A 144,179-nucleotide genomic window follows, 5' to 3' on the forward strand; every position below is an offset into this window, starting at 1 on the left:
ATCTTTGGCCAAGCCCTCCTGTTACTGCTCTCTGCCCTCCGCCGACACCGTTTAAGTTGGTAGAAGATTAGGAAACCCACCACTTCTCTGGTCCGTCTGCTACTTCATTTAATTCATTCACACTTGACCACACACTTCCAGGAAGGGTGATAAATGGAAATCAGGACACAGGACGTGCTCATAAGACTGAAAAGAAATGTGTCGACCCATATTATTTTTACAGGCATGCAGTTGTCGGAGCAGAGATTAATTAGTTGAATAAAGATTGATTTATATATGTCAGGTAGTATGGAGATTTGTTTTTGCACTCATTTTTTGCCATGTAACGACCCTTATTGTGGTGTTGCAAAGTCTCAAAACTCAACACCTTGCTTATCACAATCGTGAAGGGCATTCAGCATTTTAACCCTGTGTGGTTTTCCGGCCGCTGTGGCCGAGTGGATGTGTGTGATGTCCTTAGGTTAGTTAGGGTTAAGTAGTTCTAAGCCTAGGGGACTGATGACCTCAGATGTTAAGTCCCATAGTGCTTAGAGCCATTTGAACCCTGTGTGGTTTGAGATAGAAACGGCGTTGCAAAACAAGGCAGACAGACACACGAGGTTCAGCTGTCTCTCTTCTACCACGACGAGTTTATTTCTGTGGACTACTCACCAAACCATGTTGAATGCTCTCCTACGTATTGAAAGAGCACATGACACAGACAACCAGTGCCTTGAACCGCCGTTGCCATCGTCGAATGCTTTGAACTGTGGCAGGCGCAGGGCCATATTCCAGCCGAAAATCACCGAGTACAGTTCTAAAAGAACTGGGTTTGTTGAAAGGGAGATTGAAAAACATCTTACATTGGTGAGTTATCGCCATCTGAATTCGCGTACTTCGGGTAATGAACGAGTGAGCGCTTTATGTGCATCAGGTAGACCCCTGTCGGCAACAAGAACTTACAACTGGTGCTAATCTAAGCTTGAACTTTCGACAAGTAATTTAAAATTCACCCCAAGTTTCTATCTTCGTTCATGTAGAACATATAGTTTCATGAAACTGTATGGATCTTTTTGAAGCACACTGTTTTGCAGGAAGTTCCGTATTATACTGACATTGTAGCACTCTAACCGTAAAACTTTTCTGTAATTTACTGCCTATCTGCACCTTGGTTGTATGAAGCGGTAATACGCACTCACCCAGCAGCGATAATGGGATTACTGTAACGCGCACGTGTGTGTGTGTGTGTGTGTCAATGTAGGTCCCTTCACTTGAACATTTCCTGCAACAATCTCTTTAAAATAAAAATAATAAAACTGTCAATTATTTTGCACACTAAGCATTTTACATATAGAAAGTGGACTATTTGAAATTATGAAATTATTTTTGCGAAAATGCATAGTAGCGAAACGTTATCAATAACTTTTATTGATATCTGACTTTAGGTACACATGCCTTGGACAAAAATATGGAAAAGCGGTGTTGCAAAGCTGTTGACATTCAGAAAAATTTCCAGTTGTCTCAGAATGGATCAATACAGATACGGTATGATTTTCCAGCGAATGTTATATGATTCTTCCTCAAAATACACTGGGCAACAAAAAAATAATTTTTTAATGTTTCGAGCACTTCATGAGGCAATTCCCACTAATTTTGGGTTTAGAAAAACAAATATGACAATGAAAAATTTTTATTAGCTCTAGTTTCTATGATATATACGAGATGGAAGTATTACATATTAACGGATTGAGAGAAAAGGATACATTTTAATTACATACATTTGAATTTTTATCTGGTAATTACATGCTAAGAGTTCTAAATTGTTGGAAAAATACTTCGCAGATGGTCGTGTCAGAAGAGAATCATGTGGTGGCCTACTGATTTCATCGTCTTTTAGCTTGCATTTTGTAATGGAGTTCCACAGAATCCCTACACAAAGAGCAACAGTAATCCGCAAGCATTATTTCATTCCAACGGCCCTGATATCTTTGTTCCATAATAGAAATGTCCTGATGGAATCTCTCACCATGTTCATCACTAACAGCACCACAACTCGGAGGGAAAAAGTCTAGGTGGGAGTGGAGAAAATGGATCGTAAGGGACATGTTGCATCCAAGGTTACAGTATTTTTGCAGGAGCACTCTCACCAAATGCTTGCAGTTTTCATCTCTTTTATTGCCTAAAAATCCATGAACAACACCCTCGAAGGCTTCACAAGCTTCCTTTCCTTTCCCCTCCAAAACTTGATCAAATGCAGGATCCTTTACAAGTTCACTTATTTGTGGTCCGACGAAAATGCCTTCCTTAACTTTTGCGTCACTTAATTTCGAAAATTTCTCTCTTATGTACTTAAAGGCCCGTCCTTCTCGGATCATAGCTTTGACAAAGTTTTTGATTAAACCGAGCTTGATATGCAGGGGTGGAAGAAGAACGTCTTTTGGGTCCACAAGAGGCTTGGCAACGACATTTTTCTCTCTAGGACGAAGATTTCTTGCAGGCCAGTCTTCTTTAATATAATGCAATTTCCTATCTCTACTGTCCCACATACATAAGAAGCAGCAATGCTTTGTGTAACCCAGTTGCATTCCTAAGAGCATGGCAATGACTTTTAGATAACCACAGATTTTCTACTTGTGTTCATGATATTTAATTGAGTCCAAGAGAGCTGCCATATTTGCATATGTGTTCTTCATGTGAACAGCATGACCAACGGGAAAAGATGAAAGAAGGTTCCCATTGTGAAGTAACACAACTTTCAAACTAAGCTTGGTTGAGTCTATGAATAGCCTCCATTCAGTTGGATCATGGTTCAAATTCATAGATTTCATCAAGCCATTAATGTCGTAGCAAACAAAAAGTTTATTTTTCTTCTCAAAAAAGGGAAGCAGTTCCATGTGACGTTTTCTGTACTGTGAGATTCTCACATCACTTTGGAGAAGATTCTATTGCAGTAGTCAAGACCGAAGAATTTCTGCATTCTCCTTTGACAGGCCAAGGTCTCTAATGAGATCACTTAATTCCGCTTGACTCAGTCTGTGCGGTTTTTCACCTTTCCCTCAAAATCAGGGTCATGGGATGTGGAAGGCTTGTTTGGTTCTTCTTGTTCCACACTGTCTTCATTTTCTACTTCAAACACACAATTTTCAGGTGGAGTAGGAACTGGTAAACTATCTGAATGTGGAACGGGTCGAATAGCAGATGGAAGAATATTAAACCATAATATTTTCGAACGATCTTCACTAGGAATTCGTTGTAAATGATTTTTACAATAATATTTAGAAACATTTTTTGCACCTACACAGGAAATTCGTTTTTTATATGTCCCATTCACATTACATTCATTTACACATTGCCTACACATTATTCTATAACCATCTATTGTGTATATAAAATTCCATTCGCAAATAATAATTGAACAAATTTATTAATTTAGCACAATGCTTCAACTGATTCATTTTATTTACCAGTGGTACAACTGTTATATATTTTGATATAGTGTGCTTGTGTTGTTAAAATACAAACTTTGAATATCAACGATGTCATCTTGAAATAATTTTAAATGTGAACCATTACAGTACGGATACATGATTGATTCACAAATATCTGAATTATCTAAATGTAAAGAGTGACAATTTTCTTTAACTAAAATTTCAAATAGATTTCTCTGATCTTGTGGTCTATTTTTATCAATCTCTAAGCACCACAACTCTTCATCATCCACATGTATTTCTACTGGACCGTTATTCATACTTGCAAATAAATGGATGTCCTAACATATTTCGTTTTCCATTTGTATTCCTTGTATAATGGTGACATTTAATTCAATTTTAAGTAATCGTATTTTATTTGAAGTTAAAATGTAAGGGTTACTCCTATTAAGATAAAATCTAATAACAGTATATTTTTGACATTAATGAAATTCTTTTTCTGTTATTTCGAATACTTTTTAGTTGCTGCTTTAGAGAATCATTTTATATTCTTTTATTCCATTTAATCATACTAATTGTGTAACTAGAAAATGAATCTTTTTCACCAAATCCAGGCTTAGTCAAAATTTTTTTAGCTTCTATACATAACTGACCAGTTGTTTCAAGGCATACTGAAATAACATTAAATCTTCTGTGAATACATTGTCACTCAGTTAAGAATGTTATGTATCATCATGAATTTTTAAGTAACCAATATCATACAAACTTTTAGAGATTTATTTTTTTAGTTGATACAGGTATTACAAACAATAATAGTTGATATATCCTCATTTATACACACTTAAAATATGAGATTAATCCAAACCCAAGCCTAAATGATATTTATTACTGAACTTGCATCTACATCTGGTCCATATATAATTTTCATTAATAAAAATAAAAATTTAGTAAAAAACTTATTTATTAACTGGCCTCAGTCATTGACCTCATCAATAACAAGCTCACATGTAATAATAAACTAGTGTTATTGATTATTGATAAAAATAATCGTTGGTTTTATTAAATCAAGTTGCTAATATTTTAGGATATGAATGTCCTCAAGATGCCATAAGACTTCATGTCAAAGAAAATTATTGTGTAATAATATGAAAATTTCAGTAGGAGGAAAACTATACTACCTAAGTATGTACAAAAATCAACAACAGTTATTAATGTAGCTATTTTATTTTATTTAATTACGAAATCCAAAATGTCTTTTGTGGAAAATTTCCAAGATGGGGTTTATGAAGAGATTTTACATGCAATTTGTAAACATGGAAAATATAAAATTCAAGACATGTGACAAGATCGTATCACTTATTTGGAAAATTTAATTAAAATTATTCACTATGTCATTAAAATTAGGGATGACCATATAGAACATTTAATCGAATCAGCTGATAAAATCTTAGGTATAATGCAAGAAAGAAACAGAAAAATATTGCATTATTACCTCATGTTGTTCCTCGAATATTCGACATGAATTTAAGACCAACTTTTGTTCCTTTAAAATTTTTTATGATGATTGTGGATATAGTCATTATGTCATTAGAGCACAAAGAAAAAAATTACAAAACAGTTATACAGACTGAAGACAGAGATCCAATTTGTGAAGAGGTGTTAAAACTTAATTACAATCCTAAAACAGTAAATTCATACAGAATAATGTAGGAAACTTCAAGAATTATTTGTTGGCATGATTATGTAAATATTTTAAATCACTGTGTGCAAGAACAACTGATGACTGTTATAATAACTCCACCAAAATTGAGTTTATATTTCATTTATTTCCTCTAAAGATTCATCAACACACTCTTTATGAATAATGTGATTACATTTTATTTTTTTAAATTGATGATTTTCACTGTTTAAGCACGTAGAACAACATTCAATACATTTGGGGAATTTCATCTTGTATGAAATATTCTGATAAACTTTGACAACTTAAAATACGTTCCCAATGAACTTTATTTTTAAATTCTCCAATAAAATCTTCAGATAACTTTTGATTTTTTGATGTTCCATCCCAACTTATTGTATCTTGAAATTCTCTTATAATTCTCTCAGATAAACTTGGACAGATTGAAATAATATCACAATCTAAATATTCAGACAATTCTTGACCACTTAATATTCTATCCCAACCTACTTTATCTCGAAATTCTCGTATAAAATTTCAGTCAATACTTGTCAACCTGATATTTCTTTCAAATCTAATTAGTCATAAAATTTTCAGACAATTTTTGACTATGTGCCATTCCATACCATATTGCTTTATCATTACATTCTCTTATAAAATCTTCAGATAATTTTTGGAACACAAATATATAATACCAGTTTACATTATACTTGAAATCTCTCATAACATCTTGAGATAAGTTTTTGATATCTTGATGTGTTATTCCAATCTAATGGATGTTGGAATTCTCCTGTAAAATTTTCAGATATTTCACGACTTCTTAGTATATATTGCAAATTAATTTGTCATGAAATTCCTTCACAAATTTTTCAGGTATATTATAGTATCTTGAAATTTAATGTTTATTCATATTCACCAAGTAGATTTTCCTTTATTATTTACTCAAGACAATCCCACTCTATCTTTCATTAAATACAAATGATATAATTGATAAAAACTTAACTTTTTATACATAAGATGAATCATTTGAATAAGTGTCGTTGTTTAGTTTTTAATTCACTAAAGTTCAATGTAATATTATTGTTTACTTTTTTGTTTATATCATTGATCACTTCTTTGTTAATATTATGTTTATTAAGAAGATCAATAAGTTGTTATTTTCTTAGTTTCAAATAACCTTTAAACCCTAATCATTTTGCTCCAGTTTTTAATTTGTTTAATTTTAAACTATTTATTAGAAAAATATTTACTAGATTTGTATAAAATGAAAATTGAAAAACCTGCGTACACCCAGTTCGAAGCTGACTGTATGGCAAATAGTGAAAAAGACCATAAAAATATAGAGAGAAATATGTCTTGTTCGATCACTGTCACCTTGTAATAGGCAACCAGATGAAGTGTTTTATCGATGAGCTAAGTTTATAAAATTAAATAAAGTTAAAAATCTAATTAAAATCATTTTCCTTAAATGAAAGCTATTTTAAGTACATCTAATGCTGAATCCTCTATGATGAAGCGACTGCTTCAGCAGTCTTTTTAAATGAACACACCACTGTTTGACTTTATTGTTGTTTATTTAATTACATAAACTCAATGGCATAAAAGGCTCAAAGGTCGATCCTAATTAAATGAAGAACAATACAATCAAATGGTGGTGTGTTCATTCAACAATTATTATATGACTGTTACTCAGTAACATCAAAATTCACGTCAGCAGTCTTCAGACACCGTCAATATTTTCGAATTTAGGTACTTGGTTTAGAATGTGCGACTAATAAAAACTGCAGTTACATTTTGTTAGGAGTGATGGAACACACATTTGAATATCATATAAACACCAAAAGAATTATTTTATTCAGGGCCAATATGGATTGTGATTTGTAACCTACTGATTTTAAAATAGAGATAAAAAGATATAATGTTCATGAATTGGAAATTTTATATTCAAATCAATTGAGTAAGCCATTACTTGAATGGAAATAAAAGATAAAATATTTATAACTGTAAATCAATATGTTAAAACTGTCGCTGTTTCAAGTGAATTACTTATTCTTGGTACATTTATTATAGAATAAAATGATGATGAAAGAATGGAACGAAAATTTAAATCCTGTGAAATTTTTATCTATATTTATGGAAAATCATATCTACTGTTTGAAAGGTAAAAAGTTTCATAAACACATAATCCTCACAGAATAGAAACAAAAAATCGAAGTTTTTCATACTAATGTAAAACTAAAAAAGCAACTTCATTAAAATAAATTTAAAGGCAAAGACCATTGAGTAATAATTAATGAATTACATAAACTGATGAGAAAATTTTTTTAGTATAGATTCTAGTCTGTTTTGGTATATATTTTGGTATTGATCAATTAATTTCTGAAGTTTATTCAACTGACACATGGTGTTAAATCTCCCTTTGAAAGTAATATGAAAAAGCTTTCACTACCTCCTTTTTGTATAGTAATTAATCAGATGAGTTTTATTAAGTTGATTAATCTTTTCAAAAAATGTAATGTGCTGACATAGTTACTGAGCCATGTTAGAATACTTAGGTATTCAGGTTTTGTAAAAAGATTGGTTTCTGATTTCCTAACTATTGTTTGGTAGCTGCGCCATGACCACTTGTAGGATCTTATAAATCTAATAGTATTCTACCATTAAAATCAATACATTCCTTAGTTATTTTAAAAAAGTTGCATAATTCCTTATGGACCTGTTTATGCTGGGACCAATTTATTCTTCTGATTACTTTTTTATGTTTTCAAAGTTTATTTTTGTAATTTTGCTACCACATTTTCACTGATGTTGTTTATTTCCAAAAATCTCCAACTGTTAAACTTAAAATATCATTAAAGTTATATTTATCAGACAGCAGTTACAAAAGAAAGAAACATAAAGGATCACAAATAAATTTTTTGAAATTCTGTATTCTTTCATTGTTCTAATATGTCAATTTTCCCAAATAATTTACTATTATTTTCTTATATTAACACCAATGAATCAACAAGAAATTTCTTATTTTATGAAACATTTCTGTTATACTTTTTCACTTCTAATTGATCTCATTTTATTTGGATTTATATCAGAATGTATGCTCCTCATTGAACAAAATATCTGCTTACTTCCATAAATCAACACCATCAAATTTTCCATCCACATTGTCCATAGTAATATGTTTTTTAGTTACAAGATTCATTAATAAATCTGTAGCTTCACATTATTTATGGCCAATAGTTACTTTATCATAACTGAATTTAAGTAGTAAACTACTAACATATTTAAATTGACGAACAGGTCTTAATCCAAAACTTGTATCTTCAGAAATGTTGATATAGTGTAACAGTCTTTTGCTTGTATTTATTCTTTTAGAATAATCATTGTCCTTTAGTTTTCTAACATGACTCTCCTTTACTTTTTTAAGGGTTTCCTGAGTTTGGGCTATCTTTTTTCTTTCTTCTTCATATTTATTCAATGCATCTTGTATTCCTGATTCAGTTAATCTATAGCCACACTTACCAATATCATCATCTGACCAATTGTGTAGTTGTGTGATAAACCTCCAAGATATTCTGTATAATGACAATAGGAAATCGCCTGTTTATGAGCTTCTCTATGTTCTTCAATAGTTTTCAGAATGTTATCTCCTAAACATTTGATTCCTTGTTCAATTGCAATGATAACATGTTGACCATCTTCTTCATATTTTCCCTTTTCTGTTCTTGGCTGTTTTTCCAATTTTTATATTCTTCTTTTAATTGTTCTTTTACTCTTCTGTTTCATCTAGCTTTTTCAAAAACCTCTGGGTCATAGCTTGTTAACATTAACTATCCATTAAGAAATTATTTTTAAACGATTGCCATTCTTGTTTAATGCTCATGTTACATTTTACCTTCTTGTTCAATGTTTATGAAATATCGTATTTTATTTCTAAAGTTGGCTTCATTTGGTTTCCTAGTCATATCAGTTGTAAAATATCCAAACTGATCATTCTCTAGCATTTACTACATATTTCTTTAAATTCATCAAACTTCTATAAAACTCCACCAACAATCTCACAATGAATATGATTGAAATTTGTGTCACCTTGTCCAAAAAAATTCAAAAAATTAAGATTTTCTCAAATTAATTAGTTTGGTATTTAGAAGTAAAAACAGTCTATTCCTTTATATCTACTTCTAGTAAAATATTCTTTGACTGCACCTTGGTTTTTCAAGAAGGAAGGTGTCAAAAACTACAACTCAATTATTTTGACAGTTATCAAACTGAATAATTTCTGATAAAAGTAGAAATTTTTTGTTATGTTTATCTTCAGTTTTTCAAACATTTTCATAAATTCCGAGAATTTTGGTTGATCCAAGCTTCTAGAATAAATGTAAAAATCATTAATTTTATTCCAGTTTCACCATCCTGGTGCTAGAATATAACTGTTAATAATTAATGTCGTTTTACCACAACCAGTTTGTCCTCTGACTGCACATCGAATCAAATTCGGTAACAGTTTACCACGCTTATATTTTGAATTGTTCTCAGGAATTCTTATTTATGCATGTAATCAGGTTTCATTTAATTAACAATATTTTATTAATATAAATGAGTCACCTATTTCAGTTGGGTGATAATTCATCTCTTCACAAAAAATTATAATAGAAATTTATAATTAAGTTGCACTTGTCGGTTTTTATTCAACTTTTTTAACTCGAAATATTACATAAAAATAGTAAATTTTATTGTGATGGAAAAACGATGGAAGTTGCTGTTGGTCAATATAGTTTAAAAGACTTAGAAAAATTTATTCATTCGAAAAATCTTATATAAAAGTTAAAGCAGATGAACTTTTCAACAGAGCAACTATTGAGCACAATGTAAAATTACCTATGGATATGAAGGATAGAATTGGACGTGAGCTTTGATTTAGTGGACAATCTGTTGAAGCCAATAAAAAGATTAATTAATATAAATTTTTTCTAGCTGATAGAATGGTTATAAAATCTACTGATCATTTTCATCGATTAATTTATATTATTTCTTCATTCAAGGCAAATGTTGAATTTGGTAATTCATTAACCAAATTTACCTGTAAGTACTCTAATTTTTTATCCTATTCAAGATTTAGAAATGACTATAATTGTTGAAAATAACAATTTGATTGACTTTAATAGTGCTTGATAACAGCTGTTTTAGGAATGCCTTAATACTTAATAAAAAAATCTCCTTAATGAATCATGAACAAAATTGAGAGTTATCAGTTTTACTCATTCCTTGTGAATGACAAAAGTAAATATAATTTGATTGTAATCAACAAGAATACAGAAATTAATGTAAATGTAGGTGATGGATGGCTACATCCTAACCATGCACAATTACACATGTGTTTTAGTATTACTTAAGTTAATAGTACAGATTATCCAGTATATGTTGAAACCTTCAATAAAAAAGAATCGATAATCATGTGCCAAAACTGATAGTATGACCATACAGAAAGGAAATTATATTTTATCTGGAAATGAACATAATTTTATTTCTTCATAATTCTATTGAATTTGACTTCATCTATTACTGATAAGTATTGAAAGTCATATTCTTAATAATGGAAAAATAAATAGTAAGGGAAATGAAATACTTTATCCATTTGAAATACTTGGTAGATTTTTTAAGGATTATAGCGAAATTATGTGGGAAGGTGAGTTGATTGTAATTTTTACTTGGAGGTCAAATACTAGAGATGCTATTTTATGATGGTATGATTTCAAACAATATAAACTGAAAAACGAGAAAATATATTGAAAAATCCGAAAATTCCAATATCTTGTTATGAACTTCAAACTGTAGAAGTTGCAGGATTAAGTGGTAAGAAGATTATTGAGATGATACAAATTTCTATAACTCTACAGAATTTAAATTTTCATATTAGTTAAGTTTCAGATAAATCGTAAGAATAATCAGTTACTTGACTTTTCATTATTGGATCATATTAAGTTACAGAATATATACCTGAAAAATGGAAGAAATGAAATTTTTCCGGAGGGAATGTGGAATATTAATCGTCCAAATAATTTTCTGAAAGCTTATGATGCATTTCTAGATTTTAAATGAGCTACATTGTTTAAAGCAGACATGGACATAATTCCACATAATTTCATAACGAACTATCCTATCTATCTCATTAGTATGACTTATATAAAAATGTTGTTACAACTAACAGGACAATTGTGAAAATTTGTACAACTTTTAATGAAAAAATTCCTAATGACACACTTGCATATATAGTAATGTATACACCTTTCAATGATAAAACTCCAAATGATCCACTTGGATATATAGTTATGTGAGGTGAAAAAGAATTTGATATATGATGTACTGTACAGAATTGTAGCTGGGAATTTTCAATAGATTACGATAGAATTTTGAATTTTTAAAATCAGTTAAATAGTTGTTACATGAATTAGCAGTTTCCTGAGCATGAGCAGTAAAGGAAGATAAAATCCATCTGTTGGCTTGAGGCCAAGGCTGAGTGAGAGAAGATAGTAGCTCTATTTCTACAAAGACTGACGACAGTCTTAGCACAGTATGAGTTCACTGAGCACAATGTGAGTTCTTTCTGCATCACTTTATCAAACCATAGTTTTCTGTTTACTTGATCTCTCTCATGCGAACACGAATGTACTTCTATCATGTGTCATTTCTTTACTAAATAACAGAAGGTTCTGATGTAAGTTTCATTGACTTTAATATTGGAATGTACTTCGTTTCAAACGTAAATTATTCTCTTTTAATAATAATTTATGTCTTATCATTGATATTTCTGTGTTGTTCATAACTCGTCTCTTCAAATAAATCTAATATTTCGAATAAAATAATTTATTTTATATGTGAAATAAACAGATGGATAAATTAGAATCGACTTTATTTCTCGAATATCAACCATATATACAAACTACTGACCGATGTGTTCTGTCAAACTCTGCAGGAGTACTTTGACTGAAGGGCTGTGATCATAGATCTGTTGAAGTCATAAGTGCTTCAAATGTGGGAAGAGGTAGCCATTTAACTAAGTGTTTTCTATCTGCATGTGTGTACTTGATAACTACCTACGAAATGAAGCAGTTCAGTTAATTCTGAACTTAGTCTTCATGACACATCGTGTATACTGGGTCAGAGGCCTGAAACTTGGAAATGACTGGAAGGTGTTCAACAGGAAGTATTTTTTTTATAATAAGTGAACATAATAAGAAAAATTATTCATTCCTCTTAATTTTGCATGTATTCTTCCCGAATTATTTCCAAATTGTTGGATTGCATGTAGAGGGTTTGTACCTTGACCAGCTCGTTCCCAGGATTAGACACCTGTGTACTTTCTCCAGTGAGGAAAGCTGAAAGACGCTGCCTACAATCACACACCAACTATATTCGATGACATGCAATGACGTGTTATTGCAGCATGCTCGGACATCTTTGCTGAAGTACTACCACGTATGCAGCAGTCGTTACATACCGGAATGGAAGCATGAACTGCCGCTATTGGTGGTTATTTTGAATACAAACTGTGATGGTCAGTTGTCTCAATACTAGTCAGAATCAACGTAACTAGTGTATGCACTTGTGTTGTTTTTACTGTGTGCTACCACAGATATTGTACAAGGATCGGTGCAGGAACTTTTCAAAATAGCACTTTCCCATTTCACAATATTCGCAGAGCAAGTTTTAGGTGATTCACTCTATATAGAGGGTCTATACAAGAGAGAGGAAGTTGAAGTCAACATTACAGAAATGCAAGAGGACTTAAATGAAGGTGAGATGGGAGATATGGTACTGCGAGAAGTATTTGACAGAGCACTGAAAGACCTAAGTCAAAACAAGACCACCGCCGTAGACAACACTCCGTCAGAGCTGCTGACGATCGTGGTAGAACCAGCCATGACAAAACTCTTTCATCTGGTGTGCAAGATGTATGAGGCAGGCGGAATACCCTCAGACTTCACGAAGAATCTAATTATTAAAAATCCAAAGAAAAAAGTTGCTGATGATGTGAGTACAACCGAACTAGCGGTTTAACAGGTCATGGATGAAAAACACTAACAGGAATTCTTTACAGAGGAATGGAAAAACCTGTAGAAGCTGACCTTGGCTCCGGAGGAATGCAGGGACATCCAAGGCAATACTATTCCTAATACTAACCTTAGAAGATAGGCTAAAGAAAAGCAAACCTATATTTATAGACTTGGTAGACTTAGAGAAAGCTTTTGTTAATGTTAAATGGAAGATTCTCCTTGGAATTCTGGAGGTACCTGGGGTAAAATACAGGACTCGAAAGGCTGTTTACAAGTTGTACAGTAACCAGGTGGCAATTGTAACAGTCGAGGGTCATGAAAGGGAAGCAGCAATTGAGAAGGGGATGAGACACCCTATCTCCAATGGTATTCAGTCTGTACAAGTTCAATAAGTCAGGGTGTGGAACGTCAGAAGTTTGAACGTTGTAGGGAAGCTAAAACATCTGGAAAGGGAAATGTTATGGCTCACGCTAGGTACAGTGGGCATCAGTGAAGTGAAAGAATTTCTGGTCAGATGAGTATGGGGTAATATCAGAAGCAGTAGCAAATGCTGTAAAGGGAATAGTATCTGTTGTAAATAGGGAGGTAGGACAGGGAGTGGGTGAGTTAATGTGAACAGTTCAGTGACAACCTTGTTTCCACCAGAATTGACAGCTAGACAGCACTGACAACAGTAGTTCAGGTATACATGCCGTCGTCTCAAGCAGAAGATGAAGAGACAGAGAATGTTGAAGGGGTATTTCAGTCACTAAAGGGAGATGGAAATTTAATAGTCATGGGGGACTGGAATGAGGTTGTAGATGAAAGAGTAGTAGAAATGGTACAAGAGAGTAAGGGCTCTGTAGTAGGAATGCGGAAGGAGAAAGACTGAGTTCTTCAATAAATTTCAGATGGTAATAGCAAATACTCTGTCGAAGAATCACAAGAGGAAGAGGTATACTTGGGAAAGGCAGGGAGAGACAGGACGATTTCCGTTAGATTACTACGTGGTCAGGCAGAGATTCCGAAATCAGATATTGAATTGTAAGGCGTACCCAGGTGCAGATATTGACTCAGATCACAATTTGGTAATGATGAAGGTTACGAGACTACTCATGGACAATCAGTGCAGAAATAAGTGGGAGATGGAAGTACCATGGAATGAAGTTATCTAAGGCTATATATATTGAGATGATAAGTAGCACAGTAGGCCCTTCACTTGAAGAGGCAGTGCAGTTGAAGAGGGAAGGATATCTCTAAAAATGACAGTCTCTGCAGTTGGAGAGAAAAACATAGGTACAAGGAAGGTAGTTGCGAGGAACCCATGGGTAACAGAACAAATACTTCAGCTGATCGACGAAAGAAGGAAGTACAAAAAAGTTCACGGAAATTTAGGAATACAGAAATACAAGTCACTTAGGAACGAAATAAATAAGAAGTGCAGGGAAGCTGAAGCGAAATGGCTACATGAGAAATGTGAGAATATCGAAAATGAAATGATTGTCGGAAGGACTGTCTCAGCATATAGACAAGTCAACACAGCCTTCGGTGAACTTAAGAGTAAGGACAGTAACATTAAGAGCGTTATTCGCATTCCACAATTAAATGCAGAGAAGAGAGCGGGTGGACAAAAAGATAACTTTGAGGGCCTGTATGAAGGAGATCACTTAGCTGATGAAGTGATAAAAGAAGAAACAAGAGTTGATAGGGAAGTTACAGGGAACTTAGTATTAAAATCAAAATTTAGAAGAGATTTGGAAGACTTAAGATCAAATAAAGCAATAGGGATAGATAACATTCCATCGGAATTTCTGATATCATCAGGGTAAGTGGTAAACGAACGATTATCCACGTTGGTGTGTAGAATAAATGAAGGCATGCGCGGAAAAACGAGCCGACCTTCAAATGTAAAAGCTTAGAGATAAGTGTTGCCATCTGTTAGTCGGTATGGTAACTATCGAAATTGATGTTGGTCTCACCCCAAAATATCATTTAGGGATGAGACCAACGTCAATTTTTATAGTTCCCATACCCAGAAACAGATGGCAGCACTTATCTCTAGGTTCTTATATTTCAGGTTTAGCCCGTTTTTTCGCGCATGTCTTCATATGACTCTGCTGATATACGAACAGATTTAAGAAAAAAAACAACCACGCAATTCCCAAGATAGCAAGAGCCGACAAGTGCAAGAATTATAGCACAATCATTTAACAGTTCAACCACCCAAGTTGCTGACAAGAGTAATACGCAAGGAGAATGGAAAAGGAGAGTGAGAATCTTAACATTGGAGATGACGAAGTAGATGAAGTTAAGGAATTTTATTATCTAGGCAACAAAATAAACCATGACGGATGGAGCAACGAGGATATAAATAGCAAACTAACACTGGGAGAAATCGCATTCCTGGCCAAGAGAAGTGTACTAGTGTCAAACGTAGGCCTTACTGTGAGGAAGAAATTTCTGATAATGTACGTATGGAGCACAGAATTGCATTGTAGGAAGACATGGACTTTGAAAAAACTGTAACAGAGGAGAATGGAAGAGTTTCAGATATAATGGTACAGAAAAATGTTGATAATTGTGTGGGCTAATAAGATAAGGAAGTTCACTGTAGAATCGGCGAGAAAAGGAATATACGGAAAACACTGACAATAAGAAGTAAGAGGAAGATCGGATTTCTGTTAAGATATCGGGAAATAACAGCCATTGAATCAGAGCGACCGATAGAGAGTACAAAAAGTAGAGGAAGACAGAGATTGGCATACATCCAGCAAACTACTGAGTACATAGTCGAATTAAATAAAGTGATAATGGGGGGATTACATTAGAAAACGACACATGTAAAGTAGTATATGGGTTTTGCTATTTGGGCAGCAAAATAACTGATGGCCAAAGTAGAGAAGATATAAAGTGTAAACTAGCAATGGCAAGAAAAGTGTTTCTGAAGACGAGAAATGTATTAAGATCGAATGTAGATGTAAGTATTAGGCAGTATTTGCATGGAGTGAGGCCAGGCATGGAAATGAAAATTGGACGATAAACGGTTTAGACACGAAGAGAGTAGAAACATTTGAAATATGGTGCTACAGAAGAATGCTGAAGATTAGATGGGTAGATCATGTAACTAACGAGGAGGTACTGAACAGAATGGCGAGAAAAGAAATTTATGGCAGAACCTGAGAAGAAGAAAGGGCCAGTTAATAGGACGCATTCCGAGACACTGAGGAATCACCAGTTTAGTACTGGAGGGAAGTGTGGAGGACAGACTGAAGATCACAATAACAGCAACACAATGTACGAAGAGCAAGAATGAACTTTTATTCTAACAAGTATATTAAATCAATGTGGAGTAAGACAATGGTGAAAAAAAAGAGATTAAATGTCGAACAGTCTTGTTTCTGAAATCTCAATTTTTTTACTGCGATGCTAGAAATTCCTGGCTCCAACATCGCTGCAAAGTTGACGTCATCGAAGAAATGATTGGAGTACTATCTCGAACACAGCAGTATCTTAACTGGACAAACCACTCTCCTGGACACATCCAAACACGTTCGCTGACGATACAAACTTCCACCCACTCGTCTCTGATTGGCCATCGTTTTACAGCTACAGCTCCACAATGATGCATTTCCGAACGTAGCCTAACTATATTACCAGTTTTTTTCTCCACGATGTATATTAGTGATAGGAAACCTTTCCTGAAATTAGCTTTGTGTAACGTAGTTTCATAAGGAAGTGAAATGTGAAAGATAGACAATACAGAGAAGGAGAGAAAAGATAGTTTCAGAGTTTGATAACTAGAGAACAGAGCTGAAGATTAGATGAGTAAAGTGAGTATTTAATGTGGATGCACCGAATCGCGTTGGGGAGATATGAGCATAATGGGGCAACGTGAATAAATGAAGGGATAGAGCGACAGCACACATCCCAATAGCCGGCCGAAGTGGCCATGCGGTTAAAGGCGCTGCAGTCTGGAACCGCAAGACCGCTACGGTCGCAGGTTCGAATCCTGCCTCGGGCATGGATGTTTGTGATGTCCTTAGGTTAGTTAGGTTTAACTAGTTCTAAGTTCTAGGGGACTAATGACCTCAGCAGTTGAGTCCCATAGTGCTCAGAGTCATTTGAACCATAGCCACATCCCAATACATAAAGAAGTAGAAGGAAGAAATCAAGGTATGGAAACAGTAAGTAGGTTCCAACGGTTGCAGGGTATTGTAGACATGGGAAGAGTTACATAGGATATACTTGCATGGCGAGCAACATCAATCTGACTTTCGGACTGATGACTATGGCAACAGGTTAATAAAAACTTACGAATTTTATTCAAAATTTTTATTTATGGAAATAAACTGTACAAATTAATTAAAGGCATATTTTCATTGTATCTTAAATAAATAAGGATCAGAAAAACGTCTCCAACCACCATTAACACCTGGTGTGTGGACCTTGTAACACATGGGGAGCTGGCTCGTTCTAGGCTGGGAACACAGTGTGTTAGCGAGCAGGAGTTCATCACAAGTGATCGTCAAAGGGAGAAGAGCAGTGCAGTGGCGGTGGCCAGCATGAGTGCGACCGCAGGGCCCAGTGCAGCGCCGCCACCGTCGCTGTCCTCTTCAACTTGGCAGCCGTTGGAGTCCTGAGGCGTGTCTGTGTACCGGCTGCGAGCGAGTCCCAGCTCCTCCAGCTTGGCATTCACTTGCTGCGTCAGCTCCTCAGACATGTCACTCGTCCGCGAGAGCACCCACGAGTTCTCTGAAAAAGCGAACGACGTGGCGTTACAACAATCACTTGAAAACTTTAACATATCGGATGTGTAATTACCAGTGGCAGAGCTGTGAAGTAAGCTGTGTAAGGGGCTGTGCAAGGGGGTGTGGGGTTCCCAGGCCTATAATGCTCAGAATGGTGTGTACTGTTTATAAAACTCAGTAAGTCACTACTGATAGAGAAAGAGGGGACCCCAATGAGTGGTCTGTAATGTCTAAAATGATCAGTAAAACACAGCATTCCAACTATGGTAAGTCCAATTTGTAAGTCCAGTCAGGCATATCAGAGGGAGTAATGGGAGACCTTCATACATACCTGTATTCAGAGCAGTACATGGAGGGAAAGGTCACTAAAAGACACTAGCTAACGAAATGGGGACTTCATTGACACTAGATAACGAAATGGAAACTCTATGTTGATGACATTGATATGTACAGTCTATAAACCTCAGTAAGGCACACAAGTTGGAACAATGGAGGAGCCTCATGCTGAGAGTAGTATCCACAATCCATAAATCTCAGTAACACATTTGAGATGGAGCAATGAGGAAACCCATAGTGACCATGGTATACACAGGGGCTGAGTAAGGCACACTCGATGGAGAAATAGGGGCCATCCATGCTGAGAGCAGGATGGATTGTCCGGAAAGGTCAGTAAATCGCGTTAAGCCAAAAGTGGAAAGCACAGTGCATAGTCTTAGTAAGGAGGCACGTTAGAGGGAGGCAGATTTCAGACTACCTAACAGATCAAAATAAAAATTTCTGTTCCGACACTGACAATGTTGAGCGTTTACGGAAAAAGTTCAAGGCAATCGTAAAATGCGTTTTAGACAGGCACGTGCCGAGTAAAACTGTGAGGGACGGGAAAAACCCACCGTGGTTCAACAACAAAGTTAGGAAACTACTGCGAAAGTAAAGAGAGCTTCACTGCAAATTTAAACGCAGCCAAAACCTCTCAGACAAACAGAAGCTAAACGATGTCAAAGTTAGCGTAAGGAGGGCTATGTGTGAAGCGTTCAGTGAATTCGAAAGTAAAATTATATGTACCGACTTGACAGAAAATCCTGGGAAGTTCTGGTATTACGTTAAATCAGTAAGTGGATCGAAACAGCATATCCAGACACACTGGGATGATAATGGAATGGAAACAGAGGATGACACGCGTAAAGCTGAAATACTAAACACCTTTTTCCAAAGCTATTTCACAGAGGAAGACCGCACTGCAGTTCCTTCTCTAAATCCTCGCACGAACGAAAAAATGGCTGACATCGAAATAAGTGTCCCAGGAATAGAAAAGTAACTCAAATCATTCAACAGAGGAAAGTCTGCTGGACCTGACGGGATACCAGTTCGATTCTACACAGAGTACGCGAAATAACTTGCCCCCCTTCTAAGAGCCGTGTACCGCATGTCTCTAGAGGAATGGAAGGTTCCAAATGATTGAAAAAGAGCACAGGCAGTTCCAGTTTTCAAGAAGGGTCGTCGAGCAGATGCGCAAAACTATAGGCCTATATCTCTGACATCGATCTGTTGTAGAGTTTTAGAACATGTTTTTCGCTCGCGTATCGTGTCATTTCTGGAAATCCAGAATCTACTCTGTAAGAATCAACATGGATTCCGGAAACAGCGATCGTGTGAGACCCAACTCGCTTTATTTGTTCATGAGACCCAGAAAATATTAGATACAGGCTCCCAGGTAGATACCAGACTTCCGGAAGGCGTTCGATACAGTTCCGCACTGTCGCCTGATAAAGTAAGAGCCTACAGAATATCAGACCAGCTGTGTATCTGGATTGAAGAGTTTTTAGCAAACAGAACACAGCATGTTGTTCTCAATGGAGAGACGTCTACAGACGTTAAAGTGACCTCTGGCGTGCCACAGGGGAGTGTTATGGGACCATTGCTTTTCACAATATATATATAAATGACCTAGTAGATAGTGTCGGAAGTTCAATGCGGCTTTTCGCGGAAGATGCTGTAGTATACAGAGAAGTTGCAGCATTAGAAAATTGCAGTGAAATGTAGGAAGATCTGCAGCGGATAGGCACTTGGTGCAGGGAGTGGCAACTGACCCTTAACATAGACAAATGCAATGTACTGCGAATACATAGAAAGAAGGGTCCTTTATTGTATGATTATATGATAGCAGAACAAACACTGGTAGCAGTTACTCCTGTAAAATATCTGGGAGTATTCGTACGGAACGATTTGAAGTGGAATGATCAAATAAAATTAATTGTTGGTGAGGCGGGTGCCAGGTTGAGATACATTGGGAGAGTCCTTAGAAAATGTAGTCCATCAACAAAGGAGGTGGCTTACAAAACACTCGTTCGACCTATACTTGAGTACTGTTCATCAGTGTGGGATCCGTACCAGGTCGGGTTGACAGAGGAGATAGAGAAGATCCAAAGAAGAGCGGCGCGTTTCGTCACAGGGTTATTTGGCAAGCGTGATAGCGTTACGGAGATGTTTAGCAAACTCAAGTGGCAGACTCTGCAAGAGAGGCGCTCTGCATCGCGGTGTAGCTTGCTGTCCAGGTTTCGAGAGGGTGCGTTTCTGGATGAGGTATCGAATGTATTGCTTCCCCCTACTTATACCTCCCGAGGAGATCAAGAATGTAAAATTAGAGAGATTAGAGCGCGCACGGAGGCTTTCCGGCAGTCGTTCTTCCCTCGAACCATACGCGACTGGAACAGGAAGGGAGGTAATGACAGTGGCACGTAAAGTGCCCTCCGCCATACACCGTTGGGTGGCTTGCAGAGTATAAATGTAGATGTAAATGTAGAATGGGGGATCCTCATACATATTGAGAGCGTTATGTAGAAGGCTAGCACATTAACATACACCAGATAAATCAATGGAGACCTACCATATCGAGAGTGGACTACGAACCTCAGTAAATCATGCCAGGTAATGAGTTTTGTAGGGACTCAAAAGCTCGACCTGTAAGATTTCAGAAATAACGCCCAGCCATAGAGAAATGATATCTGTTCACTGCTTTCAGGGAATTCCCTTCTCTCGCAACGGACATGTTGCACACAGGCTACTTTTAATGGATTGCCTATATCTTCACAGCATGAGAATCCGTCACATCATTCGTCTAGTCATACTGTCTACTCTGAATTCTTCTAAAGTGTGCAGAATGGTTTGTCTGTCAACAGACCCACATGGCTTCTTAAATCCCACAAAGGTGACAAACTTGTCGCACTTCTACATATCCATAACATTGTCTTCAGATACCAAATCTACTGAAATTTGCTCGGTATTCACCAATCAAATTATTTGCTTGCTGTTCAACTCTGTTACAGAGAGTTTTCGATAAAAGCCTTCATGTAAATGGTAGAGGAGATAGGCCTCATGTTGGGGTCTGCCGTATCACCTCTTTTATACAACGGATGTATAATAGCTTCCTTCCAGTCTTTTGATATCGTTTCAGTATTCCATATTTCTTTTAAGAGTGCATAAATTCTTCTTATAGGGTCACCTTCTCATACTTTTAACTTTTCTGAAGTTATGCCATCCTGTCCAGGAGAGTTGTTTCTCTGGCTTGTGATTAGACTATTACTGCAGAATACAAATTTACAATAAAAATAAACTACGTTCAAGGTCAAGAGGGAGGAGAGCAGATCGACAGAGGGGTGGGAGGAAATGGACAAAGAGAGCTAAAAGGAGGAGATGGACCTGAAGACCTTAAGAGATAGACAGAGAGAGGGGGGAGGGAGGGGTTTGGAGGAGATGGGCAGAGAGATGGGGAGGAGATGACGGAGAGAGAGGAAGAAGAAGGAGGAGACAGGCAACGAAAGAGGGAGGAGGAGACAGAGACAAGAGGGAGAAGGAGATCAGGATGTATATACAATTTCCAGATATTATTAGAAGCCTGTGCTTTCTCTTTTCTTTATTTTCCATTAAGCCAGATGCGCTAGCACTTTGTTCATTTGGCATCAATGCGCAACTGTATTAAAGTCTGGGAACACGATATCTTCCAGAGCATCGGTATATACAGTTTTCAGGAACATGAAGACAAACACAGCAATCTGATTTCACACTATCGCTGTTTTCAGAAAGCATGTTGATCCCCTCAGGGGAGACAGTCAGTCTTCAGAAACATCGTAAAACAACAGCATGAAACATCCGGAACTCTACGGCAGACCGACGTCAGAGCAGTAGGCGTGGAGTCAACCTTCATCCTTGAAAACGGGACTGATTTGTTTTTCCCATCACTGGGAATGCTTTGGGTCTCCAGTGATCTACTCGACACTGCTGCTAGAAGAGAAGCAACTTGTTTCATATGCAAACAGTACTGGATAGTAAAGAGTAAAAACTTACCTGTTATGTTGGAGGTTTCATTTGTAGGCTCCCTGCAGGCCCAGACAATTGAGTAGCTCTCGTAGTCAGTATCCAGAACCCAATAAGGACCCGTCACTGTTAAAACATAAAAAAGCAAACCTGTGTGAACACCGAAAAGTACATATCACACATTCAGTCAAAAAATACAATCCTTCACTGTACATTTAAAAGGGTTCCTAAAAACAATGAAGCTACTTCGTCGGTAGTAGCCACTGTCGTGTGCAAAAGTCGCCAAACTGACCTGGTACGCCTGGGAAGTGCACCGTGAATTTGGCCTCTCCAGATCCAGGGTCGTCCCACTCGGCCCAGCCGATGATGTCGTTGAAGGCTCCAGCAGCCGTGCTGAACAGTCTGTTGTGTACGGTCACGTTGTTGTCGCCAGCCACTGTGTACTCCGCCGTGATGCACTGGCCGCCCTCTTCGAAGGGAGCCTCTCCCAACCTGGCGATCTCGTACCACACACCCTGATACTGCACACAAATACAGGAGGCACAGTCGTCAGTAGTCAGAAGTTCACGGCTGCAACCGCCGTAACTACACTGGCTGTTACCTTAGAAGTGTCAAATTCTGTGACATCAGGCTTGTCGCATGTGCTGACTCTGACAGTGCACTGTTGTGGATCCTGTGGGGTGTCTGTGTAGCGGCTCCGAGGCAGACCCAGGGCCTCCAGCCTGTCATTCACTTGCTGCTCCAACTCAGCTGTCAGCTGGGCACTCCGTGACAGGATCCATGAGTTCTCTGCAAAACATACCGTATGGCCTGTTAGCATTTGCCAATTTTGCTACTTTCAAATTCAGATTCGCAGATTTCGACAGCCACTTTCGACTGTCTAATCTTTCTTGTCGAACGACGTATAGCTGACGAAATGATGAATACTGGGTGCTCTAGCATATTTGGTTCACTCATCTGGCCCTGAGAGAAATTTGATAAACATAGTTATAGCATTACGCCTGATTCACATGTGGAAGATGTACGATGATGGTTCGTTATGTGAAAATAAACTTCTTGAGCGGACATTTACCTACTAAGTTATTTACGTCCAGCCTCTGTAAGTAGGCTGTTTAGGTTTTTATGTTGGTAACGCCACGTAGCGCTCTGTATGAAAATCACTGACTGTGCTGTGTGCAGTCTGTGGCTGGTTGGCATTGTTGCAATATTCGCTATTGTAGTGTTGGGCAGTTGGACTTGAACAGCGCGTAGCGTTGCGCAGTTGGAGGTGAACCGCCAGCAGTGGTGGATGTGGGGTGAGAGATGGCAGAATTTTGAGAGCGGACGATCTGGATATGTGTCCATCAGAGAGAGTAAATTTGTAATACTGTATATCATGAACTAATATATATGATGACTTTTGAATATTATTAAGGTAAATACATTGTTTGTTCTCTATCAAGATCTTTCATTTGCTGATTATGCCTATCAGTAGTTAGTGCCTTCAGAAGTTAGAATCTTTTATTTAGCTGGCAGTAGAGGCGCTCGCTGTATTGCAGTAGTTCGAGTAACGAAGATTTTTGTGAGGTAAGTGATTTGTGAAAGGTATAGGTTATTGTTAGTCAGGGCCATTCTGTTGTAGGTATTACTGAAAGTCAGATTGCGTTGCGCTAAAAATATTGTCTGTCAGTTTAGTGTTGATCGGAATAAGTAAAGAGAGAAATGTCTGAAAACGTTCAGTTTTGCTCAGCTGTTTGAATATCAAATAACGTAATAGGTTTATCAGCACAGTAATTCATAAATTTTTCGAAGGGGATGTTTCACCTCCTTCAGTTGAAACATAGTGTAATACATTACAATGTGTGATGAATTACAGTCATGGTTTTCACATATAAATGTGGCTATAGTTTCGATAAAGACTCTCGCCGTTCCACACCGAGTAGTGTAGCAGTCTCGTGAGAGCTTTAGGAGGAACACCTTTGTACCGAATCCAGTGCAGAACTACGACGAGGCAGCATCAGTCTGTTGTTGTGACGGTCAGTCAGTATAGCAATATTTTATCAGTATGCAATGCAAGCCTGTTGACGATAACCATCGGTGCCGCCTTGTGATTCTGCTGCAGAAATTTTATCGTTCCAGCACTATTCTCGTAAATCAATAGAACTATTATCGAAGTAACTCCGAGTCACGCAGTTAACCACTTTTTTAATAAAATATACGAGTCAGAAACAATTTCATGCTTAAACAAGTTATCATTTTCCTTGTATTGCGGTAAAATTTCCCTGATAATAGCGCTTTTTCCCTGTGTTGATTGTTTAGCAGCTGAGTTATTTAATTTGTATAGAAGAATTCTATAGCTTATAGATGGTAATGGATTATACAGGTCGCATCTGAAATGGATTGCACATAATTTTTCTTTGCTAGGACAAGAACAAAGCACATATTCTAATACACTCCTGGAAATTGAAATAAGAACACCGTGAATTCATTGTCCCAGGAAGGGGAAACTTTATTGACACAGTCCTGGGGTCAGATACATCACATGATCACACTGACAGAACCACAGGCACATAGACACAGGCAACAGAGCATGCACAATGTCGGCACTAGTACAGTGTATATCCACCTTTCGCAGCAATGCAGGCTGCTATTCTCCCATGGAGACGATCGTAGAGATGCTGGATGTAGTCCTGTGGAACGGCTTGCCATGCCATTTCCACCTGGCGCCTCAGTTGGACCAGCGTTCGTGCTGGACGTGCAGGCCGCGTGAGACGACGCTTCATCCAGTCCCAAACATGCTCAATGGGGGACAGATCCGGAGATCTTGCTGGCGAGGGTAGTTGACTTACACCTTCTAGAGCACGTTGGGTGGCACGGGATACATGCGGACGTGCATTGTCCTGTTGGAACAGCAAGTTGCCTTGCCGGTCTAGGAATGGTAGAACGATGGGTTCGATGACGGTTTGGATGTACCGTGCACTATTCAGTGTCCCCTCGACGATCACCAGTGGTGTACGGCCAGTGTAGGAGATCGCTCCCCACACCATGATGCCGGGTGTTGGCCCTGTGTGCCTCGGTCGTATGCAGTCCTGATTGTGGCGCTCACCTGCACGGCGCCAAACACGCATACGACCATCATTGGCACCAAGGCAGAAGCGACTCTCATCGCTGAAGACGACACGTCTCCATTCGTCCCTCCATTCACGCCTGTCGCGACACCACTGGAGGCAGGCTGCACGATGTTGGGGCGTGAGCGGAAGACGAGACGGCCTAACGGTGTGCGGGACCGTAGCCCAGCTTCATGAAGACGGTTGCGAATGGTCCTCGCCGATACCCCAGGAGCAACAGTGTCCCTAATTTGCTGGGAAGTGGCGGTGCGGTCCCCTACGGCACTGCGTAGGATCCTACGGTCTTGGCGTGCATCCGTGCGTCGCTGCGGTCCGGTCCCAGGTCGACGGGCACGTGCACCTTCCGCCGACCACTAGCGACAACATCGATGTACTGTGGAGACCTCACGCCCCACGTGTTGAGCAATTCGGCGGTACGTCCACCCGGCCTCCCGCATGCCCACTATACGCCCTCGCTCAAAGTCCGTCAACTGCACATACGGTTCACGTCCACGCTGTCGCGGCATGCTACCAGTGTTAAAGACTGCGATGGAGCTCCGTATGCCACGGCAAACTGGCTGACAATGACGGCGGCGGTGCACAAATGCTGCGCAGCTAGCGCCATTCGACGACCAACACCGCGGTTCCTGGTGTGTCCGCTGTGCCGTGCGTGTGATCATTGCTTGTACAGCCCTCTCGCAGTGTCCGGAGCAAGTATGGTGGGTCTGACACACCGGTGTCAATGTGTTCTTTTTTCCATTTCCAGGTGTGTAGATTTATATCAGTTAGGCCTATTTATTTGTAGGGAGTCCTCGACATAAAGGCTGCAATATTTACGTTCCAACCTAGATCCTCAGACTCTATGCAAAGGGTGTAAGCGACTTAACAATAAATTGTACAACTTCAAAGTAAAATCCTGTGTTGTCGTTCTGTCAGGTTGGTGCGTAGGTTCGTAGCGTTTTTCCAAAAGTTCACAACAGATATAAATAATAGGTACTCTAGTCATTAATAATCAATCATCATTCACTGTTTATAACAATTTGCCAACGCTTCGAGTCCGCGACTGTTGAAATCACGTAGTTTTGAGACAAAGAACTCATAGAGTCATGTTTGGAGCATATTTTCATCTGCAATGGATGTTCCTTGAAGGTTGTTCGATAGAGAGCGGAAAAGGTGAAAATCTGATGGCCCAAGATCAGGTGAATAAGGTGGGTGCAGAACGACTTCCCAACCCAGTTCCAGTTTAGTGTCTTTCTTGACAGTCTAGCAGAATGCGAGTGGGCGTTCTACATCTACATCTACATATACATCCACACTCCGAAAGCCACCTGATGGTGTGTGGCGGAGGGTACTTTGAGTACCTCTATCGGTTCTCCCTTCTATTCCAGTCTCGTATTGTTCGTGGAAAGAAAGATTGTCGGTATACCTCTATGTGGGCTCTAACCTCTCTGATTTTATCCTCATTGTCTCTTCGCGAGATATACGTATGAGGGAGGAATATTCTGCTTGACTCCTCGGTCATGGTATGTTCTCGAAACTTCAACAAAATCCCGTACCGAGCTACTGAGCGTCTCTCCTGCGAAGTCTTCCACTGGAATTTATCTGTCATCTCCGTAACACTTTCGCGACTACTAAATGATACTGTAACGAAGCGCGCTGCTCTCCGTTGGATCTTCTCCGTCTCTTTTATCAACCCTATCTGGTACAGATCCCACACCGATGAGCAGTATGTAAGCAGTGGGCGAACAAGTGTACTGTAACCTACTTCCTTTGTTTTCGAATTGCATTTCCTTAGGATTCTTCCAATGAATCTGTCTGGCATCTGCTTTACCGGTGATTAATTTTATATCGTCATTCCATTTTAAATCACTCCTAATGCCTACTCCCAGATAATTTATGGAATTAACTGCTTCCTGTTGCTGACCTGCCATATTGCCATATTGTAGCTAAATGATAAAGGATCTTTCTTTCTATGTGTTCGCAGCACGTTACACTTGTCTACATTGAGATTCAATTGCCATTCCCTTCACCATGCGTCAATTCGTTGAAGATCCTCCTGCATTTCAGCACAATTTTCCATCGTGGAGTACCATGACTTTCCGCAGGCTTCCTGGTCATTGTTCTTTGAATGGTTCTGCAAGACGTCTTAATGGTTGACTATAAATGTCAGCAGCGATGGTTACATCTCGGGGAAGCAATTCGTAATACACCACACCGTCGCCGTTCCACGTTATCTTTCGTGGATGTGCGAAGGTGTTTGTAGGTGGAATTGCTTCTTTGCTTGGGCTCATCGATTCCTTTCTTTTCCTTCTGTTGGCGTAAAGACACCACGCGTCATCATCAGTAACGAAACAGGATAGGAATGGCTGATGACAGAAAGCAGAGATGGACACATAGCTGAGCCGTGACGATTTTTATCTTGGCGGCATGGCATTTCACTGGCGCCACCAACGACTTTGCTTGCCAATATCGATTTGATCGTGTGCCGCGAGCAAAGGTCTTTGGTCGAACTGTGTGTATGTTGTTGGTTTGGCGGGGCCTGGAGAGTGAGTTGGCTGGAGGGCACGTGGTTGGAAGCGGCGGATAGTTAAATCGGTCAGGGACAAGCCATGCCGGCCCACTTAAGGATTGGTAGCGGCGAGCTGCGGCAAGGCCTACGGATGTCGCATGCAAGCTGGTCGGCAAGTTCCAGGCCTACTCTGCAAGCTCAAATGTTACGGCACCTCGACGACCACCTGTACGGACTCTAGGCAATATCACCCTGGCTGGACGCCTGCCAAATCACGGCTCCTTCGAACCTGAGTGGAGTTAACTGTTGTTTTCTTATTTCTGAGTACTTGATGTTATAAGGCCACGTCTGTGTTATGTGGAACTGGATCTGTTATGTTAACACACCTATGAGTGATCGAGTGCATGATCATTGGTGAGTGTTACAGATCGCAATTTGTGTTCCGAGCCATATGCCGTGCAAGCGTATGAGTGTTACCTGTTATAAGTTCCACAGATGGAATTACATTGTAACATAATCTGTGTGGAAGGCAAAGCAATCTTTGTAGATGAGTATGCTTGAGTTACCGCATCAGTAGGCACTGATATTTTCACTTGGTGTGATATTTCCTGTTTCTTGGGAACTGTATACTTCTGGTATGAAGCCCTGCTCTTAATGGTATAAATTGTTAAAATTTATTTTTAATGAATTGAGTCTGTTCAAGTTTCTAAGATTGTGAGGATTTTGATTCTTTTAACAGGCTTTTTAAAATTGTGATGATAATATTGTTGTTAAGTAATAAAATGTATTCCATGAAACAGCAAATGACGAAAGATGTCGGACCACCTTCCAAGTGTTTTTCCTTAAAGCCATCTCAAGCGTAGTTGTGTGGTTTCATGGCAACCTGCTAATTTTTGAGGTTTCGGCTTAGAGCATGTGGTCCCCATTACTCCGATTTTTTAATCCATTGTATGAAAATGTCGCACAAATGTGATTATCACCATACACAGCGCAAGTATTTCTGGCTTCCTTCGCTGTTGTCATCTCTTTATTGAACTCAAAGAGAAGAATATGTCGGAAATGTTCTTTTCCTAGCGTCCACAGCTAAAACAGCAACAGTAAACTAAACAACAAATAAAAAATGATAATCGATAAATAAACCCATAGCTGTCTTATTACCAATATGCAAAATGAAAACGATACAACTTATGCACCAACGGCCGGAGTGGCCGTGCGGTTCTAGGCGCTACAGTCTGGAGCCGAGCGACCGCTACGGTTGCAGGTTCGAATCCTGCCTCGGGCATGGATGTGTGTGATGTCCTTAGGTTAGTTATTTTTAATTAGTTCTAAGTTCTAGGCGACTGATGACTTCAGAAGTTAAGTCGCATAGTGCTCAGAGCCATGCACCAAGCTAATTGTTCGAAGTCTTGTCGTCCCCTCCACCGCCTGCCCCTCCCCCCTTCCCCCCATCCACACTAAGAAACATGTAAATTTTTTGAGCAGTTGACGAGATCCTGCGTCTGTTTGGACCATTAATGAGTTGAATGGTATAAAATGTTTAATTCAGAGATTGTTATAAACTAATAAAGTGCATGAAAATTAATGGTGTCTCCATGAATGAATAAGGCACAGAGGGAAAGACTAAAAGAAGAAACCACTTTTAAATTCAGCATGCTGTGTTAGTTAAAAGTGTGATATAATTTTATAATCCACTATCCAAGCAGAGTCTTCCACGACGCCTAACACCAAACACTTTAGCCATAACGAAAATTCATATCAAGCGAGTCCATTTTTTCTTATACATAAGACACAATTACGACAATAACACAACATTGCTGATCGCTCACGGATTCCATTGATACCATCCAATTGTATTTTATGGCCCCTTAAAGAACCCATATTTTGTATTTTGAAATGACATTAATACGTTGTCCCACGTTTTGCTATCATGAAATAAGCAGTGATTATTACTATGGACTTAGTAGTACAACAGATTTCATGGGAGATCTACTCGGAGTAGGTTTAAAGTCCCATCAGAGGTCATCAGAGAAGAGGCCTGCTCATTTGGCTAATTCCAAAATGGTACTGCAACTGAACAAAAATAGGAGTTGCCTAATTTTCGTACTGAATTAGAAGACTGTTTTGCAAAGTGAAATTTACTCAGCAGATGCTGGAGGAGAAAACTTCATTTCTGGACAGGAGTGAAGACTTTTCTTTGTTCCAGACCCGCCAGCACAGCCTCAGATTCATTCAATTTGCTGTCAGATTGAGTGCCGGGGAACTTTTGTAGGGATAAAATGGGTCCAGATTACCAGACTCGCAACCCTACTCGTCCTAGTATCTGTAGCCCAGTCCCAAGATATGTAAACAGACAGAATATGGCGCTGCCGTGTGAAATCATATGGGACTTAACTGCTAAGGTCATCAGTCCCTAAGCTCATACAATACTTAATCTAAATTAACCTAAAGACAAACACACACACCCATGCTCGAGGGAGGACTCGAACCTCCGCCGTGACCAGCCGCACAGTCCATGACTGCAGCGCCTTAGACTGCTCGGCTAATCCCGTGCGGCGAACGTGATGTTATAGTCGGCGCACGAGCGATGGGGCACAGAATCTCCGAGGTAGCGATGGAGATTTTCCCTTTCTACCTTTTCACCAGTGTACCGTTAATATCAGGGATCCGGTAAAACATCAGATCTCCGACGTTGCTGCGGCCCAAAAAAGATGTTGCAAGATCTGGACCAGTGACGACAGAAGAGAATCATTCAACGTGAAAGAAGTGGAACCCTTCCGAAAATTGTTGCATGTTTTAATGCTGGGCCATCAACCAGTTTTAGCGTGCGAACCATTCGACGAAACATCATCGATATGGGCTTTCGGTCACCTGTGACTACGACATAACTATTGATGAATGGCAACATGTTGCCTGGTGGAACGAGTCTCGTTTCAAATTGTATCGAACGGATGGATGTGTACGGGAATGGAGACAACATCTTGAATCCATGGACCCTGCATTTCAGGAGGGGACTGTTCAAGCTGGTGGGGGGTCTGTTATGATGTGGTGTGCGTGCAGTTGGAATGATATGGGACACCTGATACGTCTAGATACGACTCTGAAATGTGACACGTACGTATGCATCCTATCTGATAATCTGCATCCATTCAACTCCATTGTGCATTCTGACGGGCTTGGTCAATTCCAGCAGAAAAATGCAACACCCTTCACGTCCAGAATTGCTACAGACTGGCTCCAGCAACATTCTTCTGAGTTTAAACATTTCCGATGATCACCAAATTCCCCAGACATGAACCTTATTGAGCATATATGAGAAGCCTTGCAACGTGCTATTCAGAAGAGATCTCCAACCTCTCGTCGCCTCCGGATTTATGGGCAGCCTTGCAGGATTCATGGTGTCAGTTCCCTCCAGCATTACTTCAGACATTATTCGAGTCCATGTCACGGCGTGTTGCGCCACTTCTGCGTGTTCGCTGGGGCCCCACAAGATATTAGGCAAGTGTACCAGTTTATTGGGCGCTTCAGTGTACATTCAAATAGTCGCAGCCCTTAGGCACCTTAATTGTATTAGTAAATGCATGTTTGTAATTTGTCTTCTGACATCAAATCTCTTAAACTAGTGGGGAGATGAATGTCTGTGAAAACATTATAGAGAGACACCAGGATTGACTTGAAAAATCATATGCGTTATTTTTTTACTCTTTTGGGTTATTGAAAATAAATATGCGTAAAAATAAAAGTCAAGTTAAGGAACATCAGTTTAACATTCTGAAACAAAGACGTAACTTTATTAGCTAAGACGACTCTCAAGAAATCTAGAAGGCAAAATAATTAATGATCAGCAGTGGGAATCTTGAGTGTATCACTGTTAAGTCATAAGTTAATATTAGTGCAGTAACGGTATTTTCCTATTAGATTACATTAGTCTATCGTACTAAGACCGCTGAGCTTAGGAAACGCGGCGTGTTAAGTGTCACTGCGCGAAAAAAGGCGGAACCTAACAGTCACTAGTGCTGCACTGTTTTTCACCACTATGAAACTGGACTTACACAAGTGAAGACATGTAACTCCTAAAGTGAAATAGTGGAATTATTTGAAAATAACATCAATTGTGCATACAACCCTTCCCTGGATGAACATCAACTACGCTGAAGAGCAAAAGAAACTGGTACGCTTGTCTAATATCATGTAGGGCCCCCTCGAGCAGATAGAAGTGCCACAACACGACGTCGCATGGACTCGACTGATGCCTGAAGTAGTGCTGGAGGGACCTGACACCATGAATCCTACAGGGCTGTCCATAAATCCGTAAGAGTACGAAGGGGTGGAGACCCCTTCTGAACAGCACGTTGCAGGGCATCCCAGATATGCTCAATAATGCCTATGTCTGGGGAGACTGGTGGCCAATGGAAGTGTTTAAATTCAGAAGAGTGTTCCTGGAGCCACTCTGTAGCAATTCTGGACGTGAGGGGTGTCACATTGTCCTGCTGGAATTTCCCAAGCCCTTCAGAATGTACAATGGAATTGAATGGATGCAGGTGATCAGACAGCATGCTTACGTACGTGTCACCTGTCAGAGTCGTGGGTAGATGTAACAGGCGTCCCATATCACTCCAACTGCACACGTCCCACATCATTATGGAGCCTCCAACAGCTTGAACAGTCCCCTGCTGACACGCAGTCGTGCGCCGATTATAGTACTACATAAAAACGTACTTAAATCTTGATAACTTGCCATTCTATCAGCAGTAACCGATCTAATAACTGCGCTAGACGCTTGCTGTATTACGTGATCAAATATATCTGGACACTTGGTCGAAAATGACTTACAAGTTAGTAGTGCCCTTCATCGGTAATGCTGGAATTCAATATGGCTTTGACCCACCCTAAGCCTTGATGACAGCTTCCACTCTCGCAGGCATACGTTCAATCAGGTGCTGGAAGGTTTCTTGGGGAATGGCAGCCCATTCTTCACAGAGAGCTGTACTGAGGAGAAGTATTGATGTCGGTCGGTAAGGCTCCGCACGAAGTCGGCGTTCCAAAACATCCCAAAGGTGTTCTATAGGATTCAGGTTAGGACTCGTTGCGGGCCAGTCCATTACAGGGATGTTATTGTCGTGTAACCATTCCGGCCGGCCGGAGTGGCCGTGCGATTCTAGGCGCTACAGTCTGGAGCAGGGCGACCCCTACGGTCGCTGGTTCGAATCCCGCCTCGGGCATGGATGTGTGTGATGTCCGTAGGTTAGTTAGGTTTAATTAGTTCTAAGTTCTAGGCGACTGATGACCTCAGAAGTTAAGTCCATAGTGCTCAGAGCCAATTGAACCATTTTTTGAACCATTCCGCCACAGGCCTTGCATTATGAACAGCAGCCCTATCGTGTTGAAAGATGGAATCGCCATCCCCGAATGCCTCTTCAACAGTGGGAAGTAAGAAGTTGCTTGAAACTCAGTGTAGGGCGGTGTTGGAAATTTTTTTGGAAATTTGTGGTAAGGTCTTATGGGACTAAACTGCTGAGGTCATCGGTCCTGAGATTACACACTACTTAATCTAACGTAAAATAATTTACGCTAAGGACAACACACACACCCATGCCCGAGGGAGGACTCCAACCTCGGACGGTGTGAGCCGCGCGGACCGTGACACGGCGCCTCATACCGCTCGACTGCCCCGTGCTGCTCCTGTGCTGTCATAGTGCGATGCAAAACAACAAGGGGTACAAGACCCCTGTATGAAAAACACGACCACACCATAACACCACCGCCTCCGAATTTTGCTGTTTGCATTATATACGCTGGTAGATGACGTTCACCGGGCATTCGCCATACCCACACACTGCCATCGGATGGCCACATTGTGTACCGTGATTCGTCACTCCACACAACGTTTTTCCACTGTTCAGTCGTCCAATGTTTCCGCTCCTTACACCAAGCGAGGAGTCGTTTGGTATTTACCGGCGTGGTGTGTGACTTATGAGCAGCCGCTCGACCATGAAATCCAAGCTTTCTCTTCTCCTGCCTAACCGTCATAGTACTTGCCGTGGATCCTAATGCAGTTTGGAATTCCTATATGACGGTCTGCATAGATGTCTGCCTATTACACATTACGACCCTCTTCAACTGTCGTCGGTCTCTGTCAGTCAACAGACGAAGTCGGCCTGTACGCTTTTGTGCTGCCCGTGTCCCTTCGCGTTTCCATTTCACTATAACATCGGAAATAGTGAACCTAGGGATGTTTAGGAGTGTGTTAATCTCGCGTTTAGATGTATGACACAAGTGACACCCGATCACCTGACGATATACGAAGTCTGTGAGTTCCGCGGAACGCCCCATTCTGCTCTCTCACAATGTCTAATGACTACTGAGGTCGCTGTTATGGAGTACATGGCAGTAGGTGGCAGCAAAATGCACCTAATATGAAAAACGTATGTTTTTGGGGGTGTCCGGATACTTTTGATCACATAATGTATATAGGCGTTGCCGGCCGCGGTGGTCTCGCGGTTCTAGGCGCGCAGTCCGGAACCGCGCGACTGCTACGGTCGCAGGTTCGAATCCTGCCTCGGGCATGGATGTGTGTGATGTCCTTAGGTTAGTTAGGTTTAACTAGTTCTAAGTTCTAGGGGACTGCATCTCGTGGTCGTGCGGTAGCGTTCTCGCTTCCCACGCCTGGGTTCCCGGGTTCGATTCCCGGCGGGGTCAGGGATTTTCTCTGCCTCGTGATGGCTGGGTGTTGTGTGCTGTCCTTAGGTTAGTTAGGTTTAAGTAGTTCTAAGTTCTAGGGGACTGCATCTCGTGGTCGTGCGGTAGCGTTCTCGCTTCCCACGCCCGGGTTCCCGGGTTCGATTCCCGGCGGGTTCAGGGATTTTCTCTGCCTCGTGATGGCTGGGTGTTGTGTGCTGTCCTTAGGTTAGTTAGGTTTAAGTAGTTCTAAGTTCTAGGTGACTTATGACCACAGCAGTTGAGTCCCATAGTGCTCAGAGCCATTTGAAGTGCTCAGAGCCATTTGACCCATTTTTTTTTTTTTCTAGGGGACTGATGACCTAAGATGTTAAGTCCCATAGTGCTCAGAGCCATTTGAACCATTTTATATAGGCGTTGCCGACCGTAGCGCCGTATTCTGCCTGTTTGCACATCTCTGTATTTGAATACGCATGCCTACACCAGTTTCTTTGGCGCTTCAGTGTACATCTACTTATGTATTCCGCAAACCACTTTATGGAGGGTACTTTGTGCACTACAAACAATTGCAACACTTCCTGTTCCAATCGCGAATGGTGTGCGGAAAGAAAGTTTGTTGGTCATCTTCCGTGTGAACTCGAACGTCTCTAATTTTATCTTGATAACCTTTTTCTAGAAATTCGTAGGACGATACAAGATGTTGAATGACGATTCCAGTAACATAATCTCTCGAAAATAGCAACATGCACAGCGCCTATCTTTTAGTGTCTGCCACGAAAGTTGTCCCCGCATCTCCGTGAAATCTTCGTATTTACTGAATACACCTGTAACGACACGCTGTGCTCTTCTTTAGATCTTCCGTAGTTTCTGCATCAGTTCGGTCTAGTACGGATTTCGGAAGTAAGAGCAATATTTAACTTCAGGAACACGGCATCTACTTGGGCGGCAGTACCTAGTGCTTTCTCGATCTCATGGAGAAACAGAGCGAGCTGCTTTCTCAGGATTACTGTTTTCGGAATTCATACTGATCCCTACAGAGCAGATTAACGATTTTCAGAAGTGAATACTCGAGCATGAAACTTCAAATATTCTTCAATGAACTTGGTTTTGTATGTCAAATCGAAAAGTCCTTGAAGAATGGACTGGCCAGAACTTTTTTCTTATCTCTAGAAATGCTGCAGGTTTTCTGCGACCAAAGCTACACTTCAGCTAGAAGAGGAGTAAGTTGTTTCGCTTACATATAGTAACGGACATTAAAAGAGAAATACTTACCTGTAATGTTGGAGGTTTCATCTGTTGGCTCCCTGCAGGCCCAAACAATTGAGTAGCTCTCGTAGTCAGTATCCAGAACCCAATATGGACCCGTCACTGTCAACACACGAAGAAACAACGAGTTTTCAACACTGAAATGAACATATAAGCTTCCTGAAACTTTCGATACAAAATAAAATTAATTTCGTTCTTTACATTTAAATAGAGAGATCCTCAGAAATAATGTGTGTTACATCCTATCAGCATTGTTTAATATTATACGATCACATTTACATCTGTTACACATCTAGTAGTGGAATCAATAGCTTGTTCAGGTGGTTAATGGATGTAGACATTATAACTTAAAAATCACGCCATACTGACCTGGTACGCCTGGGAAGTGCACCGTGAATTTGGCCTCCCCAGATCCAGGGTCGTCCCACTCGGCCCAGCCGATGATGTCGTTGAAGGCCCCCGATGCCGTGCTGAACAGTCTGTTGTGTACGGTCACGTTGTTCTCACCAGCCACTGTGTACTCCGCCGTGATGCACTGGCCGCCCTCCTCGAAGGGAGCCTCTCCCAACCTGGCGATCTCGTACCACACGCCCTGATACTGTACAGACGCACAGGAGGTATAATGTTCAGTAGCTGTTCACAGCCACAATCGCAACTGCCATAACTACATCGGGTGTTACCTGAGAAGTATCAAACTGGGAGACTGCAGGCTTGTCGCACGTGCTGACTCTGACAGTGCACTGCTGTGGGTCCTGTGGGGTATCTGTGTAGCGGCTCCGTGTCAGACCCAGCGCCTCCAGCCTGTCATTCACCTGCTGCTGCTGCTCTGCTGTCAGCTGGGCGCTTCGTGACAGGACCCAGGAGTTCTCTGCCAAACATACGAAAGGGCTGTGTTAGCGTTTGCCAGTTTTGCTACTTTCTAATTCAGAATTTGGAGATTTTGACGGCCACTATCGACTATGTGTTCTTTCTCGTGGAAGGATATATATCTGACGACATGATGAATACCGGAGCGTTATAGCGCACTTGGTTCACTCGTTTGTCGAGCTGAATGGAGTTTTGAAGGTACAGTTTTTCCATTACTCCCATTTCACATATGGAAGAAATACGAAAACGGTTAGTCATGTTATATTTAATTTTGTGATCGGTATTAGCCGGCCGGGGTGGCTGAGCGGTTCTAGGCGCTACAGTTTGGAACCGCGCGACCGCTGCGGTCGCAGGCTCGAATCCTGCCTCGAGCATGGATATGTGTGATGTCCTTGGGTTAGTTAAGTGTATCTAGTTCTAAGTTCTAGGGGACTGATGGCCTCAGATGTTGATACCCATAGTGTTCAGAACCCTTTGAACCATTTTTGATCTGTATTACCCTACAATGATACTTACGTCTAGTTCCTTCAGTTGTAATATATTTCTTTTTGTAAACTCTCATCGCCAGTTTTCTAAAGGCTTCGTCGCTACTGCTTTTGAGGCCGAGTTTGTGAGTTTGTGAAATGACTTCTGGTGCAGTACACAGCTAAGACAATTTCACCCTGCCTCTATTGCACAGCTCTGTCCCAGGCTCAGGTAACAGGATAGAAGTACGAAGGTTCTACAACGCTCCAACCAATTAGTAACAAAGTCACAGAAATGAATTAAAACGTTTACTTATTTTTGTGACTGGTTGAAATATGAAGCCTGTAACACTGCTTGTAATATAACAAAATAAATTCTCTCAGTGCCTAAGTGCTAATAATCGTAGGCAGACTTCACAGTACATAGCAAATTCAATTTACAACAACTGTCTGTTCACTTCTAAGAGTTCACTAAACGGCGTCCCCTATCTCAGTCAGCTCTGGACGATGATAAGTAACCACGTGGGCGAGAGCTGCTCTTCTATCTTCCGAGTATGCTTCTGTCCATTGTCGTTCGGTCATTGGCGGATTGTACTCGGCTGGCAATTGATCGAGACGAAGTCGATATCTTCATTGTTAGCGCCACCCGTGGCGCTGGTGGAACTCGCGCAAACTCGCGCAAGTGACGAGCCTCTTTGGCATTGGCACCAGTTCGCATCTTTGCGCCTGTGGTGCTTCTGCCCTGGCTGTGTCTTGCTCGGACGATACAGCAATTTTTGTGATGGCTACAAAAGGGATTTGTCAAATAGTATGGTGACTATAGTTTGAATAAAGTGTGTCACCATTCTCAAAATGTTCAAGTGTGTGTGAAATCTTATGGGACTTAACTGCCAAGGTCATCAGTCCCTAAGCTTACACACTACTTAACCTAAATTATCCTAAGGATAAACACATACACCAATGCCCGAGGGAGGACTCGAACCTCACCATTCTCCGTTAGGTAGTATACCATACCTGTGGGAGCATTAGGAGTGAACGAACACATTTGTTCCCAATCCAGAGCCGAATTACAACCTTGCAGCATGAATTGGACTGTCTGCGCTGCAACATTTTATCAAGCTATTTTGTGAAGCTGTTGAAGATCAGTTGTTCCGCCTTGTGATTCCGCTATAAAAAATTTATAGGTGTAACGCTATTCTCTCTCGCTAGTCAAATGGACTGTTATAGGAGTATCTCAGCTTCAAGGACTTGCTCACGCTTCTTCAATACAATGTATGCATCACTAATTACTTCATGTTTCTCATTGTCATGATTCAGCTCTTACTGCTGTAAAAATTCTCGAATAATGACGCTTTTTCTTCCTTAAGTAGACAGCACGTGAGTTATTTGTAGGGAAGGGATGCGTAGCTTCGAAATAGATTAGAGTACTCAGGTCGCGACTGAAACATATCAAATGAAATTTATCCAATTAAAATTATCGACATGAAGGTTGCAGGAAATTGTATTCGAATTTAAATTCTCGGAGACTGTGCCAGATGTGTAAGAAATACAGGCTATTCAAAAAGAGGAACAGCTTTCAAACATTTAAATCTTCCAAATTACAAAAGGTAGCACCATGATTCCAATGTTTCTGGACAGATAACTGTTTAAAATTTGGACAGTGCGGGTAGACGTTCCAGTCATGGCCGCATTGGCGCTGTCGTTTTCGTCTTCATGGAGAAAACTGTGACAGGACAAACCTATTAGGCACACTTCAAATCACTTGAAGTCGATTCAGATGACTTCATTTTCATGCGCTTCATTTCTCTAAGCGCGTCCGACGTTACCTGAATGACATCTTTCCAGAACTTTAGACTGGAAGAGGAGGAGCAGAAAATGAACTTCATCGCCGGCCGCCTCCCATCGCCCCCCATGTCTCCAGAGCTGACACCTTGTGACTTTTGTGTGTGGCGTTACGTAGACGACCACATTTTTATCTCCCCCCCCATGCCTGACGCTGTTTAAAGTTTGCGACCTCGCATTGTTGAAGCTGCTTGGTGTGTGGCAGGAAATGAACCACTGTTTTGATATATGTCGTGTAACACATGGTGCTCACATTGAATGCATAAAAAATAACTTTTCTCTTTCCAGGAGCGTTGGAATTGTGTTTCTATCTTTTGTAATTTGGAAGCAATAAATGTTTGAAGTCTGTTCTTTACTTTTGAATAGGCCTGTATTACAATAAATCGTACATTTTTCTGCCATTTCTAGTTATAAAACCCCCAGAAAACGAAATATGTGAGCAATTGACGAAATTCTTGGTCTATTTGAATAGATTATGAGTTGAATGGTTTAAAATGATTAAATGACAGGTTTCATAAGCTAAAAAAATGACATGGACATTAATTATTCCTAGGAATAAATAAGAAAATTAAATAAGAAGCACGAGGAAGGAATAAAAAAAAGAAACCATCCCTCAAATTCAGAAAAACTATATTATTTGAGTGCATAATGCAATTTCATAACAGATTACATAAACAGCGCCGTTCACGACACCTAACACCAAACCATTTGGCCGTAACCAAAATTGACATCAAGAGAGACCACTTTTGTCTTATAGACAAGCCATATTTGTGATAATAGAACAATATTGATGATCGTTCCCTGATTCAATTATAACCACCTAATCACTCTGAAATTATTGTATGATAATTGTAAATAATCCATATTTGACATCTAGTAACCACTTTCATTCGTTATCCCATACGAAACGAGTATCGATTACTGCTACAGACCTTAGTACCACAACAGATCTCGTGGGAGACCCACTCGTTTGGCTAATTCCAAAATTATGTTTCAAATGAATAAAGGGAGATGTTACATAGCTTTGCACTGAATTAAAAGATTGTTTTACAAAGTGACATTTATTGAGCAGAGTTTGGATGAGAAAACGTCATATTATACACGCACACGGCCTGTGGTGATCTAGCTGTTAGCTGACTAGACTCTGGTCGAAAAGATCTCGTGTTCAATTCCAGAAATTGCTGGGGATTTGCCAATGTTCAGTCCCACGAGCAAAGGCCTGTGCCATTCAACCGGCTATCAAACTGAGTAGCGGAGGTCTTTCCCGAGTATACAAGGGGGTCAAGAGGATGGTATCGCCACCCCCCCCCCCCCCCTCTTTGTGTCGTGGCAAATGGAATGCTGCAGTCAGGCACGAAGTCCTTTCACAGATACAGTGCCATATATTTTAGGGTTACATTTTACATATTCAACTGTAATCCACACGTATCAGCTGAATACCAAATTCTACAGTACTTTGGAAATATTACATGCTTGAAAAATATACGACCAGTTTCGAAATCAGTTCGAAAATTAATTTAACATGAGTCAAACTGTACATAAATTGTCAGTCTTTTTTATTTTGGATAAAAATTTCCTTAATATAATTTTCTTACACCGGCAGATAGGTTTGCCGAATCACTGTGAACTCAACTGTGGTTTCTAGCACATTAATATACATTATAACCAATTTAGAGTGCAACAGAAAAACTCTTTTATGTTATGGGTTATGTAGATATTAAGATAGTGCAGCCTTCAGGGAGCTAAATTCTATTATTAAGCGCATGTCTTTACTTTACTTTGGGACATCACATGCCTTAAGGCTGTAGGAGAGATGAATGACTTTAAATACATTTTAGAGGGATGTAAAGCGTCACTTGAGAATGAGTTGACGTTCTTGTACGTCACGTAGATCTGCAACAGTTCTAATTTTCGAATAGGTCAAAGAAATGTAGGTTGGCAATACTGCATAAACATGTCAGTTGCTGGTCGTAAGTATCTTTCGTTAGTTTTTTTTTCGAAATAAATCCCTAGCTATGACGATCTGCATTATTTACATTGCACATTGTTACAAAAATTGGCCAGGTGTGAGAGGGCGAGAGGGCTCTGTACAAACTTGATTATGCTTATAGACAGTGCATCCATTCCCGGTATGCGAGATCTCGACGGTTTTTTAACAATGGTGAGTTATAAGCCACGGGGATTTCAAGACTTCGGGGGATATTTTGATTTCATGTCTGAAAGCACATAACAAATTAAGAAGGAAGTATATTTTCGTATCATATAATTACAGTTTACCAATTTTCTGATTTTTTTCCTTGATGTTTACAGTGAAACCTTACTTCTTGCCAAATTTCATGATTCTAGATCAATGGAAAGTACTCTTTCGTTTTAATGAGGGAGTTTGCGAGTATCGAAATATGCCACATTAAATGGCCGAATATTTTGACTGCAATAGTTGTAATGGAGAGTATTTTGAAGAGGATAACGTTCTTTTGTAAACAATTTGAAAATATATGGCTTACAAACAATAATTCCGTTTCTTTGGGTACCCCTCGTATTATAACTTATGGTTGCGTATGTGTTAACCTCCAGTTACAAACTACACACTTGTAACGTTATCCATGCTTGGGGTCGTAAAAAGTAATATCTAAGCCCTCATTCAATGCAACAAGCCTCAAATGCTACTTGTTTTTTTCCATGTGATGAATTTAATAGTGCACCCGATTCCAGCTCTTTCGTTTCGAAGTTCACTTGTGCTCCAAGGTTTTGGTAACAATTAGCATTGCGAGTATTGATGAATCAGAATAACCAACTTGTGGATTTCATCATCGTAATATGTTGATTTGAATGGCCGAAATCGATTCCAGTCCTCTCACACCGAAGTTCACTAGCGCTGTCAGTATCTGGCTCCGTACCCAAGTCGGTGAAAAAGGAACTCTTACACGATCATTCTGTTGTCTGCCTGTCTGTCTGTCCGACTATTCAGAACCCTTTTTTTCAGAAACGAGTAGACGTATCAAGTTGAAAATTATGTGACATACTAAATTCTATTGTCCCTTGGCGGTGTAATAAACATGTGCAGGTGCGTTGTCGTGGTGCAAGAACCAGTCTCCTGTCTGCCACAAATTGGGTCTTTTTCGACGAACACTGTTGCGGAATCTATGACAGTTGTTGTCTGTCAGTGGTCTGTGAGCACAAGCTCTAGGATTTTTTCAATGTTTTCGTCGATTCGAGCAGTTGATGAACGTCCTGAATAATGTTTGTCAGCAATCTACGTGTCGCCACTTTTAAATCGAGCAAACCCCTTGTACACTTGAGTTTTTCCCATAGCGCCATTTTGGTACGCCGTTTTCAACATTAAAACAGGTTCAGCAGCATTTTTACCGAATAGAAAACAAAACTTCACAGCAGCACGTTGTTCTCTTAAACTTTCCATCATGAAAAACGAAACATGAACAAATCAGCGCTAGCAAAAACAACCGTTGCAGATGAACAGAACAAGCCAGGTCGACAACACAGCCGGCTCCCAACTGACAATGAGTTGTGGTATTCACGCCTAGCGTCAGAAATGCGTACTATACAAGCTCTCCTACGGCTATGTTATTATGGTTTTTTTTTTATCTCCACGTAATGTTATCTACCAGAAACAATTTTGTCTTTCTTAGCAGAAAGTTTGCATGATAATTTTCGTTCTTGAAATTCAGTCAGATGCATTATTTTTAGACTCTTTTGGGTTTATGAAAATATATATACGTAAAAGGGAGAATCAGTTTTGGGATTGCTGATTTAACATTCTGAAACACGTATGTAGAGTGTAGCAATTTGATCCCAGTCCGCGTAATAATTCTCGTTTGTCCGCTCGCCAGATGAATTCTGGTTCGTAACAAATTTATGCTGTACTAGCTACGACGACTGTCAAGAAATGTAGAAGCCAAAATAATTTATGACAAATACTGGTTACTTTGAGTCTATAACTGTTAACAAGGAATATAATATTGGTGCAGCAGCGGTATTTTGTTATTAGGTTACATAGATAGGTATGTCGTAATAAACCCACTGATCTTAGGATCATCACTGAGGAAATTGAACTTCCACACGTGCGTATTAGTTTTTTTTTTCATGTAACTGCTAAAGTAAAATAGTGGAATTATTTGAGTAGAACTTTAATACAGACACAACTCATCCACGGATGAACAACCATTACAACTAAGTCTTCCAGTTACAGTTGCGAAAGGTATGCAGAAAGAACACTTGTTGATAAGCGTCCGTGTGAATTCCAATGTCTCTAGTTTTATCTTCATGACTTTTTTCTAAAACTACATAAGAGGAAACAAGATGTTGGGTGACGCTTCCAGAAACATAAGCTCTCGGAAATTTAATAGCAAAGTACACCACGGTGCACAACGATTATCCCACAGTGTCTGCCACTGAAGTTGGCTTCGCATCTTCGAGGCCTTTCACATTTACTGAATAAATTTATGACGACACATGCTACTCTTCTTTGCATCTTCCGTATTTACTCGATCCTGTCCAGTTTGGGTCTCAGACTCAAGGCTATATTTAAGCATTCATAGAAGGAGGTTTTGTAAACTACATCCTTTGTTGATGGATAACACATCCCGAAAATTCTCTCACGAAATCGAAGTCTCTCATCTGCCTTACCTGAGATAATTTTATGTGCTCGTCTCACATTAGATTGATCTGTCTAAACAGTCTTAGATCACAACATACTGTATTGGATTGTAAATATGTAATGATCTTCTGCATCTGTGTAAGTTCAACCACAGGTACTAGTTTAGGTTCATTATACAGTTTTCAGTGATAGGTAGACTGATTTACCAGGAAGGTTTGTGGTTATAGTTTATCAATATCTCGTGCAACTTGGCGGAATTTCTATGATATTTGTCGATATCATTGTGCCTCCTGAGAATTTGGAGTTAGTACGCAATTACTTACGGTTGTTCTCTGAATTTTAATCAAACTCAACACAGTAACCTGTAAACAAAATTACCGTTATTCGATGCAAGTTTTCCGGCTATAATTACGTAGTACTGCCGGTGCAAATGCAGGCAGACCACTGGTACTCCATAAATGTGCCTACGAAGCCCTGTAATCATAAAATAACGGCTCTTTCTGCATATTCATGAGCAATCGATTAACTTTGGATACTTCGAGACAACAGCCACTGCCTACACTAAGTGTGGATCTTTCGTACATCAACCTCCATTTCGCTAGAATTTTCTAGCATTGTGACTTCACTATACACCTCAGCATCATCTGCGAAAATATAATTCAACTTCCGACGTTATCCATTAGGACACTTAAATAGAGAAACTCTCCTTTTCTTTATGCTCTAAGTTACTTTCGCGTCTGAAGATGTCTCTCCATTAAGAATAATGTGCTGCGTGTTATTTGCTGGGAAATTTCAATACAATCACGCAGCTGAACTGAGATTACAAACGCCCATAGTTTGCTCATTAAGGCTGTGTGGAATTGTTTCAATTGCTTCCTGGAGGTCCAGGAACACGGTATCTACTTGGGAGCCAATATTTACTGCTTTCTCGGTCTCGTGGACAGAGTGATTGGTTGCACATGATTGCTGTTGTCGGAATCAATACTGATCCCTACAGAAGTGTGATAATACTCGAGCATGAAATTTCTAAAATTCTACTACAGACTGATGTCAGAAATATGGGCTTAGTTTTGTGTGGCAAGTCGAGGATTATCCTTCAAAATGGTAATGGTTTGAATTTTTCCCATCACTAGGAATGCTTTTGGTTTCGAGCGTCCTATGATACAATTCTGACAGAATAGCAGTAAATTGTTTCGCATACATTCAGCAATGGACACTAAAAGAGAAATAGTTACCTGTAATGTTGGAGATTTCATCTGTAGGCTCCCTGCAGGCCCATACAATTGAGTAGCTGTCGTAGTCCGTATCCAGGACCCAATAGGGACCCGTCACTGTCAACACACACACAAAAAAAGCATGTGTGACACCGAAATGAACATATGCGTTTCCTACAACTTGTAATGTAAAATGAAATTTCTCTGGTGTATATTTCAACAGAAAGATTCTCAGAAATAATGTGGCGTTTATCCAAGATCATGTGCTCACAGTCACTTCTGTTAGACTTCGAAAAATACCTTGTTGAGGTCGTTAATGTACGTATCCACTGACTCATGCAAAATACACGATACTGACCTGGTACGCCTGGGTAGTGAACCGTGAATTTGGCCTCTCCGGATTCAGGGTCGTCCCACTCGGCCCAGCCGATGATGTCGTTGAAGGCCTCTGCAGCCGTGCTGAACAGTCTGTTGTGTACGGTCACGTTGTTCTCGCCAGCCACTGTGTACTCCGCCGTGATGCACTGGCCGCCCTCCTCGAACGGAGCCTCTCCCAACCTGGCGATCTCGTACCACACGCCCTGATACTGCACGAACATATAGGAGGCACAGTGGTCAGCAATAGCTCAACAGTCAGAATTTCACGGCTGCAGCTGCCGTAGCTACATCGAGCCTTACCTTAGAAGTGTCAAATTCTGTGACAGCGGGCTTGTCGCATGTGCTGACTCTGACAGTGCACTGTTGTGGGTCCTGTGGGGTGTCTGTGTAGCGGCTCCGTGTCAGACCCAGCGCCTCCAGCTTGTCATTCACCTGCTGCTCCAGCTCTGCTGTCAGCTGGGCGCTTCGTGACAGGATCCAGGAGTTCTCTGCAAAACAAACGATATGGCTGCGTTAGCGTTTGCTGTCTTAGCTACTGCCTAGTTCATAATTCGCAAATTTCGATGGCCACCTTAGGCTTTCCGTTCTTTCTGGAGGAATGACATATAGCTGATGACGTGAAGTATTCTACACTGCTCTAGCACGCTTGGTACATTCATCTGTATAAAAAGCTACTGCATTACTCTTTTTTACATGTGGAATAAATACGTAGATTGCCCATCACGTTAATTTAATGATAGTATTTACTTCTAGACCTCTGCAGTTGCAACACAGTATACTAAACTTACAGAGCCTTCTCAGATAGGACAGTGGCTGTATTTTGAATAAAGTCTGTCGCCATTATGCTTTGAGTAGTGTACCAGTTTTGTGAGAGCTTTAGGAGGGAACACATTTTTTACCGAATCCAGAGCCGAATTAAGACTTTGCTGCATCATTTGGTCGATGGGACAGATAATCTTTGCAGTAATATTTTATCAAGCTGCAATGTAAACCTTCTGAAAATGGTCATCGATGCCACTTTGTAGTTAAGCTATAAAAATTAGATCTATTAAACTCTGATCCCGCTAATCAAGTGAACTGTTAGTGAAGTGTCTCGGAATTACGCACCTACACAATTTTTTTTTTTTTTTAATACAATATGCTCATCAGAAATTACTTCATGCTTATAGAGGTTATGAGTTTTTTGCACTGTGGTAGAATTTTGTGAATAAGAGCACTTCTTTTTCTCCAAGTTAAGTGGGTAGCGTTAAACATTTTTAATTTATAGAGAAGAGTTGCTTACCTTTGAGATGGGTTAATGTAGTGAGGTGGCGCCTGTAATGCATTTCATGACATTTATTTTGATAATTCTGTTTAAGGGAACCATCGATGAGAAGCTAATTATTTTCCAACTTAGTACTTTTGACACTATGCCATAGGTACAACAGATATTACAATATGTTATATATATTTTGAAAGCAAATCTCTTGATGCTATTGTAGTTAGAAGCCCCACCCCACCCCCACCCCACCCCAAGAAAATATATAATTTGTGGACTTTTGACGACATCCTGGAACTGTCTGAACAATTAATGAGTTGAATGTTTTAAGATGTTTTATCCAGAGTCTTTCATAAACTAAACAGATGGTAGTTTAATTTACTATCTCCATGAATCAATACTGAGCAGAAGGAATGACTAAATGAAGAAACCACCCCTATGTTACTCGAATGTGTAATGGAATTTTATAATCAATTACCAAAGCTGACGGCTTTACGACGCCTGACACCAAACACTCTGATCTCAACCAAAATTTACGTTCAGAGAGTCCATATTTTCGTTACACATAAGGCGCAATTATGACAATAGAAGAAAACAGCTAATCGCTCATTGATTCTCCTGATACCGTCCAGTCCGTCTCAAATTGTATTATACGATGAACGTAAACAATCCATATTCATATCTTAATATAACTATAATATGATATCGTATATTTTGTTATCATGGAATGACGATTGGTTACTGCTAAAGACATTAGTAGTATAGTAGATTTAATGGACGACCTACTCATTTGGCTGATTCCAAAATGTTATTACAGTTGAAGAAAAATAGATGTTGCTTCAATTTCATACTGAACTAAGAGACTGTTTTGCAAATTAACATACATTGAGCAGATGCTGGAAGATAAAAGATTATGTTTTACACAGACACGTATCAATGGTGAACTATCAATTAGGTTTTTATGAAATATTTCACTAAGAAAGTGTCTTTGAAGGTAAATCTATGAAAATTTGTATTTGGCTCCTGAATTAGAATTAAAAAAATATGTGTTTCAGTGTTTTGAAAATTCAACCTCTAAGGGTGTGAAATGGAGGATGAAAATTTTTTTGAAAGTGTTTCATTATATTAAAACATTTTGAATCTAAATCTATAAAAACTGCGATTTGACTTCTCGGTTAGAAATAGAGAAATGTGTGTTAGGAGATGAAAGTTTCTGTGGAAATATCATCGTGAAAATTCAACAGGCAGGATTAACATAAACCTCCGACTCCCGGTGCCAGAATCGCTTTTGGCCAGAAATACATTTGGAAAAGACCGTGCTGCTATGACCTTAATTAGCGTCATAAGTTTAGAAGGTGTCACAACCTGTGAACTAAATCAAAGAAAGCTATTTAAAAGGCACCAAGACAAATGGCCGTTGTCAGAATTTCATAAAAAAGAATTGGATATTTAACACATTAAGTTTTCAGTAGGCCTAATATATGTCACCAAATAATTTTGCTGTGATTACTACGCAAACTAATCGTTATTGATGATAAAATATATATCACAAGTAAATGCTATTCCATGTTAAGGAATAACCTTCTGAGTTAACCAGGCACACTGTTCCTAGGTTGTCGATTTGGACATGAACAATGTGCATAAGAATATATAATTTCAATTAAATTTTCAAAAAAAGTGCAAATATCATATGAAAAAATGCTTTCTTAGATCTAAAAACTTTGTCTGAAACCTAGTTTGCGCAGACAAGATACATAGTTTTCACAGTGTGTAGATTTACACATGAGCTGTGGGTGTAACAATGCACAATTTCGATTAAAGAAAAACGAAAGATATCTGTGGAGTCCACACAGTCTACGCGAAGCAGCAGGCATTAAGCTGCTTTTTATATGTAGTGTAATTTAATTACACTATGTGATCAAAAGTAACCGGACACCCCCGAAGACATCCGTTTTTCATATTAGGTGGCTCTCCGCGGCACTCACGGAATCCGAACGTCGTCAGGTGATTGGGCGTCAGTTGCGTCATACGTCTGTAAGCGGGATTTCCACACTCCTAAACATCCCTCGGTCCACTGTTTCCGATGTCACAGTGAGTGGAAACGTGAAGAGCCACTTACAGCATAAAAGCGTACAGGCCAACCTCGTATGTTTACTGACAGAGACTGTCGACAGTTGAAGAGGGTCGTAATGTGTAATAGGCAGATATCTGTCTAGACCAACACAAAGGACTTCCAAACTGCATCAGGATCCACCGCAAGTACTATGGCAGTTAGGCGGGAGGTGAGAAAACTTGGATTTCATAGTCGAGTGGCTGCTCATAAGCCACGCATCACGCCGGTAAATGCCAAACGACGCTTCCCTTGGTGTTTAGGAGCGTAAACATTGGACGATTGAACAATGGAAAGACGTTGTGTGGAGTGACGAATCACGATACACAATGTGGCGATCCCATGGCAGGGTGTGGGTATGGAGAATGCCCAGTGAACGTCATCTGCCAGCGTGTGTAGTGCCAACAGTAAAATTATGGTGTGGTCGTGTTTATCATGGAGGGGTCTTGCACCCCTTGTTTTTTTTTTTTTGCGTGGCATTATCACAGCACCCGCCTACATTGATGTTTTAAGCACCTTCTTGCTGTCCCACTGTTGGATAGAAATTTGGGGATTGCATTGCATCCTGCAACACGATGGATCACTTGTTCATAAAGACTGGCCAGTGGCGTAGTGGCTACACGACAATAACATCCCTATAATGGACTGGCCTGCGCAGAGTCCTGACCTGAATCCTTTAGAACACCTTTGGGATGTTTTGGAACGCCGATTTCGTGTCAGGCCTCACCGACCGACATCGATACCTCTCCTCAGTGCAACACTCCGTGAAGAATGGGCTGCCATTCCCCAGGAAACCTTCCAGCACCTGTTTGAACGTATGCCTGCGAAAGTGGCAGCTGTCATCAAGGCTAAGAGTGGGCCAACACCATACTGAATTCCAGCATTACCCATGGAGGGAGCGACAAACTTGTAAGTCATTTTCAGCCAGGTGTCCGGATACTATTGATCACATAGTGTATATAGCGGTTCTTCGTGGCGCGCACGAAATTACTTAAGTTTCTAAAGTTTTCTGTCCCTAAAGAATGACATGCTGTATTTTGTTTCATAGAAAATTTTCAATGTAATCACACAGTTCCGGAATTTGTTCATTAGGCCATAGTGCAGAATTGTAACGAATGCTTTCTGGACGTCCAGGAATATGCCATTATCTGCTGCTTTTTCGATGTCTTGGAGAGACAGAGCGAAATTTTTTCACACGGTCACTGTTTTCGGAATCAATGTAGGTCTCTACAGAGGAGACAATCAGTCTTCAGAAATGTTATATCACCATGAAATATACAAAATTCTACTATGGACCATCGTCGGATCCGTAAGCCTAATGTTTCGTGCATCATATCGACAACCATTCTTGAAAACGCGAGAGATTACAATCTTTTCCCAAGTACTGGGAACGCTTTATGTCACTAGCGACCGACGTTACTCCGCTGTTAGAAGAGGAGCAATTTGTTACCGATACATGCAGCAATGGACACTAAAGGGGAAATAATTACCTGTAATGTTGGAGGTTTCATCTGTAGGTTCCCTGCAGGCCCAGACAAGCGAATAGGTCTCGTAGTCTGTATCCAGGACCCAATAGGGACCCGTCACTGTCAACACACGAAGAAACAGTCATGTGTGAATACGGAAATATACATATCAGTTCCCCACAACTTACAACTCAAAAAGGCATATCTTGAATTACATCTAACAAGGGAAACTCCCCACAACAACCCCCTCAAATTTAGTGGTAAGATGGTCCATTGGATAGCCAGTCTAAAACTGAACACATATCACACATGAAAACAGGAAGAAGGTGTACTGAACTGTGAAAGAGGAAGCAAAATAGAAACAATGAGCCATCTACGTTCAAGATGTACAACATCGAGCGAACTTCAGCAGCCATGGCGTCGAGGAAAAATTTGGAAATTTGTAGTAAGTTCCTATGGGACCAAACTGCTGAGGTCATCAGTCACTAGGCTTACACGCTACTTAATCTAAATTAAACTAACTTATTCTAAGTACAACACACATATCCATGTCCGAGGGAGGACTCGAACCCCCGAAGGGGGAGGCCGCTCGGCTACCCTGCGGTGCTCGGCGTCGTGGTTCTGTGGTCATGGTCCTGAAATGGAATGGGGAATCTGTGATCAAATCTCCCTCCTGCCACATATTTGATTTTTTCAGAAAATTATGAATTTTCCGTACGGTCATTTCGCTATATTCAAATTTGTGTCTGTGCCGTGGTGTCACGCCCGTTTGGAAAAGTGGAATATAAGGCAGGAATCTGAGGTCGTGCGTGTCTCCTATTTGCTCTACAGAAGTATGACATGTTATGACCCGTGCGTTCCGTTTTGGAAGTTTTGACTCTTGAAGTTCTTTGTTTATTTGTTGTTTCCACTTCTGTGGGAGGTTTATGCGATGTCTCACCTGCTGTCACTATTCATCATATTTACGTGCGATGCAAAAAATTATTACCACATGACTCGTTTTTATAACCAATATATATTAGGACAACTGCCAAGACTGTAGATGCAGTACAGATACGTCAATGACTGAACAGAAAGTACTAATTTTCGTGGAAGAAAACGGCATGCATGTGATTTGAACGCGGATCTCCTGCTTTGCAGTCCAACACCAGGACCACACAACCACGAAGCCGCGGTTCTTGCAATTTGCTCGAAGTTATACATCTTGAGCTTGGACTGTTCACTGTTCCTATTTTGTTTCTTTCTACACAGTTCAGTACACTTTCTTCTTGTTTTCATGCATGATCTGTGCCCAGTTCTTGATGGGCCATCCACTGGGCAACTTTATGAGTAAATCCGAGGGGAATAGGATGGGAAGTTTCCCTTGTAAGTAGAAACATTCTTAGAATTATTGTCTTTTAAGCTATTCCATCATTAATCTAATATTATATGCTCATAATTACTTCTGTTACACATCCAATAATGGATTCAATACTTCGTTGAGGTCGGGGGGTCGTTAACGGATTTAGCCAGCATCCCATACAAATTACACGATACTGACCTGGTACCCCTGGGAAGTGCACTGTGAATTTGGCCTCTCCAGAATCAGGGTCATCCCACTCTGCCCAGCCGATGATGTCGTTGAAGGCCCCCGATGCCGTGCTGAACAGTCTGTTGTGTACGGTCACGTTGTTCTCGCCAGCCACTGTGTACTCCGCCGTGATGCACTGGCCGCCCTCCTCGAACGGAGCCTCTCCCAACCTGGCGATCTCGTACCACACGCCCTGATACTGCACGAACATATAGGAGGCACAGTGGTCAGCAATAGCTCAACAGTCAGAAGTTCACGGCTGCAGCTGCTACATCGGGTGTTACCTTAGAAGTGTCAAATTCGGTGACAACGGGCTTGTCGCATGTGCTGACTCTGACAGTGCACTGTTGTGGGTCCTGTGGGGTGTCTGTGTAGCGGCTTCGTGTCAGACCCAGGGCCTCCAGCTTGTCATTCACCTGCTGCTCCTGCTCTGCTGTCAGCTGGGCACTCCGCGACAGGATCCATGAGTTCTCTGCAAAACGTTCGATATGGCTGTGTTAGCATTTGAAATCTTTGGTAGCAGCTAGTTCAAAACTCGGAAATTTCTATGGCCACCTTAGACTGTCTTTTCTTTCTGGAGGAACGATATATAGCTTGTGACATGATGAAGTCTACAGTGCTCTAACACACTTGGTTCGCCCACCTGTATACATTGTTATTGCAGTACGCCTGTTTTACGTGTGTAAGAAAAACCGAAGATTATCCATCAAGTTAAATTTAATGATGATATCCACCTGCGTCAGCAATAATCTGCGGCACCAGGATGCAAAAGGCAACGAAATGCAGCGTATTAAAGACATATAACGTGTATCCACAGGACATGTAGCCTGCAGCTGAAAAATCGTCATGATCATCCCTCATCATCCCTCCATTGGCAAAAGATTCCGGAATATTCCCGCATTCGGATCTCTGGGAAGGGAATGCCAAAAGGTGGGTGACCATAAGAAAAAGGTTGAATAACCAACGAAAGCATAACGTTTTATGAGTTGGGGCGTGCAATGTCAGAAGCTTGAGCTTGGTAGGGAAGCTAGAAAATCTGAAACTGGAAACAAAAGGCTCAATGTAGATATGGTAGGGATCATCGACGTGAAATGGAAAAAAGACACGGATTTCTTGTCAGATGAGTCTAGGGAAATAACAACAGCTCCAAAAAATGGTATAACAGGAGTGGGATTCGTTATAAATTAAAAGGTAGGGCAGAGACTGTGCTACTGTGAACAGATCAATGACAAGGTTGTTCTTATTAAATCGACAGCAAACTAACACCGACGACAATAGTTCAGATATACATGCCGACGTCGTAAGCTGAAGATGAGATAGAGAAATTATATGAGGATATTGAAAGAGACATACAGTATGTAAAGGGAGATGAAAATCTAACAGCCATGGGGAACTGGAATGCAGTCTTAGGGGAAGGAGTACAAGAAAAGGTTACAGGAGAGTATGGGCTTGGGACAAGGAATGAGAGAGGAGAAAAACTAATTGAGTTCTGTAATAAATTTCAGCGAATATTCTGTTCAAGAATCGCAAGAGGAGGAGGCGTACTTCGATAAGGCTGGGTGATACGCGAAGATCTCAGTTAGATTGCATTATGATCAGACAGAGATTGCGAAAGATACTTTAATGTAAGGTGTACCGAGGAGCAGATGTGGACAGATCACAATGTAGTAGAACGAAGAGTAGGCTCAAGTTTAAGAGATTAGTCAGGAAGAATCAATACGCAAAGAGGTACGACGTGGAAGTACTATGGAATGACGAGATGCACTTGAAGTTCTCTAAGGCTATAGATGCAGCAATAAGGAATAGCTCAGTAGGTACTACAGTTCAAGAGGAATGGATATTTCTAAAACGGATAATCACAGAAGTTGCGAAGAAAAACATTGGTACAAAGATGGTAATGCGACGAAACCATGGGCAACAGAAGAAATATTTCAGCTGATCAATGAAAGAAGGAAGTACAAAAATGTTCAGGGAAGTTCAGGTATATAGAAATAAAAGTCGGTGAGGAATCAAATAAATAGGAAGAGCAAGGAAGCTAAGACCGAAATGGCTGCATGAAAAGTGTGAAGTAATCGATAAAGAAATGATGGTCGGAAGAACTGACTCAACATACAGGAGAGTCAAAACAACTTTCGTGAAATTAAAAGCAAGGACGGTAACATTAATAGTGCAGTGGGAATTTCACTGTTAAATGGAGATGAGAGAGCGAGTAGATGGAAAGTTAACACTGAAGGCCTCTATGAGGGTAAAGGTTTGTCTGATGTGATAGAAGAAGAAGCAGGAGTCGGTTTAGAGGAAATAAGGGATCCAGTATTAGAATCAGAATTTAAGAGAGCTTTGAAGGAGTTAAGATCAAATAATGCAGAAGGGATAGATAACATTCCATCATAATTTCTAAAATTATTGGGGGAAGTGGCCACAAAAAGACTATTCACTTTGTTGTAGAATGTATGGCTCTGGCGACATATCATCTGACTTTCGGAAAAATAACATCCACACAATTCCAAAGACTGCGAGAGCTGACAAGTGCGAGAGTTATCGCACAATCAGCTTAACAGCTCATGCACCCAAGTTACGGACAGGAAGAATGGAAAAGAAAATTGAGGACGTGTTAGATGACGATCAATTTGGCTCTAGGAAAGGTACAGGCACCAGAGAGGCAATTATGACGTTGCGGTTGATAATGGAAGCAAGACTAGAGGAAAATGAAGACACGTTCATAGGATTTGTCGACCTGGAAAAGAGTTCGACAATGTAAAACAATGCAATATGTTCGAAATTCTGGGAAAAATAGGGATAAGTTATAGGGGGAGGCGGGTAATATACATTATGTAAAAGTGCCAAGAGGGAATAATAAGAGTGAACGACCAGAACGAAGTGCTCAGATAAAAACGGTGTAAGACGTGGATACAGTCTTTCGTTCCTACTGTTCTATCTGTACATCGAAGAAGCAATTATGGAAATAAAAGAAATGTTCATGAATGGAATTAAAATTCAAAGTGAAAGGATATCAATGATACGATTCGCTGACGACATTGCTATCCTGAGTGAAAGTGAAGAAGAATTGTATGATCTGCTGAATGGAATGAACAGTCTAATGACTAAAGAATATGGATTGATAGTAAATCGGAGAAAGATGAAAGTAATGAGAACTAGCAGAAATTAGAACAGCGAGCAACTTAACATCAAGACTGATGATCACGAAGTAGATGAAGTTAAGGAATTCTGCTACCTAGGCAGCGAAATAAGCAATAACGGACGGAGCAAGGAGGACATGAAATGTTTTCCAAGTAGCCGAAATGACTATTTCCAGTCAATGGTCGTTTCAGTTGAACCAGAGGACCCATTCCAATCCAAGTAAAGACAGTGTACACTATTATGGAGCCACCACCAGTTTGCACAGTGCCTTGTTGACAACTTGGGTACATGGCTTCGAGGATCAGCGCCACACCCGCGTCCTTCCATCAGCTCTTACCAACTGAAATCGGGACTCATCTGACCAGGTCACGGTTTACCAGTAGTCTAGCGTCCAACCGACGTGGTGACGAGCCAAGGGAGAGGCGCTGCAAGCGATGTTGTGCTGTTAGCAAAGACTCTCCCGTCGGTCATCTGCTGCCATAGCCCGCTAACGTCACATTTCGCCGCACTGTCTTAGCGGATGGTTCAAATGGTTCAAATGGCTCTGAGCACTATGGGACTCAACTGCTGAGGTCATTAGTCCCCTAGAACTTAGAACTAGTTAAACCTAACTAACCTAAGGACATCACAAATATCCATGCCCGAGGCAGGATTCGAACCTGCGACCGTAGCGGTCTTGCGGTTCCAGACTGCAGCGCCTTTAACCGCACGGCCACTTCGGCCGGCTCTTAGCGGATACATTCGTCGTACGTCCCAAATCGGTTTCTGCGGTTATTCCACGCAGTGTTGCTATGCTATTAACACTGATTCAAATGGTTCAATGGCTCTGAGCACTATGGGACTTAAAAGCGGAGGTCATCAGTCCCCTAGAACTTAGAACTACTTAAACCTAACTAACCTAAGGACATCACACACATCCATGCCCGAAGCAGGATTCGAACCTGCGACCGTAGCGGTCGCGCGGTTCCAGACTGAAGTGCCTATAACCGCTCCGCCACTCAGGCCGGCTATTAACAATGACAACTCCACGTAAACGCCGCTGCTCTCGGTCGTTAAGTGAAGGCCTTCGGCCACTGCATTGTCCGTGATGAGAGGTAATCCGTGAAATGTGGTACTCTCGGCACACTCTTGACACCGTGAATCTCAGAATATTGCGTTCCCTGACGATTTCCGAAACTGAATGCCCCATGCTTCTAGCTGCAACTACCGTTCCGCGTTCAGGATGTGTTGATTCCTGTCGTGCGGCCATAATGACGTCGGAAACCTTCTTACATGGATCACCTGAGTACAAATCACATCTCCGCCTGTGCACTGCCCTTGTATACCTTGTGTGTGCCATAATACCGCCATATGCATGTGTGCAATCCCACGGCTTTTGTCACCTCAGTGTACGTGTATTGGCAGTATTTTCCGATAAGCTTTAATCGGTTTATCGTACTTAGCTTAATGAGCTTGGAAAACGCGGCTTGTTGAATTGCCGTTGCTCAAAAAGATGGGTCCCAGTAGCTGCCAGTTCTTCATTGCCTTTCACCACAATTAAACTGAATTTACGGAAGTACAGATCAGGTTTTTCTCTTGCAACTGCTACAGTTAAAAAGGTGGAAATATTGATTAGAGCTTTAAATGTGCATACAACACTTTCGTGGATGAACAACACCTACATCTATGTCTGTACTCCGCAAGCTATTTCGAGGTCTGTGGCAAAGCATACTTTTTGCATCGCTGTCACTTCCCCCTTTCCTTTTCTAGCCGCGAATGGTCCACGGGAAGAACTATTGATCAAATGTTCAAATGTGTGTGAATTCCTGAGGTACCAAACTGCTGAGGTCATCAGTCGCTAGACTTACACACTACTTAAATTAACTTAAACTAACTTACGCTAAGAACAACACACACACCCATGTCCGAGGGAGGACTCTAATCTCCGGCGGGAGGGGCCGCGCAATCCGTACATGGCGCCTAAAAACCGCGCGGTCACTGCACGCGGCGAAGAACTATTGGTGGACACATATCTTTCTGAATGAGATATTCACTCTGCAGCGGAGTGTGCGCTGATATGAAACTTCCTGGCAGATTAAAACTGTGTGCCCGACCGAGACTCGAACTCGGGACCTTTGCCTTTCGCGGGCAAGTGCTCTACCAACTGAGCTACCGAAGCACGACTCACGCCCGGTACCCACAGCTTTACTTCTGCCAGTACCTCGTCTCCTACCTTCCAAACTTTACAGAAGCTCTCCTGCGAACCATGCAGAACTAGCACTCCTGAAAGAATATCTCATTCTGGAAACATCCCCCAGGCTGTGGCTAAGCCATGTCTCCGCAATATCCTTTCTTTCAGGAGTGCTAGTTCTGCATGGTTCGCAGGAGAGCTTCTGTAAAGTTTGGAAGGTAGGAGACGAGGTACTGGCAGAAGTAAAGCTGTGGGTACCGGGCGTGAGTCGTGCTTCGGTAGCTCAGTTGGTAGAGCACTTGCCCGCGAAAGGCAAAGGTCCCGAGTTCGAGTCTCGGTCGGGCACACAGTTTTAATCTGCCAGGAAGTTTCATATCAGCGCACACTCCGCTGCAGAGTGAATATCTCATTCTGGAAACATCCCCCAGGCTGTGGCTAAGCCATGTCTCCGCAATATCCTTTCTTTCAGGAGTGCTAGTTCTGCATGGTTCGCAGGAGAGCTTCTGTAAAGTTTGGAAGGTAGGAGACGAGGTACTGGCAGAAGTAAAGCTGTGGGTACCGGGCGTGAGTCGTGCTTCGGTAGCTCAGTTGGTAGAGCACTTGCCCGCGAAAGGCAAAGGTCCCGAGTTCGAGTCTCGGTCGGGCACACAGTTTTAATCTGCCAGGAAGTTTCACATATCTTTCTGGTCGCGCAGTGGCTAGCACACTTGACCTGCATGCGCGAGGACGGCAGTTTAAATCCATTTCCGGACATCCAGATTTAAGTTTTTCACGATTTCGCTACATCGCTCCAGGCAAATGCACGGACGGTTCCTTGGAAGGCGCACGGACGATATTCCTCCCCCAATTTCAAAATTCTGCTCCGTCTCTACTAGCCTTGACGTCGAAAGCCCTTTGAACCCTATCTTCTTTCCTTCGATTCCCCCTAATTTTACCTTCATGGTCTATCTGTCGTACATAGGAGGAGGCACTACATTGGATGACTCCTATAGAATGTAAGCTCTCCGAATTTTAAGCATAAAATGCAGCATGATTCACAAAGCCTATCTTGTATCGTCTAGCTCTGGAGTAGAATAAACCTGTAACGAAACATTCTGCTGTTCTTTGGACCTTCTCTGTTTTACCAATCAATTATCAATTCTGTCTCCATAAAGTGCGCTTGCCAGACTGGTGAGCAATATTACAGTACTGGTCTAACGAGTGTTTTCTAAGCTGCCTCCTCTGTTGATGGACTACATGTGTTGACAATTCTCTCAATCTCGCATCTGCCTTATCTGCGATAAGTTATATGTGGTCGTAACACATTAAATCACATTGTATGCAAATTTCCAGACTGCTAGGCCTTGGCGGGCCCGTCAGTACCGACTGACCGTCATGTCATCCTTTGCCAATGGCGTCATTGGATGCGGTATGGAGGGCCGTATGGTCAGTACACCACTCTCCCGCCCGTTGTCAGTTCTTGTGACCTGGAGCCGCAACTACACTCCTGGAAATTGAAATAAGAACACCGTGAATTCATTGTCCCAGGAAGGGGAAACTTTATTGACACATTCCTGGGGTCAGATACATCACATGATCACACTGACAGAACCACAGGCACATAGACACAGGCAACAGAGCATGCACAATGTCGGCACTAGTACAGTGTATATCCACCTTTCGCAGCAATGCAGGCTGCTATTCTCCCATGGAGACGATCGTAGAGATGCTGGATGTAGTCCTGTGGAACGGCTTGCCATTCCATTTCCACCTGGCGCCTCAGTTGGAGCAGCGTTCGTGCTGGACGTGCAGACCGCGTGAGACGACGCTTCATCCAGTCCCAAACATGCTCAATGGGGGACAGATCCGGAGATCTTGCTGGCCAGGGTAGTTGACTTACACCTTCTAGAGCACGTTGGGTGGCACGGGATACGTGCGGACGTGCATTGTCCTGTTGGAACAGCAAGTTCCCTTGCCGGTCTAGGAATGGTAGAACGATGGGTTCGATGACGGTTTGGATGTACCGTGCACTATTCAGTGTCCCCTCGACGATCACCAGTGGTGTACGGCCAGTGTAGGAGATCGCTCCCCACACCATGATGCCGGGTGTTGGCCCTGTGTGCCTCGGTCGTATGCAGTCCTGATTGTGGCGCTCACCTGCACGGCGCCAAACACGCATACGACCATCATTGGCACCAAGGCAGAAGCGATTCTCATCGCTGAAGACGACACGTCTCCATTCGTCCCTCCATTCACGCCTGTCGCGACACCACTGGAGGCGGGCTGCACGATGTTGGGGCGTGAGCGGAAGACGGCCTAACGGTGTGCGGGACCGTAGCCCAGCTTCATGGAGACGGTTGCGAATGGTCCTCGCCGATACCCCAGGAGCAACAGTGTCCCTAATTTGCTGGGAAGTGGCGGTGCGGTCCCCTACGGCACTGCGTAGGATCCTACGGTCGTGGCGTGCATCCGTGCGTTGCTGCGGTCCGGTCCCAGGTCGACGGGCACGTGCACCTTCCGCCGACCACTGGCGACAACATCGATGTACTGTGGAGACCTCACGCCCCACGTGTTGAGCAATTCGGCGGTACGTCCACCCGGCCTCCCGCATGCCCACTATACGCCCTCGCTCAAAGTCCGTCAACTGCACATACGGTTCACGTCCACGCTGTCGCGGCATGCTACCAGTGTTAAAGACTGCGATGGAGCTCCGTATGCCACGGCAAACTGGCTGACACTGACGGCGGCGGTGCACAAATGCTGCGCAGCTAGCGCCATTCGACGGCCAACACCGCGGTTCCTGGTGTGTCCGCTGTGCCGTGCGTGTGATCATTGCTTGTACAGCCCTCTCGCAGTGTCCGGAGCAAGTATGGTGGGTCTGACACACCGGTGTCAATGTGTTCTTTTTTCCATTTCCAGGAGTGTACTTGGTTAACTACCTCTACAACTGGCATCGGAAGGCTGAGTATAGCCGATTCCAGTCTTCCACCAAGGAAAAATCCCTGACAGTTGGAGGAATCGAACCCATGTCCTCCGGATGCCAGTCAGCTGCACCAAGCCCTCAGCTACGGGGGCAGACACATGTTGTAAATATGCTGTGATTTTTTGTTTGCATGTAAAGGGTTCTCATAGGAACTAATGAAAGAATGTTGGCACAGTTTTCAGAAACAGATAGACAGAGTCACAAGGAAGGTTTGTGTATAAATTTTATAAACAAAACGGCTGAACTACTAGGATCTGATTTGGCGGAAAATGGAAACCACAGCGAAAATCCAATGAAGCTTTGCACATGCCTGTTGGACAGTGTCTCTAGTAGGCCCATCAATCGTGTCAAGTTGCTCTTTTCAGTTCTGGGAGCGTAGTGAGCACTTAAAGATGCCTAGGTAAATATAGCCTCCCACCAAATATGACGAGGTGGTGAGAGATTTCGCCTGCTGTCATGCAGCCCACATAACACAACTGTCATGCGTTTCCTTCCTCATCAGACTTCTCGGCTGCACTCTGAAGGGGCAATGAAGATGCTCCTTCAGTGTTTTCAATGCGAAGTGTTTGGTCACACACAATACAGCCCGTAATTGGCTACGCTGCGTTTCATCTCATCTCAAATGATCCGCTGCCTGTGAAGACAACATTCTGACACGGGCAACGAGTTGTAGACCAGCGTAAAGAATTGGCGAAAAATACAGGCGGTTGCCTTCTATGACGAGGGTACTGGAAATTTGCCGCAACGCTACGACAGACGAATAACTCGGAGCGGCGACTACGTAGGGAAGTAGCTGAAGGGTTATTTGTCTTTTTTTTATGGCACTGACAAACTAAGATCATACGCGCTCATGTCTGAACCTTAGAACACTAAGACAAAAAAGGAATTAAAAGTGCCTACCCTTTAATCCCGATAGATGGAAGGAAAAACAGATAAAAGTTAAGACTTCCTCTTGGATAAAAGGCCTCAAAATACGCAGTAGAGACAATGGAGGTCCTGAACTAAAGACTGAGATCTCCTTCACCATATTGCTATGACGGATGAAATATAAAACGCCGTCAACAGCCCGCGTGTCGTTCGCTAAAACGGCAGATAACTCAGACGGCAAGCATACGGTAGAACGTAAGTGGTTAAGAAAAGGGCATATGGTCAGTAAATGGCGAACCGTCAAAGGTTGATGACAATGAGAACAAAGTAGTGGGGGATCACCACTTAACAAACGGCAATGCCTAAAACACAGTAGCCAATACGCAACCTAGCTGAAATGATCTCCTCGCTGCGAGAGGGCCAAGAGGAGGTCAGCCAAGCCAGGGGAAGAGGTTTAAATCGCCGGAGCTTATTCACATGAAGAGAAGGCCAGTGGTGATGACAAAGTGACACCACCTGCTGACAGACTTTACCAATAGCCCACCTACAGTATGTTAACGTTTGTTGATGAAGTGTCTCCCGAGAATTTTCGTGCCGTGCACTGTTTCAATCGTTTAAGTTATACTAGGATAATCTGTTACTCAACGTTCGTCTCTGAACCACAACGCTACGCAGTGACTCTTGAACCAAATTGCCGTTATGCCAGACAAGACTCCCGGCCATAGATACGTAGTGCTTCTCCTGTGAAGTCGCAGTAGGCCGCTAGTATTTTATGAAAGTGACTGCTTGTAGCGATTGTTCTGGAATCCTGTAATCATAAAATAATGACTCTTTCAGTTTATTCAGGTCCCATCTTCTTAAATTTCCACATTTTTGCAGTTTCTTCACTTTTAATCTACAGTTGATAAACAATAGATTGTGGTCAGAGCCCATATCTGCTCCTGGACATGTCCTACAATTTAAAACCTGGTTTCTAAATCTCTGTCTTACCATTATATAATCTATCTGAAACCTTCCATTGTCTCCAGGCCTCTTACACGTATATAGCCTTCTTTCATTAGTCTTAAACCAAGTTTTAGCTATGATTAAATTATTCTTTGTGCAATATTCTACCAGGCGGCTTCCTCTTTCATTCCTTACCCCCATTCCATATTCACCTACTACTTTTCCTTCTCTTCCTTTTCATACTATGGAATTCCAGTCACCCATGACTATTAAATTTTGGTCTCCATTCACTATCTGAATAATTTATTGTATCTCATCATACATTTCTTCAATCTCTTCATCATCTGCGGATCTAGTTGGCATATAAATTTGTACCACTGTGGTAGGCGTGGGCTTCGTGTCTATCTTGGCTACAATAATGCGTTCACTATGCTGTTCGTTGTAGCTTACCCGCGCTCCTATTTTTTTATTCATTATTAAACCTACTCCTGCATTACCACTATTTTTGTATTTATAACCCTGTATTCGCCTGACCAGAAGTCTTGTTCCTCCTGCCACCGAACTTCACTAATTCCCACTATATCTAACTTTAACCTATCCATTCCCCTTTTTAAATTTTCTAACCTACTTGCCCGATTAAGGGATCTGACATTCCACGCTCCGATCCGTAGAACGCCACTTTTCTTTTTCCTGATAATGACGTCCTCTTGAGTAGTCCCTGCCCGGAGAACCGAATGGGGGACTATTTTACCTCTGGAATATTTTACCCAAGAGGACACCAACATCATTTAACCATACAGTAAAGCTGCATGCCCTCGGTAAAACTTACGGCTGAAGTTTCCCCTTGCTGTCAGCCGTTCGCAGTACCAGCACAGCAAGGCCGTTTTGGTTAATGTTACAAGGCCAGATCAATTATCCAAACTGTTGCCCCTGCAGTTACTGAAAAGGTTGCTGCCCCTCTTCAGGAACTACACGTTTGTCTGGCCTCTCAACAGATACCCCTCCGTTGTGATTGCTCCTACGGTACGACTATCTTTATCGCTGAGGCACGGAAGCCTTCCCATTAACGGCAAGGTCCATGGTTCACGGAGGGGGATTCAACCAATAATAGAGTGAAATATGGTATGAAAGTTTTTATGAAAATATTTAACTAAAAAAGCATTTTTGAACATTTCTCTCAGTTACAGAAAAAATACCTATTTCAATTTTCTTGAAATTAAGCCCCTAAGGAGGTGAAATCGGGAATTCAAATTTTTTCAAAGTACTTCGTCGTATTGAAACATTATTGAAGCAAAATCTACGAAATAAAAGAAATATATGTTAGTGGATGAAAGTATCTATGGAAATATCACCACAAGAACTCAAAAGGCAGGGTTAAGGAAATCTTCGACTCCAGTTATCAGAATCGCCTTCTGGTCAGAAGCGCATTCGGGAAAGACCATGCTTCCATGACGTCAATTAGCGTGTAAAGTTTAGATGTTACAGTTTATGAACTATGTCAGAGAAAGCTATTTAACAATCACCACGACAAACGGGCTTTGTCAGAAGTGCATGGAAAATTGAAACGGATCTTAAATATAGTAATATTCAGTAGGCATAATATGTGTTAATAAAATAATTTTGTTGTGATTACTATGCAAACCAATCAATGCTGATGATAAAATAGATACCACTTTTAAATGTAATTCCATGTTAAAGAATATGCTTTTGAGACGACAAGATACACTGTTTTTAGATTGTTGATTTGTACTTGATCAATGTGTGTAAGAATGTACAAGGAGAATCACCTAAAACTTGCGCCACAGCAATTGCAGGAACGGTAAGTGCTACTGAAGTGCAGTTTTCACAGAATGGATTGGTTGTCATGGGCTCGTATTGTAAGCCAATATAAGCCAATAAGCTGAGTGTAATGATATTAAAAAATTATATATTTTGTTCAGACATATGGTTTTTTTTAAATAGAACAATGCCTGTTGACAGTAACAAACCAAAAGTAGGGTAAATTAGAACTTCAGTGGTGTTTGTTGCAGGATTCTAGTGCGAGTCTTTTACGAGGTATCTCATTTTTAAAAGTTCCCGCACTTGTACAACATTTGTGGTAGCGTACACAAAAGAACAAGACAAGTGCGTACACCAATTAGGTTCAAAATGACCACCGGCAGCGGCAATACGCGCTTCCAGTCTGGTATGCAATGACTACTGCACACGTGCTAACTTTTAAGCGGAGATGTCCGAGTAGGCTACAGGAATACGTCGTTACATATAACCCAATGCAGTTGATGTGTCATTGTAGACAGCGTCTTTCAGCTTTTCCCACAGAAAAAAGTCTACAGCCGTCGGATACGGGAACGAGGTGCCAAGGTACAAGCTTCTGTGTCCAATCCGCCGATTTGGAAACGAGTCGTGAGGACAGGCTGTAGAATTTCGTGCGCTATGGGCAGGGCAGCTATCATGTTGATACCACAGGTTCCTCCTAGTCTGCAGAGGAACGTTTTCTAGCATCCAAGGAAGATGGCCTGTTAAGAGGCTGCAATACTTGTGCGTGTTCTGTGTTGCATCTACGAAAGTTGGGCCTATGAGCTCATTGTTCACTGTCACACGCCACACATTTACACTCCATGGACGCTGATATTTCACCTAACGAAGCAAATGGCGATTTTCTACGATCAATAGAACATTTTTCTGGGGTTTACCTTCCCGTGATTGGTAAAAGTGGTTTCATCACTAAACAGGATACATAATACATCTGGAGTATTCTGTCTTAATGCCCATGACAATCGCTTAATAGCGGAAAGGTGTCAGGACCAGATGAGATACCTATAAGATTTTACAAAGATTATGCGAAAGAACTTGTTCCCCTTCTAGCAGTAATTTACTGTAGAACGTTTGTAGACTTGTAGACCTATATTGGTGGCGTCAATCTGTTGTAGAATTACGGAACATGTTTTATACTCAGGAATTATGACATTCTTGGAGAAGGAAAGTCTCCTCTGTAAAAATTAACAAGGGTTCCGCAAACAGAGATACTGCGAAACAGCTCGCTCTGTTTCTCCGTAGACAATGGCGCTCAGGCTGATGCCATGTTCCTTGACTTCAGGAAACCGCACTGCCATTTAGTGAAAAAAATACGAGGCTTTAGAGTATAGGAGCAGATCTCCGACTGGATTCAAGAATTCCTCAAGTACAGAATTCAACACGTCGCTCTTAATGGAACAAAATCGTCATATGTTAATATAATTTCCGGTGTACCCCAAGGAAATGTGATAGGACCGTTACTGTTTACATTATTTGTAAATTGTCTAGGAGAAAGTGTCGGATGCTCTCTAAGTTGATGATGTGGTTGTCTATACCAAAGTAGCAACGCCAGAAGATAGTAACTATTCCAGATTGAGAAGTGGTGAATGGTGCAGGCTCTGGCAGTTGACCCTGAACGTAAATAAATGTAACATATTCCGTATACATAGGAAAAGAAATCCACTGCTGTACAGCTACACTATTGATGACAAAATGCTGGAAACAGTGTCTTCCGTAAAGTATGTGGGAGTAAGTATCCGGAGCGACCGGAAGTGGAATGACCATGTTAAACAAATAGTGAGAAAAGCAGGTGCAAGACGAAGATTTATGGGGAGAATCTTAAAGAAACGCAACTCATCCACGAAGGAAGTGGCTTATAAGGCTCTTGTTCGACCCATTCTTAAGTATTGTTCATCTGTCTGGGAGCCCTACCAGATAGGACTGATAGAAGTGATGGAGAACATCCAACGAAGAGCGGCACGTTTCGTCACAGGGTCGCTTAGTCAGCACGAGACCGTTACGGAGGAGCTCATCATATTCTAGTGACAGACGTTACAAGAGAGACATTATGCATCATGGAGAGATTTACAATTGGATTCGAGAGAGCAGTTTCCGGGAAGAGTCGGACAACATATTAATTCCCTCCGCATACGTCTCGAGAAATTAGAATCAATACAGAGGCTTACCGATGTCTTTCTTCCCCAACGTTGTTCACGAGTGGAACAGTGTTGGAGAGGTCATTTAGTAGTAGAAAAAGTACCCTCCGCCACACACCATTAGGTGGCTTGCGGAGTATGATGTAGAAGCAGATGTCCTCATAGGCGTTTCCATGCAGCTTTTGATGGAGAGAGATGTGATAGGCGTGGAACCTATGTCAATGGAGAATGCATACGACACTTTCCTGGCTCATGCCACTTCATTGTGCGATTGCGCGGGAGCTAACGTGCAGATCAACTGCAACAGCAGCAAGAACATTTATTTCCCCCTCTTCTCTCGTCAGTTATTTCCTTCTGTTACGTTGTCTAGGTGTTACACTATCATCTTCACGTAACTGGTTGAAGAGTTTGATAAATAACCTTAGCGGTGGTTGACGTCTATTGGGATATTATGCGGCATACACCGTGCAAGAACGAACTGCATGTCGGCTTTTTCTACACTGGTAAGTCCTATCGTCCACTCGCGACCTACTGCTTGGACTGTTACACACAAACTGACTAGCTAGTCCGAATGCGCTCAAGGAACACACATGCACACTGTAAATAAACATAAGAACATCGTACCTAGCAACTGTGTAGGTTGAATGATACAAACAAGTGTCGATGTGGGAACTCTTCAAAATACGATATCTCGTAGACGACTCGCAGTAGACTCCTGCAACAAATACTACTGACGTACCAATGTGCCCTAATTTTAGTTTGTTAATGTTAAGAGGCATTAACCATTTAAGAAGTGTATGTTGCACAAAAAATACACTTCAAAATCAGAATGAGATATTTTCCACTCTACAGTGGAGTGTGCACTGATATGAAATTTTCTGGCAGATTAAAACTGTATGCCGGACCGAGACTCGAACTCAGGATCTTTGCCTTTCGCGGGCAAGTGCTCTACCACCTGAGCTACCCAAGCACGACTCACGACCCCTCCTCACAGCTTCAGTTCCGCAGTACCTCGTCTCCTACCTTCCAAACTTCACAGAAGCTCTCCTGCGAACCTGTGACGACGGGTCATGAGTCGTGATTGGGTAGCTCAGGTGGTAGAGCACTTGACCGACAAAGGCAAAGGTCCCGAATTCAAGTCTCGGTCGTCCACATAGTTTTAATCTGCTAGGAAATTTCACACATTACAACTGTTTATTGGATAATAATACGAGCCCCTGACTACCAATCCATTCTGTGAAAACGGTACATCAATAGCACTTCCCATTTCCGCAATATTTGCGGTGCAAGTTTTAGGTGATTCTCCCTGCATAAATTCAATTAAATCTTTAAAAAATGTGTCCAAATGTTATTCGAAAATTTGCTTTATTAAATTTAAAACCCTGTCTGCAAGTTAGTTTGCGTAGACTAGATAAAATGTTTGGACTATGTGTAGATTTACACATGAGCAGTGGGTGTAACAACAATTGTGGAACATCAGTATTGTGTAATCAAAATATTAACGTGTATATGTGCCTCCAATAACTGACGGAAATTCCATAAATACATAAAAATACGACTAAAGAGAAACAAAATAAATCTGTGGAGCTAATCCAGTCCACTACATTACTTATAAGTTACTACGTTACTTGTACGTCTAAAGATTTCTCTCCGTTAAGAATGACAAGTTGTATTCAGTTTGCTAGAAAATTTTCAATAAAATCACGCAATGCTTTCTGGACGTCCAGCAACACAGCACATACCTGGGTGCCAGCATCTACTGCTTTCTCGATCTCGAGAAGAAGCAGGGCGAAATGTTTTCACGCGGTCACTGTTTTCGGAATCCATGTCGATCTCTACAGAGGAGACTATCGGTCATCAGAAATGATATAATTCACCAACACGAAATTTCCAAAATTCTACTACAGTTCAACGACACATGCATAGGCGTGAAATCGACGACCCTTGTCGAAAACGTGAAAGATCTCAACCTCTCCCGAATCACTGGGAGTGCTTTGCATCTCTAGCGACCTGCGGTACAATAACGCTAGAAGAGGAGCAAGGTGTTTCACAAACATACAGCAATGGACGCTAAAAGATAAATATTTACCCGTAATGTTGGAGGTTTCATCTGTAGGCTCCCTGCAGGCCCAGACAATTGAGTAGCTGTCGTAGTCAGCATCCAAGACCCAATAGGGACCCGTCACTGTCAACAAACAAACAAACAAAATAACAATCATCTGTGAACACTGAAACGTACTTGTAAGTTTCCTACAACTTACAAATCAAAAGAAATATACCCATATCAATAAAGGTTTTGCATCACCCCGCCTCCCAGAACTCCTGAAGATAGACGTTGACTGTGGATACTGTACCACAAACACAGTCCATTTGACTGTTCAGAGATGTCGCTAAACCCGCCCAAAGATGTAAACAACCACGCGTGAGCAGCACCTATTAGACGGTCGAGTCCTATCAGTTCCAGTATTGTTCGGATATGGAGGAGATACAGAGAAACAGGAACGGTCGATGACAGGCCTCGCTCAGGGCGCCCAAGGGCTACTACTGTAGTGGATGACCGCTACCTACGGATTATGGCTCGGAAGAGCCCTGACAGCAACGCCACGCTCAAACTGTGCGCAATAGGCTGCATGATGTGCAACTTCAATCCCAACGTCCATGGTGAGGTCCATCTTTGCAACCACAACACCATGCAGCGTGGTACAGATGGGCCCAACAACGTGCCGAATTCACCGCTCAGGATTGGCATCACGTTCTCTTCATCGATGAGTGTCGCATATGCCTTCAACTAGATAATCGTCGGAGACGTGTTTGGAGGCAATCCGGTAAGGCTGAACGCCTTAGACACACTGTCCAATGAGTGCAGCAAGGTGGAGGTTCCCTTATGTTTTGGAGAGGCATTATGTGAAGCCGACGCTTGTAGTCATGGAAGGCGCCTTAACAGCTGTACGATACGTGAATGCCATCCTCCGACCGATAGTGCAACCATGTGGGCAGCATATTGGCGAGGCATTCGTCTTCATGGACAACAATTCGCGCACCCATCGTTCACATCTTGTGAATGACTTCCTCCAGGATAACGACATGGCTCGACTAGAGTGGCCAATATGTTCTCCTGACATGAACCTTATCGAACATGCCTAGGATAGATTGAAAAGGGCCGTTTACGGACAACGTGACTCACCAACCACTCCAAGGGATCTACGCCAAATCGCCGTTGAATGGGACAATCTGGAGCAACAGTGCCTTGATCAACTTGTGGACATTATGCCACGACGAATACAGGCATGCATCAATGCAAGAGGACGTGCTACTGGATATTAGAGGTACCAGTGTGTACAGCAGCCTCGACCACCACATCTGAACATTTCGCTGTATGGTGGTACAACATGCAATGTGTCGTTTTCAAGAGCAATAAAAAGGGCGGAAATGATGTTTATGTTGATCTCTAGTCCAATTTTCTGTACAGGTTCCGGAACTCTCGGAACAGAGGCGATGCAAAACTTTTTTGTGTGTTTGCGTATATTTATGTAGAATGGGCCTTGGATATAAAATCTTTTAGGATATTGCGCCGGTTATCAAATATTAAATACGCTCGCAATCAGTTGTTTTAGACACGAAGTAGTGGGGCCAATAGTTTATTGAGTTCACACGCAAATTACGCCTTGCTGACCTGTTACACCTGGGAAGTGCACTGTGAATTTGGCCTCTCCAGAGGCAGGGTCGTCCCACTCGGCCCAGCCGATGATGTCGTTGAAAGCACCCGCAGCCGTGCTGAACAGTCTGTTGTGTACGGTCACGTTGTTCTCGCCAGCCACTGTGTACTCCGCCGTGATGCACTGGCCGCCCTCCTCGAAGGGAGCCTCTCCCAACCTGGCGATCTCGTACCACACACCCTGATACTGCACATACATACAGGAGGCACACAGGTCAACAGTAGCTGAACAGTCAGAAGTTCACGGCTGCAGATGCTACATTGGGTGTTACCTGAGAAGTATCAAATTCGGTGACAACAACCTTGTCGCACGTGCTGACTCTGACAGTGCACTGTTGAGGATCCTGTGGGGTGTCTGTGTAGCGGCTCCGAGGCAGACCCAGTGCCTCCAGCTTGCCATTCACCTGCTGCTCCAGCTCTGCTGTCAGCTGGGCACTCCGTGACAGGATCCACGAGTTCTCTGAAAAACAAAAGATATGGCTGTGTTTGCATTTGCCATTTTTGCTACTTTCTAGTCCAGAATTCAGTGATTCACTTTCGACCGTCGATTCTTCCTATGGGAACGACATATAACTGATGACACGTTGAGTTCTACAGCGCTACAGCACATTTGGTTCACTCATCGGTATATAGTTACTGCACTGCACCTTTTTCACATGTGGATGAAATATGGAAATGGTTCGTCATGATAAATTTAATTTTATAATTGGTTATTTCCCTGCTATGATACTTACATCTAGTTGTAACAAAGTGTAGTATATTATGTTTGTTTGATGGTTTACAGTGGGAAATTGTCAGATTGAATAGTGGCCATAGATAGTTTGGATACTGACTCATGCCGTTCCGCACCGAGAAGTGGAGCAACAATATGATAGCTGTAGGAAGGAAGATTTTTATCCAATCCAGAGCGAAATTACGACAATGCTGTATTGGTTGGTCGTTTGGACAGTGATTATGAGCAGTAACATTTTGTCAAGACGTCTTGTACGCCTATTGTAGATGGTCATCGGTTTCGCCTTGTAGTTTGTCGCAATACTGTTCTCGCTAATCGAATGCACTATTACCGGAGTATATCGTATTACGCTCTTTGTCACTTTTTCAGTACCGTACTCACATCAGAAATTTCTTCATGCTTATACAATCTATTATTTTAATTGTATTGCAGGAAAATTTCTTAACAGCTCTTTTCCTTCTCTAATTTGAATATATAGGATCTAATTTATTTAATTTGTAGAGTAGAGTGGTGTAGCTTCGATATGGGAACAGAGTAGCCATGTCGCGCCTGGAACAGATTACAGACAATTTTTATTTTTATGCGGGAAAAAAGAAACGCATTCAGATAGATTTGTTTTAATTATTGTTTTGAAGGGAATCATCGACGTATAGACTTGATGTAATAATAGTCCGACTCACAGCCTTGGTTACTATGCTACAGATCTAAGCGATATGCAGAGTAACTTACACATTTTTTGAAAGAAAATCCTTGTTTCGACATAAGTCCCCAGAAAGCATAAAGCTTATGAGAAAGTTTCGATATCCGTGTTGCACTTGAAATATTGGTAGTTGCCTGTTACGCAGTACTTGATAGTATATTCTTTCTTTTGTGAATTTCGATACATATCTCACTTCATACTGGGAGTTGTTGGTCTAAACCTGTTCTCGTATATCGATGAAAGCTTTTACGCAATTCCTTTGCTAAGCCACTATGTCATTCTGAACTCTTTGAAGAGTTGGTTTGCTGTGGATGAACAGTGATTGTTCGTCGGTTACAAACCATGTGGACCTCTTGTTTTCGGAGAGTATTAGCTATTCTAGTTTGTTCCAGTTCTGAGTTACATTCAAGGCTAGGCAATGTTGAAATGGCATACAAGTGTTGGAGACACGTGCTGTTAAGCAGAAATTATCATGTACAGGGAATCATGTAAGATCATTCCAACTTATATTCGGTGACCAAGTTTAATTTTTCAGGCGAGATTAGCTTGGGAATGTTTATTGGTATGATTCGACGCTCAGGTATTCGGTTACATGTTTCCGCGCATTTAAATAGGTGCCGATAAGCCGCTAATTCAGGGTAGACTGGAAGCTGGGGATAGCAAGATATATTACTTTATTCACTTCCTGGTATGATAAACTGAAAGATGTGACCCCTCTTCTGAAATGTGTAGGTTTATTTCCTCGGAGACTTAGAACTGCAAGTTTGAGGTCCTCGGCTGTAAACTATGGTAAGGGGCACTGGATGGTAAGGGAAGATATTGCATATATGAGGGACAGTCAAGTGGAAACCGAAGGCGTGCCAGATCGGGACCATGGAACGGTTCCATTCAAATGCAATCACCACATGCGTTAGGACATTTATGCCACCGGAAGACTAGACGATCCGTTCCTGTTTCGTAGAATGCGGTCGACCGCTGATGCATTCATAGCTGCACTCTTGCACTTCCTCGTCGTATTGAAATTTTACGTCTACGCATGCCTTTCTTCAGGTCGCCTAAGATGTGAATGTCATACTGTGAAAGGTACGGCTGCACAGAGGACGTCGCAGCGCTCCACAATCAAATCGCTGAATCGTAGCCTTCGTCCGACTGAAAGTGGGCGGATGGACGTTATCATGCAACAGGATGATTCCGTCCGACAGCATTCCTGGCCGTTTCGACTTAATGGCGCGTCGCAGTTTCTGCAAAGTGTCTTGACATCGCTGTTCATTGATTGTGGTTCCATGCTCAACTAACTCTACGCGGAGAGGATGATGATGAGGATGTTTGGTTTGTGGGTTGCGCGGTTATCAGCTCAGTCCGATCTCGCCACTTTCATGAATGATTATGAAATGACAGGGACAACACAAACACCCAGTCATCCTCTTGCACGATAACGCCCGTCCCCACACTGCCAATCGGACGATGGGTACGATTCGGCGATTTGGTTGGGAAACACTGCAACATCCTCCATACTGCCCGAACCTTTCACCGTGTGATTTGCACATCATTGGCGACCTGAACAAAGGTATTCATAGACGTCGGTTTCACTCGGACGTGGAAGTAAAGGAGTCAGCGGCCGGTCGCGTCCTTAACAGGGATTGATCCTCTTGTCTCCCAGTCGCACAAATGTCTTCACACGTATAGTGATTACGTTTGTTTAGAAAAATTCGATGGTACCTTTGTGGTGGGTGTTCGGTTTTCCTTTGACTGCTACTTATAAAACATGGAAGTTGGTGTGCTTTATTCATGTTAGTTGATAGTTCCACGATCAAGTGAGATATCGCTGATCTGGTTGTAGTTCAAGAATCTCACTAGTGGTAACTTTATCACGAAATGTGCACGTAAAGAGTGATGAGTGCCAAAAACACGGCTGCTAGTAGCAGCAACATTTGCGATTTTCGTGACAAGAAAATGCTTCTTAGCAACGAATTGTACAAATCTAAGGTTGATGTAGGTAACTATGATTTAGATAAAGTTCTTAAACAAGTGCCTAAACGCAATTGAGTGTCAAAGGTTGTTGCTAATCAAGTAAATGTGAGGAATTCTTTAAGCAAGTAAACCGTGTTAAGGCGTGTCCATCACCATTGCTTACATGAGTGTTAGTTTAAATAAGCCTTAAGAACGAAATTCGACAATACAAGCTTGGAAACGTACATATTTTCCTTGGTGACTGAATGGAAATTTAACAATTTTGAAGTAAGCTGTCAGGACGGCAATCTATAATACAATGTTTGAAACGTTATTATTCCGAGAATGTTGTCGTCTTCTACGTAACTCTACCATATTTTACCAGTGAAAATAACCGAGACCCCTGAAAAGCTGTGATAAACTACTCAGCAGTTTCTTAAATACTGTAATATGAGTGGACTCAGTATGTAAAACCGGACTCTACTCAAATTTCTTGTAGAAATTACGGGTAAGTATCAAGTCAACCCACTATTACTGCAATTAACGTGAAATCTCTGTGGTCTTCAGTAACTGAGCTTTGATTTAATGACATCCGTTTAACAAAACATGTTGATACTGGTAATGTTTTACATTGTTAAACAAGTGTTTATACGAAAAAGCATAAGCAGAATATCTAATAATGTGTGAAATATTCTTCACAACAGTTTAAAAATTTTATTCATTTATACTTAGTTACTTTTTTTGACGAAAAAAGAAGAAGAAACCAACTTTCCTTAGTCTCATTTATTGTGCTGCAGCCTGCACAATATCGAAGTTCCCACTCTGTGCAATCGAATAGTACGTGGCATTGCAAATTTTATATTAAACTTCTTAACTAAACTCTTTTTCTTCGAGGAAAGGTTATTTTTATTTTATGTTAGAACAAAATATGCATTTGCATGTAGACATAACAGCAGTGTTCACACAAATAACAACACATCCCATCAACTGCCAACAAGACTACTTAAACTTTGTAGTCTGTCATCTCTCTCCACAGAAATCGCTAAAATGTTATAAGAATACGTGGGATAAGAGTCGATCGAGCACACTTCACTGCAAGAAATTACAAAAATTATTTGCTTTTGTGTCAAAGATATTCAGAACATATTTGCGTCCCAGCTATAACTCAGGCGACGAGGGAACAGAAGCCAAAAAAGGGACAGCCCCATTTTCTTTACAAGACGAATTCCAGCCGGCAGGTGTGCTTCTACTGTTCACTGACAACAGAGAAACAGGTGACAATGGAATTAAATCATTCTGCATTGTCGTTCTTTCGTAGCACAGTTATGTCGAGTAATGCGAGTTGGTCAGTTCATCGCTCCGTGTTTAAAGGAAAAATCTTTGTGCTCGTGTGCCGTGTTTAAAGTAAAAAGCTTTGTGCTCTTGTGCGGTGTATTACGATTGGAACTGGATACAGTCTTTATTTCTTTCCTTTTACAAATTTTTTCTTTTAACTGTTGGTTGACAATTTTGTAAGTGCCTTAACATGAATAACAGTGAAAAAAGCAAACGTGCAAACTTAAGTGGGGCCGCATTTCGGAAATTATTGAAGGAAAGGCGAGAACGAAAAGTCAGTTTTCTAAAACGCTTGGAAGAGTAGATGAATTTTTCGCAAAAAATGTTGCTGGTTCGATTTCAAGTGGATGATGTTTCTGGCACTGCAGCTGTTGTAAAAGAAGTATATACAGATGAAACAAAAGTTAAAAATGACGGAAAGCAAATTGTTCCTGACTTCGAGTTTCACGAAAAACTAAGTGTCGAGTCAGACATTACAAAAAGAAATAACCCCGTTAGTGATGATCCTGCAGAATGGTGTGTCAATGAATTAACAATCAACATTCTCTTACAATGTGGCATTAGTTAAAATTGTAAGGATGATTTTTCTAATACAAGAAGATCAATAGGCGATAAAACCAGATATTTGAACAAAAATATGTTTTATCATAAACTTTTAATAGTGAATCAACTTTGCGTGATTTTCTAGTATACTCCTGTAGCACCGGTTTTTTGTGCACCATGTAAATTGTTCGGAGGTAAGGCCTTGATTGCTGCCAATGGTATTGCAGATTGGAAAAATATTTCTAATATTTTATCTCATCATTAGAATTCACTTGAACACAAAAATTCTGAGTTGTCACTCATAACAAGAAAAAAGTCACTTGGAACAATAAATTACCGTTTCGAGTCATATGTTGAGACAGAAAAATGTGTTGAAAAGGGTGTTTGCAGTAGTGAAGAAGCTAACAAGTCGTGGACTTCCCCTACGTGGACACGTTGAAAGATTCCATTCATTATGTAATGGTCAATTTATGATTTCTCTTGAATTTACAGCCGAGTTTGATCCTTTCCTCGCACAGCACATTGAACGATATGGAAATCCAGGGCAGGGACATATAAGTTATCTTTCTTCAACAATCTGTGATGACATAATAGGGCTTCGTTCTGAATGAATAAAATAAATTATCATTTGGGTTACCTTATTTCTAAGTTTGATTTTTCTCATAATTTATTTTCTTTAGGTGTGCTTTCTTTTGTAATATAAAAAAGTCCAAACATTTTTCTATAATAGTAGATCCTACTGCAGATATTTCACATAGTGATCAATTACCTTTCATATTAAGATATGTGAACGAGAATGGTGAACTTGTTGAACGTATCCATTTGTTTTTACCAAATCCGGGACACAAGTTTGAAAACTTTGCTGAGGTCGTACCAAAAGTCCTGTCTACAAATTCCACTGATATTTCTGACTGTAGAGGCTAGTCATACGACAGTACAAGCAATATTCAGGAACCTACACTGATTTGCAGGCATGCATTAAAGAACGAAATCCGAAAAGGCATTATGTGCCTTGTGCAGCACATTTTTTTGAATTTAGTCGGCACTAATGGTGCAAGCTGTTGTCGGGAAGGATGTTCATTTTCCAGTGTAGTGCAACACCTTAATAATTTTTTCTCTGCTTCTACACAGCGCTGGGATAAACTTCTTTCTTTTATGAAACCAGGAAGCAAAACGGTAAAATAGTTTATCAAAAACACGTTGGTCAGGAAGAGAGGAAACGTGTGTAAGCCTATATGAAAACTGGGAGGGCGTTGTCAATGCTCTCATACATATTGTCAATAATACGTTTGAAAAACCACTTGTACGAAATGAGGTCTCAGCTTTATTGAATCATCTCAGCAGACTAGAAACAGTGTTCAATATGACAGTTTGGAAGGACATACTCCAGAGATTTAATAGTGTAAATCTGAAATGGCAAAATGTAAGTATTGATACTTAGATAGTACATGAATTATATGAATCACTTGTAGGATTTATTGCATCTATTCGTATCGTGTTCGACTATTATGAAAATAAATCCATGAAGACTGTGAGTGATATAGTCTGTGAATGCACCTACAAAAGATCACGAAAACGCAAACTTCATGATGACGAAGAAGGGGACTTTGAAGAAGTTTTTCTGACTAGAAGGGAATAATTTAGAGTCGAAACATTTCTCCCAGTACTCCACAACTTGTACGCCGAATTAGTGCGGAGGAAGGAAAGCTGTAGAATCCTGTTGGACTCCTTCACAGTTTTCAGTAACCTTAAGAACAGTTCACCTGACGATATTGATGAACGTGCAACAAAACTTCAAGCATCATATGACGCACATTTAGAGCCTTCCTTCCCTAATGAATGTGTACATTTCACGGAACTTCTTAAATGTTCTGAGTTTAGTGATATACCAATATAAATGAGTAAATTTTTACGAAAAGAGAGGTTACAGTCTGTGTTTCCGAATGTTGACATTGCTCTGAGGATATTTCTATGTATGGCACTTACAAATTGTTCAGCAGAACGCTTGTTTTCGGCTCTTGAAATACTGAAATCGTACCTGCGTTCTACGTTGTCTCAGGAGAGGTTGAACGCCTTGTCCATTCTTCACATCGAAGCCGACCTCCCAACTGATAACCGTCTGTACTAAGAAGATATGACCCACGAGTTTTCTGCCGTCAAAGCCAGACGCAAACTTTGCTGACTGGTGAGTTTGTTTATTTATTCATATTGGTTTTAAAAATTTAAGATTATAATGTGACTTTTATTATAAATTAGAGCACATTCATTGCATTTACGAACTACTTATTATCTGTTTATTTTACAATTGCCGATGGCAGAACGCGGAACCAAACCTCGTTTACGTGCAGACGTGACTGAAGGCGCCCGACAATAATAAACAATAACCGAATGACCCAGGCTGCTCGGCGCTATACAGTCATGTCACACTGATACTGTAGTATATTACAACTGATGCGTATTCCTGACCTCTGTTTAAATGTATAGTTATCGTGGAAATATACGGAGAGTACGCTCAAATGAAAAAGTGTTAATAAATAACGTAGTTCAGTTCTGCCGATAAATATGTAAAAGCTATGCTAATACCGTTAGAAAGAGCTATGGTACTAGCAGTAGCTGTAGTACAAAACTGTTCAGCCCTTACATGGATTAAAGGTGTTCCATACACTTATTATGCAGCATCTAGCTACACAGACTCCAAAGCTTTACACGTTAACTATTAGATAATAAAACTTATTTGATTTTTCCACACCAGTCTGTAAAATCATGTAATAGCAAATTCAGTCTGTATTTATTTATTAGTTCGTGCACCGATATCTCTATCTCATTTTCATTTCTTACGTTTTCCTATAGATTCACGTATTAATACCGAACGTGTTTTTTTATCTGCTACACATTTAAGTTATTAGATCGTAAAACGACAGTTTAATTTGAATTTTGATCGCATCTCTCTAAAAGTACGTATTAATTCCTAATGCATGACACGTTCTCTTCAATTTTTAGATCGTAACACAACCTATTTATTTTCAATTTCAACGGTTTCGTGTAAAAGAACATATTAAAAGTGAATGTATAACAAAAATTCCTCGTCTCCTAAACGCTCTGCTGAATTTTTAGGCCATAAAAGAAAAGTTGTTTTCCTTGTGTTCGTTTGTGTTGTCTTTCGACAGAAGAATGTGTTAACACAATGCAGTTTTAAGTTTGTTTTATCCGCTGCCGTAGACCAAGTACAGTTCGGGAACCATATTACATTTTGACTGAACGCGACTAGAACGCTGATGTGTCCTTCAGAATAACGAATAGCAGAGTGATAGGGTAATAGTTATTATTTAAAACATGTTTTCTTTAGAGGGGGGGGGCATATAATATGGTGTGGCAAGGGGCAAAATTTTTAATGTAAGTTATACAAAACTGCAACCAGTCACTTTTTTGAATAATTATGTTTTATTCCATGAACCGGTTTTCGAACATTTTCAGGCTCATCTTCAGATGGTTTCAGGAGTTACATCATTACTGCTAGCGTAAGTCTCGCTGTCAGAGTGTAAATTAATATAGTTTGTGTGGAAGTGTATGTAGTGATATAACAACTGGACATCAAAACAGAGGCAGACAGATGGACACTAACCGAAAAAAGCCGCCTATGCTGTCGCAAGTCAGCACCCAGCATTATGCTAGCAATAATGATATACCTTCCTGAAACCATCTGAAGATGAACCTGAAAAGGTTCGAAAACTGGTTCATGGAATAAAACATAATTATTCAAAAAAGTGGCTGGTTGCAGTTTTGTATAACTTATTTACGTTCAATATACAGTCACGGTTCTAAAATATGTGTAATGGATAAGCATAACAAAATTTTTAAATCCGCCACTGCATTTATGTACATACAGTTGGTGACACTACCCCACTGCACAGCTGGACCCTACAAGCGAAAGAGTAACACATGTTCAAAGTGTGCAGTATCACTTACGAAGTATTCATGTTCTACATGCAATGTCTGGATATCCAGGCCCTCAAGTCCTTCTGTTGTGATGATTTAATCAAAATGTTGGCCGTGTGATAATTTTCTATACGGTTTTCGAGGCAGTTTGGGTTACTAAGTTGTTCTCTGGGTCTTTAGAATAATTCATTCTGCTTATCACAATAATATCACTGCTCAATAATCACTATGTATTGGGAGTAGCTTGTGGTTTTTGAAACGCACACACCACTTTGAACATTAATGAATTGAGTAGCTTGAAATGTTAAATTGAGAGAATAAGTTGGTAATTTAACATATCACAAATTAATTACTCCACGACAGAATGCTTAGAAGAACTAAAAAATAAAAGAAAAAAACCACCTCTTTGACTTCAGAAACACAATACACTGGTCAACACTCATTTTCTTGCCAAGGATATTTGAGTGGCTTTAGGATGGGTTAGTGGTGCTGAGGACGAATATAGCAACCATTTATGCAGTTTGGCTCTAGTTTTTGAGATAATGCATGATTTATTCAAAAAATTAGAAAAAATTGCTAATACTGAACTCGAGCGCTACAAACTACAATGAAAAAAGAAAATAATCTTTATAAATAGCTTCTATGAAAACCTGATAGGCATTTGTCCACGTATAAAACATAATTGAAAAGTTTCTCTATAAGTATATCATTTTCCGTCCATGACGAACCGCTTCCTGCACGCTTTCCTTTTATAGGTCTCTTCAGAACAGTCACGTTGCAGATTCCAGCAATAATCTGCCATCATATGCCTGTCCCATCTTCCTTTATATCTTTCCTCTATTCCTTTCATATCTTGATGGAACCGCTCTCCTTGTTCCTCACTGAAATCACCTAGATTACGAGGAAATCGATCCAAGTGGCTGTGAAGGAAGTGCAATTTTATGCTCATGTTAGCTCCTAAGTTTTGAAAGTTAGTGAGCATGTTTTTGACCAGTTCCTCGTAATTGGGAGCTTTATGATTGCCCAAAAAACATTTTACAACAGCGACAAAACTGTTCCAGGCCGATGCTTCAGTGACAGTCATGACACTTGTAAAATTGGTATCGTTGATGAGCCTGCGAATTTGAGGACCATCAAATATTCCTGCCTTACGTTTTTCACTACTGAGTCCAGGGAACGTATTGCAGATGTATGTGAAGCAATTACCATTTCTGTCTAAAGCTTTGGTGAATTGCTTCATTAGTCCTAACTTAATATGTAATGGTGGAAGAACAATCTTGTCCCTACTAACCAGAGGTTCATTAATGATGTTTGCTTCACCAACAGCCATATGTTCCCTTGGAGGCCATGTTTTCTGCTTCCAATGTTCGTGCTTTGCCCTACTATCCCACATGCAGATACAACATGGGTGCTTTGTGTATCCACTTTGTTGTCCAAGCAAGAAGTTCACCATTTTCAAATCAACACAAATCAACCACTGGTGTTGCATATACTGAATTTTCTGCAGAACCATCTTGATGTTAGCATATGCTTCACAAAGTTTTGTTGAGTGGGCAATTGGAATAGATGCGTAACGATTGCCATTGTGTAGGAGAACACATTTTAAACTTCTAGTGGAACTGTCTATGAAGAGACGCCAGTCCTCTGGTCTATATTCCGGCAGCCCCAATTCAAGTTAAAGTCCAGGTATACTGCTGCAATACACTATAACCTCTTATTGGTTGAAGTATGGAAGAAGGTTTTCTTCTCTCGTCCGGTAAGCTGTTATTTTAACACTTGGATGAAGACAGTTCTTTTCCTTAAGCCTGGATGCTAAGAGTTCTGATGCTTGCTTTGAAAGATTGAGTTCTCGTATCAAGTCACTGAGCTCCTTCTGGTCGAACTGCTGGGGTTGTGTCTCACGTCCTTCGTATTCCGAACCACTACTTGTACATTCCTCGCCGTGCACATCGTCATCTGATGATGTTAGCGTGGGTAATGTTGTGAAGGTTGGTACAGGAACATCGTTGCTGTGCACCATCGGTCTTCTTGCTGACTCCAAATCGGGATATTCCCACTTTCGTTTTTTGAACCTATTAAAACCTTTCACATTAACAATGCAAAAATAGCAATCATCTGTATGGTTCTTCTGCTCTCACCATACCATAGGCACTCCGAAGTTTAAGCTTTTCCTTTTTCGTTTTGTCCACTGCCGTAAGCACTCCACACAGCATTTACAAACTTTATGGGGTGCCCACACCTTGTCTTGATCTCCAAGTTTAATTCCGAAATATGCCAGATACGCTTCCTTCACAAAAGGAGTGATATTCTTCCTGTTCTTTTGAAGAATGTATTCACCACAAATGTAGCAGAACTCATCTGGATGGTTCACGCAAAGACGGCGTGAAGAACTCATGTTTTCCTAAAACAAAATTGCACAAATACTACATATTATGCAGAACTTTCTTGTATTTGCATGTCAATCACATCCAACAAACATCATTAATTGTTTTGTGTGAAATGAATACTCACCTCTTATTTGCTACGTCACAATGAAAAGGTTCTATCTCCTTGAAGCTGCACTGCACATGTGTGTGACTTTCGACCATCGCCATTTTTCTTGTTTACACTGAACGCTACCTATCGGCTGTTGCGGGGATTACCTCGGCCAACAAATGAATGTCGAGTACCGCCGAATTCAAATCTGCACAACCCTCAATATCTTCAACACACGCACCGCACAACAGGACTGAACACATGCTGACAGTGTGATGTTTGCATGATGTAATCCTCAACCACACAGATGCACTCCCTGAGCACAATTGTTTAATAAAGATAGTACAATATCACTAATTAAAAACAGGTAGCAAATACATTACATCATATATGGACCCTGCAGTCGATATTATCCACATGAAACTCTCATTTCCACAAATAACCTATATCTCAAAAACCAGAGCCAATTTGGAAAAAGTACAAATATACTCGGAATGAGTATCATAACAATATCCCATTTTCGTTCAAACTTCCCTGGCAACGAAAAAAAAATTTATTTTGTAGATCTGTGATATAGTTGAGTGTCTTACATAATCTCATAATAGATTATCAAAGCTAATTCGATCGCCTTACCTGCACTCTTTGACCGTAACCAAAATTTGCCTCAGGAGAATTTCATTTTTTTTTCCTTACGTATAAATCATATTTATGACAATAGCATAACGTTGCTGATCGCTTACTGATTTCATTGATACCATCCAATTCCCCTGAATCTGTATTTTAGGATTCCCATAAAAAATCCGTATATTATATGTTGACACCACTTCAGTATTTTGTCCCATGTTTTGCTACCATGAACAGGGGATCGATTGCTACTATAGATCTTACATCGATAATAGGTTTCATGAGAGATGTACTCATATGGAAAATTCCAAAACTGCAACATTAAATCGCGTTCGAACAAAGGAAGATTTTGGGTAATACTAATACTGAACTAAAAGACTTTTCGGAGGCTATCACTCATTCACACTGGTGCTGGAGGAGAAAAGGTCAAGTTTTGACTTACACATGGTTGTGTGGTTTTCCTGGTGCAGTGCTAGATTTTGGCTGTGGAAGCCTCGGGTTTAGTTCCGGATTGTTCGGACATTTGAGAAATAGTAAAAGTTGTAGCATCGTTAATACAAAATTGAACTATATATGATGAAATGGCATTCCAAAGAATGACTGTGCCGTGAAACTGCAGTTGTCCAAGGAGCTTGGTACACAAAATCAAAGTGCATTCAGCACTTTTCTGACCCAAACAGTTCTGCACTTCCCTATTCTTGCGCAGATTTACAATACTGTTACAATAAAAATGCACACTTCTTTTCATATATACCGTAATTAAATCTGGAAAGATTACTACTCGGAAAGAAACACCAAATACGCAAAGAAAAAACCAATACAACACAAGATCTTTAATATTACATAAAATTAAATGAAAATATGTAATGGATTCTCATTGCTTAGAAAGGAGGTGGTCTCAACACTCGCTAGTTCTACAGTGTCTTTCACCACAATGACAAAAGAACTTACGCAACTACAAAATGGATTTACCTCTTGTAACTGCAAACAGTAAGGTAGTGGAATTGTTTGAGTATGACTGTAAATGAGCATACAACACTTGCGTGTATGAACAACAGCCACATCTACAACTGTACTCCGCAAGCCACTTTGTGGTGAGTCGCTAAGGGTTCTTTGTCTATAACTGTCACCTGACCCTTTCCTATTCCTGCCGCAAAATGTCTGTGAGAAGAACATTTGTTGGTAAGCTTCCATGAGAGCTCGAATCCTTGTAATTTTACCTTCATGGTCTTTTTGTGCAATATACGTAGAAGGAAACAATATGTATCTTGACTCTTCTAGTACCGCAGGCTCTCGGAATACCCTGTATAAACAGCACCACTTGTTCAGAGTTTGCCATTGAAGTTAGCCTCGAATCTCCGTGAAGCTTTCACGTTTACTGACTAAACCTATGACGACACTCGCTGCTCTTCTTTGGACCTCTCTACATACTTCATCAGCTCTCTCTAGTACGGTTCCCATACTGACGAGCAATATTCAAGTACTGATCGAATGATTGTTTTGTAAACAACCTTCTCTGTCGATGGACTATGCATACTGAGAATTCTGTCCTGATCTCAATCTCGCCAGCATTACCTGCAATGATTTTCATGTGGGCGTATCACATTAAATCGCTCAGTACACATACTTCTAGATCATTACACATCAAAAATATGTGGTTTTCTGCCTGTGCGTAAAGACTAATTTCAGAAACTATTGTAGAGATTCCAGGAGAGCTTCTGTGAAGTTTGGAAGGTAGGAGACGAGGTACTGGCGGAAGTAGAGCTGTGAGGACGGGCCGTGAGTCGTGCTTGGGTAGCTCAGTTGGTAGAGCACTTGCACGCGAACGGCAAAGGTCCCGAGTTCGAGCATAGCCGGCACGGTAGCTGAGCGTGTTCGGTCAGAGGGTTAGCTGCCCTCTGTAATAAAAAAAACTGAGTTAATAGATCAACAACGAACTTAAAAGGGTGTCTTACTAAGTCCGCTCCGACCAGATGCAACGAACGAAAACGAACAAACTGAAATAAAAAAAAAGTCTCGGTCAGGCACACAGTTTTGATCTGTCAGGAAGTTTTATTGTAGAGATTTTTATACAGTTTTCATTAAGAGGTACTAATTCACAAGCAAGATTGATGTATATACAGTATTTTATGAAGTTTTCGTACAAATTGATAGAACTATGATATTACTTGTTAAACAAGTCATGCTTCCTAAGAACATTCCTGGTGTCTGATACTTCCGTCGTTTAAGCTATACTGGAACTTGGAGTTGATACTCAGTTACTTAACATTATTTATTTGCTGAATTTTCTTGATAGTTCTACAGTGACCTGTGTACAAAATAACTGTCACGCCAGACAAATCGTCTGGCCTAAGATACTTAGTGGTACCCATGCTGATTGTCTGTCTGCTAGTACTTTATGACTGCAGCTGCATATAGTTGCTGTTGTGGAATGAGGTAACCATATGTTACTGGCTCTTTCTGCCTATTCATTCGAAATATTTGACATGTGGTTATGTTTAAAGTTAAATGCCAGTCCGTACACAAATAGTCAATCTTCTGCATAGCTTCTTGTATTTCGACTTCTCTGCATACTGCAGCATCATTCACTAGGCTGTTTATTTTGATAGTGTAATTAATGATCATGTAACGCTCCCTTGGGGTAATCTCAAACTTACTGTTATGTGTAAAGATTTCTATCCTTTAAGAGTGACCTGCTGTATCCTCTTTTCCAGGAAACCTTCGATATAATTACACAGCTTGGCAGATATTGCGTATGCTTGCATGTAAGTCATTAGGCGGCAATGTAGAACTGTATCTAAAGGGTTCTGGAGGTCCAGGAACACATCTACATGCCTGCCGGTAATTATTGCTTTCCAGACCGTATGGGAAGACACAGCAAACTGGTTCGGCGTGACTGATCCCTACACAGGAGATTGCCAGTTTTCAGAAATACCAATATAAACGAGCACGAAACGTACGAAACTCTATCAGAGGTCTACAGAAATGTATGCCTTAAGTGTTATACGTTAAATCGAAGACCCTTCTTGTGAACTGGAGTAACACGACCTTTCTTCAGTCACCGAGATTGCTTTTCATCTCCAACGAACTATGATCTACTGCTGCTAATAGAGGAGCAACTTGTTTCGGATATATTCAACAGTAGACACTAAAGGAGAAATACTTACCGGTAACGTTGGAGGTTTCATCTGTAGGCTCCCTGCAGGCCCAGACAATTGAGTAGCTCTCGTAGTCAGTATCCAGAACCCAATAAGGACCCGTCACTGTTAAAACATAAAAAAGCAAACCTGTGTGAACACCGAAAAGTACATATCACACATTCAGTCAAAAAATACAATCCTTCACTGTACATTTAAAAGGGTTCCTAAAAACAATGAAGCTACTTCGTCGGTAGTAGCCACTGTCGTGTGCAAAATACGCCAAACTGACCTGGTACGCCTGGGAAGTGAACCGTGAATTTGGCCTCTCCGGATTCAGGGTCGTCCCACTCGGCCCAGCCGATGATGTCGTTGAAGGCCCCCGATGCCGTGCTGAACAGTCTGTTGTGTACGGTCACGTTGTTCTCGCCAGCCACTGTGTACTCCGCCGTGATGCACTGGCCGCCCTCCTCGAAGGGAGCCTCTCCCAACCTGGCGATCTCGTACCACACGCCCTGATACTGTACAGACGCACAGGAGGTATAATGGTCAGTAGCTGTTCACCGCCACAATCGCAACTGCCATAACTACTTCGGGTGTTACCTGAGAAGTATCAAATTCGGTGACAACAGCCTTGTCGCACGTGCTGACTCTGACAGTGCACTGTTGTGGGTCCTGTGGGGTGTCTACGTAGCGGTCCCGTGTCAGACCCAGCGCCTCCAGCCTGTCATTCACTTGCTGCTCCAACTCAGCTGTCAGCTGGGCACTCCGTGACAGGATCCATGAGTTCTCTGCAAAACATACGATATGGATGAATTAGCATTTGCCTTTGTTGCTGCTTTGTGTTGTTGTGGTATTCAGTCAAAAGATTGGTTCGATGCAGATCTCCATGCTACTCTATCCTGTGCAAGTCTCTTCATCTCCGAGTAACTACTGCAACCTACATCCCTCTGAACCTGCTTACTGTATTCATCTCTTGGTATCCCTCTACGACTTTAACACCCATGCTTCCCTCCAGTCTAAATTTGTGATCCCTTGATGGCTCAGAATGTGTCCTATCAACTCATCCCTTCTTTTAGTCGGGCTGCTCTTCTCCCCAATTCTATTCGGTACCTCCTCATTAATTATTTGATCTACCCATCCAATCTTCAGCATTCTTCTTCAGCACCATTTTTCAAAAGCTTCTATTCTCTTATTTTCAAAACTGTTTGTCGTCCATGTTTCACTTCTATACATGGCTTCACTCATTACAAATACTGTCAGGAAGGACTTCCTAACACTTAACTCTATACTCGTTCTTAATAAATTACTCTTCTTCAAAAACGCTTTTCTTGCCATTGCCAGTCTACGTTTTAACTCCTCCCTACTTCGACGATCATCAGTCACTTTGCTTCCTAAACAGCAAAACTCATTTATTCATTTACTACGTTAAGTGCCTCATTTCCTAATCTACTCCCCTCAGCATCATCTAATTTAAGTCGACTACATTCCATTATCCTCGTTTTGATTTGCTGATGTTGATCTTATATCTTCCTTTCAAGACACTGTCCATTCCGTTCAACTGCTCCTCCACGTCCTTTGCTGTCTCTGAGAGAATTACAATGTCATCGGCAAACCTCAAAGTTTTTATTTCTTCTCCCTGGAGTTTAATTCCTACTCCAAATATTTCTTTTGTTTCCGTTACTGCTCGCTCAATATACAGACCGAATAACATAGAGGATAGACTACAACCTAATCTCACTCTCTTCTGAACCACTGCTTCCATTTCGTGACCCTCGACTCCTGTAACTGCCATCTTGTTTCCGTACACATTATAAACAGCCTTTCGCTCCCTATATTTTATCCCTGTCTCTTTTAGAATTTGAATAGTTTGGAAATCGAAAATTTCGATGGCCACTTTCGACCATTCATTCTTTCTGGAGGAACGACATATAGCTTAATGGATGATGAATACTGCAGTGCTCTAACACACTTGGTTCACTCATCTGCCGAGCTGAATGAAATTCGCCAGATACAGCTTTGGCATTAAGCACATTTTACTTGTACGTGTTAAAATTATATTTGCCTAATATGATATTTTTCGATAGACACCTTCAGTTGAAAAATAGTCTAATACGTTATATGTGTGCGATGGTGAAAGCTGGGAACTGTCAGATTGAAAAGAGGTTATAGTTGGGATAAAGACTTCGCCATTCTGCACCGAGTAGTGTGCCAGTCTTATGCAACCTTTAGGAGGGCCGAATTGCGATCATGCTGCGTCAGTTGGTCGATGGGACGGGCAGTTTGTTTTGTAAAATGTTATCAGGATGCGTTGTAAGCGTGTTGAAGATGATCATCGATTCAGCCTTCTAGTCCAGCTACAAAACTTTGATCTATGCTACTTCTTGCTGCCTAATCAAATGAACCGTTAGTGGAATATCATCGAATCACACATTTAACCAGTTTCTTATACAATGTACACATCAAAAATTACTTCATGCATACCTAGTTATCATTTTGCTTCTCCGTAAGTTGAGTGGACTTCGTCTCATTTATTTAATTTGCAAAAAAATATTCAGCTTCGAGAACGGTATAGAGTAGCCAGGACGCGTATGAAATGTAATATACGTAGTTTCTGTTTAGCAGGACAAAATGAGAGCATTGCAACAGTACTGTTTAATTTGTTAATACCTTTGTATTGATGCAAAGTCTGTAGGTAACTGTACGTCCAATTAGAAATTTGGACGCTGTGCCACAGATGTAAGCGATAATTTCAAAAAAGTTGCCAAAAAACGTAAAATATGTGAACAATTAATAATGTCCTTTGTCCGTTTGAAGCATTCATGAATTTATTGCTTATAACATTAAAATACTAAACTGAGAGACTACGTCATAAACTAACAAATTATATGTGCATTGATTATCCCCATGGATGAATGCGCAGCAGAAGCAAAGAATCCACACTTTTAACTCCAAAAACTGTGTTAGTTAGCCCGGGTTCCGGGGTTCGATTACCGGCGGGGTCAGGGATTTTCTCTGCCTCGCTATGACTGGGTGTTGTGTGCTGTCCTTAGGTTAGTTAGGTTTAAGTAGTTCTAAGTTCTCGGGGACTGATGACCATATATGTTACGTCCCATAGTGCTCAGAGCCATTTGAACCATTTTTGTGTTAGTTAAATGTGTGAAGCAGTATCATAAACGATTTTCGAAGCATAGTCGATTGCTACACTTAACTCATTGACCCTAATCAAAATTTACATCAAGTGTGTCCCATATTTTTCGTATACGTAAGACATGTTTAAGACAATAGCACAACAATGCTGATAGCTCACCGACTCCATTCATACCATCCAATATTTTTGAAATTATGGTTTAGGACTTCTGTTAAAGATATTCATATTTCGTACGTTAATGCTTGGTTAATAGATTATTTGATATTCTGCTACTCCGAAGTGAGGATCGATCACTACTATAAACCTAGTAGGATAACAGGATTCATGGGAGACCAATACATTCAGGTAATCCCAAAACTGTATAGCATTTCAACAAAGCAACATTCTGACTAGTTTTCATGCTGAATTAAAAGACAGTTTCACTGTGTAACATTTATCACGCAGATATTGGCGGTGAAAATGATTTACACGTGCAGGTGACCGTGATGGTCTAGCAGATAGAGTGGTAGAGTCTGGTCCTGAAGGCAAGGGTTTCAATCCTTGATAGGAGTGGCGAATTTTTCTTGTTCCACTCCCTGCAGAACGCCCACAGTTCCGTTCGGCCTGCTATCAAATTGAGTATTGGAGACCTTCCCGAGGCGTAAAATGGGACTAGGGCGACGGGGCTGTCACACTCTTCCTAGTATCACGGCGAGTGACAATATGCACTTCACCACGGTCAGACCTGGCGCGTGATCACGGGTTCAGCTCAACAGACATTACTTTTTCTTTTTATTCATATAATTTAACCCACCTCAATTGATGTTACTAAATTATAAAACATGGCACTAAATTTTCCAGATCTTTGGAATTAGTACATACCTGCAAAATCTACTACTAGTTTTGGTACCAGCACGAAAGTTACTTTAAAAGGAGACGCATTACACATAAATTTTCAGTTGCTTTAAAACCCGTAAAATTTCATTTATTTTGCACTGCTGTAAAAAAATTAGTATACCCTTCTAGAAGTTTCCAATGCGCTCAATATTTGTTGTAACGGTGCTTATGGAGAACATGAAATGATTACACTAACAGATCAATAGCACAAGCGGTTCTCAGGTACCAGGTATCGACCCACGCTGAAACACCCATATTAGTACGTGGTTTAGCCTCCACGGCCGGTAATGCAGGCGCTGATTCTGCCATTCAGTCGATAGTAAAGATGGGGAATATTGTCATGGGATACGTTATGTCACACCGGCTCCACCTGTTCACATAGTTTTGTACGAGCTGAAACACCCATATTAGTACGTGGTTTAGCCTCCACGGCCGGTAATGCAGGCGCTGATTCTGCCATTCAGTCGATAGTAAAGATGGGGAATATTGTCATGGGATACGTTATGTCACACCGGCTCCACCTGTTCACATAGTTTTGTACGAGCTGAAACACCCATATTAGTACGTGGTTTAGCCTCCACGGCCGGTAATGCAGGCGCTGATTCTGCTATTCAGTCGATAGTAAAGATGGGGAATATTGTCATGGGATACGTTATGTCACACCGGCTCCACCTGTTCACATAGTTTTGTACGAGAATACGAATCACCCGCGTCACTTTATATCCCACACGTTCTCGGCTGAAAACAAGTATAGAGATGAAGCTTCCTGGCAGATCAAAACTAGTGCGGGACCAAGACTCGAACTCGGGACCTTTGCCTTTCGCGGGCAAGTGCTCTAGCAACTGAGCTACCCAAGCACGACTGACTACCCGTCCTTACAGCTTCAATTCTGCCAGTACCTCGTCTCCTACCTTCCAAACTTCACAGAAGAAGGTTCGCAGAAGAGCTTCGCGGACGTCTATAGCCTCGTCTACGGGCGTGAGAATGTTGATATGACCACTCATACCAGCATTCTTTCCCAACTGACGTAGCACGTCCATCCTGTGCATCAGTTCTCCAAAAGGATCATCCTGCCCCTCAGAAGGCCGCAATTTGACTCCTTTCGATCTCACTCACTTGGCTGTAGGAAGGACGAGTGCGTCTTCGTGGCATTGTTGCCCGCTTGCTTCACACGTTTGCATCACATTGAGCCTTCTGGCTGTGAGCATTCTCTATTGAAAGGTAGACACAGATTGCGCTCTGGTAACTTTTCCACTTCGCTGTCTGTTGGCGAGCGAATCTGAAACAGTTGTCAGCACATCTACTATCCCCCAAGGGGCATATGCCGTCATCGGATCGTAATCGACGTAGTCTTTCCAGGTGTTTTCTTCTGCAGTGTATTTCGCTAAGATGGCAGGCAGATTTGTGGAAATAATAGTGGACTCAAGTATGAGTGCTTCGACTTTAATATACGCGGGTTGTAACTTAAAAAGTGGCAACTATTTATTCACAGCCGATACAAAAGAGTTACATGTTTGCACCTGTTACTGTCCTTCAAAGTAGTCACTAGCGTTGTGTAGAAGCTATTGCCACTAACGTGGAAGGCGTAGTATACCATTAGCATAGCCTATTCTGTTGATATTGCGAATGGTGTGGTCTACTGCCTGTCGAATCTCTGGAACAGTTCTGAAGCGAATGCCACGAAGTGGTTCCTTCATCTTCGGAATCAAATCAAAGTCACAAGGACTTAAATCCGGGGAGTATGGTGGATGGTACAGTACTTCACAGTCCCATCGACCGAGCAGAGCAGCCACAGCTTACGCTGTATGCTACCGCGCATTGTCGTCCAAAATGATGGGTGGGTTGCGCAGAAAGTGTCGCTGCTTCTTCCGCAAAGCTGGTAGCAGGTGATGCTCCAAAAACGAACAGTAACACTATGCACTGACGGTCTGCCGTGGGCCGTTGTTCCTGTTTCGAAAACATAGTGACACCGTTAAATTAGACCTCTCGCTCACAAGTGACTGTGTTTCCCTTGATTGTGCGCAAGCCGGTGACGTGGGACGGGCGAGTCTATTTGCTCGGAGGTAAGGTAGGTATGTCAACAACGTGTGCTGTCAGCGACAATAGTAGATTCCACTGCATAGTGTCTCCACAGCAGTGTTGCCACTATCTAAGTTCCAACCTACGTACATTCAAACAAATTTAATGTAGAATAAAATGCTATTTAATTGTGACTAACATAAATTAAAAATAGTGCCATCGCCCAGGGCGCTTAATTCTATAATTACACACATGCTGCCGGCCGGAGTGGCCGAACGGTTCTAGGCGCTACAGTCTGGAACCGAGCGGCCGCTACAGTCGCAAGTTCAATCCTGCCTCGGGCATGGAGATGTGTGATGTCCTTACGTTACTTAGGTTTAAGAAGTTCTAAGTTCTAGGGGACTGATGACCTACGAAGTTAAGTCCCATAGTGCTCAGAGCCATTTGAACCATTTGAACATACATGTTAACATTTCTTTTTCTGATAGCACATCCCTTCAGCTGGTGCAGAGACGAATATCTTTAAATAAATTTTATTGGCGCCAAGCATCACTTGAGGGAGAGTGTAGGTTGTGGTAGGTCACGTACACTTGCAGTACTCAGTTTTGTGAACGCCACCAATCGTAGGTTGGAAAGACTGAATAAATGTGTCAGATGTTGATCATGAATATCTTTTGTGAATTTCTTACGATATCAGTACTGTGCTGGTAAGATATCAATATTCACAATTTATCAATATTTATACCGCAAACAGTTACACAACCGGACGGCAGAAGTGAACTTTGTCACGAGAGACGAGGAACACACTACATCACATGACACTGAGGAAATAAAGAAGTTGGAGTTGTCGCATGATGGACTGAGCGCGTGCTCAGAGTTTATTTTTATCCACCCCAAGCAAAAATATGAGCATTTAGTTTGCAACTGAAGGAGCCGCTAGTTAACACATCAGCAACCAGAATAACTGATAGTAATGCAGTCTGCCCAGTAAAATCTTCCTGGAGGCTGGATTAATTTTATTTTTCATAGCAGGAGTTTTCATATTAATTTTTACTTTCTACATTCAGTCTACGAATGGTGACAATTAATCCACCTTGCATATAGTTTTGCAGTCTTATCAAGTTCTGCGAAGCGTCTTATCTCTACTTGTGTTTTCTCATATTTTTTCCATACTATGGGGGAACCGAAACTGAGTGTATTTTATTTTCATTTATCATTACGTTTGACATTCAGTACACCGTGTACCTTTCTTTGTTCAACTCTTTTAAACATGGATTATCGCTATGTTGTACTAATGTGGGTATATCAGCAAACGCACGCAACTTGGTGAATTCAGATGGTCTTTCTTGGTTCAGATTTGGAGCAGAGGAAAATGGCAGTTTAATTTAATTTTCGAAGCTGGCTTGAGTCATCACCTCATCGGGTGCGACCTGCGTGGTTTTTTTTTAACATATGCCTTCGTGATTGGTTCCTGCACACCAACGTACAAGGAACACGTTTGTTCACATTTTAGTCTTTGAACGGATGGAAAATTCTGAGCAAGAAGTTTTGTCTCTCCTGTCTTCTGACTGGAGGAGCCATGTGGTATTATTGAAAATTTCATTTTGTAGGTTGGCCGGCGTGCCCCCTTCAAGATGTTTTAACGTCTGGGTATGGAGGCGAGGTAGCTTGGATTTTTGTGCAGAGTTGATCAGTCGCAGAAAAATCGCCAATGCTGGTGGACGGTGAGTTCGATGTGCCGCTTCCGCGCTCGCTTAGATGGTGAATTTGGATGTCAGTTAGGTCAGACTTTTAAGTTACAAACTTTCTTTAACTTTAAAGGCATTTGTTAGACGCCTTATGGTGTTCACGTGAGAGATAACTAGAGACCGAATTATACGCATTCGCATGTTGCACATGCATTTGTATATTTAGCTCCTCTTCACCGGTTATTGCATACCGGTATTTTAACTAAGAAGTAGTGACGATGCATATTTTCTCTCTATGTTTACAATATTTTAAAAATTTTGACGGTTGGTCTCTAGATCGATCTAGTTTTGATGTCCCACAGATTGGCCATGACCTAGAACTGGTGCATTCTCTAACCGAGAGGCCACTGCCTAGTGAAATCATTACAGAAGAGGAACAGGAAGACAGAGTCAATGCTCCTACGCCCGCGCTTCCGGTTAATCCCCTCCGCCGTCATACCGTACCCGTCAGCAACAATTAAATTATACTACGCAAGCTTTTAGTCGCACGTCCATTGTTTCAGTTTAGCTTTCTGTTTACGACGTCGACGTGCAGTGTGTAACGCGTTGCGCGTCATGCCCCAGGGAAAAGGAAACGTCGTTTCGTGGATAGCTCACCATCCTGGAATATTTACATATGACGGAATTGTTTTATATTGGCGAGTTTGCGAAAAAAAACGTTTCGTGCAAAAAAAGTTTCAAATAGACGAGTATGTTAAGACAAGTCTTAATATCGCAGGAATGCAGCAGAAAGGACCACGATAACAACTTCTGCACGTTGCAGTAGCAGGGATGTCCAAAAGTAACCAAAAAAAGTCTATTTAACGTGGATCTATATGAAGCATTCACTGCATATTCTTCTTCACAAACTTACAAACCCTATCCTCAAGGGCTGCCTGCGGAAATATTGCTTAAATCAAAATATACCAGATGAATCAACGTTGCGTAAAAATTACGTACCGACAATTTACGTATATGTTCAGGAAGAAATACGCAACGAACTCAAGGACAGCACTATCTGTATTTCAGTTGACGAAACTACAGACACATGTGGACGTTACTTTGCAAATTTAATTGTTGGTGGTTTAAAAGGTTGCCTTCTTCCTATTTAGCGGCCTGCAAAGAACGTGAAAAAGTAAATCATTTTACGATCGCCAGATTTGTGAATGAGAGTATTACAAAAATATTTCCAGGATCTTTTTCAGATGAAAGGGTGTTGGCGTTTATTTCAGACGCTGGTCCCTATATGATCAAAGCAGGAAAATCTCTCCAAGTATTTATCCCAATTTGAGTCATGTGACGTACTTGGCTCATGGAGTACATCCATCCACTTGCTGAAGAAGTACGTTGCACGTTGTGAATGTAAATAAGCTTATTTCTTACACAAAAAAGTGTTTCTAAAGGCTCCTGCTCACATCAATACCTACAAAGAAAAACTACCAAATGTGCCTTTACGTCCCGAACCAGTGATAACTCGTTGGAGTACATGGGTCCAACTGTGTTTCATTCAATAAACATTTCGAGGCCATTAAAGGGGTAGCAAACGACTTCGCTAGTGCAGAGGCTTTGGCAGTTTGCCAGTGCAAGGAAGCGTTTAATGATTCCGGTATTAAAAAAGACATTGCCATGCTTAGCACTCATATTTCCCGTATACCTGCAAGTATTAAAAAGCTTGAAACTCAAGGATTAGCATTGAATGAATCTATTCAGTTAATGAATAAAATTATTCCAGTTAACTACTCATTGTTGAAGGTATTCCCAAGAAAACTGAAAGTAAAGTTTGAAAATATTTTAAATAATACTCCAGGCTTTGAACCTTTGTGCCAAATTGATAGTTTTATTAATGGAACAGGCGAACTTTACCAGAAACAATAAGTGCCAACATAGTACCCAAATTCAAATTCTGCCCAGTTACCTCGGTTGATGTAGAACGGTCCTGTGCTGCTTATAAAAATGTTTTGAGTGATCGAAGACACAATCTTACTACCGAACATTTGGAACAGTACTTGGTCGTTTATGTTTACAACAGGAGAAAAATGTAAAATAAATTGTATATGATGCTTTGGTACAGTAATATTAATAAAAATTAATGCTGTTTAAAAAATTCATGATTGTATGATGTTTTTTAAATAAAATGTTATGGGTCAGTTTACGTTTCATTCGGAAAGTGTATGCACTCAGCGACTGTGTGTGACTTATAAATTATAGAGTGCAGCAATCAGTCGTCCTTTTTAGATTTTATTATGCAAGTCCAGATTTTGGCTAGTAGCTAGTCATTCTCAATGAGCTTTTTTATTCTCAATGCATGTAAGTCCCTGTTGTTCGAGCTTCAGTCACAGTTCTTTGAATACTACTCAAAGTATTCAAAGAACTATGACTGACGCCCGAACAACAGGTACTTACATGCACTGAGAATAAAAAACACCACATTGAGAATGGCTAGCTACTAGCCGAAATCTGGGTTTGCATAATAAAATCTAAAAAGGACGACTGATTGCTACACTCTATATATATATATATATATATATATATATATATATATATATATATATATATATATATATATATCACGGAGTTTTTGCGCGTGCCCCTCTGCGTGCGATATATCTCGTAGTTGGTCCCGTACATATCGATTGTTTCGCTGGTACTCACTCGCATCACGTCCGCTTGTTACCGACAACAGTAGCAAAGAAGGAACAATTCTTGAAACACGATAAGCGTCCACATTTTTCAATTTTTAGCAAATAATCCCAGAAAGGCCCCCTTCATAGCCGGCCGCGGTGGCCGAGCGGTACTAGGCGCTTCAGTCCGGAACCGCGCGACTGCTACGGTCGCAGGTTCGAATCCTGCCTCGGGCAGGGATGTGTGTGATGGCCTTAGGCTAGTTAGGTTTAAGTAGTTCGAAGTTCTAGGGGACTGATGACCTCAGATGTTAAGTCCCATAGTGCTCAGAACCATTTGATCCATTTTGAACCCCCTTCATAACCTCTACCAGAAAGTATTCAGAAAATGATATCAGCGTTGTAAATGTGCTCCGATTTTTCGCGTGGCCGGCGCTCTTCCTCGTAACTGATATGCACAGGTTCGACTCTGAGATATAATGCACGCAGTAACTACCATGTTTTTTTTATTATTTGACCTTCCATATTTCGATACTTCTCATGCATTTTTAAGCATTTTTCATGCATATTTGCGCGCATATTTTAAAGTTTTTATGATGCATATGATCCGGTGTCTAGTGATAACCTATGATATCGTTTAACTAGATTCATACAGGGCCGAAAGTGTTCCTTTTCCAGTCATGATTCGCTTCGTGTATCGTGATTCTGATTAATTTTACGTTTCTTTTTGCTGCGAGTCCCTAGACAATGCTGATAATTCTATTTCTGCTAGAAATCGTGTATACTACCTTCTGTTATCCTTTGAGTATTTAGAGTATTTGGTGTGAGCACATGAGCATCCAAAAATTCTCGCTGAGTAATAGTGATTAATGCATTTTAACGTCACAGAACCATAGTGTTAGGATTTTGTAGGTGTTTCACGTGTAATGACGTTCAGGAGTACGCTCCATTTTGTTAATACCGTATTTACTCGAATCTAAGCCTCACTTTTTTTCCAGTTTTTGTAATCCAAAAAACCGCCTGCGGCTTAGAATCTTGTGCAAAGCAAGCAGAAGTTCTGAAAAATGTTGGTGGGTGCCGCCACAACTAACTTCTGCCGTCGAATATATGTAGCGCTACATAGGCATGCTTTGTAGGCACAAAGATAAATACTGGCACCAAAACCGCTGCGTCATTTAAAAAAAACAGGTGGAAGACGAGCTTTTTTCTCCGCCCCGAGTTTCGACCGCTGCATTTTCGTACATTATCCAACGAAGTAAATACAAATTCCGTATTGTACATCTTCGAATGTAGCAGCAGCATTTCAATGTACTACGAAAATCCGACTGGCAAGACTGTTTGGGATGTTTGTCAGTATGGCCAACTCTACATTCTGGATTTTTTCCTACCTGTGAGAAGAGATGGTTACTAATAGGAACTTTTATGAATTGTGAATGACATGCAGTATTCTCTTCACCATAAGAATAATACGAATATAAACATTTTACTACGTATTGTTTCGTGTTTGCTGCTATCTCATTTAAATCCTGTCTGCCTAATAAACTACGAAACTAGAGTGAGACAACAGCAAACGCGGAAGAATATACGTATCATGCCATCTTTATATTCGTATTATTCTTATGCCTAATAGTGATACAGTCAGAAATGAAGCATGGCAATTGACTACATTTTTAAATCTAAGATGACTCTAATTTCTGTGCAGAATGTACCGTACTAAAGAGGCGCCTGCAAAGATTTTCAAACGGAGAAAAATTTTCGCTAAACTGTCGTTCAGAACATCTATCATACGCAGTCTATTATTTGGTTCTTGTTAATCATTAGCAAAGAAAGCAGCAGTGTAAGTAACAACAAATACCAGTCTCTTGCCATTGTTTCGCTAATAAGACGATTCCTCTTTTTTTTTTTTTAAATTATAAGCGACAGTAGCGCACACAAAAGGAAGCCATGCCGCGAGCGGCGACAGGCCGTAAACACGCACTATCAGAATGCAACAAACAATGCATGACACAGTACAGTAATGCATTTTCAGCTTAGAGTGACGTAAACACCTATAACAAAGAAAACGGCGCTTATCAGATCAAAGAAAAATAAGCAATCAATTCAAACCAGACAAAGCACGTGAAAAAGGAATCGTACCCGTATAAATAAGGACGGAGCGCCTGACTCATAGCAATGGCTACCTGGCAAAGCGTAACTGCTAAGCTTACAACTCGAACCAAACTACTGTAGCTGTATCGTCATTCATTCGATCTAAATTGTGTCTCATATTACAATGGACCAACTTTGTTTCGATTTGGAGATGTGGCCTAAAACTTTTGTCTCCCCTTGAATTTCGAGTCTCAAATTTCAGGTGCGGCTTAGATTCGGGAAAATTTTTTTTCCTCGATTTCGAGTCTCATTTTTCAGGTGCGGCTTAGATTTTAGTGCGGCTTAGATTCGAGTAAATACGGTATGTGTCCCTCAAGCTTCAAGTTAGTTCGTTAAACTTTCACCAGTGTGCATACCAGCACACCCTTCGTCTGGTAATCACTGTCCTCATGTACCTTATAAGAGAAAGACTCAAGCATTTAGTAACGTCTGAAGGAACGAATCGTGGAGGCACATGTTAAAAAAAGAACTCATCCCATCCGATAAGTTGGTGCCTCAAGCCATAGGACGATCTGAACCCCGGTGGTTAGATTTCCATTGCGGTGTTTTCTTCGTGATAGAACCTAGGGCTGAATTCAGGTAATATTTCTGGAACTGCAGACAACTTGGCATTCAGTGGAGGTTAGATGTTAAGCACTGTTTTGTTCAGTACCAGTTCTTGGCCAAGGAGAGAGATTTTAATACTGCAAATGTGCCGCCCAGCAGACACAGTTTACAATATATGTCGTTTTGGATAGTGAGTGAACAGAGGACTTCTTTCAGCGTTATTTTTGTGAAAATACATTTACGAAAATGAATGTCAAGTTTAGGAAAGCTGGTTCAACATTCTGAAATACAATCAAGGGTGTAGTAGATTGGTTCCCAGTCCGATCAGTATTCTCGCTTGCAAGCACACCAGAAAAAGTCTGGTTTTGTAACAAATTTATTCATATTAGCTACGACAGCTACGAAGAACTCTAGAAGTAAACTTACCAATCACTAACACTGTTCACTTTTAGCTTACCATGGTTAACCCTGTGAGTAATATTGGTGCGTTAGCGGTATTTTGTTGTGTGGGATTGTCATTGTGCAAAAAGGAGGTGGGACCCAATAGTCGCTCGTTACCCACTGCCTTTCACCACTGTCTTGTATAATGTACCCAAGTACAGATTGGTTTTTTTCCTTACAACTGCAAAAGGAAAATGCAAGAATTAATTGAATGCAGCTTTGTATGTTCGTACAACACTTCCGTGCATGAATAAGGACTACATCCTAATTTGTCGTTCGCAGATTGCAGGCCATAAGGTCTTCTGTGTTTAAGAGTGTTAACTATTCTGGTTTGGTTGCAGTTCCAAGTTACATTCGTGGCTACGCACTACTGAGAAGGCCTTTATCTGTTGGAGATACTAGCCGCTCAGCAGACATTATCATGTACAAGGACTCAAGTAAGATCAACCCGAATTATGTTAAATGACGATGTTTAACTTTGAGGGTGGGGTTAGCTTGGTAATGCTTTTTGGTGAGGTTCCGCGCGTAGGTATTCGATCGCGTATTTTCGCGTATTTCAATAGGTGCAGATACTTTGCGAATTAAGGATTGCTTGGCAGCTGGTGATAGAATTATATATTACTTTATTCATTTCCTGGTATGGTAAATTGAAAGATGCTACCCTCCTCAGGAGCGTAGAGGTAATTATCCTAAAGAGTTAGAATTGGGTATTTTATTAATTATCTTACATGTGATCGTGAAAGCAACAGCTGCAATTGTAGGTTGAAATATCCCTACAGGTTCTAAAGGGTTGAAAATGTTAAGTAGATTAAACTCATTTCTCACCATTCAATTTTACCGAGAACCATATAATTATTTGTAACCCGTCCATTGGAACATGCGATGCTGGTTGGCTCTCATTTTGTTTTCTCTTATGGAAACTAACAGTGGTCCCTGTGATAGCTAACTCTATGGCTACTATGCTATGCTTGAGGCACAATAGTAGAAAACAGAAATTGTATGCATGTTAGTTAATGTTACAGGAACCGAGAGTAGTATGGTTTCGTGTGATTTAATGCTGGGCGTTCTTACGACACTTGTTGTTGTGCTGCCTCGCTGATCTGTTACAGTAATATGTACATAGCGAAGGTAGACCTTTGTTAAGAGATTTTTTGGCTACAGTAATTAACTATTTTATGTATTCCACATTTATGTACACACGGCTGTGGGCACTACCCCACTGCACAGCTAGACCCTACAAGCGAAAGGGTAACACATGCCCAAAGTGTTCAATATCACTTAAGAAGTAATCCATTCATGTACTACAAGCAACGTATAGATATAAAGGCCCTCAAGTCCTTCTGTTTTTCTTTTTAGAATAATTCATTCTGCTTGTCAGTATCAGTGCTTAATAATCATTACTTATTGGGAGTAGTCTGTGATTATGAAACACACATGCCACTTTGAACATAAATGAGCTCAATGATTTAAAATGGTACTTTGAGAGAATAAGTCATAAACTTAACATATCACATGCAAATTAATTATCCCCACGAAAGATTTTTGAGCAGAAGAAAAAAATAAAAGAAGAAACCACAACTTTAACTTCGGAAAAAAAGAACTTGACTGTGTTCAATAACTTCATAATCGATTATTAAAGCTAAGTCGATCGCAGTACCTGAAATCTTTAGTCATAACTAAAATTCTCATCAAGTGAATTCCATTTTTTTATTACACATAACACACATTTATGACAATAGCCTAACATTGCTGATCACTCACTGCTTCAGTTGATACCATGTAATTCCTCTGAAACTGTGTTCTGGATTCCTGTAAAAATACATATTTCTTATGTTGAAACCACTTCAGTACTCTACCCCACCTTTTTCAACCATGAACTGAGTATCGATTGGTTCAAAATGGTTCAAATGGCTCTGAGCACTATGGGACTTAAGTTCTGAGGTCATCAGTCCCCTAGAACTTAGAACTACTTAAACCTAACTAACCTAAGGACATCACACACATCCATGCCCGAGGGAGGATTCGAACCTGCGACCGTAGCGGTCGCGCGGTTCCAGACTGTAGCGCCTAGAACCGCTCGGCCACTGCGGCCGGCTATCGATTGGTACTATAGACTTTAGTTGAATAATAGGTCTCATGAGAGACCAACTCACGTTGTAAATTCAAAAATTGTATCACATTTGAACAAACGAAGATGTTGTGAAACATTTGAAGTGAATTGAAATAGTGTTTCGAAAATTAACGCATACTCAGGGGGTGCTGAATGAGAAAACTTCATGTTTTACTGGAAGGTAGAGCGCTACACTTAGAAAATGGAGGTCCTGGTTTCAATTCCTGGATAGGAGATATGATTTACCTTCGTTCCAGTCCTTTCAGGATGGCCCCAGGTCCATTTAGCCCGTTATCTAACTGAGCAGGTACTGGGTATGTTTCCCGGGGTACAAGTGGGACGGGGCGATGTAATCGCCAACTTTCCGCTTCCCCCTCCTAGTGTCGTGGCAGCTGAAAGGTTGCACTTAATCCTTAGCCAGACCTGACTCCTGTTCACGAGTTCAGAGCCACGTGCTTTATGTTTACTTTTTAAACATACTATTAGAACCGAAATGCAGCGACTGAATTAATATTACTAATATATAAATCGTAATAGTAAATTCTTAACAACTTCAGAAATAAAACATATTCGCAAAATCTAAGACAAGTTTTGGAATCAATACGAAAATTTATTTAAAATGAGAACATTACAAATAACCTGCCAGTCGTTTTAGATTTCTTACAAATTTCAATTATTTTATTTAACTAAGATGGTATACAGGTTTGTGCTCTCAAGCAGAGATGACACTCTGGTAGCTATGCCGCTACGCTACCTGTAGGGCCGGTCACTGTGGCCGAGTGGTTCTAGGCGCCTCAGTCCGGAACCTTGCTACTGCCACGGTGGCAGGTTAGAATCCTGCCTCGGGCATGGATGTGTGTGATGTCCTTAGGTTAGTTAGGTTTAAGTAGTTCTAAGTCTAGGGGACTGATGACCTCAGATGTTAAGTCCCGTAGTGCTCAGAGTCATTTGAACCATTTGAACTACCTGTTGGGGGACGACGGTGAAACCATTATCAGTACGTCTACTAAACCCCAGGTGGCATATGCTGTCATCCGATCGAAATCGACCCTTTCCAGATGTACTAATTTTTTTCCGGCAGTGGATATGTCACCTTTAGAGCAAGCAGCAATTCATCGCGCAAAATAGAAATTTTATCATAGTAATTCTCCACCATTCTACGGTCACTCACATGCAAACAGTTGGAAACAGGTGCTGACCCCATCTCTCAGCTTGTTTATTTACACAGGGCACTTCGCTGTGGCACTTATGTTCCATTAATCCAAGAGATAGACATGTCCGAAAAAGAGCAGGGTTACTGACCTACAACAGTTTAAAGGGAAAGCATTGAAGTTGCTTATTACGGACTCAGTAACACATTTCGAGATTACTGTGGAAAGAAGCTGCGGTGTGCGGCATCAGGAACTATTTGCATACCTGTCTGAAAATATTTACAGAGCTAACGGACATCCCACACAAGGGCGGTTGTATGTGCAATTGAATCCCGCTCCTGATATGATCTCGTAAACTGTGCAGTCTCTAATGTTAGAAAATATGTAACCTCGAAGCGTCGATGAGGGTCAGATAGCGCTTCACTGAACGGCGAAATGTATCAAAGCATATGCTTACCCGTAATGTCAGAGGATCCGTCTGCAGGCTCTCTGCAAGCCCAGACAATTGAATAGCTTTCGTAGTCAGTATCCAGGACCCAATACGGACCCGTTCCTGTCAACAAACAAAGAACCAAGCACGTGTGAACACTGAAATGTACATATTTTTCCTACAACTTACAATACTGAAATAAACTTCATTGGCGCCAGTTTAAATTGAAGGGTTCTTGGAAGTAATATCTATTAAGTTATTTCATCGTATATACAATATCATGTGCTCATAGTCTCTCCTGTAACACACCAAATAGTGGCATTAATAATTTCTTAAAGTTCCTAATGAACATAGCCACTGACACTTCAAAAAAGACAACAAATCATAACTGTAATTATAAATGTCTTCTACAAAGAAGTACTTCATCTTCTTCATTACTTCATTTATTTGATGTCGTCTAGCTGCAGCATACTAGCTAGTCATTGACGTAACTCAGTCGTGTCTTTAGAGTAAAAGTCGCCATACTGACCTGTTACGCCTGGGAAGTGCACCGTGAATTTGGCCTCTCCGGATTCAGGGTCGTCCCACTCGGCCCAGCCGATGATGTCGTTGAAGGCCTCTGCAGCCGTGCTGAACAGTCTGTTGTGTACGGTCACGTTGTTCTCGCCAGCCACTGTGTACTCCGCCGTGATGCACTGGCCGCCCTCCTCGAACGGAGCCTCTCCCAACCTGGCGATCTCGTACCACACGCCCTGGTACTGTACGGACACACACGCACACACACAGGAGGTATAATGGTTAGTAGTAGCTCAGCAGCCACAATCCCACGGCCGCAACTGCCTTAACTACATCGGTGTTACCTTAGAAGCGTCAAAATCGGTCACAGCAGGCTTATCTCATTTGTGGACTACGCAAACGCACTGTTGTTGATCCTGAGGCGTGTCTGTGGTTAGTATTGTGTTGAAAATACAGGACGAATCAAAATGAATATAGTGATTACAAATAACTGTATCTTTTTCGCTTAGCGATACATCGATAATAATTACAGAGAGTGCAAGAGAAAGTTCGTAATTTCGACATTACTCATGACGAGTGAATCGAAAACTTCTCGTTTCGTGCCACACAAAAGTTGAATGCCCGCCGGAACAAATGGATCTCGATGGGCGATAGAGGGCAGTGCCATCGCAGCGCTACACCCTGCTAGAGACTGCACCACCGTCTCGCCACGTGAATACGCCGGCCATGAGGGTCCATCGCGGCAAAGCCTTCTAGATACAAGGCCTACGCACAGCGGCCATATTGGCACGTGACGTCACAAACTGTTGGCCATCTCATCTTCAGTCGGCAGTCCTGTTGGCGTGTATGTTGTGTTGAAAGTGTGGGACACGTGAAAGTGATATATATTTCATACAGTATTCGCCTACAGTTCTGCGAAGTATGGGATACAAGTGCTGCGTTCCCTTTTGCCAGGGAAATTATAAATCCCAAAAAGGCATGAAAGTGCACGTGTTTTGATTTCCAAAATGTGTGAAGTTGAGAAATCGCTGTATTGCAGCTATTCCCAGACAGGAATCTGTGTCTACGCATCATTCAAGGGTTAGTAAATAACAAAAAAATTGTAACGTGTTATTTGTTTCCATTGCACCACATTTGCCAATTGTTTTTAAAAGCAGTTATGTATCATGTACCGGTATCATTTGTTTCTTAATTCTGGACCATTGCTGCGAGGTTAATACGAAGCTGACTGTGAAATGTCTCTCATATTTGCAACTATTGTCACACAGAATAGTTATATTAATTAGTGTGACTCGAAAATGTTTAGTATTCCTTATCATTCCTACCAGATTATTGTGTTTCCAGTACTTTTATTTGGAAGAGCTACAGAATGATTTTGTTCAGTTTTAAATATACAGCCGGCCGTTGTGGTCAAGCGGTTCTAAGCGCTTCAGTCTGGAACCGCGCGACTGCTACGGTCGCAGGTTCGAATCCTGCCTCGGGCATGGATGTGTGTGATGTCCTTAGGTTAGTTTGGTTTAATTAGTTCTAAGTTCCAGGGGACTGATGACATCAGATGTTAAGTCCCATAGTGCTCAGAGCCATTTTGAGCCATTTACATATACAACTATTAAGAAATAATTTCAATTTGAGCAAACTACCTTAGAAAATTGCTTAAATGAATTCAGCGTTCGACAGATTAAGCAGTATAGAAAGCAGAATTTCGAGGTAAGTGCATTATGATTAAATTAACAGCAGTCTCTGACACGAATTTCAATCAAGGATATAGGAGAAACAATCTTTTCATCTTTAATGTTCTAAAGTTCTGGAGAAACAGGGAAATAAAATATTTTTTCGTTTATTTTTTATTTTTTAAACATTATGTCAGGAGGAGCCCCATTTCGTCGAATGATTTGAGTTTCGTGTGAGTTCAGCAAATTTTGAAGTGGAGAGGAAAATTTACGAAAATAACGAAGGAAACAAATTCTGAAATTCTGTAGGAGCTCCAGCTGCTTTATTTAAAACCGAAAACGTCTGCTTGTTGTTGCATATTGCCGATTTTTTACTGCAAGAAAGCGTAGCTCTTGAGGTAAAAGACAAAATTTAGAAGTACAGTTTGTATTCAAGCCTAGAAACACGTATTTAAGACAAATCGTCAAAATAATTTTACATCTTGAAACAACCTAGGGCAGTTTTGTTCAGTTACTTTACGCAATTATATAAATTTCCATACATTCATTACAAGGACTTGTAGAAGAGGAAAGCACGAGAATTGCTATGTGGTCTCAGCTCTGAAACTTGTAAAGTTCGTATATCTGCAGAGTGCTTAACAGGAGCGTTCCGATACAGACCCTGCCATCAGTATGTGACGTCACAATTGTGCGCGCAGGCCTGTAGTCTAGGTGCTGCTGTTCGCGGCCAGCATAAACACCGCTGTGTCCTGATTGCTTAGTCAGTCGTGCATTTCGTTCTATTGGATCATGGGGTTCCGCGTTCGATTTCCGTCAGGGATGGGTATTTTCTCTACCTTGGTTCTTGGTGTTTGTGTTGTCCTCATCACTTCATCATCATCCTCATTCGTGACACTGGCTAGATTGGAGTGTATAAAAATTGGACTGTGTACAAGTTGGGACTTTGTACGTGCGCTAATGACCGTGCAGTTGAGCGCCCCACAAAAAAAAAAAAAAAAAAAAAAAATTCTTCGTCCAATAACGTTCACTTTCTATCCCCATCGTGATACTGACTACCCGCCGATGACTTCGCTTTGATTTGGTTTTCTCTCTGGTCTCGTTTTCGATTGTGGTTGTACTTGATCTGTTGACAGCGTTGTGTCGAAGGTCCGTCGCACTTCTTTGTACCCTAGATTGCCTCGCTCTTGTTGTTTAGGGTCTGAGTTCGACTCCCCTGTTGCTCGACTCCGGCCTGGACTTGAGACCGCAGATGGTGTTCCCGCGTTGCGCCGTCATCGTTTTTCGTCTGTTCACTGACTTGTGCAACGGTATCCGGTGACTCGCAGATATAGCAAAACTGAATTACGCTACGGTACTGCTGGAACCCATATGGGGAGAACCTTTGCTGCACCTCTCTTCTTTAGTGATGCGCCAAGTGACAGGGATTATCGGCACAACTTAAAAATAGAAGGTACTTCCTATGGAGCTGAATCGCGGCGAGAATCACCGAAAGTTAATGTGTTCTGTGCAATGTGACCACAAAAAGTGAACAGTCCATTTTTTTTTCATTAATTGTCTGAACAAAAATTTATCCAGACATGTCTTAGCAATGGCTGATGCCCGAGCTTCATTAGGCTTACATCTTTCAATAAGATGGAGAACCCGCACACTGAGACGGTACATTTCTAATTAACATCTTTCAAATCGCTTGATCGATCGTTCTGAACGACTCTGTATTCTGTTCTTGGCCACCGAGAGCTCTGGGCCTGACACCCATAGACAGATTTTCTGTCGAGTTTAGTGTATGTGCCTACTTTGTCGAAAAATATTCCAGAAATGAAAATGCGCATTTCTAAAGATGTTCGCAGCAGTGACTACAAATATGCTTTGGTATGTATGATAATAAAATGATTATCGATTAGGTGGTCTCCGTATGACTAATGGTAATCAAACAGAACACCTTTAAAGTAAGTAAACATTTTTTCAAATTTACTTACTTTAACACGGCAGCAGCCGTTTCTAATCTCTATAATCATTTTCAGTTGCCCTAGTTATTCGTAGATGCTATAGTATCATAAGAGATGTGGATTCCCATTTTTTGACCTATGAATAATTTTAATTTTGTAATCTGATATACTATGTTTAGCTTTGATATACACTAACGGAGAAAAGCTGCACACCAAAAAATAATTACTGTAGTGTAACGAAATTTCGAAAATACATTTGTCTAGGTAATATACTTAAGTGATTAACATTGTAATATGGCAGGTTAATGTAAGCACGAGATAAGCCATTACAAATGTTAAATGCTGGTACATTAATAATCGGTGTAACTGCCAGAATGTTGAATGCAAGCATGCAAACGTGCGAGCATTGTGTTTTATAGGTGCCGGATGCCAGTCTGTGGGATGGAGTTCCATGCCTGTTGCCAATACAGGGACGTTTAATACTGTTCGTTGATGACGCTGGAGTTGTCATCCGATGACGTTCAAAATGTGCTCGATTGGAGACAGATCTGGTGATCGAGGAGGTCTAGGCAACGTGTCGACATTCGGTAAAGCATGTTGAGGTACAACAGCTGTATGTGGGCGAGCGTTATACTGTTGTAAAACACTGTTCATGAATGGCAGCACAACAGGTGGAACCGCCAGATCGATGTACAGATTTGTAGTGAGGCTGCGTAGGACAACTACGAGAGTGCTCTTACTGACATACGAAACCGCAGCCCAGACCATAACTCCAGGTGTAGATCCAGCGTGTCTAGCATGCAGAGAGGCTGGTTGCAGGCCCACGACTGCCGTCCTTCTAACCAACACGTGGACAACACCGGCGTCGAGGCAGAGACCAGCTTTCATCAGAAAACATAACAGACTTCCACCCTTCCCTTCAATAAGCACACCAGTGAAGTTGCAAATGGCATATAGTTCAGGGCTGTCCTTGAAGTACCCGATTTGAAACAGTTCACGGTGGTACCAAGTACTGCTCATATTGGTGCTGCAGATGTAAATACGATGTGCTAGAGCCATATGCTGAACACAATGGTCTTCCCTCTCGGTAGCTCCACGTAGGCGTTCGGAGCCGTGTCTTCTTGCGAGCGTACATTCTCGTGACGATCCCTGAAAGCAGTCATGTACAGTGGCTGCATTCCTGCCAAGTCTTTGCACAACACTACAGAAGGAACATTCAAGTTTTCGTGGCCCTATTGCACGATCTCTGTCAAGCTCGGTGAGGTGTTGATAATGGTGTCCTTTTTTCCTTAAAGGCATTCTTGGCTAACATCAGCTCACGACATCCAATGTCAGACATAACTAACGCTCACTTCCAATACAGCGTGTATTTAAAGCAAATCTGAACTGCGTTCTCAAAGTGGCACTACTAGCGCCACTCTTATGCACTGGTGTTGCTTTTTCTTCTTCTTTTCTTTTTCCTTGAGTGTATTTTACTCTACGTAGTTTTATACGTCTGGCCGGCCAGGGTGGGCGAGCGGTTCTAGGCGCTATAGTCTGGAACCGCGCGACCGCTACGGTCGCAGGTTCGAATCCTGCCTCGGGCATGGATGTGTGTGATGTCCTTACGTTAGTTAGGTTTAAGTAGTTCTAAGTTCTAGGGGACTGATGACCTCAGAAGTTAAGTCCCATAGTGCTCAGAGCCATTTTTTTTCTACGTTTGCTATGGCATCCGAGGGCCGTGTCCTCTGCATCCATTCCTCCTCCACTATACGCACAATGGAGACGACCTAATACTGGTCTTCGAAAAGTGCGTCTTAAATAAAGCGTGGTTAAAGCCTTACAGTCTGATTTAAATGACTTTGAATTTGACGTTTAAGGTTCAATGTTTCGGCGTTGCCACAGTAGGTACTAGCTGCAAACAGCCACCAGAGTGCTCCGTTCTATGCAGCAATAGAAAATAGCTTTCAGCATCACATAAACAAACGCGTGGTATCCAACTAAACATGCTAAAGCTGTGTTCATAGTTTTAAGTAGAACTAGAGCTATGTTATTTTTTGAAACAGGTAATATGTTCTCTGCCAAAAATTTCTCACGGCATATCTCTAATACAACTGAACTCACTGAAACAATATCTTTTGTGTTAATTACCAAGCTACTCCGCTCGACAATCGATCTTTCGAAAGTGGTTGGAAAAGTATTATAACGTATTTTGGTTATATATATATATATATATATATATATATATATATATATATATATATATATATATATGTATATATAGCTTAGTCTCTGCATCCTACAAAAGTCACTAAACAATCTCTGGTGTTCACATATAGTACAGGTCTCACTAGTGTCTGAGAGCGTGTCAAAATCTATTCTCAGTGTTAATTGGGGCTGATGTTTCGTTTTTTCTTAAAATATGCAAATTTTTCGCTTTCGGAAATGTTTCCTACTTGCAAACTGGCAGGCACAGTATTTGGAGCAACAGAAGTGGCAACGCAGTGGGAGCTGACAATGCCATAAAACTCCCATTGGGGAATTTCTGACGGGAGCAGTCAAAGGCCAAATACTTTAAATCTGACCATACCAGCAAGGTTGGAATTTTCCCTCTGTATCTAGTATTGCTCGAGTTTCCTGATAACACAGCCGGAGGCTGTTTATCTGTACAGCACATGTAGCCCATGACAAAGGCCCTGTCTAATGAGGGACTCCACATTGCGGTGCCTATTTTTTCGGGTGAAAACTAACCGTTAACAGTTTTAAAATGAAAATAATAACACTGTTCAGGATTGTGTGTACAATATTCTACAGTGTTTTTCAAACATTAGGAACAATATCCAACGTAGAAACGCCTGTAATTTCGAACGTTTCGAGAATACTTTCGCCGTAATCACATTTCATGAAACCATAGTTTATGTATTACACGCTTGCACAGGAGTTTTATTTTGTTGCTCCCTTCCACTGTGATCAACTGCGAAGTATTACGAAATTGCACCCAATGTTATCGATAGTGATTACATGCCCTAAGCTGCGGCAGAATTTACCTTGAAGGTGATGAAAATATGAATTTTTTACTGGACATTATGATGATTTGAAGTTTGTTTTGTGCGAATATGAAGGAGTTTGAGAGAAAATGCATATGTGAAGTTTCGTAATGTCACTTTTAATGGCAGCTTGCAGAGTGAGGTATGGTCCCCTTTTGCTCCCTGACTTCTCTTGTTATGATATTTGAATTCATAAGGCTAGAGACATTTTTCCGTTGCTCAGAGTTATCAGATGTTGGGTACACTGTTCCTTGCCTAGCATTCCAATAGCAGTAACGTAACACGTGCGTTTTTGTTTCTGAGCAAAGAAATATTGAGATCGACAAATGAGTTGGTCCCTAGGCGCGTGTGTTTTGTGTTGTGTGACCTTCGATTCATAGCTAGTAAATTTTTCTCTACGTTTCCATGTATCCATGGCTTTGCATTCCACACTCAGAGTAACTTAATGTGTGTTTCGTTCCTCGCTTCCTGCGTACTTTGTCTCCAGGTAGAACCACCTCTGGCGGTCCACCAAGCACTGCAGCACTAGCCATAGCATCCGCTCGCTGCCTTCCAAGGCGCAGTCGGAGTGTGTTGTCTGTAGTCATTAGACTACAGTTGTGGCGTCAAGTTATAAGTGGAAGTGGAGGTCACATAGCGGGAACACAGCGTGAAGCTTACTTACTGCTGGAAAAAAATCAGTATACCTGGATAGACGACGTCGATTTTGATCCGATGGTGGCGTATGCCACCCGGAGGATAGTAAGTGTACTGATAATGGTTTCAGCGTCGTCCGATAACTCGTAGAGCTACCAAAGCGCCACTGTGTCTACCTTTTATTAGAGAATGCTCACAGCCAAAAAGCTCAGTGTGATCCAACGTGAGAAGCAAGCAGGCAACCATGCCATGGACTTCCTACAGCCAACTGAGCCTGTTTGAAAGATGTGCCCTTCCGAGTGACAGAATCGTCCTTTCGGAGAACTGCCACATAACTTTGAGGTGCTGTGTCGGTTGTGCAACCACGCTAGTATCACGTGTCAAGTTAACATTCTCTCAACTGTAGACGAGATTATGGACGTCCACGCAGCACAGCCGCCCGCCACGATAGTCATATTGTACGGGCACCAGTGGTACATCGTACAGCTACCACAGCACAGATAAGAGGGCTTATGGGCCCACGCATGTCAACACGAACTGTTGAGAACCGGTAATTAATAGTGGGCCAGTGGGGCTACGGGCACGCACGTGTGTAGCCCGTCTTCCACTTACGCCACATCATGGACGTATCACGGATCGATTTGTGCCGTCAGAGTATCACTTATAATGGTGCGCGTGGTCTACAGCAATGAAGAGTGGATTCGTCCAAGACACACTGGCCCACCCCGAGACTTTGTGGTCCGGGGTGCGATAAGCTACAATTCTCGTTCACCTTTGGTGTTTCTGGAGGAGACGATAACCAGCACTCGGTGCATGCATAATGTTGTTAGACACGTTCTCTTGTCGTTCTTGCAACAAGTAGGTGATGCGTTGTTTCAACAGGATAATCCTCGCCCACACACTGTCAGCAAAATGCAACGTGCTCTGAGCCGACATCTGTGGCCGAGCGTTTCTAGCAACACCAGCTAGACTACAGGCGTGCGCGCACACTTGTGACGTCACATACTGATGGCCGGGTCTGTATCGGAACGCTCCTGTTAGGCACTCTGCAGCTATACGAACTTTACAAGTTTCAGAGCTGAGACCGCATAGCGATTCTCGTGCTTTCCTCTTCATGTCCTTGTAATGAAAGTATGGAAATTTATATAATTGCGTAAAGTAACTGAACAAAACTGCCCTATGTTATTTCAAGATGTAAAATTATTTTGACGATTTGTCTTAAATACGTGTTTCTAGGCTTGAATACAAACTGTACTTCTAAATTTTGTCTTTTACCTCAAGAGCTATGCTTTCTTGCAGTAAAAAATCGGCAATATGCAACAACAAGCAGACGTTTCCGGTTTTAAATAAAGCAACTGGAGCTCCTACAGAATTTCAGAATTTGTTTCCTTCGTTATTTTCGTAAATTTTCCTCTCCACTTCAAAATTTCCTGACCTCACACGAAACTCAAATCATTCGACGAAATGGGGCTCCTCCTGACATAATGTTTAAAAAATAAAAAAAAAAAAAAACGAAAAAATATTTTATTTCCCTGTTTCTCCAGAACTTTAGAACCTTAAACATGAAAAGATTGTTTCTTCTATATCCTTGATTAAATTCGTGTCACAGAGTGCTGTTAAGTTAATCATAATGCACTTCCCATGAAATTCTGCTTTCTATACTGCTTAATCTGTCGAACACTGAATTCATTAAAGCAATTGTCTAAGGTAGTTTACTCAAATTGAAATTATTTCCGAATAGTTGTATATGTAACACTGAACAAAATCATTCTATAGCTCTTCCAAATAAAATTACTGGAAACACAATAATCTGGTAGGAATGATAAGGAATACTAAACATTTTCGAGTCACACTAATTAATATAACTATTCTGTGTGACAATAGTTGCAAATATGAGAGACATTTCATAGCCAGCTTCGTATTAACCTCGCAGCAATGGTCCAGAATTAAGAAACAAATGATACCGGTACATGATACATAACTGCTTTTAAAAACAATTGGCAAATGTGGTGCAATGGAAACAAATAACAAGCTACAATTTTTTTCTTTTTTACTTACCCTTGAATGATACGTAGACACAAATTCCTGTCAGGGAATAGCTGCAATCCAGCGATTTCTCAACTTCACACATTTGGGAAATCTAAACATGTGCACTTTCATGCCTCTTTGGGAATTATAATTTCCCTGGCAAAAGGGAACGCAGCACTTGTATCCCATACTTCGCAGAACTGTAGGCGAATACTGTATGAAATATATATCACTTTCACGTGTCACTCACTTTCAACACAACATACACGCCAACAGGACTGCCGACTGAAGATAAGATGGCCAACAGTTTGTGACGTCACGTGCCAATATGGCCGCTGTGCGTACGCCTTGTATCTAGAAGGCTTTGGTTCTAGGTGCTTTAGTACTCACCCGCGCTGCTGCTACGGTGGCAAGTTCGAATCCTGCCTCGGGCGTGGATGTGTGTGATGTCCTTAGATTAATTAGGTTTAAGTAGTTCTACGTTCTAGGGGACTGATGACCTCAGAAGTTAAGTCCCATAGTGGTCAGAGCCATTTGAACCATCAAAGTGCTCTGAAAGATGTGCAGCAACTTCCCTGGCCAACACGGTCTCCAGACTTTTCTCCAGTCGAGAGCGTGTGGGATGTGGTGGATGAGAAGGGACTCTTGGCAGTCATCAACCAGCAACTCTTACAGATCTACCTGAACAGGTCGAGCAGACGTGGCATAACGTATCGTAGAGCAGTATCTGCTAGCTGTACGATCGATTGGGTGTTAGAGTCAGCGCTTTCGTTGCCACCCTTGGAGGCTACACCACGTACTAATATGTCAGCTTCGGAATGGATCGATACCTGGTATCTCAGAAAATCATTTCATGTACTTCCTGTTGCAACAATAAATCTTGAGTGAATTGGAAACCTTTAACCTGGTGTACTTTGTTTTTCTGGCAGTGTTCATTCAAGCATGGGATCCACATGAAGACTATCCAACATGGAACGCAAACTGAGGATGTCCCAGAGTTATAACAGACATCGGCAACAATGCAGGAATGCATGCTGAAATGGTTCAAATGGCTCTGAGCACTATGGGACTTAACATCTGAGGTCATCAGTCCCCTATAACTTAGAACTAATTAAACCTAACTATCCTAAGGACATCACACACATCCATGCCCACGGCAGGATTCGAACCTGCGACCGTAGCGGTCGCGCGGTTCCAGACTGAGGCGTCTAGAACCGCTCGGCCACCTTGGCCGGCGAATGCATGCTGACATGCATCCTGAATGAAAAGTCTAGGAATTCATCAAGGAAGTAACACGCTATAAATTTTCAAAGAAATGGACCGGTACTGCACCGTGAAGTCTGATTTGGAGGCAGATGATCTCTACAAGAAGGATAAACAGATGTCCAGAGGCGAGAAGCGAAGTATGGAGACAAAAAGAGTGAGGATATAAGAGAAACGTATTAACTCTTTGGAGTCGGCCTCGAGTTGCTCTCGGGGACTGGCAGGTAGCCGTGGACGTCGTATCTCCCGATCTACGTTTCACACAATGATAATAATTTTGCAGTTACGTTCAGTGGCGTATGTGAATACTGCCTGCAAAATGTGTTGCGCATAGAGATGGTAATAAAGAAGCAGTAAATTTTTAACTGTCGTGTTTGTGAGACTTTAGCTTCGTTTCGAAAGCTTTAAAAACACTGTAAGTACAATAATACTATAAACACAATTTCCAAGAAGTTTTGTTTTTCTAGACTGATGTACCTTTCCTCTGAAAAAATTTACACCAGGGCAATGAAATTCTAAGTCAGTTGTCTTAGTACACGCGCATGAAGCGACATATTTTAGGTTTATAGCTATATTATGGTGGACGGCGTGACCTTTCTTATGTTATGAATTTGCCCGAAAGAAAGGGTCGTTATAAAAATATTTTTTAAAACTACAATCGTAATGTTACTCTGAAAAAACAGTTAGTTTGCAAATGGTGCAAGTGTATGCGAAAAAATTTCAGTGTTCTACTGTTAACGCTTCCTGAGAAAAGGTGCATTGGAAACGATAAATTTAACATAGTGGCGATACATGGTATCCTCTGTTCTTAAGAAAAATAATCTGTCGCGCACAACCCGTGACCGGACAACATGCCTGACTATAAGCAGAGTACAGCCTTTCCTCCCCGTGGTACTAGGAGTGTGATGATGGTGAAACAATTGCCCCGGTCACCTTTTTACCCCATGTAAAAGTCCCCAGTACTTATCTGACAGCCTGCTGAGTGGGCCTGCCGTGCTGGAGATCTGAAACGAGAAAAATACCCGTACCTATTTACAACTGAATCTGTGACCTCCAGGGCCGGAGTCGAGTGTTCTGTCCTTTTTTTTTATTATTGTAAAGACCATGCTAACTAGGTAAAAGAAAGCCTCCAGCAACTGACGATGTAGATTGTCCAGGTCGTCTTCTCGTATGTGTACACAAGTTGAGATCAATCTTGAATGGTGGACTATCGTCATCTATCTCTTCTGTTACCTGGAACACGCCAGCCAACCGAAAGGTCCCTGAACAACAAACCTAGATATGAAACTTCCTGGCAGATTAAAACTGTGTGCCCGACCGAGAGTCGAACTCGGTACCTTTGCCTTTCGCGGGCAAGTGCTCTACCATCTGAGCTACCGAAGCACGACTCACGCCCGGTACTCACAGCTTTACTTCTGCCAGTATCTCGTCTCCTACCTTCCAAACTTAGATAGTTGAGTAGTTGGCAAAGCAGTGCCGGTATTTCACAGGCATTATAAGTCCATCAGTTTGTCTATTAGAAAGGACCAATAACCTAACACTTCTTTAACACTGTCGCAGAAGAAATAGTACAGCGTCAGTTCATTAATCCAACTGACTGCATTTGGTTTGGCTGTTTGGCAAGTAGGTGGCATTCTGGTGGAATAGAGCGTCAGACAGAATCGATGAGGGTGGCCATCGTAAGAGTAGGGCCAACACTACATGTGAGAGTAGCCAACATGCAGCCGCCGTGCCAGATGTCAGGCGATGTGCGTCAGAATCAATTACTGCTCAACGGGGACTCAAACGCGCCTCGACCAAATGAATGGAGTGCAATCGTTGGCGATTAGAGAATTTGTTACTCTTTATCACGCACCACGGAGGCCGCACGTCCACGGGCAGAAAGAGTAGATGGATCGCACACCATACCGTCTTCCATCGGACGACAGGATGGCGTCGTTCGATTACGTTGGTGTGGTGTTGTCTCTGTAATTGGCGATAATAGTCCTCCGCCATGGGCAATCGTGTAGAAGGCACACCATCCAGCAGTAAGTATAGTCAACAAAGAAAGTCCTAACGCGACTGAGTGGCGGCGAAATATGACCGACACGAACTGTTGGGTTCAGTAATTGTGGTGCCGCTTCGTCGATTATCGTGCCTGTCCGGTTGACTTGCTCAGAGCGCTATAGTCGGCTCATCGCTCCAAGAAACAGCGCCCGCGCTGTGTTCTTGGGATTGATCAAACCTACGTCATCTTCATTTGGGGGAATGTCAAAGCATCGTTACGAGTTTTAAAAACGAGGTCAGCTCTCATGAAATATCCAGATGCAGCTTGTAAGTTTGTAGTAATCGTAATGGTACCCGCTCGACCACCACCCACGTTGTTAACAAAGCTCGCTTAAAACTCATTTGTCAACGTAGGTCGTTCAACTAAACAGCTGGACAACCAGAATGCTCCCAACTTCTGAAGCTATTCGTTTGAATGGAAGTCAGTGGTAATATAGATCATTTACAAGGAAACATCGCCAACTTAATCAGATATAATACGGAAGAAAGAAAAATTCTTGTTAGATATCGGTCCCAACAATCAATTTCGCGCGAAGATTTGGGTCATAATTGTGATAGTATGCAGTTACGAGCTTATGGAAGTATAGCTTTCAAACTTCGGCGCGCACCGGTTGTCTGTTACTCTCTCCGCCCTACTACAGCGGCCTAATGCCCGAGCGCTAATTACTGTACAGACGAGTGACAATCAGAACCCTCCTATTCGCGGGATATTGAAGGCGAGTGAAGAGGATGAGGATGTGGGCATGTCCGCCCAACGTGCGTTGAAAGCTTGTTCGAGAACACGTTATTCTACGCGAAGAATAGTTACTTAGTTAATTACATGTTTCGTAGAGCAATTGAACGATTATTTTATCGAAATGATGTGGAACGAATATTACGAGGATCTAATGTGTCAATCTCACTCGCATAAACGTTCAATGCTATTTTTAAAATATTCGCGTACTAGTATTCTGTAGCTACACAGCGCAACAGAATTAACCGATAACTTTTTCGAAACCTCGCAATTGTCTCCCACAGCGACACCTAAGTTTGAATTTTGCTCAAACGTGTGCCTACAACCTTCGTCTGTGCAATAGTGTGGCGCCTTTCGACATCACCATCGGGCTCGACGACGCTTAAGCACCATGGAGTTGGGTGTCGATACATCCGGAAAAAAGGCCAGAGCTCAGAAGTTCATGTGACGTGTAACGTGCGTTAGTGATGTCCCATCGGCACCAAATTTCACCACAATTCTGCCCAATGCCACCGTGGATGTGTCACACGATCGAAAGGTCGTCTCAGCCCCCTCTTACCCTTATTTTACCCCTTCGTTTGACGGTTCTGCGATGGAGGTGAGAACCGCGACTCCCAGCATTGACGTCACGCTGAACGCATCTCCGATCATAATCGCACGAAGAGTCCTCAGAGGGTGGCATAAAGAGTGTCGATGAAACCACACCTTCCACTGAGACGTTGATTCCCACACAGTTGACAGTGCGATGCGATGAGCAACAGGTTGACGTACTTGACAACTATAGACGCCGCTGCCACTTCCTAGGCGTTTCAACCCTACTCTAAGGACAACCTGGGGCTGCAACTGCATTGAACGTAATCCCTTCGAACGATTGTGTGACAGCAATTTTTGCTCTGGCTGGTACCTCTACACACCGTTCAAAACAATTGGACGAAATATGAACGTGATCCAAAGCACCAGGGAGGTTTTTCAGCGCTTCTGTTCGCCTCCTCCTGTGGCGTGATCACGAGGGGGGGGGGGCGAGGGAGGGGGGGAGGGGGAGGAGGGAGTGCTACATTGTCATGTGCGTGAATAAAACAGCAAAGAGCCCCTCAAAGACCTTCGAGTTTGGCAATAACCTCAGTGGCACCAGCTTCCATTTATTGAGAATTTTAAGAATGTGCCTTAGTAGTGCCTTAGTAGTAGTGCTATACGCCTGTAGGTACGCAACCACTTGGTACACCAACAGTACCAGTTGCCTTCCTTCAGGCACTTATCACTACTTCGAGGTTTTTCTCTGTAAAGGCAAGTCTTCACACACATACACTCATCCACTTAGTCAGTCAGTCACTCACTCACGTATATACATGCGTACATAGTGCTTCACAAAATGTTTTTCCTCGTTTGTTTTCTACATATTTATTTATTGTTTAACATTTAGAATTAAGTTACTATCGCACTCGCAAAAATGATATTTAATCTGTGTGCCTCTTTGTGTGTGTGGTGTGCATACTGTAAGACCTTCAGTACACACACCATCAGATTATTTCACTTGTCACTCTAACGAAGTAGGCGAGTGTCAGCAACATGTCTCGTGGTCTTATTGTGGCGTGTTTATCTTCTGCCATTAGGTCAGATGATAGAAATGCCACTTGTACGCCTAGAGTAGCAGATTGACGGTGACCAACTTTAAACAGAACTTGATTAATTTTCTCACACATTTATTAAAATAATAAAAAGCTTAGACATTATGTAACTTGATTCTGGATGCTGTTTACAATTGACAATCTGAAGTTCCTTTGGTCTCGATACGTTAATCTTATTCCCACATATCTCTGATACTTGACAAAGTGTCTATACATTTTTCATGGCTATGTACAAGAATATGATAATCTTATTAGGCGCAGACTGAAACTTGACTATAGACTGGTACAGACTAATGTAGACTGGTACAGACTGGTGCAGACAAATGCAGACTGACTAATTGGAGGTCTGTACACTCGTTATAATACCTTGCGCATCCAGGTATCACTGCGCGAGTGTGATCCGTGAGGAGAAAAGGTTCTACGTTAGCAACAATCTCATTGGCTGCGTTACATATTAATACGCGGATCGGCGGAAGCAGAATTTGGTCCGTCTCTAAGGCAGCGCCATCTCGTAGTGCGGAGACGGACGAGCGCTGCGTCCTCGCTGTTGTGCTTAGCGGGGTGCGCTCTAGGGGGGAAGTTGTGTACACGCTGACTACACGGAACTATGTACACAACAGTGTGTAATATCTTTTGCAGTGATGTTTACCAGTCCTGCAACCCCTTCAACAACTACAGCCAACTAAAGTCTGATGATGGTGATGCAAGCCGATAACCACTTAAAGACATAAAGTACTACTGTAGAGCTCACACAATTTTGAATTTTTCGTTTATAATTATTATCAGTTTGAAACTACTAAAGATTAATTTTTCACAAGCCGTGACATTGTCGCGAATAAAACGGTGACCCGTATATAGAATAAATTTCCTTTAATTTACATCTTTGGTCACAAACTTTTTGTTCACAGATTATCTCGGTACTGATTTGCTGCTTCACGTTACAGAGCCTTTTGACTCTGTCGTAGCCCAGGCATGGCACTAGTCTCACAAAGTAGAGCAGCAAATCAGTACCAAGGTAATCGGTGAACAAAACGTTTGTGACCATAGACGTAAATTAAAGGAAATTTGTTCTATAAACGGGTCACTATATTCGCTATAGTGTCGCAGCTTGCAATAGGTTTTGTGTTTTCGTTCTTATGAATCTCAAGACCAGATATAGATCCTGAGGACATGGCTTAGTTTAACTTCATTCCTTGCAATACGTTTTAAACCTACAGTACTGTGATCATATTTGATATTTCTGCCAAAATGTATGTTAGTGTAGAACATTGTGTAAAAGTACGAACCTTACGAAACGGTAAGCAAGGTCGGCGCACTCACCTTATTAGCGTCGAAAGACTGCACGGCTGCTCTGTCGCATCCAGCGGCACTGCTGCCACCAACCAAGAGGACTATGCCGACCGCCACCAGCAGCAGCATCGTCGACCCTGAGGATCGCATGGCGCCGATGAACTTGTTGCTTCCTCCTGTGGCAGTATGAGTCAATATAAAGATGGCGCCCGGTACACAGTGTAACGACACATCACTCTGCCACAAAAAGGAAAAAAATATCAGTTCTTTGTGTAAACAGTGCAACAAGCGAGTAATGAAAGGTATCTTATGCGTAAAGTGCAAATTCTGGCTGCACGAATAGTGCGCAAAAGTAAGTCTAAAACTCATAAACGACGATTCTCCGTGGACGTGCCCAGTATGTTTACAAAGTGAAACAACTTACCTAGAAAATACGATCAAATCAAAGGACGAAATAATCAGACTGCTGCAAAGTGATATTAAATCGCTTAGAAGTGAAATTGTGTCTCTTAAGGAAGTAAACGCGAAGTTACAAAGTGATTTGGCACCCTGTATTTGTGGGAATCCAGTACCAAACACGGAAAAAAACTGTGAAAATTCTAGTGTGCAATCTACGAATCCTGTACCTAGTGTGGAAAGGAACAGTGAAAATTATTATGGGCAAAATACAATCGAAAAAGACACAGCGTTTTTAAACTGTTGAAAATCTGTAAGTAAATACAGTTGGAAAACAGTGACATATAATAAAAGGGTCAAACGTGAAATTGCCTCACAAAAGCAGAGTAACGAAAAGGAGTTCTTTGTTATTGGCGATTCTATATTAAAAAATATAGTTTCACCAAACTGTGAAATAGATGTTCGCCCTGGTATCCGACCTCATCAGCTCAACAAACATTTTTCTCTTAAGTGCAAAACAGTCTACAATTAAAAATGGAAACGATCCAAAGACCAATTACAAAGGTGTTTTTATTCATTCTGGGACGAATTAAATACGAAGCAGCAGTGAGGGAGAAATTGTAAGTGAGACGAGAAACATCATTCTTTCGGCCAAAGCATTGTACGCAAACTCAAGACTGGTTATAAGTGGAATTTTGCACAGAAGGTCAGTAAGCAGTTCTTATATAAGCAACATAAACAGTGCTATCAGGGAACAGTGCGACGAACTCGGGACAATATTCATTGACCCCAACAAATTTTTAAGTGACAAATGCCTGCCAAAGGATGGCGTGCATTTAAACAGACTAGGCTCAATGAATTTCAGTAAAATGGTTACAGACATCTGTAAAACCATCAGTAACAAGGGAAACTGATACCGTGTGGAGGGGGTGAAAATTCAAAAGTGAAAATTGAAAATAAAAAATATCTTCCAGGCAGAAATTCCAATATAAATATAAGTACTAAGCATAGTAAGTTTCAGAACTCGTGTTTAACTCCAAACCTGAAGGTATTTCATCAAAATGTACAATCCCTATCCAACAAAGTAAACAAATTTCAAATTTTGTTGGAAAGTGACAAGAAAAACACCTCGGTGTTATGTTTTACTGAACATTGGCTTGACAAAGAGAAACTTCATATGCTATGCATTCCAAATTTTGTATTGGGTAGTTATTTTTGTGTCGTAAATTGTATAAACATGGTGGTAGTTGCATTTATGTTAAAAATAGCATAAATTTTAAATGTATGCCGTATGTAGAAAAATTATCCATAGAGAAAGATATTGAGGTAAATGGAATTGAAATCACAGACGAAAAAATTGCTATAATTTGTCTATACAGGGCGCCAACTGGCAATATTAACATTATGTTAAAGAACCTTGAAAATATCTTACACAAGACTACACAAAATAATTGAAAACTAATTACATGTGGGGATTTCAACATTGACTTTGCAAGTGAGTCTAATCAAAAAACTGCTTTACTGAACCTCTTAGCAACTTTCAATTTAAAGGCTACTATAGAAACGCCAACACACATCACAAAAACCTCAGCCACAATCCTTGATCAAATATTTACAAATGTGCCCTTGAAACATACAACACAAACCCACAATACAAGCTTTGGGGACCACACAGCCCAAGAAATTAGTATAAGATTAGGAAAACCGCTTAGTTCAACTGAATGTCTAACTACTACATCTAGGAAGTATAATGACCAGAATATACAACATTTCCTTAACTATCTGCATAAAGAAACTTGGGAAGACATCTATGAATGTGAAAGTACGGATGATAAGTTCAATAAATTCCTAAATAGGTTTACCTATTATTTTGAACTTTGCTTTCCACTCCATAAAAAGACAGTCACAAAAAAGGATCTGAAAATATAATGGGTCACAACAGGGATACAAATATTTGTGAAAAAAAAAAGAGACTACTACATCAAATATTTAGACAGCACACCACATCCCCAGAATTTGATTCCTATTTTAAGAATTACAAAATGATTTTAACTAAAGTCATAAAAGAAGCAAAAAAATGGCAAATAGTTCCTTCATAGCAAATGCACAAAATAAAATGAAAGCCATATGGGAGACTGTAAGGCATGAAACAGGAGTAAAACGGAGAGAATACAATAATATCAAACTGAATGAAAACACTTCTGTAATATCTGATCCCCAGCAGATAGCAAATAATTTTAACTCGTATTTCTCTGAGGCAGCTGAGATTCTGGTGAAGCAAAACTTTCAAAATGCTGTCACTGCAAATCAGATTAAAACTATCCCTAGTAACAAGTCACTCTTCCTACACCCAACAGATGAACAGGAAATGCTAAAAACAATAGGGGAGCTAAAATCAAAATTTTCCTCTGGTACTGACAACATACCAGACCATATCATTAAAAAATGTGCACCCTTAGTAGTTAAGCCCATGGTAGACATATGCAATAGTTCACTTTCTCAGGGAATCTTCCCAGAAAGGCTAAAAATAGCTAAAGTGAAGTTAAAGCGAAGCCATTGTTCAAAAAGGGTGAAAAAACAGATATAACAAATTATAGGCCAGTCTCTCTACTATCTGTTTTTTCTAAAATAATTGAAAAAATCTTTTATAAAAGACTCATAGATTTCATTGAAAAAAATAAGCTTTTCTCAGCTACACAGCATGGTTTCCGAAAATGTAAATCCACTGAGACAGCTATTATCGATTTCTTAAATGAAGCTTTGAATGCATTAGATAAAAAAGAACACATAGCAGTAATATTCCTAGATCTTTCAAAAGCATTTGACATCACTAACCATGGTCTTTTGCTTAGAAAGCTAGAAAATGTTGATGTCAGAGGCCCAGCCTATGAATGGGTAAAGTCATATCTACAAAACAGACATCAAATAGTGGAAGTCTTGTACTAAGAAGGAAAAAATTTAACTTCCTATCAATCAGAAAAACAGTGTGTTAAATACAGTGTGCCACAGGGCTCCGTACTGGGACCAATCCTGTTCTTGCTGTTTGTAAATGACCTGGAACCATCCAGCCCTAACTGTAAGTACATTAAATATGCCGATAATACAAATACACTTATCAAAGGAAAGACCCAAGAAGAGCCTCAAAATGAAATAAAAAAGAGCACTACACATGTATCAAAATGGTTCGCAGTGAACAACTTAATAATAAACCCACATAAAACAAACACTATGCATCTACACACAGTGCAGAATAAACAGCCTTTAACTGCAACCATAGAACTGTTAGGCAAAAGACTTGAAATTGTAAATAGCACCAATTTTTTTGGGAGTTTGGATCCAAGATGACCTAAGATGGCAGAAACACACACAACACCTATGTAGTAAATTAAATACAATTTGTTATAGTATAAAAATTCTTGCTGGATGCACATATATGCAAGCCATAAAAAATGTGTACTATGCCCAAGCAGAATCATTACTAAGATATGGTTTAATTTGCTGGGGAAATTCACCACCCATCAAAAGCTGTTTTATTGCACAAAAAAGAATTATAAGAGCCATGGAAGGCTTAGCACATGCCTATATATCCTACAAACAATAATGTTTATAAGGAAAACCGTAGATGAAAATAACAAGACTGCTCCAAAAAAACAAAATATCCATTCATACAACACAAGAAATAATCAAGATTTACATATACAGTTTTCACATACAACACTAAAACAAAAAGGACCCTTGCAAGCAGGAAAGAAAATGTATAACAAAGTACCTAAAGAAATTAAGGCAATAACTGGCATGCATAAATTCAAAACTGCAGTGAGTGACTACTTGCTACAGAATTGTTACTATAGTGTTGATGAATTTTTATCTACAATGTAAATATGTGAAAAATTTAAACAGTTTATACAATTAAGGCCAAAATAATAAATGTGTACATTAGATTTATCTGTGTCTTATATGTGGTCTATTACATATATGTGTGTGTGTCTGTGTAATCAAGGCCAAAAGTATGAAATGTGTGCATGTAAAATTTATTTGTAAAATGTTATTCCCATATGTTAGAGTTATATTGCTATATACTGATAACCATACAACAGCTTTTTCTGTTAAACTTTATTGCAAATTATTTGACTTGTCCTATATCATTATGTACCCCTGTACAGTGTATGATTCACAGGACCAATAAATATACAATACAATGCAATACAATAAAATTCATGTACTAGTGTGTTACTCCCATGAAGTAAGTTCAAGCAATATGTCTTCTGAAAAACAAACGTTACAGATTTTCTTTTACAGTTTGTGGGCATGTGTGTTAACTGTGCTTCAAACCACCCTGTGAATGTGCAGGAATAAATGATGTACTGGGAAGAATGGATGAATTCCGGTACAGGAACTGAGAAACTGCGTACCAAAAATTAAAAGTTTCCGCATGAAGAATCGAGGCAACAACAAAAACTTGCTGGATTTTCGTCGGACGTCCATAAACGAAAAGAACTAGATTTCTTTCAAAAATGTGATGACATTTTTGACACAGAACAAGTTAATGTGCTAAGTATCATTGCTGCTGAAGAAGAATAACAATTTTTGATTAGTTAATGGCTGAAAGGAAGATCAGCGAGGGTACATGGACCCGATTACCAGAGAAGAATATCCGAACGAGCAGAAGGAGCTGGTAAAAGGCAAAGACATGAAAACCAAAAATCTGGCAAACATATTTATTTGTGCATTCATAACATAAATGTTACATGAAACATTTGAAAATGAAAGAAATACTCATTCAGTGCTATTAATTTTACTTACATTTCGATAGTTTATGTTGCTGCCGTTGAGATATTTCCTATCTTTTTCTCACACCGTGTTCCCGAAATAGTGACATCAAGTTTAAGTAGTGCTGAATGGCAGTTACTTTACTCGTATTTCGAGCAACATCAGTTCGCAACACTTTCTCAAAAAATTCCATCGTCACCAGCAAAATAAAGAGACGCCGTCTAGCGTCAATGACTCCCAACTATCTTTCCGTGTTCTTGGGGTCTATCCAGCTCCCAATGTGAATGGCAAAATAAATTTACGCTTCCAAATGTTTGTGCTTCGTGATGAACTTAAATTATCACCACAAGAAGATAAAGCGATCTGTGATATTCCTATTTTCCCTGTCAATATACGTACATGTCGAAGTGTGGATCTCTGCCCCTTATGCAGACAAAGCACCCGATATGGATTTCAGCATTCTTCCCAACCTTCATAAATATTAGGCTGTCGAATGTTGTATTCATCGCGAATTTGCACAAATTAAAGAAATATATAAACTTGTCTAATGAACATGTCCCTTTGCGATTTTTGTTTCTGATTCATTTGATTAGAAAATGACGATAATAAGTGAACTGACCCCCCCCCCCCCCCCCCGCCCCCCACGAAATGAACCATGGACCTTGCCGTTGGTGCGGAGGCTTGCGTGCCTCAGCGATACAGATAGCCGTACCGTAGGTGCAACCACAACGGAGGGGTATCTGTTGAGAGGCCAGACAAACGTGTGGTTCCTGAAGAGGGGCAGCAGCCTTTTCAGTAGTTGCAGGGGCAACAGTCTGGATGAGTGACTGATCTGGCCTTGTAACACTAACCAAAACAGCCTTGCTGTGCTGGTACTGCGAACGGTTGAAAGCAAGGGGAAACTGCAGCCGTAATTTTTCCCGAGGGCATGCAGCTTTACTGTATGGTTAATGCTGATGACGTCCTCTTAGGTAAAATATTCCGGAGGTAAAATAATCCCCCATTCGGATCTCCGGGCGGAGACTACTCGAGAGGAAGTCGTTATCAGGAGAAAGAAAACTGGCATCCTACGGATCGGACCGTGGAATGTCAGATCCCTTAATCGGGCAGGTAGGTTAGAAAATTTAAAAAGGGAAATGGATAGGTTGAAGTTAGATACAGTGGGAATTAGTGAAGTTCGGTGGCAGGAGGAACAAGACTTATGGTCAGGCGAATACAGGGTTATAAATACAAAGTCAAATAGGGGTAATGCAGGAGTAGGTTTAATAATGAATAAAAAAATAGGAATGCGGGTAAGCTACTACAAACAGCATAGTGAACGCATTATTGTGGCCAAGATAGACACGAAGCCCACGCCTACTACAGTAGTACAAGTTTATATGCCAACTAGCTCTGCAGATGACGAAGAAATTGAAGAAATGTATGACGAAATAAAAGAAATTATTCAGATAGTGAAGGGAGACGAAAATTTAATAGTCACGGGTGACTGGAATTCGGTAGTAGGAAAAGGGAGAGAAGGAAACGTAGTAGGTGAATATGGATTGGAAGCCGACTGGTAGAATTTTGCACAGAGCACAACTTAATCATAGCTAACACTTGGTTCAAGAATCATAAAAGAAGGTTGTATGCATGGAAGAAGCCTGGAGATACTGACAGATTTAAGATAGATTATATAATGGTAAGATAGAGATTTAGGAACCAGGTTTTAAATTGTAAGACATTTCCAGGGGCAGATGTGGATTCTGACCACAATATATTGGTTATGAACTATAGATTAAAACTGAAGAAACTGCAAAAAGGTGGGAATTTAAGGAGATGGGATCTGGATAAACTGACTAAACCAGAGTTTCAGGGAGAGCGTAAGGGAACGAATGGCAGAAATGGGGGAAAGAAATACAATAGAAGAAGAATGGGTAGCTTTGAGGGATGAAGTAGTGAAGGCAGCAGAGGATCAAGTAGGTAAAAGACGAGGGCTAGTAGAAATCCTTGGGTAACAGAAGAAATATTGAATTTAATTGATTAAAGGAGAAAATATAAAAATGCAGTAAATGAAGCAGGTAAAAAGGAATACAAACGTCTCAAAAGTGAGATCGACAGCAACTGCAAAATGGCTAAGCAGGGATGGCTAGAGGATAAATGTAAGGATGTAGAGGCTTATCTCACTAGGGGTAAGATTGATACTGCCTACAGGAAAATTAAAGAGACCTTTGGAGAAAAGAGAACCACTTGTGTGAATATCAAGAGCTCAGATGAAAACCAAGTTCTAAGCAAAGAAGGGAAAGCAGAAAGGTGGAAGGAGTATATAGAGGGTCTATACAAGGGCGATGTATATTGTCCTCAAAAGTACTTGAGGACAATATTATGGAAATGGAAGAGGATGTAGAAGAAGATGAAATGGGAGATACGATACTGCGTGAAGAGTTTAACAGAGCACTGAAAGACCTGAGTCGAAACAAGGCCCCGGTAGTAGACAACATTCCATTAGAACTACTGACGACCTTGAGAGAGCCAGTCCTGACAAAACTCTACCATCTGGTGAGCAAGATGTATGAGACAGGCGAAATACCCTCAGACTTCAAGAAGAATATAATAATTCCAATCTCAAAGAAAGCAGGTGTTGACAGATGTGAAAATTACCGAACTATCAGTTTAATAAGTCACGGCTGCAAAATACTAACGCGAATTCTTTACAGACGAATGGAAAAACTAGTAGAAGCCGACCTAGGGGAAGATCAGTTTGAATTCCGTAGAAATATTGGAACACGTGAGGCACTACTGACCCTACGACTTATCTTAGATGCTAGATTAAGGAAAGGCAAACCTACGTTTCTAGCATTTGTAGACTTAGAGAAAGCTTTTGACAATGTTGACTGGAATACTCTCTTTCAAATGCTGAAGGTGGCAGGGGTAAAATATAGGGAGTGAAAGGCTATTTACAATTTGTATAGAAATCAAATGGCAGTTATAAGAGTTGAAGGGCATGAAAGGGAAGCAGTGATTGGGAAGGGAGTGAGACAGGGTTGTAGCCTCTCCCCGATGTTATTCAATCTGTATATTGAGCAAGCAATAAAGGAAATAAAAGAAAAGTTCGGAGTAGGTATTAAAATCCATGGAGAAGAAATAAAACTTTGACGTTCGCCGATGACATTGTAATTCTCTCAGAGACAGCAATGGACTTGGAAGAGCAGTTGAATGGAATGGGTAGTGTCTTGAAAGGAGGATATAAGATGAACATCAACAAAAGCAAAACGAGGATAATGGAATGTAGTCGAATTAAGTCGGGTGATGCTGAGGGTATTAGATTAGGAAATGAGACTCTTAAAGTAGTAAAGGAGTTTTGCTATTTGGGGAGCAAAATAACTGATGATGGTCGAAGTAGAGAGGATACAAAATGTAGACTGGCAATGGCGAGAAAAGCGCTTCTGAAGAAGAGAAATTTGTTAACATCGAGTATAGATTTGAGTGTCAGGAAGTCGTTTCTGAAAGTATTTGTATGGAGTATAGCCACGTATGGAAGTGAAACATGGACGATAAATACGAGTAGTTTAGACAAGAAGAGAATAGAAGCTTTCGAAATGTGGTGCTACAGAAGACTGCTGAAGATTAGATGGGTAGATCACATAACTAATGAGGAGGTGTTGAAGAGGATTGGGGAGAAGAGAAGTTTGTGGCACAACTTGACTAGAAGAAGGGACCGGTTGGTAGGACATGTTCTGAGGCATCAAGGGATCACAAAATTAGCATTAGAGGGCAGCGTGGAGGGTAAAAATCGTGGAAGGAGACCGAGAGATGAATATACCAAGCAGATTCAGAAGGATATAGGTTGCAGTAGGTACTGGGAGATGAAGAAGCTTGCACAGGATAGAGTAGCATGGAGAGCTGCATCAAACCAGTCTCAGGACTGAAGACCACAACAACAACAACAACAAGTGAACTGAATCATAAGATGGAACCATTAGACGAAAGCACTAAAAAGTTTAAAGAAGAAATCCATCAAATTCCAGAAATCATGAATAATGGGACTGAGCAGTCCGTTTCGTATAAAACAAGACTTTTTTTTCCAAATGGGACTTGAGTGACAAGTTCCTTGAAACTGACGTTGATTTATAATTCAAGAAATTTGCTTTTAACTTTGAAATTCCTGACGACTATAAAACAATGAAAAAACTAGAATGAAATTTTCACTCTACAGTGGAGTGTGCGCTGATATGAAACTTCCTGGCAGATTAAAACTGTGTGCCGGACCGAGACTCGAACTCGGGACCTTTACCTTTCGCGGGCAAGGAGAGCTTGTGTGAAGTTTGGAAGGTAGGAGACGAGGTACTGGTGGAATTAAAGCTGTGAGGACGGGGCGTGAGTCGTGCTTGGGTAGCTCAGTCGGTAGAGCACTTGCCCGCGAAAGGCAAAGGTCCCGAGTTCGAGTCTCGGTCCGGTACAAACAGTTTTAATCTGCCAGGAAGTTTCAATGAAAAAACTGATTTATACTCCATATGATGTTTTCAGCGTCATTTGGAAACGGAAATAAAACAGTTTCTTGTGTCAGTCACTTATTTATTTTGCCACTGCGCGTTTTGATGATTCATAACAACATCTTTGGGTGGATAATTGTTTAGCTACATAACTTGCGTCAGCGAAGAACACAGACTCCTTTCGCAGCAGCAGACCAAGTGCATCGAAGGATGTGTTTTGTCTATTAAAATAACCTCAAATGTCTTTGAAGTTACGATGTAAACATAATGTACGGCAGAGAGTATACGCAACAGGCAGCGGCATGCAGCCTGTTTTCGTCTCTACTTCACTTCAAAAGACGCTACATAACTTGTCTTGTACTTGATCTGTTGCTATGGAAAGGCGTATGTGCTGTTCACTAATGCCAGTCTTGTAACTGAGCAGTTATCCAACGGAAGATGATGACGTGAACCATCGAAACACATAGAGGTAAAATGAATATGCGACTGACGTAGAAAACGGTTTTATTTGTGTTTATCAAGAGCCGCATCCCTCGTGATTCCGTCCTTTCTAGACGAAATATTAACTTGAAAATGGCTATACTGTCGAAATCAATCAACAGTGCTTTAAAAATGTTCTTTCAATTACACAATCTTGGTGGAAATGATGACCTTTATGAAGAAATTACAAAAGACTCGCAAAAATAGCGAATCAATAACAAGGGACTATTCCCAGGTGTAAATAAACGAACTTGAAACCTGTCGGGTATGTAGAGAGGCCAAAATAACGCATTAAGTATTTCTACGTTATTGCTCAATTTCAATTGTAAGGGGCAAAACGCACCCCGGAAAGTAATTTGCCATATTAAGTTTACAGGGAATATCTTCGGAACTGTGATGTATAAATACGTTTCATATGAAAGTTCAAATGTATTTACTTTCTTAAAAGCTGTGTAATAATTTTTTGCAATACCTTGTAATTTTTCAGAATACCCAACCACCATTAACTTAGACAGTTAAAAACTTTCGTTATAATGTAAAGAAGCTTTCACCCCACGTCCAAGTATGTGTAATAATCCGGGTTTCTGAAATAACATTTTTGGAAAATAACCTGTACGCATTGTACTGTTAGAGTTAGAGTATTTTCAATATACCTATTTAAATTATCTAATTATTCGCTATTATTCCTGAAAATCTTCTCATAAAGTTCTTCTAACATTGAAAGCCAATACTTCGGACGGATGTACCTGCCACTTTCAGCCTTTTGGGACCATCAGATGAACAAACTCCTTGTACTCAGGTGCGACGCTCAAAACAGTTTCTTCACACGCCCATATTATACAGAACTAAGTAACAATAACACCGTCTGAACAGACCTTGAGGCCCCAACGGTACCGACCGGCCGCCGTGTCATCCTCAGACCTTAGGTGTCACCGGTTGCATATACGGAGCGGTATGTGGTCAGCACAACGCTCTCCTGACCGTGGTCAGTTTCCGTGATCGGTGCCACTACTTCTGTCATGTAGCTCCTTAGTTCGCCTCCTAAGGGCTGAGTGCACCCCACTTGCCAATAGCACTCGGTAGAGCCAGACGGTGACCCATCCAAGTGCTAGCCAAGCCCGAAAGCGTTTCACTTCGGTAGTCTGACGGGAATGCAAGACTAAGAACAACAAGTAATGAGAATAATAATGAACTTTTAGATATTTTAATTAGGTCTGTTGAAACTACTCCGACAGCACATTGTGTACAGCTTACTTACCTAAAATGGTATTTCAGGAAATAGCGTTATTACACATGGATGGATTGGTTTGAGAACATCTTTACTCTATGTTCTAACAGAACAGTTTTCATTTTTCAAAATTAATTACACACGGTGCTGGTATTTTGCAAAATTTCAAATTTATCGAGAAGTTGATTATATAGTTTTCAAGAAAGTTAATTATATTTTAACTTTTATATGAAACGCATCACTTATATATAATCGTTTCGAAGAATTCCCTCTAAGCTTAATATGCCAAATTGTCTTTCGGGATGTGCTTTTCCGCTTAGAAATGAAACCGAGCAAAAAAAGAAAAACAAAAAATATGCGTAGCATTGTTTTGACCAGTCTATATACCTGCCAAATTTCATCAAGATCGTTTCTTTTTACGGCTGGGAACGTTCCTTTATATATGGCGTGAGTCGGTTTGCCGGTGGATTCGATTTGCGCATATCTACTTTGAGAAACTTAACTGAAAAAACATAGTTTTCAGAATGGTTGCCCTCGATTAGGTCAACAGTAACATAACGGACAGAGCAGTGTGGCGTTCTTTGACTTACCTTGAGACGGAAGCGGGGGTCGTACCACGCTATGGCGACCCGCGGACAATGATAGCGGGTGCTGGTTAGAACGGCTATATGAAGGCGCCATTATCGCAGATAAGCCTGACGCCTCTCAGCCTCAACATTGCGTATGGTTCACACTTGGAGGGTGTATGAGAGGGAACCCGTCGCAGATAACAGGAAATTCATATCTCACTCATCGGTATTCCCTCCTCAGTTCATTGTTAAAGTACGTGCAGATGGAAATCACCTTTTGCCAAACGTACAGTACACTATCAAATAGACATAGACTAATGAGCTCAGCCGGCCGGGGTGGCCGAGCGGTTCTAGGCGCTACAGTCTGGAACCGCGCGACCGCTACGGTCGCAGGTTCGAATTCTGCCTCGGCCATGGATGTGTGTGATGTCCTTAGGTTAGTTAGGTTTAAGTAGTTCTAAGTTCTAGGGAACTGACGGCCTCCGAAGTTCCATAGTGCTCAGAGCCATTTGAACCATTTTGAACGAATGAGCTCAGCTACTGCACCACACGTCTTGCTCATTTTATGAAAATCGGCGCTACGTTTCATGGCAGACAAATATGAGATTAAGTGCCGGAGAATCTCTAGGGGATATGGAGCAGAAGACAAGTCAAAATTATATGCTCTACTAGACCAGTAAATTAATCACCTGTCTATCGAAGCAGTGTTTATTTATCAGAAGAAAGTCATGCACATACGCAAAACAGAGCTACTATTTACATTGTTGGCTGGCTAATTTCTGGTGTAACGATTTTTCAGAATCCACTTAATGCATCTATAAAACTGTGGGTAATTTCTTGTGGACAACTGTTCTTCATTGACCACACCTCTGATCCGTGTAATACTGTTTATGTAGAATTACCTTACCCAAAAAAAAAAAAAAATTGGAGCTTGCAGCCGGACGTCCTTATACTTCGACCGGGCAAGTGCCAATCATCTTCAGGTGAGTCATCGAAGTCTGACAGAAACTTCTCGTGTTCCGCAGTTTACTTGATGACAGACTGACCACACTATACTGTGGGATTACGGAGCTCAACAATCCTCTGGGTTTCCGGCCATGGACGTGCTCTGTCGTCTAGATCTTGCTTAGCGCCACCAGACCCAGAGGGCTGCGTGACGGCACAATTAGGGCTCTCTATGCCTGCTTTTGTCTTCTGCTGCTTGTCTCCAATTCTCCAAGTCTTCCAGCTGCAGCAAGTCTTGTCTTAGCCCATCCGTACATCTCCTCCTAGGTCTTCCCACTGGTCTGCTGCCTGATGGGAACCAGCATATTGCAATTTTGGGCCATCTCGTCTCTCCCTTTCTCACTCCGTGTCCAGCCATTGTAATCTTTTTGGTTTTTATCACTCCAACTATGTTAGGCTCGTTACATAGTTCTTCTATTTCTGTATTGCAGTGCCTCTTCCATTCTCCAGTAGTTGGGTCCAAGACCGGTCCAAATGTTTTCTTGAGGATCTTTCCTAAAAAAATGAATGGCTGAGAGTACAATTGACATAAGCATTTGCTGAAACAAACAGAGTAAATGACTGCCAAAATTAAATGGCTATTTATTACTTATACGATTAACTATCGAAACATTAGATATTTTTTCCTAATTGTCAGTTATCCTGTGTATGTTTGTAGCTATGGTTGGAGATTATAATGCCAAAGCATTATTTTTTATAATACGGAGTGCATCAAAAAGAATCATCTGATTTTAAAAAATCACAACTATTGTGTTATTTTAGATATGTGCGTGAACAACTTACTATTGGAAAGAGAAAATTCTCGAGTTTTACATGGTAAAACATGAGAGGGCCTCTCCAAAATTTAATATGTTTTGTTCAGTTTCACTGGGAAAGGTGTATTGTCCATTTTCCTTTTCCGAGAACACTGTTACAGGATGCACATGTCTCCATACGCCTGAGAACTTTATTTTCCCACAGTTGGAGACTGATTCGAAAGACTTCATTTACCAATAGGATGGGGCATCGCCACACTGGCGTCTGGAAGTGCGGGAATTTTTAAGTCAAAGGATTACTGAACGCCGGCTCCAGTGACCGTGCGGTTCTAGGCGCTCCAGTCCGGAGCCGCGCTGCTGCTACGGTCGCAGGTTCGAATCCTACCTCGGGCATGGGTGTGTGTGATGTCCTTAGGTTAGTTAGGTTTAAGTAGTTCTAAGTTATAGGGGACTGATGACCACAGCAGTTGAGTCCCATAGTGCTCAGAGCCATTTGAACCATTTTTTTGATTACTGAACGATAGATCGGTCGCACTTGACGAAATCATTCAACTTTACATTACTGGCCTCCAAGGTCACCGGACCTGACTGTGCGTGATTATTTCCTCTAATAGTTTATAAAATACTCTGTTTATGTGCTTCCATAACCAATAACAATGAATGAACTGAGAAATCGCATAACAGCAGTAATGAAAGCTGTAACTCAAGACGTGCTCGCCGCAGTATGGGAACAATTTAAATACCGCGTTGACATCTGCCGTGCATATTGAATACCTATGAAAATGTATGAAACAAAACTTTTTGAATATCCCGTTCATCAAAAAACAAAATACATCATAGGCCTATATGTGTATTAGTTTCAGAAATATAGACGTGCCAAATCGGATGCTTCTTTTTGATATAACCTGTATATTAAATATACTTATAGTCTTGAGCCTAGGTGAAAATGCAAAAACATTTTATTTACTGTGCTGTATTTTGGAGATTTTCTGGTGCAACACACATGACGTACAAAGTACAGTAATGTTCATTATAAAACAAGGATATGTGAGCAATTAAAGTGAAGTTAATACAACAAGCTGAAAAAAGTGACAAATAACAAATAAAATTAAAATATTAAAACGAAAATATATTGGTGTTGGTCCAACACTATGAGAGATTGTTCATAGTCACTTCCTATAACCCCTGCACAGTTAATGTCTATAGAATCATAATCATTTCCTTGTGTAGTATCTTTTGAAGAATGTCCTTCCTGGGCAATACTCGTTGTTGTACATCTTTCTCGATGTTTTGTACATTTTTCTGTTTTCCTCGTCCCTTTTTTTGACCAAATCCTCTTCTTTCTCCACTCCCTCTTCTTATACACAGAGTAACTGCCGTTTGGGAATGGGATATATTGTTACATAACTCATGATAAAGTGAAGTGATGCAGGTCTTCATTTCCTTGAGATTTTTCCATTTCTCAAATTTTATTTCAAACTCATCTTGATGCAAAGGTTGCAGAAGAGGTGTTGGTGCGGGACATATATTGGGTCCCCTAAAATCCGCTTCTATAAACTCAAGATCACGGTTTAGTGAATACTTCAATTGCTTTGTAAAAGGATTTTCTTTACTGATGCTTATCCACCTGGTATTCCTTCGTTGTATTTTGTTTCCTTACGTGTATTTAGTAAGTTTATTCTTTGCTATGGCATGCATTACTTTAACTGAAAGAAAGTTTTCTGTTTTCATCTCCACTACGGAAAACTTTCATCTGACCTGCTTCACAGCTTCCATTCTGACTTGGGGAACAAATACATGTTTGAAGTGTTTCTTTGTCTTTTCAGAGAGACCAAAATCTTTATCACATTCGATATATGTATGGGTAGGTTCAAAAATCCTATTATGTATTGTGCCAATATATGGATTTTGCCTCAAGATATACCAAAGCTGTTCCAAAACATGATCTATTTAAATATGGATTACACATTACATCAGTGCTCTTAAAGATGTGCGTAGTGGTCTATCCTTCACTCAAGATATCAACAATTCTCATCATGTCCGCCCTTCAAAATGCAGTCCAGGGATTGGCTTATAGTTTAAACAATATGCACTTAGATCGTTTTAATGTGCAATATCACTTGTACCACTTGTACTCTGAGGCCTTCATATGTAAGCAGTCGGTTGAGGTCTTCTTTTCGTGTGCTCCAGCATAGTCTCAATTTCAGTTGTTGTGATATGCTTCTGCGTATTAACACCGCATTTAGCGATTAATAGCTTCTGTTTCCATCCTGCAGTCTTGTCTTAATCTCTCATTCAGTTGGTGTTGCTGCAGTAAAAATCGTTCCATGATGCATGGATTCTTTCACACGTCTGTAACTGGTACACTTGCAAACTTAGGAGTTATGGAGATTTCTTACTATCATCATGTACTCATCCTTTAGGTACAAACATCGCTACCACTGATTCCAGCGTCCGAATACTTCTTTTTAGTTCTCACTTAAAACTTCCGGGATGATAGGCCGTGGTCGAAGGAGACAGTTTTATACTTCGACCACGGCCTATCAGCCCGGAAGTTTTAAGTGAGGACAATACCGGCCGTGAAAGTTTACATTGTATGATCTTTTTAGTTCTTCTTGTGTGCTTGCATCTGCATGGGCCAGATAGGTAATATTCTCGTTTTTGGTTTGAATACTCTGATAGTTCTCTCTGTTAAACACTTGCATTGACTTTTCGAGTGCAAAACTGAAAAGAACTTGTGATAATCCATTTCCTTGTCTTAATTTTATATCCAATAGCCAACTTTGTCATTTTATAGCCTACTTTAACCTTAGCTTTCGCGTCGTTTAAGCATAGATTGAGATGAAGAAAGTCATAGGATACCTCCTAACATCGTTTCGGACCTTCTTTTGCCCAGTGTAGTGCAGCAACTGAACGTGGCATGAATTCAACAAATCTTTGGAAGTCCCCTGCAGAAATAATGAGCCATGATACATCTATAGCGCTCATAATTGGGAAAGTGTTGCCGATGCAAGATTTTGTGCCAAAGTGGCCTCTCGATTATGTCCCATTGATGATCGATGGGATTCATGTCGGGCGATCTGGGTGCCCAAGTCATTCGCTCGAATTGTCCAGAATGTTCTGCAATCAAACCGCGAATAGTTCAGACCCGGTGACGTGGAGCGTTGTCGAACATAAAAATTCCATATTTGTTTGAGAACATGAAGTCCATGAACGGCTGCAAATAATCTCCAAGTAGCCGACCATAACCATTTATAGTCAATGATATGCTCAGATGGACCAGAGAGCGCAGTCCATTGCATGTAAATACACCCCTCCCCCTCCCCCGCCCCCACCCCCCACCATTATAGGCCACCACCAGCTTGCAAAGTGCCTTGTGTTGACAATTTGGGTTTCGTTGGGTCTGTGCCACATTCGAACCCTACCATCAGCACTTACCAACTGAAATCGGGACTTGACCAGACTACGGTTTTCCAGTCGTCTAGGGTTCAACCTATATTTGGCCACGAGCCAAGGAGAGGCACTGCAGGCAGTATCGTGCTGTTAGCAAGGGCATTCGCGTCGGTAGTCTGTTGCCATAGCCCATTAACGCCAAAGTTTGCAGCACTGTTCTAAAGGATACGTTCGCCGTACGTTCCACATTGATTTCTGCGGTTATTTGACGCAGTGTTAGTTGTCTGCTAGCGCTAATAACTCTACGCAAACGCCGCTGCTCTTGATCGTTAAGTGAAGGCCGTCGGCCACTATGTTGTCCGAAAGATAATGCCTGGTGTGGTATTCTCGGCACACTCTTGACATTGTATATCCCGGAACTGAATTCCCCCACGATTTCCGAAATGGACTGTACCATGTTCTAGCTCCAACTACCATTCTACGTTCAAAGTCTGTTTATTCCCGTCGTGCGACCACAATTATTTGAGTACAAATGACAGCTCCGCCATACACTGCCCTTTTATACCTTATGTACGCGATACTGCCATCTGTGTATGTACAATTGCTATCACGTGATACCTAACCTCCGTGTGTCTCTACAAGTTTCACCAATGTCTTTGGTATGCCAAATTCTGTGATGGCTTCAATCAGACTGTCTGTGGATACTATCACAAGCCATCTTCAAGTATACGAAGAGAAGATGTAATTCTCTGCAGTATTCGTACATTTTCTCACATATCTTTTTTTAAGACAAAACTCTGGGATTGGTTGATTACCCTCTTTTGAGAATTACTTTGTACCCTCCAATTATTTCTGTTGCCAAGGATTTGACTCGTTCTAGTAGATAGTTGGAGAACATCTTGTAGCAGATGTTGAGTAGCCCTTATAGCTGTCACATTAATTGAAGGGCTTATTTCAATTGTGGTACAAGTCCATTTTTGTTCATTCCAAATTCAGGTATATATACTTGAATATTTATGGTATCTCAACTGCAGATTTTTCAGCGCTCTTTTGACTTTAGGACTCTGTATCTCAGAATGAACAAAAATGGACTTGTACCACTATTGAAATAAGTCCTTCAATTTATATTTCTTTATGGTTATGGGGCATATCACAGCCACCTTCCTTCCTATGGTATTGCATATTTTGTCCAGGTTTACTCGATTAGAGCAAATCGTGGAAATGATTATGCAACTGGTAATCGCTATCACGGTTTTCATGGATTCGTTAGCAATGGAGTCCCAAAAATGATTTGCTTCTTCTTGTCGCTGGGATCCTACAGCTGTCGCCGCATCCCGCATGGCTGTCGTCAAACGACTCGATCTCACCATGCTTCCACATCCCCTTCTCTAATTCGCTTCTTGGATTACCCTTAACCATCCTTTTCGTGGTCTTCCTCTTCGCTTCCAGGAGGTTACCATAAAAGTGCTTTCTTTAGCCATTATTTTCTTCCATTCTGTTGGCATCCTCTAACTATCCAAACTGTCTTCCTTCTATCCTGTCCGTAAAACATCACACTCAGCAAGCCCTCTAGTGGTGTGTGGTGGAGGGTAGTTCGGGTATCACTAATTGATCGCCCCTACCCTGTTCCATTCGCCAGTGTCGCGTGGGAAGAATGATTGTCGGCTAGCCTTTGTATTGGCTCTAATTTTTCTGATTTTCTCTTCGTAGCCATCACGCGAGATGTATGTGGTAGGAAGTAATATGTTGGCCAACTCTTCCTGGAAAGCACTCACTCGAAACTTCAGTATCAAACCTATCAGTGATGCACAACGCCTCTCTTCTAAAAACTGCGAATGGAATTTGTTGAGCATTACTGTAACGCTCTCGCGCCAACTAAACAATCCCTTGACGAAACGCGTCGCTCTTCGTTGGATCTTCTCTATCTCTTATATCAGTCCTACATAGTAAGGATCCCATATTGATTAATAATACTCAATAACCGGTCGAACAAGTGCCTTATAATCACTTCCTTCGTGGATGGCATACATTTTCTTATGATTGTTCCTAAGAATATCAGTTTGGCATTTGCTTCTCCTGCTATTTGTCTTCTGTGGTCATTCCATGTAATGTCGCTCCGGATAGTTACTCCTGGATATTCTACTTCAGATGCTGCCTACAGCAGTGTCCATCAACATTGTGGTTCTAGAAAAGTGAAGCGGCTTTCTTTTCCTGTGTATGGGCAATAGGTTACTTTAGTTAAGTTGAGGGCCAACTGCCAGAGCCAGCGCTATTCATCAATCCTGTGCAAGTCATTGTGTAAATCGATACTCCCTTCTGGCGTTGCTATTTTGTTACAGATAACCGCATCATCTGCGAACAATCTTAAAGAGCATCCGATGCTCTCTGCTAGATCATTTGCATACATCGTAAATAATAAAGGGCCTGTCACACTTCTTTGGGGAACTAGGCAAATTCCCTTGCATCTGTCGATTTTGTTCCGTTCAGAGCGACGTGTTGAATCTTATCTGGAAAGAAATCTTGAATCCAGTCGCAAATCTGGTCCGATACTCAATACGCTCTCTTTTTTTCACTAGACGGCAGTGCGGGACGGTGTCAAATGCCTTCCTGCAGTCACGGAACATCGCATCAACCTAAGCGCCGTAGTGTACAGTGCTGTGGATCTCATGTAGGAAAGAACGAGCTGAGTTTCGCAGAATCTCTGTTTGCGGAATCCATGTTGATTTTTATAAAGAACATTTTCTTTCTCCATAAACGTCATAATTGTTGAGTATGTTCCATACTTCTACCAGTCTACAATAGTGTAATGGGGGCGTCCTTTTATTTCCTCGAATGTCTTACGTGATCAGGTCGAGAAATTCTAGATGCTCTTCACGTGTGGTGCATTCGTACAGCTAACTTTTTATTTATTTTGTATCGCTAAACGCAAAATTATTGTTTATAGTACTCTCAGAGATCGCTCGTATTACTTGAGCTGGAAGCTGATTACGGAATCGGGACGTATTTATTCTCTCCATTGTTTTATACAGCCCTTGTGTGGCAAACTGAGGAAGTACTTGATTGAGAAGTAGCAGCTCCGGTCGCATAAACTGACATGCAGCCGGGAATGCGGTGTGCTCACCACGTGCACCTCCATATCCGCATATAATGACGCCCGTGGTCTGAGGACGACTCGGCGGCCGGTCGGTACCGTTGGGCCTTCATGGCCAGTTCCGGTAGGGTTCATTTATTGTTTTATACACTCATTCGTGTGATCCTATTCTGAATTAATATTAGTTAATTCTTTCCTGGAAGACATAGCATTTCACGGTTTTTACTACAACTACGATTCATGTCACGAGTGCTGAGAATCCATGTGATTTTTATTATTTGTCATCAATTTGAGAACAAGGTAGTAACTATAATCAGTATTCTTCATAATCATTTTTGCTCTTCGCAGGTTAATCTTTTGCTATTGCCCAGGAATCCCTTCAGTGATAAATCGGTGTGCAAATAATCGTATAGTTCAATCGTTCACAGCTCATTCGCTCCGTTAATAGTTGATATCTGGCTCTGTTCTGTCATAAATGTAAGTTTGGACGCTGTGTCAGGACTGCTGATTGGTGTGGTAGAATATGCAGCAACTATTTTCATGTAACAACGGTAGATTTTATGTATCACATAATATCGACGCTTTACCCAAATTTTCATAAGTTTGTGCAGACTGTATCCTTGAACGACGTGACGTTGATTTGATGAAGTATTTCAGTGAAAAAAGTTTTCGAGTTAAAATTCGGTAACTTCAGCCACAGTGAAACATCCTTAATGCACCATATCTGGGAATAAGCTGAACGTATCCACACTATATAGCGTTTGGTAGGGCTTTATGCTGTGTCCTTGGTTGTAACGAGGTAGATGAACACTCTAGAACACATCAAACACTATAGAATGATTAAACCATGACTGCATTCATTTACAATATATTCGATATGGAGCATACATAATTTTGTATCGTGTAGTCTCTTTGCAGTCGGTCTCTCTCTCTCTCTCTCTCTCTCTCTCTCTCTATCTATCTCACTAGCCTGGTAATCAATATTCAGTAGTAGTCTAAGTTCCACTAACGTCGTAAAGTCTCACTGGCTTCGAGCTCTCTTTGAATATATCAAAAACCTGTGATTCTTTATCGTATCCAGATCCCGTAAACTTAATTTTCTACCTTTTTTGCTGTTTCTTCAGTTTTAATCTGCAGTCCATAACTAATGAATTGTTGCCAGAGTCCACATCTTCTCCTGGAAATGCTATACAGTTTAATATCTGGTTCTGAAATCTCTGACGTTCTGTTATACAATTAATCTGAATCTTTGCGATGTCTCCAGGTCTCTTCCATGTTTACAGTCGTGTTTCGTGAGTCTTAAAGCGATAATTAAACTATGCTCTGTGCAAAATTCTATTAGGCGGCTACCTCTTTCATTCCTTCCACCAGTCCATATTCACCTACCATTTTTCCTTCCCTTCCTTTTCCTATTATCTAATACCAGTTTCCCATCACCAACCATTTCATCGTCTGCGGCGCTAGTTGGCATATAAACTTGTACTACTGAGGCGCGTGTTGGCTTCGTGTCTACCTTGGCTCTGACAATGTAGTCACTTAGCTGTTCGTGGTAGCTTACTCACATTACTGTTTTCTTATTCATTAATAGAGCTACTCTTGTATTACACCTATTGTATTTTGTATTTATAATCCACCACTCATCTCTCCAGAAGTCCTGTTCATCCTGTTACCGAACTTCACTAAGCCCCACTATATCTAACTTCAATATATGCATTTCCCTTTTTAAATTTTGTAAGTACAGGTCCGATTAAAGGATCTAAAATTCCAGACTTCAACCCGTAGAAACTAGTTTTGTGTTTCCGATGACGACATCTTCCTGGTAGTCCCCGCCTGGAGATCCAAATGGGGGACGATTTTACCCAAGAGGATGTCATCATCATTTAACCATACAGTAGAGCTGCATGCTCCCGGGAAAAGTAACGGGTGTAGTTTCCAATGCTTTTCAGGCATCTGCAGTACCAGCACACATGTCCATGTTGGTTGATGTTACAAGGCCAGATCAGTCAGTCATCCAGATACTCGCCCGTGTGGCTACTGAAAACATCTTCTTCAGGAACCACACGTTTCTCTGGCCTCTCAAAAGATACACCTCTGTTTTGGTTACACCTATGATACGGCTGTCTGTATCGTTTAGCCACGCAAACCACCCCACCATGGCAAGGTCCTTGGTTCATGGGGGATAGCCCATACATATAGTTCAAATTATTCCTTGTTATATCTTTGATATGTAATCATGCTCTGAAGTGGAAGAACAAAGCATGTTAAAGCCTTGATGACGAATCTTACTTACACACTTCCAGCACGTAATTTGAATATGAACTTACATCTGTGTGTACTACTTCTGGAAAGGAGTCCTCTGCATAATTCGATAGTACTTTTTTTCTCGAAACTCTGAAGTTGTTGAAACTTATTATTTACGTTTGTTCCAATGTAAAGCATAATATTTACGTAATATCACTGCAGTAACACTTTATAACTGGCTGCTTTATTAGTTTTTCTTAATTTTAATCAGTTCTCTTTCAATGTAAATAGTAAGAAACGTAGCATTGGCAGCTTGTAAATTTCTACTGTCACATACATGAACAAAATGAAATATCTCTGAGAGCGGAAGTCTTTGCATTTTTATGGTTGTAATATTGCCATCTTTCTGTGCATATCTCCACGTGACGAAATTTCTAAGTGTGCGGGTGGTGTGTTACATTATATACAAAATGTGCGTTATACACTTTTGGATGTTACAAGATGATAAAAAACCTGCACTGGCACGTAATGGCGCGGATTCTTCATTGTAAGTAACCAAAACATCTTCTACTTAATAATAATAATTTGTTTACATCACTTAAAATTGCCGTGAGGCGTAATTGCAGTTAAAAAGACGTTGTCTCACATTTTGTTTTGGCTCTGAGCACTATGGGACTTAACAGCTATGGTCATCAGTCCCCTAGAACTTAGAACTACTTAAACCTAACTAACCTAAGGACAGCACACAACACCCAGCCATCACGAGGCAGAGAAAATCCCTGACCCCGCCGGGAATCGAACCCGGGAACCCGGGCGTGGGAAGCGAGAACGCTACCGCACGACCACGAGATGCGGGCACATTTTGTTTTGGTTGTAGGGCATCGCCACCCCAAGGAAGTTTCGTCAGGTGGGGAAACAAAACACGAAGTGCAATGTCAGACGCGAACTAGTCCTCTGAAGATGAAACTATCGGTTCGAAATCGGTAACCGCGCTTTTTAAATAAATAAATAGCATTGTGAGAAGTGGCTGGTTTATGTAATCTACTGTGTAAGAGTCAACCTATATTTTGTACACAGCCACGGGCTCAATATGTCAGTTTTTGACAAACTAGCATGAAACTATCACATTTGTATGAGCTGTATTCTCAACGCTTCCCCGGGGGAATCAATAGCGGTGAATGATCTACAATCTTGTTTGGTTCGGATATTTAAAGTACCTGTTACAAAAATGCTGTGAAAAAAAACACTACTCAGACTGACATCAAATTTCAAGAGAATATATTCGACGACGGTGAAACAAAAAATTTGACTAAAATTGTCCCACTAGATGGCACTGTAAGTCTCTTAATGGAAATTTCAATGGCTACAAATGACAGATTAATACCACATCTATAGTGTGAGTTGCACATTGTGTATGTTGTCCATCGGTTCCTGCCACAAGTTGAAATCTAGAAACAGCACTTTCCACAACAGATTGGAACTGACAGGGTCACGTCCAAAATGCATAGCGCAGTGCTTGCCTTCAATTCAGCGACGATTTTAACTGGAGCACTGAACACATCTTTTATCCCCACAGCCAGAAGTCACACAGATTAAGATCAGATGATCTGGTCGCCCAGGCTGCAGGAAAATGACGGCTGATAATTCTAGAATTTTCGAAATGCCTCTGCAGCAGCCGTTTCACTGGGTGTGCAATGTGAGGAGGAGGGCCACCTTGCATAAAATGGATCATACCAAAAAAAAAAATGGCTCTGAGCACTATGGGACTCAACTGCTGAGGTCATTAGTCCCCTAGAACTTAGAACTAGTTAAACCTAACTAACCTAAGGACATCACAAACATCCATGCCCGAGGCAGGACTCGAACCTGCGACCGTAGCGGTCTTGCGGTTCCAGACTGCAGCGCCTTTAACCGCACGGCCACTTCGGCCGGCGGATCATACCACACATCCACGCTGTTGAAGGGTTGAAATGAAGTTTGTGTGTAAAAGACTCTCATAGTTTAAAAATGGCAGGGGTAAATTATAGGGAACGAAAGGCAATGTACGATTTGTATAGAAACCAGATCGCAAATGTAAGAGTCGAGGGGCACAAAAGGGAAGCAGTGGTTGAGAAGGGAGTGAGACAGGCTTGTAGCGTGTACCTGACGTTATTCAATCTGTATATTGAGCAAGCAGTAAAGAAAACAAAAGAAACATATGGAGTAGGAATTAAAATCCAGGGAGAAGGAATAAAAACTTTGAGTGATGACATCGTAATTGGAAGAGCAGTTGAATGGAATGGACAGTATCTTGAAAGGAGGATACAAGATGAACATCAACAAAAGCAAAACTAGGAAAATGGAATGTAGTCGAACTAAATCAGCGGAAACTGAGGGAATTAGATTACTAAATGAGACAATTAGAGTAGATGAGTTTTGCTATTTGGGAAGCAAAATAACTGATGACAGTCGAAGTAGAGAGGATATAAAATGTAGACTGGCAATGGCAAGAAAAGCATTTCCGAAGAAGAGAAACTTGTAACATCTAGTAGAGATTTACATGCCAAGAAATCTTCCTGAAAGTATTTGTATGGAGTGTAGCCATGTATGGAAGTTAAACATGGATGATAAAAAATTCAGGTGAGAAAAGAACAGAAGCTTTTAAAATGTGGTGCTACAGAAGAACACAGGACAGATTACCATGGAGAGCTGTATCAGACCAGTCTTTGGACAGTGTTTATCGGTGAAGGTACAATAACAGGACACGCAAGACTCATCTCCTCTAAAAAGTAACGATGCCGTCAAGCCGCACCACACAATTACCTTCGCAGAATGAAGCTGTAATGGTTGATGTGTGATAGCATTTTCCGTTTCCCATATTCTGCGATTCTGTGTCTTGACAAGTCCTTGGAGATGGAAATGAGCTTCGACTGTTTACGGAATGTTCCCTGGCCATTCGTTATCCACTTCCAAGCAAGTAATTCCAGAGAAAACGTTTACCTTGCTAGCAGGTCATCATGAAGCAACTCCTGAACATAGTTTTATATGGTGTTGAGTGGTACTTAAGATAGGTAAATAAATTAGTGAAATCAATGTGAAGTGAAGTAGAAATTAGAAAATAAATGAAAAA

The 144,179-nt window shown here is 41.0% G+C and overlaps 1 protein-coding gene across 1 annotated transcript; it reads right to left on the reverse strand.

The window, feature by feature from the left end:
• Positions 1 to 17,640: 17,640 nt before the first annotated feature.
• Positions 17,641 to 118,823, reverse strand: LOC126198795 (uncharacterized). The gene is made up of 20 exons (XM_049935401.1): positions 118,704 to 118,823; positions 102,424 to 102,652; positions 85,278 to 85,465; positions 84,967 to 85,195; positions 84,705 to 84,824; positions 69,514 to 69,701; positions 69,200 to 69,428; positions 67,616 to 67,711; positions 51,779 to 51,966; positions 51,465 to 51,693; positions 45,391 to 45,578; positions 45,071 to 45,299; positions 44,734 to 44,829; positions 36,391 to 36,578; positions 36,080 to 36,308; positions 35,717 to 35,812; positions 22,776 to 22,963; positions 22,467 to 22,695; positions 22,205 to 22,324; positions 17,641 to 17,867 (listed from the first exon to the last, which is right to left on the reverse strand). The coding sequence occupies exons 1-20, from the start codon at positions 118,821 to 118,823 to the stop codon at positions 17,641 to 17,643; spliced, it is 3,606 nt and encodes a 1,201-aa protein (XP_049791358.1).
• Between the last annotated feature and the right edge of the window lie 25,356 nt (positions 118,824 to 144,179).

This window comes from Schistocerca nitens, chromosome 1, assembly GCF_023898315.1.
Source record: "Schistocerca nitens isolate TAMUIC-IGC-003100 chromosome 1, iqSchNite1.1, whole genome shotgun sequence".
Lineage (NCBI taxonomy): Eukaryota > Metazoa > Arthropoda > Insecta > Orthoptera > Acrididae > Schistocerca > Schistocerca nitens.

Bases quoted from the DNA above. Each gene is read 5' to 3' on its own strand.
- LOC126198795 (XM_049935401.1), bottom strand. From the start codon at position 118,823: ATGCGATCCTCAGGGTCGACGATGCTGCTGCTGGTGGCGGTCGGCATA. The intron at 51,694-51,778 runs GTAACACCCGAT...ATGTTCGTGCAG, and splicing joins CCGAATTTGACACTTCTAAG to TATCAGGGCGTGTGGTACGA. The intron at 22,964-35,716 runs GTAAGTATTTCT...TATGTTTTGCAG, and splicing joins TGAAACCTCCAACATTACAG to AGAACTCATGGATCCTGTCA.